Source organism: Panthera onca, chromosome C1, assembly GCF_046562875.1.
Source record: "Panthera onca isolate mPanOnc1 chromosome C1, mPanOnc1 haplotype 2, whole genome shotgun sequence".
NCBI lineage: Eukaryota > Metazoa > Chordata > Mammalia > Carnivora > Felidae > Panthera > Panthera onca.
The window spans coordinates 192,599,294-192,707,947 of NC_138346.1; the positions used below are offsets into that span (position 1 = coordinate 192,599,294).

The following is a 108,654-nucleotide window of genomic DNA, read 5'->3' on the forward strand; positions in this document are numbered from 1 at the left end:
AGGACGTGAGGTCGAGCAAGATTCTCGGCCTCCTGTGAAAACACCAAGCCAATCTTTCCTATCAGAACGTGGCACAAGATTGCTTCAGAGAGCTGGCGTGTCTCCAGCAGGTTCCTGTAGGGATCTTCTTATTCAGACCAACCTGTGGTCACTGGGAGCAAGATTCCAGGGAGTGAGGATCTAACCATGGGTCTGGAGGAAAAGAGAAAGCACCCATCTGCATCTTCTGTACGATGTCTGCAATGCTTTCATACGCTGTAATTCATATGCTCGTACTGTAACCTTTCAGAGTCGTTAAATAAATACATCTGCTTAAAAGCTGAGGAATGATAGGCCTGGAGGTGCATCTTGCCTCCTTTGGTCACCACGACACGAGGAAGGGGGGGGGGTGAAAAATAGTCGCTGTACTACAATTTGCAGTGAGCAGGGCGGGCAAACCAGACCAATAACTTTGGCTTGACCTTCCTAGATCAAACGTCTTATCAGCTGGTCGAACTGAGGTTGGTTGTTGGGACCGGCAAATACTTGTGAAAGGATTGATGGATCAGATTATAAAAATAGATGGAAAGTTCCGACGATAAACGCAGCTGACTATGGGAACAGGAGAGAAACAACCCACCATATCATCTGGGAAAATGAAACTCCTTGGCAAGGCTTCACAACAGCCTGATTCAAAATTTCATAATGAAATTATGTCTCTGATCAAAGCCTGAATGAGCTCATGGGCTGATTTTTGCCATTCGTGTTTATTCTGGTTTGAACCAAATTGAGGCATCAGAAACACATTATGCTAGTCTGTACTTCAGGAGTGGGCTATTGCACCGGCGTTTGGGGGAACAAAGGGACAGTGTGAGGAGGAAGGGGACATCTTTGGGTCCTCACTGGGCGTGAAGTTGTTTTTGACTGGCTCTCAGAGACTCCTCCGGGACGCCATGTCCGGGTCAGGGTCTTTGTAGCAAAATTGTGTTTAATCTCATGATACATGTCCTTGGGGCAATAAAAGTGAATGTCAAGGAAGAGAAGGTATTTCCCCGCTGTAGTCCAGGACATACGCTGTTTTTGCTCTAGAACGAATGTTTTTTGTGGCTTGTTTGTTTCAGACTCAGAGAAATAAAGACTCAATCATCCTACCCAAAGACTATTCACTTAGTACCAAGTTGTTTTTACCAAGTAAGCTACACCGCAGGTGGGAATCCACCTTCCTCCTGCCTGGCCACCTCTTCTCTGGCTTCTCCTCAAGGCACAGTGAAAGATGGGCACTTCCTGACAACTTGAGGTGCCAAAAACAGAGGGAGGGCTTCTTGATTGAAACAAGGGCATCTACAGACGTTTCCATATTTTGGCGGTAGAAACAGCAACTGCTGGGTTTTCCTTACTCACCCTCAGGGCAAGAGGCATTCCCATCTGCTATTAACTAAATGTTTGTGTCCCCCTAAAATTCATCCATCATAGCTGTAATTTCCAACGTGATGGTGTTTGGAGGTGGGGCCCATGGGAGGTAATTAGCTGTCTGCAGGCTGGGGAGAGAGTTCTAGGAATATGACTCTGCTGACACTCTGACTTTGGACTTCCCAGCCTCCAGAACTGTGAGAAATGTTTGCTGTTTAAGGCACCCAGTCCATAGGTTTTTTGTTTTTGTTTTTGTTTTTGTTTTACAACAAGCTGAGCTAAAATACCATCTATCTATTCCCTCACTCAGTGAATACTTATTGACCCCTTACTGTGTATCAAGTGCTATTCAAAGTCTTGGAATTACAGTAGTGAACAAACCTACAAAGTCCCTGCTCTCAAGAAAATTACATTCTAGTTTTAGGGAAGCTCTGATAAACCTGTAAATATCATAATGTCAGCTAGTGATAAATGTCATGAAACAAGTAACACAGAATAACTGCAGAAGGGAGAAAGATCAGACAGGAAAGTTTTCTCTTAGTAGAAAGGATTGCCAGATAAAATCCCAGATGCCCAGTTAAATTAGAATTTCAGATAGACAATGAATTTCTTTTTTTTTTTTTTAGTAAAAGCATGTACCAAATATTGCATGGCACATACACTAGGAATTATTGTTTATCTGAAATCCTAATTTAACTGGGTATCCTGTATTTTTATGTGCGGAAATCTTGCAAGCTTACCAGTAGGTGACATCTGAGCTAAGAACGGAATGACCTGAAGGAACTAGCTGTTCAAAGTTTCAAGGAAAGAGTGATTCAGGCGGAGGGATCCAGAGTGAATGTCAGAATAACCACTGGGAGGGAGGTACAAGTGAGGCTAGATAAATAGGCGGGGGCCAGATCGTGCAGAATTCTGTAGGGATGGCAAGGAGTCTTGAATTTCTTTCTCTCTTTAAGTGTGATGCGCTATTGGAATTTTAAGAAGGGTGACAAGGTCTGACTGCTATTTGGCTGCTGTTTGGTCAGCCACCTTTGGAAGGGTTAGAGGGCAACCTCAGAAGATAATTGAACTTAAGCTTGTGCCATTGGCCTGGGAAGTGAGGGTACCTAGGAGGCCGCCAGGGAGGAGCAGCTTGGCGGTTGCTAGGGAGCGAGAGGGGCGGGGCTCTACGCACCGCGAAGGCTAAGCGGCCGGGACGGGGGCGGAGCCAGGAGAGCGGCGGCGCGCGCCGTGCGTTCGCAGGAAGTCGTGCCGGGAAAGCGAAGGGCGCGAGCGGAAGTGACGTCGCCCGCGCCCACGTGGTCCAGCGTGGTTCCCGCGGGTCGTTTCGGCCGGACCTGGAAAGTTACGAGCTCGTTTACTCGACAGAGGCCGGACCTAGCGCTCCGGTGCCCGTCCCGTCGGCAAGATGGTGAAGCCCAAGTACAAAGGACGGAGCACCATCAACCCCTCCAAGGCCAGCACAAACCCTGGTACGGGCGGCGAGGCTCGCGGAGGGTGGAGCTTGGAGGAAGCTTGGTAGGGAGGGCTCCGAGGGGATCGAGGGGGAGGAGGGATACCCGGGTGGCAAATAACTTGGAGTGGCCTCGAGCCGAGTGGCTATTGGGGACGAGAAGGCAGAAGGTGGTTTTTTCATTCGCAGGCACTGAGGAGGGCTGACATCTTGCACGCCTCTCAGGGCCAGGTGCCACGCACCAGTTCTGAAGTCGGGGAAAGTGAACCCTTGGGCCTGGCAGCCATGGGGCACCTCCAGTTGTGAAATGCAGAGACCGGGAAGCTCTGAGTTGGAAAGGGCAGTTATCTCGACCTCCTCTTGTGTTCCTAGGTGGATCAGCCTCTCTCCCAATATGTTTCAGACTTGTATGATTAGGAGTTAATTGGATAGTCAGATTAAAAGTGGTGTAGGCCGACCCAGCTGGCATTTTACACTTGACCACACTTGCCTGCCACTCTAGCTTTGACCATTTAAATGAGAAAGGGATTGTACATTTGGCTGTTGGAGTCATCCTACCTGGTAAAGCGCACGGAAACACTGCAGGTGGACGGATAATGATCATTTCAATAAAGATGTTTTTGGAGATGTTTGTGCGCTTTGCTGAGCTTCCACTTGCGGGATGAACAAGATAGTCTTTGGGGGAGTCCCTTCCATTGGAGAGAGACAGAGCATGAGCAGAGGAGAGGTAGAGAGAGAGAGGGAGACACAGAATCCAAGGCAGGCTCCAGGCTCCAGGCTCCGAGCTGTCAACACAGAGCCGAACACGGGGCTCGAACTCACCAGCTGTGAGATCATGACCTGAGCCGAAGTCGGACACCCAACCGACTGAGCCACCCAGGTGCCCATAATAATCCTTTTTTTAAAATGTGGCTTAAAGTTTTTGATGACTTTAGTTGATGTTGAATGCTTTCCCTGGATTGCTGATAAATTATGCAATTTCTGTACCCTGGGATCTCAGAATGTCGGACCCAAAAGGCCCTTAGGGGTTACAATGTTGTAGGTGAGGAGCCAGGGCCAAAATTGGGGAAGTGGCTCATCACAGTTGGCAAAGTTGGTGAGTAGAGCCGTCAGCACTGGGATTTCAGCCTGTTTTCTACTGCATCGCTTCAGGAGTAGGCAGGTGACTTGAAGACATCCCCAACGGGAAGAGCTAGGCCAGTATTAACATGTTTATTTGTCCTTCTCTCTCTGAGATGTAAGGCAAGATTTGCCACCTATGTTGCTGTTGATGAAACTAAACTCAAACATTAGGAAATTAAGAAACTGGTACATAAGGAATACTTAGGTATCAAAATATGTAGTCTCCGTGGTGCCTTGTATACAGCAGGCACTCCGTATTGGTTCCACAGAGGTAGGTGTCTTAGTAAGAGCACAGACAGTGGTCTAATGCTTTTGTTTAAATTCTGGCTCTGCCGTTTAGTAGCTGTGTGATCTTCGGCAAGGCGTCTGGCCACCTGTGCCTCAGTTTCTCAGCTTGCAGAATGAGGATAACGTGTCTCTCCTGATAGGGTTATTGCATGGATTACATGAGATGATGCCTGTACTGTGGATCATACAGTGCCACGATTAATGCTCACAATTATTAACTCTTATCAAACACAGTCATATTGAGGGTCAGAGGTTAGGTCAGCTTTGTCATACCATGTAGCTTCTGGTGATCATAATTTTGTCGGGACGACGTAGGGGAGAGTAGATATTTTGCAGTGAGGCAGGGCAGCAGCTTGCCTACTTTGAGCTAGTTGGTATGTTTGAGGCAATGAGCATATTTAAACTTGGTTATCAAATAGCTTGCGGTCGACTTCTGTCTTCCCTAGATCGAGTACAGGGAGCAGGAGGCCAGAACATGAGGGACCGGGCCACAATCCGGCGCCTGAATATGTACAGGCAGAAGGAACGCAGGTGAGCATTGCACACTGCCGTGCCCCCTCTCCCTTCGTGCCCCGGACTTGTAGCTGAGACCTCATAACCTATGACCTTCCCACACCCGCTTTTCCCAAATACCAGCAGTGTATTTTCAGATGTCATCTTATATGGGTGTTGTTATGATAAATTGTAAGGTTCCGGTTAAAGGCGTGGGTAGTGGGTGGTGAAACAGTGATTGTGTCACAAGACTGTAGGACAAATCGAGGTTTTATTCCTCACAGCCTCGCCCTCCACGAATGGCACATGAAATCTCAAGTTACATATCCCTCAGCTAGAAATCTGGTTTTCTTTCACAAAGCATATAGGACTGTAGTTATGAAAGCAGCCAGAAAACTTGTTTTTTAATGCGAAACTTTAGATCACAACATTGTGGCACTTGGAAACTCATCACAACTGGGAGTTCTGCTGAGGCCGCCTCTACCACAGGGACTTGCTGACCATGGCATTTTGCTAGCTGGTCTTAATTTGTTTGGTAATTAGATTCTTCATCCATTCTGAAAGATGTGTTTAAAGCACAAATGTCAATGAACTTAATCTTCCTTAGTCACCTACTCTGCTGTTTGTTTTAAAATTTTGAGTTCCAGCATAAATCACCCTCCACTTAAAACTCGTTTAAACCGGCCTTCAAATAATTACCGCAGAAACTCAAGTATGTGGCGTTTTTTTTTTTTCCTTTTTAAAAAAAGCAAACAAACAGTAAACAGATTTTCAGACATCAGCGTTATTTGTTATTCATCCAGCAGAAATCATTACGTGCTCTGTTGCAAGAGGTTTAAATGGCTTTTGGACAATCTGTTTCAAATGTAGAAGTACTTTTTGTTTACTGAAATCTGTATTTCATGATCATTTAAAACCAGAAAAAGAAAAAAAGGTCCTTTTGATGGAAAGGGTATTCTGTAAACCAAGCTTTTCTGTTGCCTTTCTTCTGTCATCGACCAAAATCTGTTATTTCCTCAATTTAGGAACAGTCGTGGTAAAGTGATTAAGCCTCTGCAATATCAGTCAACCGTGGCTTCTGGCACGGTGGCAAGAGTGGAGCCAAATATTAAATGGTTTGGTGAGTACTGTCACTGTCCCCTGTCACTTTGTTCTACCGAATGTGCACTGTATGGAGAAAGGTAGGCCTAAAAGGGGTCTAAAAGGCAGAAGCTTTTGGGCGAGTAGTACTGTCAGGGGTTATAGGAGAAAGGGATGAGAAGTACCCGTAGTGGCAAAAGTGCTAAGAGAAGTAGTGGTGGCAGATTCCAGAAACAAGTTCTTCTTCTTTTTTTTCCTCTTTTTTTTTTTTTTTTTTTTTTTTTTGAGAGAGAGCGCCAGTGGGGGAGGGCCAGAGAGGGAGAGAGAATCCCAAGCAGGCTCCGCCCTGCTAGCACAGAGCCCACTGTGGGGCTTGAACCCACCAACCACGAGATCATGACCTGAGCTGAAGTCAGACGCTTCACCGGCCTAGCCACCCAGGCGGCCCCTCAACAAGTTCTTTGTGTAAAGAGCTCATTGTTCATTGTAAGTGAACCCTCTTAAACAGATAAGTCCGTCCTTGGTGACCTGCTTTCACAGAACCTGAGAGCTGTCATCTCGTCCTTTCCGGTGGCCCGGAGGGTGCCTTGCAGGTAACGCCTGTGCCTTTAACTCGAAGCACAAGTGCATTGGCTGGAAGCTCCTTTGAAACAGTTCTTCATGGGCACCTACACTGGCCGTGAAAGGGTCTCTTGTTGGCCTTTCCCAGGAGCGAAGAGAGCGGAGTCAGGGCTTCTTGCTTTGGAAAGTCGGCCTCCAGTTGAGGCCAGGCTTTCTCTCAGTCCCTGCTAGGTGCGTGGGCACGTCAGGTCACACCCCATGGTTTGCTTGGTGTTTGACCTCTGCGCGTGGAGGCAGATGACAACTACCTTTGAGTGTCTCTCACGTCTTTTGAGGGGATACCCTCTAGGAAGCGGCAACACGGGAAGGTGTGTGAGAAAACGTTTTAGAGAGGTGTTTTAGCCTCTCTGGAGACTGTGACTCTAGGTCCAGACCATCTGGGTGTGAATCCTAATTCTGCCATTTCTGTGACCGTGGGCAAGTTATTAGGCTTCTCTGTTGGTTGACTTCCTTGTCTCTAAAACGGGGATAAAAATAGTCCCTATTTTCCTAGGGCTGCGGTGGGGATTAGGTGGGGGAAGACGTGGGCAGTGTAGCAGCCAGCGGCCCCTTAGCCCTCACCATCTTGAGTTCTGTATTTGTGCTGCCCATGCTGTTTCGTTGAATATGCGTTTCAGACTCCCTCACTTACAAGGAGTTCCCCAGCTAGTGTTATGTAGCTTTATTTTGTTCCCTTGCATGGATTTATTGGTGAACTCAATAGTCCCTTCAAACCCTCATAACCCTGAAGGCAGTAATTGTGACTCAGGTTCTGTGCTTCAAGATTCCCTTTGTATATGAGTACATCAGCTCTGATTGGCTCCAGATTGCTTTGCCAGATCTCGCAGGAAGTATAGGATAGTTGTCAAATCTCAGTTCCATTCAGTGATGTTGATTTTTCAGTTTCATCCAGTCAGGAAACTGGGCTTGGAAAACTCTTGAAACCCTTTGTGTGTGTGGTTGGTGGATTAGTTCATAGCGTATGAGTGCAGGAGAGGCAGTTTTTTTGTTTTATTCCCCCCCCCCCCCCCTTTTAAATTTGAAAATGGCTACATGGGACAGATGTATCGGATGTTTGGGCAAGCCAGGGTAACAGAGTCTTGCCTTTCCCTGTGTCTTTGGGAAGAAGGATGCAGAATCAAAAAGGAGTTGTTTATAAATGACAACATTCTTCCATAAAACAGGAAACACACGTGTGATTAAACAGTCGTCGTTACAAAAATTTCAAGAGGAAATGGGCACAGTTATGAAGGATCCGTACAAAGTTGTCATGAAGCAAAGCAAGCTACCCATGTCTCTTCTCCACGATCGGATCCAGCCTCACGTAAGTTGGAGGATGTCCCTGGCAATGGAATTTCGTGGTCACACTCCACACTGATCCAGCTCTAACATGTTTGTCTTTTGTGTTTTTCCATAGGGAAGAGTGGCTTTAATGCAGTACTGATGAACTTTCTGAGACTTCTCCTTTCATCTGTGTTAGGGCCTTACCTAGTATGAATGGCGTTGTGTCAGGAGGGCGCATTACCTAGTGGATCAGAGCGCAGGCTTGGGAGTCAGGTCCCACTTAGCCTTTGCTCTCCCCCTTCCTAGAGCCTTCGGTATCTCCATGGGCTTTCACTTCCCGGCTATAAAGTCAAGAAAACCGACCTCCTTGGGTGACCAGATGAAGCATTTGGCATACAGTGAGGTCATAGCCCACTGCCGTTAATTAGAGCTGACTAGATCATGGCTATTACTAATACTAGTTGTATTTTGGGTTTTTTTGGGTAGGCAAACTGGTTTAAGTGGTAACTGCTTCACACTTCGGGGAAATGTAGAGTTAGGACTGGGTTGGTAGGAGGGAGGCCTTTGGTGCTATGTACTTTGGGCTTCTGTGAGACCCTTGGAATTCTTTCTAGTGAAGGAAAGGGTGCTGGGCAGATTGGTTCTTAACCACTGTGGTTGAAGGACAGTGAGGACTGAATCCTGCTTGAGTGGAATGAGTTTCACACAGAACCAAAGAAATGGCCTCATGTTTGCACGCTTTTACTTGCATCGAATATTAATTCTCAGAAATGTAGCCAGTACATAAGCCTCAGTTCAAATGTACGGAGGGGAAGGAAACATTGACATGCATGCATGGATTAAACAGTTCAAAGCAAATTGTTTACTCGCAGAACAAAATAAAAACCAAGGCCTGGTTATTGCCTCAGGTTTTGTCAATTATGCTTTGTTTTATGACGGACTAGAAGAATGGCACCTATTAGTGGAATGACTGTTTTCTTTCAGGGAAACACATGAGTGTAATTCACGAACCACAGACAAGTTGCTCATTTCCCTTGTTCTCTTGGTCTGTTCTCCCTAAAGCCATCTTTTAACAAACTATTGAATCTTGTTTACGAGGAGAACAGAGAGGGCTTATTATGGATTTATTGCTTTGTTGCTCATTCCGGTTGTTCAGTGCTTCTAAAACTCAGTGCCAAGTATCTGATCTATAGAGTGAAGGATGGACAGCTGCACCAGTCAGCTGGTATTTTGATGCAGATAATACTCAAGAGTACGGGATGCCTTTACTGCTTTGGCCTTGAAAAACCTTCCCTGTTTTATTTTAGTGTGGTATCTACCGCTCCTTATAAAGTTTAATCCTAGGTCCCTGCACAGGGGAGTCCAATCAGATATGCTTTAACTTTTACACTGTCAGCTACATGTGCGTTATAATTACTATAATTCTGTAGCAGTCCAGCAAAAATACTGTCACTTATTTGTGTGCTTTGTTAAATACTGCTATAGCTGCATGATGCTCGTTAACGTACGGGCTCACACACACACACACACACACACACACACACACACACACACACACACACATCTGTGTGTGTACTGTACTTGATAGGTTATTTATGAGCTTTCCAAGAATAACTTTGGTCACGGTTTTCCCGCTGACATCAGTACCTGGTTCCCCTGTAAAACTGAACTAAGAGAAGGGTTAGAGAATCTAAAAAAAATGACAACAGCTTAAGGATCTTTAGGAATTGGAGGGGGCGATCAAGGTCAGAAGCCATAGGGGCCGGTCCATCATCTGTGTTTAGTGGCTGGTGCTCACAGAGGAGCTTTGTACTGAGTGGCAGAGGGTGATTTTTTTTTTTTTTTTTTGAGGCTATACTCTGCCGTCTGTTAACGTTCTGTTACGTGTTAGATCCTAACTCAAACTTTGACTTTTATCCTACTTCAAAAATTCCTATGCCCGTAACTCCTTTACAGGCACATCAAGTTCTAGTTAGTATCAGGTTCCTTTTATCACATCTAAACTATTACTTTGGACTTCTGCTAGATGTTTTTCATCTGAAGGCTTTCCATGTGCATTTAATAAAAACGTTACCTAAATTAGGAAAAATGTTATCTGAAACTAAAATGCATCTTACAAAACAAGCAATTCCTTTTGGCCACGAAAGAAGTGAACTTCCAAGAAAAAGTTGGCATTTACAGTTGGTTTAAAAAAGAACACAAATTTGAGTATAATTGTCCTTGACAAAAATCTGTGAATTTGGCGAATTTTATGCACTTGTTTGAAAACTCAAAAAAGAAAAGAAAAGATAAGTTAATTTTAATCATTGTGGCCGTAATTACATATGACTCAAGTTTATGATAAATGAAATAAAGCAGAGTTTTTGGCAAGTCTTACACAACTATTCATATTTGCTTTGACTCTGTGTATTACTTTTGTATTTCTCTAAGGAGGCTTATAGAACTTTAGGATTGGGGAACAAGTGCTTTTGCTATTTAAGCATTTCAAATTTGAAACCAGGCTGCATCCCTGTTGTAGTTTTCGGTATGGGTTGAGCTTTGAAAAAACAAAAGCGGAAAGCCTTTCCTGGGTAGGTTTTAAACTTTCTGTTTTTGCTCAGTGCTTTCCTTAGCTTTACGCGAAACTCTGTTTTCTCTTTAGAACTCCAAAGTGCACATTCTTGACACCGAAAGCTTTGAAACTACATTCGGCCCTAAGTCACAGAGGAAGCGACCAAACTTATTTGCGAGTGATATGCAGTCTCTTCTAGAAAATGCAGAAATGTCCAGCGAGAGCTACGACCAGGGCAAGGATCGTGACCTGGTCACCGAAGACCCTGGGGTGAGGTACGGTTTGGGTGTCATCTGCTCTCATCATTTGCTCTTCTGCAGCAAAACTTTTTTTTTGAGTTTATTTGGAGACAGAAGATGCGCCAGGGGAGGGGCAGAGAGAGAGAGGGAGGGAGAGAATCCCTAGCAGGCTCTGCATTGTCAGCGCAGAGGCGGACTGGGGTTCCAACTCACAAACTGAGATCTGGCCTGAGCCAAAATCAAGAGTTGGACACTCAACAGACCACTCAGGTGCCCTGCAACAAAATATTTTTGTACCTTTATTTTACCTATATGAAGCTTGGTGCTTACCTCCTAGATAGTGATTTTCTTCCCTTACACTAGAAAAATTTGTGACGTTGGGGCCAGATGGAAAATAATTTCTGAGGTGGCTTGTTTTCTCTGGGTCTCTTTTTTTCATGATTGTTTTTTTCTTCATAATAATAGCAGTAGATTCTGTCGTAGACAATTTAGAATATACAGTTAAATTAGAAATGCAACAAAAACTAAGAACTCCTAGTCCCACTGACCATGTTATTAAATTGTTAAAATCATCAATGTCAGGGCTTCCTTAATCAGAGACTCTGGACCACTGGGGGTTCATGGATGGCCTTTGAATTTCCTGTGACCTTCTGAAGATGATGTGGAAAATGTATGCACATGCGTAGAGGTGGCAGTGTTTTGTCATTTTTATGTTTGCGGAGGGGGAGGAGAAGGATTGATACCTTTTGTCATATCATATTCTCATAGAGTTCATACCCAAAAAGTACCAAGAATTAGTCACTGTTAGATGTATCATTCTGGATCTTTTTTACACTCAGTTTTCATTTATAATACCTTAAGAGTGTTGTTGGGTTTTTTTAATTTTTAATGTTTATTTTTGGGGGGAGACAGAGTGTGAGTGGGGGAGGGGCAGAGAGAGAGAGGAAGACACAGATCTGAAGCGGGCTCCAGGCTCAGAGCTGTCAACACAGAGCCCAACTTGGGGCTCGAACGCATGAACCGTGAGATCATGACCTGAGCTGACGTTGGACACTTAACCGACTGAGCCACCCAGGCACCCCCTTAAGAGTGTATTTTAACTTGACCCCCCCCTTTTTTCCTTAATGTTTAAATGTTTTTTTACTTCTGAGAGAGAGACAGAGTGCAAGCAGGGAGGGGCAGAGAGAGAGGGAGACCCAGAATCTGAAGCAGGCTCCAGGCTCTGAGCTGTCAGCACAGAGCCCGACACGAGGCTTGAACTCACAAACGGTGGGATCATGATCCAAGCCAAAGTCAGATACTCAACTGACTGAGCCACCCAGGTGCCCTGAACTTACTTTTTATTTTAATATATTTTTATAAATTATTAAGAATAAATTTCCATTAAAAAAATAGATTTCCATGGTAGTACTCATCGACAGTTCCGCTGTGGAACATTTATGCTGTTTGTAGTTTTGCCCTGTGGTAAATAAGGCTAGGGTAAAGCATCCGTGTGACTAAATCTTTCTCCTTAATTATTCCTCTAAGATACATTCTTATGGGGGAAATGGCTGTGTCAGAGAGCATGGGTGTTTTTGACAGGCAGCTGCCCGGTGCCCTCCAGAAAGCGTTGCCGTGTCCCCTCTTCACCGCGCGTGAGTGTCCCAGATGCCTCAGCAAAGAGGTGCTGTTGCTCACCTGCACCAGGGCTGCCCCAGTGCTGTCGGCGGCCTGTTTTCTAACTGTGCGTCTCCTGGAGAGCAAGTCAGGCCATCTGAGGCCAAGCAAAAGAGGTAGCGAGTTCATTTCTTCTTAGACGTATTTGGAGGGCGCCTAGGTGGCTCCTTAGGTTAAGCATCCAACTTCGGCTCAGGTCGTGATCTCACGGTTCGTGAGTTTGAGCCCCGCGTCGGGCTCTGTGCTGACAGCTCAGAGCCTGGAGCCTGCTTCAGATTCTTTGTCTCCCCCCTCTCCCTGCCCTCCCCCACTGGTGCTGTCTCTCTCTCAAAAATAAACAAACATTAACATAAAAATAAGTATTTGGACTTTGTGTGCCTCTGCTGATGTGAATTTTTCCCCCTCCCAAAGGTGCAGTATATAATGGGGGGGGGGAGAAAACTGGTTTTGTTTCCAAGACACTGGGTAAAAAACTGTGAGGCTAGTGGATAAACAGATTCTCAGCCTTATCAGAAAAATTTCACTTCATATGAGAGTGTAGATTATGGTTCAGGTCTTGCCAAATCCTTTTCATAATCTTCTATGACATGTTGGCTAATTACAGTTGCTTTTTAAAATATTTGTTTTAATTTTTCCATATTTTTTATGTGTGATGTATGGTTTAAAATTTTTTAATTTTGTTTTTAATTGATATACCATTCTCTTTAAAAAATTTTTTTTAATGTTTATTTTTGAGAGAGCATGAGAGGGAGAGGGGCAGAGAGACAGGGAGACACAAAATCTGAAGCAGGCTCCAGGCTCGGAGCTGTCAGCACAGAGCGCCTGACGCGGGGCTCGAACTCATGAGTGGTGAGATCATGACCTGAGCTGAAATCAGATGCTCAACTGACTGAGCCCCATAAATTTTTAAATGTTTTAAATTTATTTATCATGGTAAGTGTACTCTTTAATCCCCTTCACCTATTTTTCCCATCCCCCGCCCCCCACCTCCCCTTTGGGTAACCATCGGTTCTCTTTAGTTAAAAGTCTGTTTCTTGGTTTGTTTCTCTCTTTTTTTTTTCTTTGTTTGTTTTGTTTCTTAAATTCCACATATGGGTGAGATCACATGGTATTTGTCTTTCTCTGACCGACTTATTTCACTTAGCGTTACACTCTCTAGCTCCATTTTTAATTTTTTGAAGAAACTCCATACTGTTTTTTTGGTTTTAGGTTTGAGAGCAAAGAGAGCGCAGTTATGGAAGGGCAGAGAGAGAGGGAAAGCGAGAGAATCCCAAGCAGACTCTGCACTGTTGGTACGGAGACCGACCAGGGCTCAGACTCACGAACCATGAGAACGTGACCTGGGCTGAAATCAGGAGTCAGATGCTTAACCGACTGAGCCACCCGGGCGCCCCCTCCATAGTGTTTTCCAAAGTGGCTGCACCAGTTTGCCTTCCCTCCAGCAGTACGTGAAGGTTCCTTTTTATCCGCATCCCTGCCAACACCTGTTATTTCTTGAGTCACTTTATTTTAAATTTTACATTTTTTACTGTGGTAAACTGGACATACAATTTTATCTTTTCAGGCATTTTTAAGCCTGCAAGTCAGTGGCATTAAGTACGTTCACGTGGTTATGCAGCCGTCCCTGCTCCGGGTCTACTGCCAGAATCCTTTACATCATCCCAAACTGAAAGCCTTTACCCATTAAACAGTAACTTCCCCTCCCCTGCTCTCCCCGGTGCTTGGTGGCCACCATTCTACCTCTGTCTCTTAGGAGTCTGACTACCCTTGTGAGAGGTACTTGATAGTAAGTGCAGTCCTGCAGTGTGTGCCCTTTCGTGTCTGGCTTGTTTCATTACCAGAATGTCTCCAGGGTCATTCGTGTTGTAGCCTGTGTTAGTACTTTATTCTTTTTCGTTCCTGAATAATACTCCATTATGTTTGCAACACATTTTTAAGGGCATTCATCCATCGATGGACATTTGGATTGGATATAATCACTTTTTAAATTAAATTTACTCTTGGTCCGTCTCCAAGTAGTTTTAGTGCCCTTTTCCCGTGGCACATGGCCGGCTCTTCCCTAAACATCCTCTTACCCTTTGTAGGGCTTCACTTGCTCACTTTGAGTGTTTTCTCATTTAGAAACGAAGCCCAAGAAGAGATCTATAAAAAGGGACAGTCCAAGAGAATATGGGGTGAGCTCTATAAGGTAAGACTTGCAGTTCTTTCTCGTTGAGCGTTCCCCCTTGGCTTTCGTGATTTTCTATGAGAGAACTAATCTTGATGTATCGAAGATCTGTCAAATAAAGCACAAACTCCGCTGCCCGTTCTGTCCTCATTTCCTCACAAAAACGGGATAGGTGTGCCCACGTATGTACTGCCATTGTTCTCGATAACTGCATTCGATTTCTTTTTATTACTCACGTAATAGTAACAGCTGCCATACACAGACCTTACATTTATCGTATGTGGTGGAGCCGTGTGGGGATTTTTAAGTTTCGTAGTCCAGCCGGTCTCGTTTACAGGCAAGAACACAGGTCTAGAAAGATTGAATTCCTCACCCGGCTCACTCAGCTGGTTAGTGGGAGATTCTGTGTCCTGAGTCCTGGTCCAGCACTCTTCAGCTGGCTGAGTTTTATGTCCACATGCTAGAGATCAACCTTGGTGACAGAGGCTTTCAAGCACACTCCCATAATCCAACAGTAACATAACCGGAAAGCAGCACCCTGAAGGCAAACTAAATTTTTTAGGTTTTTGTACAATACACAAAAGCTGTGACAGCAGAAACTTTTAGAAATCTAAGAAGTGAATGGTTCCATTCAATAATCGATAGTAATCACGAAGTAAGGTGGGTTTCACCTAAGTCAGTTTTCCTGTTTGAAATTCAACAAGTTTCTTACACTCACAGGATGGAGAAAGTTTTGAATTCTGATCACTGGGCATCAGGTTTGGCTACTCCTGTTTTGAAGTCCTCACTATTGCTTTCTTTTCCCTGGGTTCCCTTAGATGTCATCCCTCTCCCATTTCTCATTTCACTAAAGCAAATCACTTTTGCGTCTTTGAATTGCAGGTGATAGATTCCTCAGATGTTGTAGTTCAAGTTCTTGATGCTAGAGATCCGATGGGTACCCGTTCCCCTCACATTGAGACTTACTTGAAGAAGGAAAAACCCTGGAAGCACCTTATTTTTGTTCTTAACAAATGTGACCTTGTTCCAACCTGGGCAACAGTAAGTACGGCTGCTTATCCACTGCCAGACTGCCAGGCCGCTCAGCTCCTCGTAGGCTGAGTTCTCTGTAAATGAGTCAGTTTCACGGTTTTTAGGATTTGAGACATTAAAGTATCACACTTCTCGCATAGTAGCCACGGAAGTGTTTTCACTGAAAACAGAAGCAAAATGTGCTTCACTGACAGGGGGCAGAGTTATCTCTTATCCCCTGATGGTTGGTGAAGGCACAGTGGCCAGTATCCCCTGGACGGATGATGAGGCCCCTTTGCATGGAGACAGCTGCCACAGCTGCTGGCCTGTCCCATATTATGTCACATCAATTGCATTTAGTCGCAACGAAGGCATTTTTGTAATTGTTCTGTCCGTGTTCGTAGACAAAAGACAAAGTGTTAACTTTCATTTAAAAAAAACCCAAAAAACATTTGAGGCACCTGGGTGGCTCTGTCGGTTAAGCCTTCGATTTCGGCTCAGGTCATGATCTGGTGGTTCGTGAGTTCCAGCCCCGCATCGGGCTCTGTGCTGACAGCTCAGAGCCTGGAACCTGCTTCTGATTCCGTGTCTCCCTCTCTCGCTCAGCCCCTCCTCTGCTCACACTCTGTCTGTCTCTAATACAAACATTAAAAAAACACACACACACACACATTTTAAAGAATTACAGCTACCATTTCCTGGGACAGCTGTGTATTTGAAATGTAGTCTGTTACTCAAGCTCCGACTCTTCCTGTATTGTGAATAAACAGGTTACAACTCACCAGCATCTTCTCTCCCCACTTTAGAAACGTTGGGTTGCTGTCCTCTCCCAGGATTATCCGACACTTGCCTTCCATGCAAGTCTTACCAACCCCTTCGGCAAAGGAGCATTCATTCAGCTTCTCCGGCAGTTTGGAAAGGTACTGGGACCTGACCCATCTCCAGGAACATGTAGCTGTGGGGCTGTTAAAGCATTTGTCTTGCCAGCATGTGGCAGAGGGGTACCCACCTCACCTCCCCCATCATGCCCATGAGAAGTGTGTGTTCCTAGACGTATGTGTTCCTAACGTGTGTGTTCCAACGTAAAAATTCCTAGAGCCTCGGGGTTATAAGGGATTTTGGAAAATGTTTTCTGGCTCAACCATCGCCCCTATCTTTGACCGGCATTGCCTCCCTTTCTGCCGTGTCCCTGGCACCTGACGGTCCGTCTTCTGCTTGAGAACAGACCCCCTCCCCATGCTGTGTTCCCCATCCTGGGTTTGTGAGCCTACCATGCCACTTCTGCCCTCAGGCCTGTGCAGTTTCTGTCCCCTCTGCGGGGCATCCTGCCCGTCCCTGCTCCCGTGTCGTTCTCTGGGAAGCCCCGCAGCCAGGTCACCCTTGTAGGTATTCTCAAAGCTTCACGTTCTGTACCTTCAATTTGGTGTTCGTGTGTTTAGTTCATTCTACCTTGGGTTCTGACAAAGTACATGTGTCCTTTGTCCCACCCTTCCCCGCTTCCCAGGAATGAACATGTCCGACCTGTGGCTGTTAGTTACCTTTAGTATTTTCTTCCGTATTTTTTATACATGCTTATTGTGATTCTATTTCTCGTCTCCTCCTGCCCTTCCACCTGCCGTTTTAGATATTTATATGTTAAGTCTCTGCTGTGGAAAATGAGGACTAAGTTTCTTATGGCTGTTCTGTCCCCACACGTACTCCCCTCTCTCCATTCTCCCTGCATCGCTCTACATCATCTGGCCAGATTGTTCTTTCCTTCAGCGTTTACGTGGTCATGACTGTACGATATCAGTCGCCACTGATCCACACAGCACTCTGAATGTAATTCCTCTCTGATGGAACCTTCTGTTTTCTCTGGCGTTAATTAGTTCTGTGTCATTTGTCACGAATGTGTCACCAGATCCTCTGCTAGAGTGGGAACTTGGAGAGTGTTCGGCCCCTCCCTTCCCATCGGGACCGGCTATAGAGCCTTCTTCCTGGGGTTCCCTTTCACTGCCACCCTGAGCATTTCATTGGGATCAAGGGATCCCACACAGGATCTTCTTTCTTGGTTTTTCGTCTTTCCTGGTTTACTCTTTCCTTTAAATAGAACATATTTTCCAAAAGCTTCTGGAGAAGGAGTGCTTAGAAGGAACATTTTTTGAGACCTTGCATTTCAGAAATACCTTTATTCTGTCCTCACACTGTTTCTCCTCAGAATGCCGAGGGCACCAGCGCATCGTCTTCTGGTGGCTTCTGTTGTGTTGTTGAGTAATGGGACCATTCCAACTCTTGGTCCTTTGTGGCTGGGAGCTCTTAAAAAAGAAACTCCTGTTTTAAAATTGCACATTGATATGTTTTAAGGTGGGTCTTTTACTGTTCAGTGAGTTAGGTGTTGGATGGGACTTTGCCTGATGTTGTCCGGTATTATTTCTTGGAAATTCTCCCGCCCTCTACCCCATCAGCTCTTCTCTGGTTCAGGAATTGGGTGTGCTCTCTTGGTTTAATTCTTGAATCTTCTTTTCTTTATTTCAGTGCCTTTGTGATGTTTTGCTCTATTTTATGGGAAGTTTCTTTGACTTGATGATCTAGCTGTTCTGTCGCAAAATTTATTTTGCCTCTCACTTTTAAGAATTTCCCTGCCCCATTTTTGTTTCACAGATGAACTATTTTCTGTTTCTGAGAATGGTAACGATGGTGGTATTTTGAAATTTTCCTCTCTCCCTATATTAACTCTGTTTCCTGCCAGTTTGTGTTTTTCTGTCTGTAGTACTAGAGTCACACTTCACATGTCTGGTTATTTTCTCCTGTCTTCATATCTAAGGGTGAACCACTGAAGAAAAGTCTCGTAGGGGTTCCTGGATGGTTCAGTTAGTTAGTATCTGACTCTTGATCTCGGCTCAAAGTCATGATCTCACGGTTCGTGCAGTCTAGCCCTGTGTCGGACTCTGTGCTGACAGCGCAGAGCCTGCTTGGGATTCTCTTCCTTTGCCTCTGCCCCTCCCCTGCTTGCTCGCCTGCTCTCTCTCTCAAAAAAAAAAAAAGCCAAAAAAAACCCAACCAACCAATAGAAGTTTTATGCGGGGGGTAGACTATTGAATACTGGACTTCCCTGTCAGGTGACTAGGTAAAAAGCCAATATTTTGTCGGAGGGCACTCTAGATGTCAGTGTAAGTTTCCCCGTAAAGGAATCTTCCAGTCTCCAGCTCGGGGATGTATATAATCCCTTGGCTGCAGGGTTCGGGAGCTCAGTGGGAGTAGGGACCTGGGGGTCTCGTCAATATTTAGACTTTCATGGGGTGCCTTGGTGACTCAGTCAGTTGAGTGTTGACTTCAGCTCAATTTGTGATCTCTCAGTTTGTGGGTTTGAGCCCCAAGTTTGTGCTGTCAGCACAGAGCCCGCTTCAGAGCCTCTGTTCCCCCCTCTCTCTGTGCCCCTCCCTCGCTCGTGTTGTCTCTCCCAAAAATAAACATTAAAAACATATATTTATTTATTTAGACTTTCATTTAATCACATTGGGAACACTTGCCTTCAGCTACTGTTATCCACAAGTCCGGGTTCCCTTTTAGGTCTAAGAATGCAACATTTTCAGAGATGTAGGGTTTCCAAAAAATCAGTATCTGGTAAGGTTCTGGGGCAGAGAACCTAGGTGCCCCTGGGGGGGAAGGCCAGGGCGGGGTGGTGTCACTGCTCTGCAGACTTCTCGCTAGTCTTGATTTCAGACCCCCTCAGTGGTAGCTGTCCTGCCCATCCCCCATTTTGTGATTCTTTGGCAATATTTTTTCTGGGTTGTAAATTTTCCTAACTTTGTCACTTAGCTTTCATCTTTGTAGTGAGCCAGGTTGGGTACTACTTAGCTGGTAGTGATTTATTAACATTGTAGGTTTTTATTTATTTACTTATTTTTTTTTATTTTTTTAACGTTTATTCATTTTTGAGAGATAGAGACAGAACATGAGTGGGGAAGGGGCAGAGAGAGGGAGACAGAATCTGAAGCAGGCTCCAGGCTCGGAGCTGTCAGCACAGAGCCTGATGCGGGGCTTGAACTCACGAACTGCGAGATCACGACCTGAGCCGAAGTCGGACGCTCAACTGACTGAGCCACCCGGGTGCCCTTGTAGGTTTGTTTTTATTGTCTCATCTCCAGCTCATTCTTTTGTTTTATATGCCTGGTTCTGTACGTTCCTATATGTGCTCATTCCCACTGCTGTCATCCTAGTGGAGGTTGTGGCAGGAGCGAGGCCAGTGTGGACGTTGGGTCCGCCATCTTGAATTAGAAGTCCTCAACTAGCCTTAGGCAGTTGTTGAGTTCTGTCTCCTTGAGACTTTCACCCAGTGGTCTAACTTCTGAGGTTGGTTTTTTTTTTTTTTTTTTTTAACTTCTGTCATTTATTTTTGGCAATGCAGATGCAAAATGTGCAGAGCAGAGGAGGGGTGGGTCATGGGATTGCCAGTTGGTGCCATCTGCCGAGGTTCTCTTCCCTTAAGACATTTTATCCGTGGATGATGTTCTAAATTGATGACTAACAAGTTCTTTCTTCCTTTGCTTCTCGACCTACATACTTTTAACCTTAAAACATTCAAGAACAATTGCACATGGACAACTTGAGGAAATGAGTCATGTCTGATTTATTAATAAGTGTATGTGTGCAGCCCACTCAGGCGATGTAGGTGGCGTGTGCCTAGGTTTTAGATCAAGTTCTAGTAACGCTTCTGCCTTATTTTCTTTATATTAGCAAAGTAACACAACCTGTTTTTCTCAAGGGATGTTCATGACCGTGTGTGTGTGTGTGTGTGGTGTGTATTCTCTTTTTGAACAGTTGCACACTGACAAGAAGCAGATCAGTGTCGGGTTCATTGGCTACCCAAATGTTGGCAAGAGCTCCGTGATAAACACATTGCGCTCCAAGAAAGTCTGCAGTGTGGCCCCCATTGCAGGCGAAACAAAGGTACGTCCGGCTTTAAGTGCCTTATTTACTTCTCCATATTGTATTTCCCTAGAGGGTGATTGTTTAGAGCATGGAGATTTCTACCTACTTCTCTTGAGTGAAGGCTACCATTGGGAGTTTGGTCTCCATATAATAGTTTGGAGTGTTACCAGAGTTGTCTCTGCCCATTTTGGTAAGACTGAGAGTAGTTTCTGGTTCGTATGGCACTGTGTGCCTTTGGCACGATGTGGGAAGTGCCGTTCACATTTAAGTCTCCTTTAAATGTTCACTCCAGCCTTTTTCTTTGATAAACAAAACTAACCCAAGAATATTTGGTGCAAGCGTTATGAAAGAAAACTCAGATGTTATGGTAGATTCTGGCAGTTTGGGGGACATACCCTGAGATGCAGAGTGAGGAGCAACGTGGTTCTCCCGAAAGGAGGAGGGGCCGGACAGTATTAGACTCCCAAGAGTACCTTGAAAAACCAGAGAAGGTTTACTGGATTATTATCACGCGATACCACACGGAGCTCCTGCCTCTGCCTTCATTTTAGACTCTTGGCTGGTGGAAGCTGTAGTCTGTACTTAGAGGAAGCACCTTGTGCGTGGCCCAAGTAGAGGAGACGCTTTATTGCTTCATCACTCAGCAGGTTGCTTCTCTTTGAGCCCTGACCCCACCCCTTTCTAGCTTGGTGAGCATCAGAGATTTGTGAAATCGGGCTCTTAAGTTTTGACCCAGGGAAGTCTCTGGCTTTTTACTGACTTCAGGTCTGGCAGTATATCACCTTGATGCGTCGGATATTCCTTATCGACTGTCCGGGTGTGGTTTATCCCTCCGAAGACTCAGAGACAGACATTGTGCTAAAAGGAGTGGTGAGTATTTTGGTCCTGACGGGCTCTTTGTTTGCCTTTTGGGGGAAGCATTCTGTGGGGAACACTGGATACCTTCGCGTTTCACTCATTTGGAAGGCGGTTTGGGGTCAGCCTGTCTGACCAAACTTGAGGAACGTGATGCTCTGCAGGGCAGCCTCTCCATTCCGCTAAAGCCTGTTGGAGGAGTCAGTGGAGCCACGGGCATATCTGGTCAATGTCATCCCACAAAAGGGTTTGTAGTTTACACACAGGATCCAAAGGGAAGCAGGGCCTGTTTATGTTTAGTGATAATTCATCTTCGAGGGTTTATGGGTTGAGTCATTTTGGAACTCGGGCAGGCATTTCCTCACTTGTTTCTGAATATGACCAAAAACTTTAAATGGTTCCACTTGACCTTAACCAGTGCTGCTGGCTATACGTCCTGCGCGCATTCCTCTCCTCTTTGCTTAAACTATCGAATTCTCTTTGTGTCCTGGGATTGGCAGGCTTTTAACCATTTCTGTACGCGACTAGCATGAAACAGTCCAACTTTGAGCTGCTTGCAGAAGGAACCACACAGTTAGTTTGTGGTGAGCTGGGATTACAGCTGAGTGCCGGGCTCCCTGGCTGGACGCTGTGTGGTGGTGTTCCTTTCCCCTGACCACTTCTGGCCACCTCGGAGACTGGCCCCTGCCAGGCTCCCCTTGCATCGTGGTGTTGAAATCTATTTTCAGATACTGTTACAGATGTGAACTTCACTGCTTCCATATAAAGCTCGTAAGCCAGAAATTTCCTCTGAACATCTAGGTTCAAGTTGAAAAAATTAAGACTCCCGAAGACCACATTGGTGCTGTACTTGAACGGGCAAAGCCAGAATATATCAGCAAGACATACAAGATTGATTCTTGGGAGAATGCTGAGGACTTTCTCGAGAAGCTAGCTTTCCGGACTGGGAAGTTACTGAAGGTGAGCGAGGGTTTGTGAGACTTGAGACCAGGGCAGGTCACACGGCAGACGTGTGTATGTGGCGAGGACCTTTTTTGTGGGTATGTGTGGTGGGAGCGGTCCGAAACTTGGCAGGCCGGTGGTGACGAGCACCTGGGGCGGCTGACGTGCCCCCACACTAGCAGGTGCTTTGGCCTGTGAATTTAATGGGGAGTCTTTCTGTGGCATTTCAGGGTGGAGAGCCAGACTTGCAGACTGTGGGTAAGATGGTTCTCAATGACTGGCAGAGGGGCCGGATTCCTTTCTTTGTCAAGCCGCCCAACGCAGAGCCCCCTGAAGCCTCCCAGGTAAGAACGGGGCAGACCTGCCTTTTGGAGAGCACGCTTCCTGCCCTAGGCGTGGTGCCTTGATTGCCTCCCTTTGTGGAGCGCCTTTTTCCTGTGTGGTCTGTCCGTGCCAGTGTCTCCCCTTCCATAGAGCCGTGGCTATGACCTTGTGGGGGGTGGCGGTGGGGGTGGGGGTGGCATTTGGAGACCAGGAAGCAGATGTGTGGTGGAAGTCCGAGGTTAAATACCAGCCTTTGGGGCCTCGAACAAAGAGGGCTGTAACTATAAGTGCTTTTCCAATACTGGGTCTGTCCTTATGCTTGAGGAACAGGAACATTTCCAAGATTGACTCAACATTTGTGAGGCCCAACAATATGCCAGGCCCAGGGAATATAGGAATAAATAACTTTTTTGTCCTCAAGAAGCTGGTAATTAGGGGGAAAAGGAGAGTGGTACAGTTTATAGTCCGGGAAAGAAGTCTTAGATTTGGGGCCTCTGGGCTGAATTGAGAAGCTTCCTTCCTGTTGGATTTCCCTCCCCCTGGCAGTGGACCACCACAAGGCTCCAACCGTGGCCCTTTGCTTTTCTGTTTCTAGGCTCTTTTTCAGAGCTCTGCCAAGTCTTTTGAAGAGGGGGCTTTAAGTTTCACTTCCATGCTGATCTTTCGGGTTTGTGTAGCTTTGGTTCATTCCCTCTTACCTGAAATCCGTTCCGCGTTTCAGTTATTAGCTAGAAACTTCCAGTTGAATACTTTCTCCAGCATTTCAGCATCACCATACCTGAAACTGGTGTTAACTTTCTTCCTCTCCCCCTAAAGCCACCAAACAGCCAAAAATACCCAGTTCCTGGTTCACTCATTGATTGGTTCATTCAGCAAAAGCGTCCTGAGGATCTCCCGTGTGCTGGGCACTCTGCTGGGCACTGGCGGTATTGCAGTGAAACTAGAGGAGTCCCTGCCTATCGCACTTCTGTGTATACGGATGCCGGCAGAGGAGCTTGTGGTTTTTTCTGATACCAGATGCATTTCGTTTGTCCGCACCAATTCTGCAGTGCTCTGACAGCCGCTGGGTGTCCAGTAATTCAGTTCTGGCACTATCTCCGAGAGTTAGCACAGGCCCACAGGTCTAGGGTCCGGCCCCACAGGATGGTCCCCGCTTCAGAGGTCAGCTGCGGATGGGCTTCCCCAGCCACCCACACTTCTGTCCAGCCAGCTACAAATTCAGGGGTTCTCAGGTTTGGTAATGTGCTGAAATAACTCACAGAACTCAGAAAAGGGTTTGCTTACGATAGCCAGTTTATTGTAGAGGACACAGCTCAGGAACAGGCAAATGGAGATGTATAGGGCCAGGAGTGGGGTTGTGGGTGGCCTGGAGTTCCCGTGGCCTTTCTGGGCATGGTGCCCTCCCAGCATATCAATCCATTCAGCCCAGAAGCTCCCCAGACCCCATCCTTCAGGGTGTTTTGTGGAGGTTCTATTACGTAGGTCTGATTTTTTTTTTCTTTTAAATGTTTTATTTTTGAGACAGAGCATGAGCAGGAGAGGGGCAGAGAGAGAGGGAGACACAGTATCCGAAGCAGGCTCCAGGCTCCGAGCTCTCAGCACAGAGCCCGACGTGGGGCTCGAACTCACAAGCCGTGAGATCGTGACCTGAGCCAATGTCGGACGCTCAACCAACCGAACCACCCTGGCACCCCTACGTAGGCCTGATTAACTAAAGTATTGGCCATCAGTGATCAAACTCCATCTCTAGTCCTTTCATCAAGTGCTTGGTCCGTCTGGTGACCAGCCCCCATTCTGAAGCAAGGCCCCACCATGAGCATCTCATCAGATAAACTCTGGGGTGGTGGAGAGGGACTCGTTATGAATAACAAAAGACACCCTTCTGTACCCAGGAGATGCAGAGGGTTTTACAGTTCTGGTGCAAAGACCAAACATACGTTATGCTACAGGGACGGATAGTAAAGAGATAAATCCATTCCGTCGGGAGGTACTGGTGACTGTGAGGAGGACAGGACCAGGGAAGTGGGTTTGGGAGATGGGAGAGTGTTCTTGTACGTGGGGTGGCTGGGGGTGGCCTCTGAGGAAGTGGCCTTTTGGTGGAGCCCTTAACGGTAGGAGGCAGGAGCCTTGCGGGTATCTTGAGGGGAGAGGGGTGCGGGCAGAGGCTGCCCCCCACCCGGAGCACCTGAGTGGGAGCAAATGTGCTGCGGTCGCGGAGTGGAGAGGTCGTGGGGCTGGACCCGGACCCGGACCCACGTGGGCGAGGGCAGGGCGACGTGGTGGGAAGCCGCTGGACGGTCGTGAGTTCGCCAGCTGCTGGACGTGAGGGAGGAAGACGTCGGCAGGGTCTGCTCTGACCCTGTGTGCACACGGTGGGGCGATCTTGGACTCTTAGTGTCTGGTCGTTGAGTGTGTCAGATCATTAGTTCCCCCAGTCTGCAATTTTCTTCTTTTATTCTTCTTGGTAGTGGCTGACACTCCTTCAGAACGCAAACACTATACCCTTAGCTGAGGAAAAAGGTATAAAAACGTACCTGCGAATTTTGTATGCAACTTCCTGAATTTTCTGAATTCCTGACTTATTTAGCGCTTTGTGTAGCCACCCTTGCCTTCGGAAAAATCACTAAAGTTCCAGGAGTCTCCGTTGCAAGGTTAAAACGATACTACAAGCACGTAGCGCCGGGATAAAGCCTGGCACGAGCTTCTCCTTCACCTTTAATTACCTCAGACAGGCGTGTCCCCCAGCTCAGCCCCTCCTGGTCACACCTTTCCTCCCGGGGCCTGTCCCTGCACCCCGAGCAGCGCTCTGCTTTCGCTCTCGGGCGGTTGTGCGCCCCCCTCTTGTGCGTGCTTACCTCAGCACCCCCGTCCCTTGCCCTCCTCAGGTGGGGCGGAGGGAGTCGCACACTGTGGGGAATGGCTGATAGTGTGACTGGTTAAACACCCACAGTTGGCTCTTCCTTGGGCCCCGCAGCCGAGTCCCTCTGATCCTTTAGTGCCGGCTTCTGGGCTTGACGCACCGTGGCTCCCGGGGGATGAACGACACGACTCCAGTGTGGGGTTTTCAGTACTTTCCTTAGTCCCGGGGAGAGGACTCCCTCGTTTGAGAGCCAGGTGTGAGGCCAGAAACGGTTTGCATTTTCTGATCCCGTCTCTCTCCCCCACCTGCACCCCGTTGTTTGGCCTCAGCAGCTCCCATCCTCCTCGTCGTTGGAAGTCCCCACAGAAACAAGCCAGAAGAACCCAGAAGAGGAAATCACGGCAACTGTAGGCGAAGCATCGGAGCCCGTCACTGAGAAGGAAAAAGAGAACAGTCGCTGTGACGCTGACTCGGAAATGCAGCAGATCCTGGCACGAGTTCGGCAGAACTTTGGCAAAATCAATGTCGTGCCTCAGTTTTCGGGGGATGACCTGGTCCCTTTGGAGATGTCGGATATTGACGAAGAGCTTGAGAGCTTTTCCGAAGGGGAGGAGGAGGCACAGGAGCTACCAGGAGACGAAGAGGAGGAGTCTTGCCCGGAGTCCCAGGAAGAACACACGGAGAATGACACCAAGGCGGTTATTAAAGCCCTGGATGAGAAGATCGCTAAATATCAGAGATTTTTAAACAAAGCCAAAGCTAAGAAGTTTTCAGCAGTCAGGTAGCAGCCTCATCTCACCAATGGCGGTTTGCTCGTTCTTTTCTCAAACACTTGCCAGGCGTACTGGAGCCACGGCTCTATGGGGCGTGAAAGGGAGTTATTGCCATTTTTAAAAAGTGATCTGCAGGTTTTTAAGGTGCAGCTCCGTGAAGTGTGAGAAGCTTTAGTTCAGTCTTTGGCAGAGGCCCAGCGGCTTTGGGCGGGCTGGGGGTGGCAACCGTGCGCAGAAGGTGGTCCGCAAGGTGGTCACAGCCCCCTGGGTGGGCACGTGATTTGGGCAGTCGAGGGGGCTGGCGGGCAGCTTTGTTACCTGGCTTTTCTGTTTCAGAATATCCAAGGGACTAAGTGAGAAGGTTTTTGCAAAATCTGAAGAGCAAGGAGCAGCTGAAGAAGTGGAAGATACAGGTAAAATAGTTCAACCACTGGCATGCGATTTGCGTCTTCAGAACTACGGGGAATCGAACTTTAATCTCTCTGTCCTCTCTCGTGCCGTCATCCACACAGATATTTATCGTAACTGGCATCATGTACTGTTTATGATACAGGTTGGATTATTCACTTTTTATTCTGCACATTTCTTGGGATTAATTTAGGAAGCTTCCTGTAAGAAGAGTACTTTAGTAACGTAGTCTAGGGGTGGGTCAGCAGATTTTCTGGGGGGAAGGGGGGTGGATCAGGTATTTATTCTTTACTCCGTTGGGAGTCAGAGCTTCTTACATCAGGAGTGCGTTTCTATGACATAAATGCCCATCCTGCCATGGCCCACCAGGACCCTCCTAGCCTGGCACCCTCCCGGCCTCACCCCACTTTGTTCTTTTTGTGTTTTTTTTCCAGAATAGTTTTTTTTTTTTTTTTTTTTTTTTTTTAAATATTTATTTATTTTTGAGAGAGACAGAGACAGAATGCGAGTGGGTTAGGGGCAGAGAGAGAGAGAGGGAGAGATACAGAATCCAAAGCAGGCTCCAGGCTCTGAGCCATCAGCACAGAGCCCGATGCGGGGCTCGAACTCATGGGCCGTGAGATCATGACCTGAGCCGAAGTCGGACGCTCAACTGACTGAACCACCCAGGCGCCCTGTTTCACCCCGCTTTGTGCTGTGCCCACCCACGCTCCATGCACACTGGTCTTCCAGCATGTCAAGCTCATTCCCACCCTAGGATTCACAGACACATTTTGAATAGAGAATTCCTGTCTGTTTTCTTTGTGCTCATGTATTGTTTCCAGTACCTACCAAAAAGGGAAGGAAGCGGAAGGCACAGAGGGAAGAGGACCGTTCAAATAAAACTCGCAGGATGCTTACATCTAAGGAAGTACGTGGTTTTGGTCTTGGTTTTGGTCTTAAACTTCACCCAGGTCTAGAAAGTAGAGAGGAGAAATCCATTTCCTAAGAGACGACGCTCTCTAAAAGTGATGGTCTGGAGCTGAATTCTAGGAACCCCAGTCTTAAGTGACCTAGTTGAGGTTAGACAGGATCAAGAGTTGGCCCACTGGATGAAGGTCCTTGAGTTCATGTCTTACGCTTTAGGAGTTCTCATCGCTGCCCTCAAACATGTAGACTGTCCTCTAGAAAGTCCTCTGGTTTTATGTGGCCCCTTGGTTTTCTGTGATGAGCAGAGCCGTTCAGGCCGACAGATCCCTGCCCTCTGTGAAGTTCAGTGTAGTAACTGGCTCTTCAGAGCTGGAGTGGGCCTTCTTGGGAAGGGAAGAGCTTGTTCCTGGAAGTGTTTACCCTTAGACCAGAGGGCCACTGGTCGGGAGCTCAGTAGGAAAGATTCCAGCATGGACGACCCGACGACAGTCTGTAGAGCTGTCGCGGGTTGCAGTGGGAGGGCACACTTGGGTCTGGGAGGGGAGCCCTCCCTTGTGAGCGCTGTTTCCACTGGTTGGGAGAGCAGCATAGGAATGGGGCACAGAGGAACAGAGGGGCCTGTTCTGTGACTTCCGCGATTGATCAGTTTGTCTTCTTTGCCATTTTTTTTTACAGCGGAGGCGAGCAGCGCGGCAGCAGCAACCCAGGAAAGTTGGCGTCCGCTACTATGAGACACACAACGTGAAAAACAGGAACAGGAACAAAAAGAAGACCAATGACTCAGAGGGACAGAAACACAGACACAAAAAATTCAAACATAAGCAGTAACATTTTAAAAGTTTATTAAATTATACAGAAATAGGCAATTAGAAACTGTGTTCATTTTCTTCATGCCCGGTTGGCATTTCTAAGGCCATGATGCTTTTGTTCTGAGGTTTGACAGTTGAAACCATTCACCAGTGCTGGTGAAAACAGTCTGTCCACCCCCAGGGCTTTCCGTGATGGGGTCCACTGGCACTTCTTGGTTCCTCCAGAGCGTAGCCATGTCCTGCGCGTCTGACGGAAACAGATGAGGTCTACAGAATGGAGAGCGGCATTTCTCTTAACACTGGCAATTAGCAGTTTGAAACAGAAGCGTAAAAATGAGAAAATCTCAAGGATGTAATGTATTCGGCCTAAGCTTTAAAATACGAAGAAGTGACAGCATCTTCAGTTGTCTGTCGCTGTGTCTGTTAGCTGGCCACAGGACGTAGGTGCTTGACATCCAAGGAGTCCTGGAACCAGCACACCTCAGCAGAGTTCTGTCTCGCGACGGTGACAGCCCAGCCAGGCTCTTATGGTGGGGTCTTAGAGTCCCCTCAGGGCACCCGGAGGAGGGTGGAAGCTGTGACTTCAGATCTGAGAGTAGAGCTGCGTGGGGCATGTTTGGGAACACAGCTCTTCCGGTAGGAATGCGATTCTTCCAGGGAGCCTTGGAGCCTTCACTGGGATGATGTCGGGTCAAAGCTCCACTAAGGAGAGTCCTTCTTGGCTCCTTGGGAATGCAGCTTGAGGCATTCCAACCGAGTGGACACGTCAGTGCCTCCTTAGGTGTGTTCCTTGTGAAATTTAAATGAATGAGGGAGTCATCTTGCTGCACTGGCCCACCCGGATTGCCCTAAATTAAAGCTTTGTTTCACTAACTTCCTCTTCTGGGTTTACGGGCCTCCAAACTTTGGATTTAACTTACAAGGAATACTAAAGTGCAGTCTACACGCCATAGCCTAACCATTAATAATTAGAGCTGCATGTGAGGTCTGGGTACCTCTCCAGTTGTTAAACCCCAGCCAGTTAGGGGTGTAGGGTCAGGGGTTGGTTTTCTGCAGAATAAGATGAACAAATCGGCGGGCAGGGGCCGAGGTGCGGGCAGCTCACCGGGGACCCTGTGACTTGTATTTCTTCCCAGCAAACATTTACTTTCTCAGGGCGGGTTTGACTCCGCCTTTGGCGCCTCCTCAACTGGGCAAACTGGGGAAGTGGGCGTGGCGGGCTAGGTGCGCAGGGATAAAACAACATCATATAAACCCAAATCTCCAAAACGAGCCACTAGAACTGCACTGGGGTAGGGATGGTGAAAGACGCCAAGTAAGGGAAAGACAGGCCCCAGAAGCCCAAGTTCGGGTCTAAGATGAATCGTGGACCAGGACCAGGGCAGGGAGGCAGCTTCATTTGGCTAGAAATAAGTGCCAGCGTGGAGCAGTGGCGGGAGGGCCGTTGCCTCGCCTGCGAGGGACGGGGCAGAAAGCCTGACTGCTCGGGTTGGCGAATCCCAAGGTTGGCCACGTACAGAGACTGTGCCACCTTCCGCTGCCCGGCCGAGAGCCTGGCTGCCAGACCTGGGTGTTCATGACACTGGGGCCATGTGTGACTTCTGACAAACGTGTGGGTGGTGATCAGGGGAGGGTATGGCTTGTTCACTCAGGAGACTAGCTTTTTTTTTTATTACAACGGGCTTACGATGGGGTAGCAGTGCTTGCTGAGGCCCATATGGAAATTATCACTTCTTTGGTGCAATAATGCCTTCCAGTTGGGCCTGAAAAACAAAAGCAAACTCCGTTAATTATTTGAAGTTTGCAGCCTAACAAATAGCTGAGAGGTGATAAAAGGCTCTGGGAAGAAGAATCCGACGCGGCCCCTCCAAGTGTTTTTCCCTTCATTCCCAATTCCATGTTTTCTAGATTAGCTGGTGTCTGGCTTGGCACACGGTCTTGCTACATTAGGAGAAACCGGAGCTGTCCTGGTTTCCATACAATAATGGCTCAGTGTAGAACATAAAGCATTGAAAAGGAAATTGAATAAAAGTTGTTGAAATAGTGGTTTCTCGTGGCTCAGATTTCAGGCCTGAGATGCTAAGTTAAACATTTGGCTCTCAGTTTTGGGATCCTGGGAGCTCTTGTGCTGGGACAAGAGGTTTGGGAAACAGCAATTTTTCAGCCACCGAGACAACTTGACACCCAATTAGAGAGAATTGCTACCAGTAAGTAGGGAGCTGTCCATCTTGTATGTAAAGCTCAAGGCGCTTGGGAGTTATATACTCTGCTCCTCCAGCAGCCGGTAACATAATTTACTATCATGGTGTGTGGACAGATCTTTAAGTAGGTCTATCCTGGGGACTGCAAACACTGCTTTATTTGCAGTGCAGCTTGGAGCCAATAAAAATAACTCACTTCTAAAGAGTCCTTCACCCAGGGGATGACAAGGTTGCTTGTAAATGTTAGAAAGATGCCAAGATATTCTGCTCTGCTCTGCTCTGGCTGCGGGTACTGTAGGGGGAACTGAAGAACTCGGGCTGGTGATCAAGGAACGTGGCAGATAAGGCACGCGGCTTCAGAGGCTGCTAAGTCAACAGATTCCTGGCCGGCTGTGAAGTGTCTAGCTTTTCTTGGTGAAACTCAGCAACGAGAGAATCTGTCATCCTGCACTAGCGGTTAATACAAGCCCTCTTTATCTCAAATGTCTGTCCTTGGTGTAGCCCCAAGAGGCCTGCCAATCGCAAGAATGTAAGCTTTCCATGAGACTAGGGAGGGGAGGGAGATCCACCCAGGGGCCCCTGCGGCCAGGGCCGTGGGAGACGGCCACTCAACAACAGGTCCCCTATCTAGAACAGTGGTGCGCAAACTTAGGCAAGCACCAGAATCACCTGCAGACCTGGCTAGGTTGTTGGGCCCGAACCCCCAAGTTTCTCGTTCAGTAGATCCGGAAGGGGCCCAATAATTGGTGTTTCTCCAAGTTGCCGGGTGATGCTGCCGCTGCTCTGGGGGCACAGCCTTTGAGAACCTTTAGATCCCACGGAGAGCCCGGAGTTTGGGAGGCCTGGCCCCCATCTCAGCTCAGCTGGGTAAAAGTAAACCACCGGCAAAGGGGCTTGGAGGAAAAATACCTACAGTTGAGTTCCTCTGACCACACACCCGGGCAGGGTTTCTGACTTCAAATGGTTCTTCTCCTTCCCTGCCGGCCCCAAATGCTGTGCCTCAGAGGGGGCTGCAGGCGGGATGGCACCCCCACGAAAGCCTGCTGAAGACATCCCGCCCACTCTAGGAAGGCTCCAGAATGCCAGCCGTAAAAGGAGACAAGTTCCACTCTGCCATATCCACCTCTCCTGGACGCTGGGCAACTTTTCCAAGGGCAACAAAACCATCCACTTGGAGGGACTGAGGAGCCAGGCTGAGGGGTCGTGGAAATTCAGAGCCCCCCTCCAGAGACAGAAGGGTGGAGAATCTGTGTAATGACTCCTCACCCTGCATCCCCCCCCCCCCCCCCCCCCGGCTTCCTTTAGTCCTTGGCAGTACATGTGGACAAGTATTCGGAGTCCCCTGCAGGAAACGGAGCCGTGGGGCCGGGGTGGGGGGGGGGGGGTTAGGGGGAGTTTGGGGGAGGGGGCGGGCAGGAGCCCCTCCACCCAGGCCTGCACGGGGCTCACCTTCAGCTGCTGATTCGTCCGCTTGAGGAACTGAATCTCCTCATTGTGCTTCTTCTCCTCCACCTGTCTCCTCTCGCTCTCCCGCTTCTCGGTGGCCTCGCATTTAGCCTTCTGCTCGTTCACTTGCCTCTCCAGATCTTTCTTTTCCGTTTCCAATTCTGCAATCTGAGGACAGAACCTCCCGTCATCCTGGGACGTTGCCAAGAGGATGGGGCGGTGTGAGTGCCTGGGCCTCAAGAGGGGACCTGGGACACAGCTGTCCAACCTGAGACGTGGCCCAGGTCTGTACTGCCACCCAGTGGGAGGTCAGTGACTGGCACGGCACAGCCAAGAGGAGCCAGCTCTGCCAGGACCAGGCTGAACCCCGGGGGGCGGGGGGGTGTCCTCTGAGGGGATGGCACCCTCGGTTGTCAGAATGTCGTCTGGAACAACAAGCATGTGACCCTGAGGTTGACAGAAGAGTCACAGAGGGCTGAAGCTCCAGGGTCAACCCCACTCACTTTCCTCTCCATGTCTGACTTCCCCTGTTCGGCCTGTAGCGCCTTCCTCATGCCAAAGGCCACGCTGCTCTCGTACAAGGTCTGGTAGGCGGCGATGGTCATGCGGATCTCGTCCCGGACTCGTAGCAACAGCAGTCCCCTCTCCGCACAGTTGATGGTCACCTCCCGGATCAGCTCATCTTCCAAAGCACACACACACCGAGGTCAGGAGGGCAGGCAGGAGGAAGTGCACCACGTCTCCAGCTAACCACCCACCCTCCTGGGGAGGGTGCTAGCGTGTGTCCTCTTCACCTGGAGACAGAGGCCCCAGGAGCCCTGCCATACAGCCACTGCTCTGAACTTGGCACTTGGGGGCCCGGGACAGAGGGAGACAGGCGCCCCCAGGTTTGTTTGCGGCCGTGAGGCCCATCTCTTCCACCCTCAGGCAAAACCTCCAGGGTACTAGTCATGGAAATTGGACTTTTCAGTTTGAAGGTGATGACTGCTTTATTTTTATTTTTTTTAATGTTTATTTTGGGAGAGGGACAGAGAGAGGCAGAGAGGATCCCACACTGACCGTGCAGAGCCTGCCATGGGGCTTGATCCCACGACCTGTGAGATCATGACCTCATGAGTTGGACCTCAAGACTCGGCACTCAAATGACTGAATGACCCAGGGCCCCGTGACGTCTGCTTTAAAGCAGCAGGGAAATCCTGTGTGCCCTCTAGCTGGACGGGCTTGGGGCTGGAAACAGTAGGATTTAGAGCCTGCCCACCCATCTCTTCCATAAATGCCGACCTGGAGAGCAGACCCTAATCATACACTGAAGGGAGCCTGCCAGCCCCTGCAGCTGCCTCAGGGTTTGGAGGCAGTCTGAACGTCAGAGTCCACAGGGGCCAGTGAGTTTGGTTGGGGGACAGCCATTTGACACGATCACTTAAATCGTTCATGACTGTCAGTTAACAGTAAGTTACCCTGAAATATTTCCCCGGCCCAAGGGCTGGAATATTGGTCGATGGATATGAATCTAGCACGTTAGTTGTTCCGATTTTAAAAAGTCAGCATATGCTTATTATAAAAATCTTTGAAAAGAAAAAGACTCAGAACGGAAGTTTTCATCTTACCTCCGAACATTTGCCGAGAGGTTAGGAACCGGGTTGTCAGGTCGGCGGGCAAAGAGCGGGAAGGAGGCGCGTTTGGCAGTTCCTGGGTGTGGGGCAGGTAGGGGGACACAAGACGACTCCGGGATGGGGTGGGCTTGCAGCTCAGGGACGCTCAGGGCTGGGGATTGTGCTCGAAGGGAAGGGGAGGGGGCGGCAGATGTGCGTCGGATCCCCCCCACCCCGGCCTCCACCGCGCACGCCGCGCCACTCACCGAAGCACTGCGAGTACAGCTCCCTGCGCACGGGGCAGATGCCCGTCTCCCTGGCCTGTCGCTGCTGCAGCTTCCGGTCCAGCTGCTCCTGCAGGTGCACTACATCCATCCTGGTGCTGGGAGCGCTGGACACCTGCTGGATCCATAGCTGCGTGTCTTCCACCCACTCCCTGTGGCACAGACACGGCGAGGCTGAGCAGGCCCATCGACCACAGGGTCTTCGGGACACGAGCAGAGGTGGCCCTTTGAGCTCTCTGGCTGAGCGGGAGCGAGGGGGCAGCTCGGTCCCCAGCCCGCCGCAACCCTCTACCCCCCTCTCTTCCTTGAGGAGCGTATGGCTCCAGAGCCACACCCACTAAGCCACCTCCACGGGGCCCCTAGCTGTGGGCCAACTCTACCTTCCTACGTCTCCCCGTGAAAACATCACCTGTGTTCCAGATCTTAATCTAGCAGGTTGAGGACAGATTCATGGGCATTGTTGCTTGGTTGGAACAGAAGGCCCAGTGAGAATTCCCCCACTGACTTGTGGGGTGGGAGGCACAGGGCACCATGAACCTTGCCAGCCATGAACCACTGCCAGATGTGTGCAGTGGGGAGGTGTGTGCCTGAAGGTGTGCCTATGTGGCCCCTGCCCCCAGCCCCCACTATAGTAGACCTCGTGTCAGAGGCATGGCCAGGTTCCAGAACCACGAGGAGGGAGCCTGAGGGTAGAATCACTGTGGGGGGAGGATTTCCATTTACTTATTTATTTAAAAAATGTTTTTAAATGTTTATTTTTGAGAGAGAGAGAGAGAGAGTGCACGGGGGAGGGGCAGAGAGAGAGGGAGACACAGAATCCGAAGCAGGCTCCAGGCTCTAAGCTGGCGGCACAGAGCCCGATGTGGGGCTCGAACTCATGAACTGTGAGACCATGACCCGGGCCGAAGTCGGACACTTAACCGACTGAGCCACCCAGGCACCCCGAGGATTTCCATTTTATTGATGGGAAAGAACCACCTGAAAAATCACCCCTCCCTTCTTTGACTTCCATCTCAGACGAGACTGCAGTCTCTCTTTACATCACAACCTTCAAAACCGAACTGTCAACTGATTCCATAAGAATCATCAACAAAGCATGTCAGATAGTGATCAATGCAGCTGCGGGAGGAAGAAGCAGGTTAAGGGGATGGTGAAGAAGGCAGAAGGTGGTCTTTTACAAGGATCCGCAAGGAAGGCCCCCTTGAGGAAATCACAATTGAGCAAGACCCGAGGAAAGAGACAAAGGGAATGAGGTGGACGTCAGGGGAAGAGTATCCTTAGCAGTAAGAACAGCAACCGTCAAGGCCCTGAGGGACGGTGTTTCAGAAGCAGTGAGCAGACACCCCTATGGCATTCGTACACTGAACAAGGAGAATAACAGGGGACGAGATCATGCCAGGGCTTCTGGGTCATTCTCAAGACTTTGGATTTTAGCCTGAGTCACATCGGAAACCAGTAAAGAGTTCCTGGTAGAAGACTGGCATGATCTGGCTTGTGATTTCGGGGCTGTTCGGAGGATACATCGTAGGGGCAAAGAGTGGAAGCAAGGTTTTCAGACAGGAGGCCACTGTAGGTGACAAACAGTGACTAGGAACAAGATGGTGGAAGCAGAGGCAGTGGGAAGTGGTTGGATTGGGGATGTCCGGTTTTTATTTATTTATTTATTTTTTGGTTTTTTTTGTTTGTTTGTTTGTTTTTGATTCAGAGAGAGACAGAGCATGAACGGGGGAGGGTCAGAGAGAGAGGGAGACAGAATTGGAAGCAGGCTCCAGGCTCTGAGCTGTCAGCACAGAGCCCGACATGGGGCTCGAACTCATGGACCATGAGATCGTGACCTGAGCTGAAGTCAGACGCTCAACCGACGGAGCCACCCAGGCGCCCCTGGGGGGGGCGGGGGGGGGGGGATGTCCGTTTGAAGGCGGAGCCAAAACAAGTTGATGAAGGATAGGACGTGTGATGTGAGAGACCAAAAGGAATGCAAAGTGGCCTGAGCTACTAGTAGAAAGGAGAAGACTGGGGACGAGTAGGTGGGGAGAGGGACGCCTTGTGATTTCGTTTGGACATGCTGAAGGGTGAGATGTCTATGAGGCACCTTCATGAAGATAATGAGAAAGCAGTAGAACATATGGGTCTGGAGTTTCGAGGAAAGGACAGGGCTGGGGACAACACATTTGGGAGCCATCAGCATATAGATGGTATTTAAAGCCGCAGGCTTGGGTTAGAGCACTTGGGAAATGAGGATGGCAGAGAAGAGGTCCCCCCATCCTCCCAGGATCCAGCCATCTGCAAGCTCTAGGAGTTCTGGGATGCTGGGAGGAAATCCTGGCCAGGAACAGAGACAGGGTGCCTCTTCCTAAGTTGCAGAGCACTGGAATGCAAAACCTGGGCTTTCTGTCAGCCACCGCTCCCACTTTTTTTTTTTTTTTTTTTTTTTTTTTTACCTTGGGGGCAGAATGGCATTCAAGATTTCTTCTGCCTGCTTCGTAGGATCTGGGACACAGGATGTTGAGGGAACCTTGGTCTTTGGTGGCTGTGGGACTGGACCCGAGGGTCCAGGCTGCTGGGGGCTGACTTTCAGCGGCCGTGCCTGAGAAGAGACAAGATAGGGCAGGAGGTCATTCAGGCACTGGAATCCACACATCCAAGCCCTCGGGGTTGCTCCAGGTCTACTCAACACCCCTCCCCTCTTCCCAGCTCACTTCCCCCATCTCTCCTCTGGTCAGAAGTTGTGTCTTAGCGGAAGGAAGCCATGAAGAGTCTTTGGTCCCACCCTGACCCAAGGCTTGTATCTCCTGGAACGACGTTTCTGGCAAGGGTGCTCAGCCCTCTGCTTTCACGCCTCTAGTGATGGAGCAGTCACCACCAGATCCGTTCTTGGACCAGGCTACTTATGAAAAAGGGTGAGCCCCATCCATCTCTTTGACTTCCTTTCTCATCCTAAATCTGCCCTCTGGGGTCCCCCATCTGGGTTTCTTGTTCCGCTCTCCCATCCTCCTTCCCCCATCCCAGTTCCCTTCTCTTCCAGTTGCTGCAAACCTTATCCCTCGGGAGTCCCCCTCCTCAACGCCGGGACCTTTCTGTACCCGAGCTTCCAGGCTCCCCCGCCCCCTGAGACGCCCCCTGAGACCCCTCCTTACTTTGGGGCTCCGCTTCTCCGTGTTTCGGCTCACCAACACCGGGGTGTCATACTTGAGCAGAGAGTCCGCAGGGGGGATCATGGCGGCGACGGGGGTAGTAGTCCAGCGGCAGCCCCTCAAATATGCGCCTTGTTTGCCGTCTCCATGGAAACCTCCTCTCCCGGCCTCATGGCCTGGGCGGGGCCTCGGAGTGGGGCGGGGCCAGCAGCGCGCGAGTTTCCGAGCAGCCTTCCGGAAGAATTCTCCTTGTGCTTAGTTTGTCAGGCCTCCTGTTCAGCGAGTCGCCTTGATACTCTTGGAAGCAGGCAAAACAGGAGTTCAAGTTCCTGCGCTTCATCTTGCTCGCAAGTTGAATGAGGTGGCAGGTCACCCTCTCAGCCCCCCAATTTTGTCACCTGCAAAATGGGAGTCATGTGACTCCTGAGTGAAGGGTTCAGGAGATTTCCAGAGGAAGCCACCTAGTGGGCCCAAGTTTTATTTATTTATTTATTTATTTATTTTTAAATATTTATTTCTGAGACAGAGAGAGAGCATGAGTGGGGAAGGGGCAGAGAGAGAGGGAGACACAGAATCAGAAGCAGGCTCCAGGCTCTGAGCTGTCAGCACAGAGCCCCACGCAGGGCTCGAACTCACAAACCGTGAGATCATGACCTGAGCCACCCAGGCGCCCCTAGTGGGGCCAAGTTTAAGAGACTCTTAAAAACAGAACAAACTGAGGGTTGACGGGGGTGGGTGATGAGTATTGAGGAGGGCATCTTTTGGGATGAGCTCTGGGTGTTGTATGGAAACCAATTTGACAATAAATTTCATATTAAAAAAACTAAAAAATAAAAATAAATAAATAAATAAATAAGTATTTCTTTTGCGGGGACCCCTGGATGGCTCAGTGAGTGGGGTGGAGCGTGTGACTTTTGATCGCGGGGTTGAGTTCGAGCCGCACCATTGGGTGTAGAGATTACTTGAAAAAAAAATTTTTTTAAGTATTTGTTTTTAACGAAATGGAGAAATGACAACATAACAGAAAGTTCAAGAACAGAGGGGTAAATACTAATGATTTGCCCACTGGCTGCCAGCTGCGACTGCATTTCCGTCTCTTTTTAAGTTCGTGTTTCCAAAGATAAACGTAATCACAGTTTGCACACTATTTTTTATCCCGTTTCATTCGTTGAACAAGTCAGAGATTCCTCTGTCACAGTGTGTAAATAGCATTGAGAATGGCGACAGACCACCGATCGGCTGGCTAAACAGTTTCCTCCTGGTGGGCATTCAGATTGCCTCTGTGTTTAGTAATTACTAATAATGCCGCCACAAACAGCTTCGAGAGTAGTTTTTCTCCAGAAGTTTGCTTTTGACACCTTAAAACTCCCGCCAACGGGACCGGGCCCGTACAGCCCCGCCCTCCGCCGAAGAGTCGCGATCACGTGCTTAGCTCTCCGCCGCGAGGGTTTCTGGGAGAACACGGACCCGGAAGCGGAAGTCCAGGGGTCACCCGTCATTTCCTTTAGTGAGAGGAGCGCAACGGCTCTCTTTTTCCTTTGCTCGGCTGATATCTCAGCATGAAGGAGGTAAAGAGCGAGCGGGAGCGAGGGAGCCGACGGAGGCACCGCGACGGGGACATGGTGGCGGCGGCGGCGGTGGTGGTGAAGGTGAAGCAGGAGCGCCTCAGCCCGGAAGCCGTGCCTCCCGCCCACCGCCGCCCAGATTCCTCTGGCGGTAGCGCGTCCCCGCCGGCCGGCGAGCCGGGCCGCCCTGGTCACCGAGGGAACCGAGCCCGAGGAGGTAGCCGGTAAGTGGGAAGGCGCCCGGGACGGACTTGGGTCGGGCTCATTGAGAAAGGACAGGGCTAGCGTGAGAAACACACCTTGAATGCTGAGCGCAGCAGCTTGGATTTAATCCTAAGGTGGTGGAAGTGACCCGGTCGTGCTTGTGCTAAAGAATGTTTACTCCGGTACGTGTCACTTGCGTTAAGCGCCTGATGCCTAATGGGCAGGATCCCCGCCCCGTCCTTCATCCCTGTGCCCAGCACGTGCCCGAGTACGGCCCAGCAGATAGCATTGATCAAGTTGAAATAAAAGATTTGCTCCATCTGTCTACAAATGGAGTGCTGTCGTTGGCTTTCCACTGATCTGCCTCCAGATGTTTCCCGTCGAGAGCCTAAGCGACCTACCTGGTAGAGGTTTAGAAGAAAAATGGTCTCTTGATAGACCCGTTGATTTGTTCTTTCAACATAGTTTTTACTGCCTGTTAAAGACTGCCCTGGGTACTGGGGCCTCAAAGGTGAAGGAGATGGGCCGTGTCTGCCCTCGCGAAATTGATGTGCTCTCAACTTGAGACAAAGTAACAGAAAATAGTGTCAGTTAGTAACCAGTGTTAGGAAGAGGTTAAAACAGGAATGGGATAGAGCTTGAAGGCAAGTGAGAGAAGGCCTCTCTGAAAAGGTGCCATTTGAGTTGAGACCCAAATAAGAATAATCTAGCCTTGTAAGGATCCAGGCTGAGGAGACCCTACGTGCCACGAACCTGAAGCAGAATGAACGTGATTGTTCTAGAAATAGAAAAAAGAGCACAAACCGTCTAGTGATCAAGGAGAGCGTGGTGGGAGTGAGGTGGGAGAGGGAGGAGATAGAGCCAGCGGACTTGGTGACGGGTGGAGGTGATTGTTGAGGGGGGGGGGGTGGGTAGGGAGCCGCTGGTGGTGACAGAAAAGAGAGTCAAGGGTGTCTTCTGGGTTTTTGGCTTGAGCAGGGTGCATGGTGGTGCCAGTTACTGAGATGGCAGAGACCGAGGGAGGAAAGGGTGTCGAGGGGTTGGGACGCAAGGATTGTGCTCTGTGAGGACGTTCAGCAGGCAGCTGTGTATGTGGGTCTGGAACGCCAGGAAGACGTCAAGGCTTGGAGAGTGGAGCCCCTGCCTCCTTTAGTGTGAAAAGCAGAGGCGTTCACAGATGTGCTGTTTGTGTTAGTAGGTAAGCTTGATACTTGAAGTGAATTTATATGGGGGAAGGGAAATTGAGATAAAACCCTGTGTGTGCCATGCTCTGAAAAGGTCCCCAGCCAAAAAGAAAAACAAGTCCTCAGGGAGAAGAAGCAAGTCTCCACGAAGTAAGAGAAGCCGAAGCCCTCACCACTCGACAGTCAAAGTGAAGCAGGTAAGTGCGTTGAGATGTTTTGCTACTAGGTGCAAATCTAGAGCCTCTTCCCATCATAACTAAAGAGTGCTTTGTATGTGTTTTACCTGTACCTGTGATGGGCTTTTCTAGAAACTGGCTTTTTGTGCTTGTTTTCTGCTTGTTTATTAAGCTAAACTTTTTTAAGATCCTTGTTGATTCACATTCAGTTGTAAAAAAGGAAACGCAGAGGTACTCTCTTTACCTTGTTACTCCCGCCGGCACCGTCTTACAGAATTCGGGGACAGTATCACAAGGAGAATGCTGACGTCGCTGTAGTCAAGACGCGAAACATTTCCATCACCACAACGACCCATCCTGTTGTCCTTTTATAGTCCCGCCCACATCCCTCCCACCCTTAGCCCTCAAGTCCCGGCAACTTCTCATCTGTTCTCCAGTTCTATAGTGTTGTCACTTCAAGAGCGTTATGTAAATGGAGTCATACGCATCACCTTTAGGGCTTGGCTCTTTTCACTCAGCACGGTTCTTCGGAGATCCGTTCAGGTTGTATCTGTCGTTAGTTCGTTCCTCTTTATTGCTGAGTGACACTCAGTGGTGTGGGTTTAACCATTTGCCCACTAAAGAACATCGGGGTTGTTTGCAGTTTGGGGCTGTTACATAGAAGGTTGTGATGGCACATTTGTGTACGGGTTTTTGTGTGGACATGTCTTCATTTCTCTGGGATCAATGCCCACGAGTGCAGTCGTTAGATTGTAAGGTCGTTGCCAGACCGTGTTCCGGAGTGTCTGGCTGCATTAGTTTGCTAGGGCTCCCATAACAAAACACCGCAGACTGGATGCTTGAAGCAACAAAAGTGAATTTTCTCATAGCTCTGGAGGCTAAAAGTCCCAAGTTCAAGGTGTCAGCAGGTTTGCTTTCTCCGGAGGCCTCTTTCCTTGGCTTGCAAATGGCTGCCTTCTTGGCTGTGTCCTCACGTGGGCTTTCCGTCGTGGGCTCATCCCTGGTGTCTCTCTTCGTGTAAGCATAGCAGTCATATTGGATTAGGGCTTTGCTGGCATTTTAACTTAACCATGTCTTTAAAGACCTTATCTCAAAAAAAAAAGAGAGAGAGAGAGAGAGAGAAAGAAAGAAAAGAAAGAAAGAAAGAAAGAAAGAAAGAAAGAAAGAAAGAAAGAATGAATACAAGAAATTCCACAAAAATGGTTACATTCGGAGGATGGGGTTGGGACTCGACATGAATGCATCTTGGGGGTACACGATTCAGTCCATGACCGTGGCCGTGCTGCTTCACGTTCCCACCGGTACTGTGCGTGACCCACTTTCTCTGCATCCTCCCTGCTGCATTCTCAGCACGTGGTGTTGAGGTGTTTTTGTTTCAGCCATTCCAGCAGCCGTATAACGATATCTCATTGCGATTTTAATTTGCATTTCCTTGATGGCTAACGATGCTGAACGTCGTTTCATGTGTTCATTTGTCATCTGTGTATCCTGTCTGGTGAAACGTCCCTTCGTGGCTTTTGCCTGTTTTCTAGTTGGTATATTTGCTTCCTTACTGGTGAGTTATAGACTTCTTTGTATATTCTAGATACTAGGCCTTTTTGGGTATGTGATTGGCAAATACTTCCCTTCAGTCTTGTATCTTGTCTTTTTCTTCACACAGCAGGGTTTTTCTCAGAGCAAAAATGTTAAATTGTCATGAAGTTCAGCTTGTCAGCTTTTACTTTTTATGTTTTATGGATCGTGCTTTTGGCGTCATGTCTAAGAACTTTATGCCTCGCTCTGGATCCCGAAGACGTGTTTTTTTCCCTACAAGTTTTACATTTAAGTTCATGATTTGAGTTTGTTTTGATATAAGGTGCAAGGCTTGGGTTGAGGTTCATTTTTTGTCTTGCCGTCCTTGAATTGCTTTTGTTCCTTAATCAGTTGGGGGTATGTGCATGGGTTTATTTCTGATTCTGTGTTCTGTTCCACTGATCTCTCTCATTCTGCCAATACCACACAGTCTTGATTATTGTCACTATATAGTAAGTTTTGAAATTGGGTAGATGGATTCCTCTTTGTTTCTTCTTCTTAAAAATGGCTTAGCTTTACTAGTTTCTTTGTCTTTCCGTATAAATTTTAGAACAATCTTGTCTGTGTCTAAAAAAAAATCTTGCTAGGATTTGGATAGAAATCACATGAAGCTGTATTTTGGGAAAAATTGGCTTTTTACTAGATTGACTCTTCCAATCCATGAACACTGTACGTGTCATTTGTTTGGATCTTTTTTTTTTTTTTTTAATTCTTTTAAAGTATGTATGTATGTATTTATTTTGAGAGAGAGCGCGCACGTATGCACGTGCACATGCACGAGTGGGGGTAGGGGAGAGAGGGTAGGGGAGAGAATCCCAAGCAGGCCCCACGCTCAGCACGGAGCCAGACTCAGGGCTCAATCTCACAAACTGAGATCGTGACCTAGGCCGAAACCAAGAGTCATGTGCTCAATGGACTGAGCCACCCAGGTGCCCCTATTTAGATCTTTGATTTATTTCTTCCGTGTTTATAATTTTCAGCATTCAAGTTCTACGTAAATTTTGTTAGATTACACAAAGTTTTTTCTTTGGTGGAGTGATGGTGAGTGATACTTTAAACTGCAGTCCACATGTTCTGTTCGTTGCTAATGTATAGAAATATAATGAGTTTTTGGGGTGCCTGTTTGGGATTCTCTCTCTCTCTGCCCCGCCCCCTGCTCACGTTGTGCTCTAGTGTTCTCTCTCTTTCTCAAAATAAATAAACTTGAAAAACATATATGTATAATTGATTTTTGTGTTTTTGTTATATCCTGTGACCTCATTGAACTCAACTTCTTTATTCCAGGAGGACTTTTTTGTAGATTCTTGGGGTTTTTTTTTATATAGACCATCATATCTTCATATAGAGGCAGTTTTATTTGTTCCTTTACAGTCTGTATGTGTTTTATTTCCTTGTCTTGCCTTATTGTATTAGCTAGGACTTCCAGCACTATGTCGAATAAGAGTAGTGAGAGCAGACACCCTTGCTTTGCCCTCAATCTTGAGAGACAAGCATTCAGTCTTTTTAAAGAAATTCTGTTAACAGCATGCAATAGGCATTAAGAAAATGTATTTTCGTGTTAATTTGACAGGCTGTGGGTCAGCTTTCTGCTACCTTAAAGATACAAGGCCAGGCAGCCTTGATGGTCTGCATATAAATTGATCAGGCCCTGCCCTAGCTGTCTCAGGATACAGCCACGAGAACCACACCACCCACACTAGGCCTGTCAAACCACTTGTACTTCTTCAGGTTTTTGTTTTTTTCAGTGCACAACTGGCAGCCCTTTACCTGTGGTTTCTAAATGAACATTTTACAATAAATCCTGAGACTTTTATTTATTTTTTATTGTTTTAATGTTTTTTATTTATTTTTGAGAGAAAGACAGAACGTGAGGGGGGAAGGGGTGGAGAGAGAGAGGGAGACAGAATCCGAAGCAGGCTCCAGGCTCTGAGCTGTCAGCACAGATCCTGACGTGGGGCTTGAACCCATGAACCGTGAGATCATGACCTGAGCCGAAGTAGGACACTCAACTGACTGAGCCACCCAGGTTCCCCAAATCCTGAGACTTTTAGAATGGAACTTTGCCGGGGCACCTGGGTGGCTCAGCCAGTTAAGCGTCCGACTTTGGCTCCTGTCACGATCTCAGAGCTCATGAGTTTGAGCCCGTGTTGGGCTCTGTGCTGACAGCTCAGAGCTGGAGCCTGCTTCTGATTCTGTGTCTCCATCTCTCTCTGCCCCTCCCCTGCTCATTCTCTCTCTCTCTCCCTCTCAAAAATACATAAAAACATTTAGAATGGAACTTTTCTGTGCTTATTGTTTTTGAAGTATCTTTTTTTTTTTTTTTTAATTTTTTTTTTTTTTCAACGTTTTTCATTTATTTTTGGGACAGAGAGAGACAGAGCATGAACGGGGGAGGGGCAGAGAGAGAGGCAGACACAGAATCGGAAACAGGCTCCAGGCTCCGAGCCATCAGCCCAGAGCCTGACGCGGGGCTCGAACTCACGGACCGCGAGATCGTGACCTGGCTGAAGTCGGACGCTTAACCGACTGCGCCACCCAGGCGCCCCTGAAGTATCTTTATTTGCTTATCTGTGCTAACTTCCCTCCTGACCTTAAATTATCTCTTTAAAAGCTAATTTCTGTGTATTAATCAGCTGGAAACTTGGAAGTGACTTTCAAGCAAAAGGGCTTGACAGTTGAAACTCAGTGACTTTCACATGGGTTAATCCTAAGGAGGAAGGCACACAGCCTGTGACTTAGGCATGACTTGTGCTTGCAGGTATTCTTTTCTCCACCACTGAACGACCATTTAATAAATAAATTTATCGATTGCGTGCTCATTGTAAGAACACCCAAGTATGTAAAATGAAAGGTGAGAGTATGGCATATGTAATGTGTGGTTACTTCTCCTGTTATCCCCAATTGCAGCCCCCAACAGAAAAATCACCTGAGTCCCCAGAGGCAACCATTTTATTTCTTACTTATTTTATTTTCCTTTTTTAACTTTTTAAATGTTTATTTAGTTTTGAGAGAGAGAGAGGGACAGAGCGTGAGCTGGGGAAGGGCAGAGAGTGGGGGGGAGACACAGAATTGGAAGCAGATGCAAGGCTGTGAGCTGTTAGCACAGAGCCCAACATGGGGCTCAAACTCCCGAACTGTGAGATCATGACCTGAGCCAAAGTTGGATGCTTAACTGACTGAGCTACCCAGGTGCCCCAGAAGCAACCATTTTAATAGTTTGATATTTATTCTTCAAGACTCCATTACTTTTTTCCTTTATGTTTTAGTATGTGTCTTAACTTGCAGTTGTTTGGGGGAGGGGCAGAGGGAGGGGCATAGAGGATCCGAAGTGGGCTCTGTACAGACAGCAGAGAACCCGACATGGGGGCTTGAACTCATGAACCACGAGATCATGACTTAAGCTGAAGTCAGACACTCAGCTGACTGAGTCACCCAGGTGCTCCCATACAGTTTTTTGTTTTAATGTTTATTTTTGAGAGAGAGAGAGAGAGAGAGAGAGAGAGAGAGTGTGTGTGTGTGTGTGTGTGTGTGTGTGTGTGTGTGTGTGTGTTTGAGTGGGAGAGGGGCAGAGAGAGAGGGAGACACAGAACCCGAAGCAGGCTCCAAGCTCTGAGCTCTCAGCGTAGAGCCCAGTGCGGGGCTCAAACCCATGGACTGCAAGTTCATGACCTGACCCGAAGTCGGACGAAGTTGGATCATGAACTGACTGAGCCACCCAGGCACCCCGCAGAATTTTTAATTAAAAAATGGAACCATATTATATATACCATACTGCTTATCAATAATTGAAATTTTAGTTATTTTGTATTATCTGGTTATGTAATTTGTCATATTTTTTTCTTTAGTTTTTGCTAATTTTGCTTGGTCTACACGTATTTGAAATGAAGACTGAGAATTAGTCATTGGAATAGTGCGTGTATACAGCCTTATGGGAATTAGAATTCACAGGAGGTGGGGGTGATGACCCAGAGTCTGTGGCTTGTTGTGACTCATTTAATCAGGGATAAAGGACATAATGAGATTAGTCCTGGCAAATGTACTCAAGGTAAGTGGTGGCGGCAAGCTTGTGAATATCTTAAGGTAGGAGTGATAGGCATTGGAAACCCCCTCTTGATGCTTGTCTTGGAGGCTAAAAAGTCTCAAAAACCAGAGTCCTGCTCGGAGTAAGCAGGCCCACTCTTGAGAGTGGGCGGCCAGGAGAAGGCCTTGGGAGCCCGGGAGGCGGTGAGAACTCAGTGCTCAGGTGTACCTTTTTACCCTTTCCGGGTGGGGTAGCCTTGCTTATAGTGTGCGGGGCTCTGTCTTGAACTCTGATGCTTTGGTTATTAGTAAGGATAAGCTTATTATATTCATGTGTTCATTAGATACTTAATTGTTATGAAAAGACATGTTAATATCTTTTGCCTATTTTCTGTTGAATTATTTGTGTTACTGATTTATTTTTTTTAATGCTATATTAATAGATGTTATATGTTGCAAACATTTTATATCAGGCTCATTTTCAATACTGAGTCTTTTTCAAGAAACCGTGGTATGTTTCTTCATTTTTTCAGGTTTTTAAAAACCATCTATCAGTAAATTTTTATAGGTTTCTTTTTACATGCCTTGCATATTTCTTAAGTGTATTCCTGAGTATTGAATATTTTTTATTATTGTTGAAATGAGATCTTTTAAAATTATAATTACTTTTTTTTTCATTTTTGACACAAGAGGAAACTTTCTTTCTTCACATGTTTATCTTGTACGTGACTACTTAACTGTCTCTGTTAGCTGTATTTTCTGTATGTGCTTCCTTACAAGTTTGCCAATAGCTCCATTTATTTCTAGGGCTCTGAACTTGGGCTTGCAGTGTTAGAGCTGTAGTTGGTGACAGCATGGAAATAGTCTGTGTAGCCTTGCAAGGGAACATAACCACCGCTGCCCACCTTATTTCTGTGGGACATTTTGCTCTGAGTGCCAAAGTCCAAATCACAAATGACTTTTTGAATGCAGCTTGTTCACAGGTTGCGGGCTGCCTTTAATTTACTGGATCTTTTTGAATTTCAGGAACGCGAGGATCATCCCCGGAGAGGACGGGAAGATCGGCAGCACAGGGAACCATCAGGCCAGGAACACAGGCGAGCTAGGAACAGTGACCGTGACAGACACAGGGGCCATTCCCACCAGAGGAGAAGCTCTAATGAGAGGCCTGGGAGTGGGCAGGCTCAGGGACGGGACCGAGACATTCAGAACCTCCAGGCTCAGGACGCAGAGCGGGAGTTTTACAATGCCCGACGACGGGAGAATCGCCAGAAGAACGAAGTTAGTGCCGGCGGTAATGAGCCTCAGGAGTTGGCTCCCCGACCTGGTGGCAACAGTAAGGACAAAGAGGCGCCCGCTAAAGAAAAGCCAAGCTTTGAACTTTCTGGGGCACTTCTTGAGGATACCAACACTTTCCGGGGTGTCGTCATTAAATACAGTGAGCCCCCAGAAGCACGGATCCCCAAAAAACGGTGGCGCCTCTACCCCTTTAAAAATGATGAGGTGCTTCCCGTCATGTACATCCATCGGCAGAGCGCCTACCTCCTGGGCCGGCACCGCCGCATAGCGGACATCCCAATCGATCATCCCTCCTGCTCAAAGCAGCACGCGGTCTTTCAGTATCGGTGAGTGTTTGTAGGAAGAACCAGGAGTGTGGGTAGACGCCGACAGTGTCAGGATTACTAACATTTGTGTACACATGCTTGCGGCAGAATGCCACACTCCTCGGATCTAATCTTTGTCTTAGATTATGTGTGTGGCATCTGTGTTAGCCGCGTCTGTATTTGGCAGTTTGTGGAGTGCGTCTGTTACCGTTTGGTGCTCGTGACAATCCTGTGAGGAGGACAGGTCACACATCAATATCCCCATTTGACAGGTGTGAAGACTGAAGGTCAGCTTCGGAGTTAGCGCCCTTGATGCTGGAGTCAAAATGCACTGCTTTATTCCCGTTGGGACAGGAGATAAGACAGGTTGAAACATGGGTGAAAGAAGCATCGTGTTGATTATAAACAGCACAAAAGTGTTTCTTCTTTTTCTTTTCCTTTTTAAATTTTTTAACATTTATTTATTTTTGAGAGAGAGAGAGAAAACGAGCAGGGGAGGGGCAGAGAGGGAGACACAGAAACCGAAGCAGGCTCCAGGCTCTGAGCTATTGGCACAGAGCCTGACACAGGGCTCGAACCCATGGACCATGAGATCATGACCGGAGCCAAAGTCAGGTGCCCAACTGACTGAGCCACCCAGGCGCCCCTAAAAGTGTTTTTTATTAATCACAACAAGAGGTCTTGGATTCTGATGTTAAACTTTTGATCTGCTATGAATTTCCTGGTCCACTCCCTCAGCAACCAGTTCCCACCTTTTCTACTAAGTATATTTATTAACTTGCTCGTAATTTCAAAATCCAGGGCCATACCATTCCCTTGATTTCCTGGAGTTGACTCGAACTATGTTCAAGCCAGGTAATTGACATCCTGTGTTAGGAAAATACGGGAGGGCCTCGAGACGGGATTTTACTCACAGGTTTCTCTCTTTTATCTCTGCTAGGCTTGTGGAATATACCCGTGCTGATGGTACAGTTGGCCGAAGGGTGAGGCCCTACATCATTGACCTTGGCTCAGGCAATGGAACATTCTTGAATAACAAGCGCATTGAGCCACAGAGATACTATGAGCTAAAGGAAAAGGACGTACTTAAATTTGGGTTCAGCAGCAGAGAGTATGTCCTGCTTCACGAGTCCTCTGACACCTCCGAAGTAGACAGGAAAGAAGATGAGGATGACGAGGAGGAGGAGGAAGTATCTGACAGCTAGCAAACTAAGAACCAACCCAAACTCTGGAGAGACCTCTTCTTTCTTTGAAGGTTTTGGGATTGACTCAGAGAGTACAAGGGTGCTCTCTGTAATGCCTCTTATTGCCTTAAGTCTTTCCTCTGTTGCTGACCAGCCTATGTTCTAGTATAAGAAAACTGACCTATGTTCGGTTGAACTTTTTCCTGTGGCGCATCAGCCACTCGCCTATGGGCATTTGTTTTCAGAACAGTCTCACCAACACATCGTGTTTCAGTAGAAGCATTGTGGCTTTAGTTGGTGCTTCCAGAACTGCTGCCTAGGAGACTATAAACCCTTGGATAAAGGGGAACTGTGGCTTGTTCTCTTTGTACAGTTACTTTATTTATATAGCTGTTAAGCTTCATGGACTGGGTTTGTTTTTGTTTTGGGGGCAACCCCCTGAACAGAGAATCTTACTAAGCTTTGGTTGTCACCAAAACAGCCTCCAGTATATACCAAAGCTTTGACCTGGTTGAGCTCTTGAGTCACAGAAGTTGATTTTTGCACTTCATTTTGGGGGGGAGGGGTGGGAATGTACCACATGACCTCATTATTGATTATTGGACTTGAACAGATGCTTTATGGAACCTGCTTCAGCATGGACTGTATAGGAAGGTCCTGGCTTCTGCCAGTGGGTGCTGATGTAATGTCACAAGAAGCTGAACTGGAGCATAGATCTGTTTCTTGTGAAGAGTTCTGATTTCTCCATAGAGCATGTACAGAACAATTTTGATCATCTGTTCAACTTTGCATTTTCATTCAAATGTTATCTCCTTCCTTCTTTGCAAAACAGTGTCAGTTTCGTAGCAGGGTCCTTGCTTTATTCTAACAACATATGTATATGTCTAAAGGAGGTTGTGTAGTTTACACATTTCATCTTTTCAAAAACTGTTCAGAGAGGTTGTATTTATCTTCCCAAGGCCAGAAAGCAAGGGAATTGCCCTGTTTCCTAATTTTCCACCAGAGGAATATGTGTAAGTAGCAGAGTCCTAACTACTTGCATATATCGTGTGTTTGTGCGTATGTGTGTATATATAACATTGCGTGTGAAAGAGCTGCATATTGATTTTCATATGGGAATGTTTTGTGACGTAAATGTAATACTACATTATAGGCAAAGGCCTCCCTGCATTTGAAGAGCAGGTTTTCATTTATATGTATTTTTGGGATAAAAAAATAACAATAATAAAATTTGTAAATACAGCCCCATTTCAAAAGGTTATCCTTTCCTAGCATAGAGGGCCTTGTGTTTATAGGGCCATTTGCAGCTATGGGAATCTTAGTATTTGCGAGGTAAAAATAGCTAGTTGCAGGGGCTGACTTGGGAGGGGCAGGGGTGACACCAGGAAGAGTGAACTTGGGACCAGCAGCAGCTCTGCAAGCCAGACCCTCACATGTCAGCGAGTGAGTGCTAGTCCTGTTGAAGCAGCAGTGTTTTCTGAATTAGCAGTGAAGGGGTTTTCCTTTCCAGAACAGTCCGTTGGGGCAGGTTATACATAGCAGGTCTTGCCCCAGTTGACCCCTGTCCCTGCTCTGTTGCCCTCAGGTGGTCACCTGGCGGGAGAAAGGAGCGGCAATGCAACTTGGTGCTGCCATCTGCCTTCCTCTTTGAAAAGTATGATGTTGTTAGATTGTCTTCTTCACCATTGTTTTTCCGTTGAGGTCCCACCTACCCATGTGGACTTGGGGCTAAGTGCTGACTAGTGTGGAGGAGGGACAGCTGACTAACATTTATGCAAAAGAAAGGAGATGTTCCCTTTAAAGAGTGAATACGAAAGGAGGTCAGTTAGATGTAGGGAAGCTCTAACAACGAAAGAGCAGCTAGCATTCCCTCCGCCATGTGCTCCACCCTGGCCCCTGGCCACGGTAACTGCTACCTTCCCAACTTTCCTATCTGCCATAGACTCCTAATTGCACCTGTGCCCGTCTCAAAGGTAAGTTTATGATGGCTTTCTCTTGCTGGGATTAGGCAATAACCTGGCCTCCAGGGCCTCCTGTTCAGTTTGTGCTCCTACTACTGCTTCTAGGTAGCCTTGGGCTTCGCTGGAAACACCATCGTGCTGGGCAACATGATAGATGACCACTTTGCCTATGTTCTTCAAGAAGGGGTCCCAATTGTGAAGTAAACTTGCTTTAGCAGAGGAATAACTTCCTGCATTCAGAGATTCTTGATGCCAAATATCTGGGCATCCTTTTGAATTTTAATTCCTTTAAGCCTGGGTGGCTTAGTTGGTTGTCTGACTCTTGATTTTGGCTCTGATCATGATCCCAGGGTCATGGGCTTGAGCCCCACGTCAGGCTCCACACTCAGCGTGGAGCCTGCCTGGGATTTTCTCTCTCTCTCAATCTCTCTCTCTCCCACTGCCCCTCTCTCTTTCTGTCTCTCTCGAGAGACCCGGCCCATCTCTAAAACCAGATATCACCAGCGGACTTCTCATTTGAAGTTGACATAATCCTAAAGCTTTCCTCTTGCAACTTCTTTATTCTCCACCTGGGCTGCAAATCATCGCTGTCAAAATCAAGCCATCTGCAAAACAGCCCTTTGTTTCTGAGCCCCTCCCCTAAATCCTCTCTGATGATCTACAGTTCTGCTGTGGTATAGGACAGAATCTGCAGATTTTCCCCATCAAGCCTCTCCCTAGGCCCCTAGTTCCCTATTAGTACATGGACAAAGGACCCCTCGCTCGTTGAGTGCACCTGGTGATGTAGCTTTCAAATACTTTGATTGTAACCTGGTGATAAGTAAAAGAGTAATCAATTCAGATAACTGGAGTTGTATTCTTGTATGGAGTATGCCAGTATACAATAGAGCTTGATTTTAAAAGGCTTACAACTGAAATACAGATTTCAGGTTGATAATTATTTGATACGGTGCACAGATGGTTATATTTTTTAACATCCTCCCTTTGTGGAAATTAGTTGTGGTGTGGATGTGGGGAATGCGATGAGATGATGGCATGTTAGTGAAAGCCTAAGCGGGGCACACATACAGCACGCCAGCAGTGCCTGCTTGTGTGATGGCGTTCTGAGCCCACAACATTCCTGCGTTTGTGCGTTTGTACAGGTGAGCAGCCTGCTTGACTTAAATTAAAGCTTTGCAAGGTAAAGCTTCATCTGGTCTCTTGGGTAAAGTTTCCATTTATTGAATGGGAAACAGTTGAAAAAGACCGTTGATTTGCTCACATTTACTCCAAAGTTGAAGTGAGTTAATCCAACAAACAATTGCATAAGCATACTATGCTAACAGTTGGTTTACAATTGTGAGTTAGAAACGGCAGTCATTTGGAGGTGGGCTGTACCTTGTGTGAGACTTGGCATTTGAGGTGTGCCTTAGAGCACAGGTTGATTTGGAACCCAGTAGTAGAGGTTGGCATTGTTTCAGACTGAGCAGTCCAGGGGACAGCAGGACTGGAACGGAGTATGTAGAAGGAGTCCTGTAAAATGAACCTGTTTACCTGAAGTCCCACAGCCAGGCAGGGGTAGAGCTAGGATAAGAAATCACCTCCGTCCTGGTTCAGTGGTCATTTTCTCTAGACTGTTCCTCCTGCCTCCCTAACAGTGCTTAGTAGATGGATTTGGAAAAGACAACTGGTTTATTAGGCTGCTTGATTCGTAGTGGGTTCAAAGATACCACAATGAATGAGCCTTTCAGGGGTAGAGAGTGGCTCAGGAAAATCTTAACCTCACCACGTCAGAGCTGCTCGGAAATCATCATGTTCATTCATAAAAATATACAGACATTCAATAATCAGGTGCCTAACAAGTGCCATGAGCCAATACTTCAATAAGGAGCACTTTCTATGTACAAGGCACAATTTTAACCATTTTCATAAGCATTAACACATACACTGACATCCTATAACCCTGTGATGCAGGCTTGTGTTATCCTATTTTGCAGATGCAAAAACTGAAGCACAAAGAGGTTAAGGTCGCACTGGGATTCAAACCCAATCTGGTTCCAGGTGCCACACTCTTAGCCACTGTGATACACTGCCTTTTGAATAGTTGTGAAATGTATAAGGTCTGGCCATTGCAGAGCAACATAACCAGCAGCTACAGGCTACTAGATAGGAGAAGAATTGGGGATTGTGGAAGCATAGTGGAATGGGATTTAACAAAGCCCTGGGAGTCAGGGAGGTATGAGCAGTTAGCCAGAAGAGGTCAGTGGGGTTGAGGAGAGAAAGGAATATTTCTAGGCAGACAGACTGGCACTTAGAACTGCCTGAGGTGATAAACTAATGAGGTTTTGGAAGCATTCGAAGTTCAATAGGGGAAACAGATGTCTGGTGTCTGTTCATGATGAACTAACTTGTTTGTTTGTTTTTTAACTCTCCTGCTGCAAGAAGCCGAAACCTCTGGATAAAATATAAGCAAAAAAACTTCTGAAAGCATCCAAGAACGGACAAATTAGTAAAAATGTTTTCAGGCCGCAAGTGAAGAAAAACAAGAATCCAGGGAAAAATGGAGCACAGGTGCCTGGAAACCACATTTGATCTAAAGGCAAACCACATTTGATTTCAGCAAATCAGACCTTACCCTAGGTTGAATGGGACAGAATCAAAATCCAGAGCCCACATACGATGGATAGACTGTTAGAAGATGTTTCCCCCAAAAAGCTGGCATGCCAAAGGGCTATCCTTGTCACAGTAAAAGAGGTGATCAGAAATCAAATCCTCCCAGGGACTTGCAGCCTGAGAGCTCAGAAAAATTCAAGCCTTGAACTTGGTTTAAGATGACCCTGTACTATTGATGCCTTCCGGTGTATGATAGAAGAAATGAAATTACTTTTTGGAGGAAGGGATTTTTTTCTTTATCTCCCCTCCCGTTCTTTCCACACTCTTTTCCTACGGAGATAGAATTACTTTTTTAAAGCATAAAAGAAAAGGTACTGTAGGTGAGAACCAACAGGAATAACAAACTGGTTCTCTGAAGAGTTTAGATACTTGATTGAAGATACTATAAAATGTTCATGGTTACTGTTTTCAAAGAAACAAATGGTAACTTGCAAATGCAGGGAATAAGAAATGGCAAAAAGTGAAGTGGAAAACTTTTGAAAGACCAACCAAAACTTTTAGAAATGAGAAATACAATCTGGAAACCCATCAGTGGATGGCTTTAACAGAAGCTTCAGGGAGAATTAGTGAACCGGAAGATAGAAATTATCCAGGCATATAAATTTAACAAATCACATGGGCCAATATCTCAAACACTGTAAATTACCAAAATTCACCTGATAGGAAATAGAGCATCTGAATAGTCTAACTATTTAAGAAACGGAATTTATAATTTAAAAAGTTTCCAAAAAGAAAAATCCAGGCCTAGATGGTGATGGTTTCACTGAAGACATCTACCAAATTTGAAGAATTAGGACCATTCTATACCATCTCTGCCAGAAATTAGCATATCAGGCAATACCTTCTTAACTCATTTAATGAGGACAGTATTACTTTGCTATTGAAGCCAGATAGGAGATACCAAAAAGGAAGAGAGAGAGGCAGAGAAAAAGAAAAAAACCCTACAGACTATTATCCCATAAATTTAGCCATAAAAATCCTGGATATTCTATTAGCAAATTGAATCCAGCATACATAAAAAGAACTATACAACATGGCCAAGTGAGGTTTGTTCCACGTATGCAAGACGGCTTCAACCTACAGAAATAAATCTATATAATCCACTATCCCAAGAGGCTAGAGGAAAAAAATCATGATCATGTCAACTGGACGTAGAAAAAAGCATTTGACAAAATTCAATACCCGTTCGTGATAAAACTATCGGTAAACCAGGAGTAGAGGGGGAACTGTCTCAATTTAATAAACAGCTTCTACAAAAATCCTACAGCTAATGTACTTAATGGTGAAAGACTGAATACTTTCCTCCTAAAATAGGGAATGAGTCAAGGATGTCCACTATGACCACTCTTACAACTGGAAGTCCTACCTAGCAAAGTAAGACAAGAAAAAGAAAAAGCATACAAATTGGGAAGGGAAAAATAAAAGCCCTTATTTGCTGATGAAATGATTGTCTATGTAAAAAATCCTAAGGAATCTACAATAAAACCCCCCTAGAATTAATAGGGGAGTCTGGCAAGATTTCAGGTTACAAGATCAACACACAAAAGAAATTATGCATAATGCAGCAGAGAAAAAAGATGGGGAAAAACACAGTGGGTTAACAAAAATAAAGGATTATTAGGTTTAATCCGAGTTCCAGAAGGAGAGGAAAATGAGGCAGAGGAATATCTGAAGAAAACAAGCTGAGAATTTCCCAGAACTAGTGGAAGATACCAATCCACACAGACTGTAGAAACCCAAAGACCCCCCCACCCCCCCAAAATCCCATTCATGATAGTGAAATTGCAGAACCTTGAAAAATGGGGAGAGTGGAGGCTGGTGAAGTAAGCAAGGGCCAAAGGAAAACAAAGTTAACGATACAGGAATTAATGATAAAAACGAGTATTTGCATAATCGCTGTTACTTGCCGAGCCCCTACGTGAAGGGATTTACTTCTCCCGGCAAGGGTACTGGGTAGGTACTATTATTACCTCCATTTTACAGATGAGGGATTTTGACTAGCGAAATGTAGTTACTTGCCCCAAATGGCACAGCTATCAATGGTAGAGGCAGGATTCTGAACGAGGTAGTTCTGGCTTTGGCTTGTGATCTTAACCACTACCCAAACTGGTCTCTCTATAGGGCAACGGGAAGCCATTGAAAGATTCTAACCAGGGGAGTGACACCACACCTGCTTTCCAAACACTGATCCCCTCCGCACCACTGTGGATAAGGATCAAAGAGAGCTAAGGGTGGAAACAGGAGGCTGCGGGGATAATGGGGCCAAACACAGGGCCTGGACGAAGGCGAGGTGGCAGACAAAGCAAGTGAGCTGCTGGCTCTTCCGGAGGCGAGTCCTCAGGACTCGGGGTTTTGCACGGGAGAGGACAGCGACGATGGTATTCACGTTTCCCACTTGGGCAGTTCGGCGGACAGTGAAAGTCGTTCACTGAGGTGACCTGCCAGGAGTCTGGTTTTGGACAAAGTGAATTTGTGGTGTCTGTGACGCCCCGCCGGCCACCGAGGGGGTCCAGAGCGGCTAGGACCCAGAGCAAGGCCCACCGCCGTCTCGTCCAGGCGGGGCGCGCGCGAACCCGAGGCCCCCGACGCGGCGCGCCGCGCGGCTCCGGAAACCGCGCGCGCAGGCGCAGTGCGGCGCGGGCGCCCCCTGGCGGGCGGCGGCGCGCAGGGACCGCCCCCCGCCTGGCGCCGCCGCCCGCCTCAGCCCAACATGGCGATGCACAACAAGGCGGCGCCGCCGCAGATCCCGGACACCCGGCGGGAGCTGGCGGAGCTCGTGAAGCGGAAGCAGGAGCTGGCGGTGAGAGAGCGACAGCGGGGGCGCTCGGTGGGGGCCCCGCGCCTGCCGCCGCCTCCAGGGCCCCGCCCGATCGCTCCAGGCCGTTACTCCCCGGGCGCAACGCGGCGCCCGGGAGGGAGCCCGGCGGCCTGAGGCCGGCTGCGCGTTCTGCGGCCCGCCGGTGCCTCGGCTTCTCTGCTGCGCGGCTCGAGAGTCGGGAGCTGGGGCCGGGGGGCGGGGCAAGGAGTAGAGAGGGGGAGGGGGCCGGGACAGGCGGGGGCGTGGAGGCGGGAAGGCACCTGAGGATGGGGGGCTTCAGTGTGGGAGCTCGAGAAAGGTGTCTGTGAGCTTTGGGGTTGGGAGCGGTTGTGTCCTTGGCCTTTGCGGGGTGGGTGAGGGCGGCAGGTCCATGTTCTTTGAGGGCTGGTGTCGGGCGTGTCGGGGGGGGCCGTAGGAGACCGGTTCAGTCTTGCCAGTGGCTTGGAGGGGGTGGCGTAGAGGCGAGTGTGGGAGGGGGACACGGTCATCCAGTCTGGCCTTTGGAGGATGGAGGGGCGCATGTCCTTCTGAGGATTAGGAGATCCGTTGGATGGGGTTTTTGATGGGCATGGCTGTGATATTTTGGGGGAACATCCAGAAGCTGACAGGCGAGGGGAAGGGATTCAGCCCAGGGAATTGAGAACTGTGATATGCACCCCGGGTCCTATTCACCCTGGTGGCCACCCCCTCCCCCGTGTTTTGGCTTGGGCACGGGGGAGGGCCATCTCACCTGAAGCTGCCCTTCCAGGTTTCCATGGCAACTGACAGCCCAGGGCCGGCCTTCTTTCTGAGCCCGCGGGGAGGGGAGCGAGTTGGCGCTGGAAGGCTCCTCACCCTTTCCTCTCTTCAGTAGCAATACCTTTGCGCGTGGGGGTGGAGACTGCCCGCGTTCTGCCTGAGCGGGGGTTCTTGACAACTGGGTTTCCATGAACCCTCTGAAGAATCTGCAAAATTTTGTGCATTTTTCTGGAGACAGGCTGTATCCCTTCCCTTCTGTTCTCCAAGGGTTCCAACAAGACAGGTCTAGATTGTCTTAATCTAAAACAGCTTTCCTCTCCCCATGTCATGTCTTTCCACCAGGGCTTAGCGTAATGGAGCTTGAGTGTCTACGGCTAGTGTCCGAGGATTTGATTCTGTCGGGGTTAATGTTTGCATTTAAAAGGCATTATCCGTTTCCTTGTTTTTCCTCTCCCAGGAAACACTGGCAAACTTGGAAAGACAGATCTATGCTTTTGAAGGAAGCTACCTGGAAGACACTCAGATGTATGGCAATATTATTCGTGGCTGGGATCGGTACCTGACCAACCAAAAGTGAGTGTCAGAAGCCTGTGGTGTTTGTATGGTGCTCTAGTAATATTTGCGTTTTGGGCTATGTGTGTTCTTGGTAGCAACTTTGCAGGGAGGCAGTAGCAAAGTGCTGGTGTGGAAGGCAGTCTGGGGTTGAGCTTAGACTTTGGCTCACTGAGTAATTGTAGACAAATCCTACGTCTGGGAAATAGGGAAAACCTGCTAAGCTTTTTGAAAATTTTCAGATTTGAAATATTTCATTTTTTTTTTAATGCTTATTTTATTTTTTTAACTTTTTTTTAATTTATTTTTGAGACAGAGAGAGACAGAGCATGAACGGGGGAGGGTCAGAGAGAGAGGGAGACACAGAATCGGAAGCAGGCTCCAGGCTCTGAGCCATCAGCCCAGAGCCCGACGCGGGGCTCGAACTCACGGAGCGCAAGATCGTGACCTGAGCTGAAGTCGGACGCTCAACCGACTGAGCCACCCAGGCGCCCCTAATGTTTATTTTTGAGACAGAGAGACAGATCGTGAGTGGGAGAAGGGCAGAGAGAGAGGGAGACACAGAATCGGAAGCAGGCTCCAGGCCCTGAGCTGTTAGCACAGAGCCCGACACGGGGCTTGAACTCACAAACCATGAGATCGTGACCTGAGCCGAAGTCGGATGCTTAACTGACTGAGCCCCCCGGGCGCCCCGATTTGAAATATTTCGAATTGAAATAGAACTGTGCACACTTGATATCCTTCACCTTCATTCATCACTTGTTAACATGTTGCCACCTTTGCCTCTCTCTCTCTTTTTTTTCTGATGCGTGTAAACATACACAAACCTATATATACTTAAAAGTTTTAAAAGTCTTGATATAATTACAGGCACATGGGAAGTTGCAGAAATATTAGAGAGGTCCGTGTACTCTTCACCCACTTTTCCCCAATGGTTGGGCTTTATGTAACTACAGCACAATAGCAAAACCAGGAAATGGACATTGGTACAATGTGTATGTGTAATTCCGTCACTGTGTGTAGATTCCTCTAACCACCACTGCAGTCGAGATACAGAAGTATTTCATCGCTGGGAAGCTCTCCCTCCTGCTACCCCTTTATAGTTCTATCTTCCCTTTCCCCCATACTTTTTGTTGTTGTTAGCCATTCAAGCGGCTATCATGACACTGTACCCCTAATTATGTCAGCAATTACCTCCTAAGAATATTTTTCTTACCTAACTACAGTTAACCACACATAGAAAATTAGCATTACATTAATAGTATCATCCCCTACAGCCTTTATTCACATTCTCCTAATTGTTCCCAGCATGCTTGGCTGCCCTTGTTTCGATCCAGGCAGTTTTCGTGTATTGTATTTGGCTGTTATGTCTCTTTAGTCTCTTGATAATAGGACAGTCTCCCACCCTTGTTAGTGGTGAAGTTGTTGTTGATGACACTGTCTTGCAGACTGTCCCAGTTCCAGATTTTTCTTTTCGTGACCTCATGAGGGAGCCTTTAGACGTTTCTGGCAAAAATGATTTGTGTGCCTCGTGTGTCATTTACCTCTGTTATATTGGGAGGCACATGATGTCAGATTGCCCCATTATTGGTACTGTTAAGTTTGAGCATCTGATTTCTCTGTTGTTAAAAATTCGTTTTTTCTTGGGGCGCCTGCGTGGCTCACTCAGTTGAGCGTCCGACTTCGGCTCAGGTCATGATCTCACAGCTTGTGGGTTCGAGCCCTGCGTCGGGCTCTGTGCTGACAGCTCGGAGCCTGGAGCCTGCTTCAGATTCTGTGTCTCCCTCTCTCTCTGCCCCTAACCCCTCACATTCTGTCTGTCTCTCAACAATAAATAAACATTAAAAAAAAAATGTTTTTTTTTATTCATTTTTCTCTCTGTAATTCGTAAGTAGTTTGGAGGTTGTACTTGTACACAGTGTGAATATATTGCGATCCTCCACATTTTTATTCAGCAATGTTAGTATCTTTTGTTGATTTTTACTTGAATCACTTAACAGACTGCTGATTCTAATTTTATTCTTTGTGTACATGGCTTACTGGCATTTGGAAAGATGAATCTTCCCTTCTTATCTTCTCTCCCTTTCATTCTGTATCTCCAGACCTCTCTCTTTAGTATCACTACAGACCCATGGATTAAAAAAAAAAAAAAAAAATCAGCGTATTAAATCTAGTACTGTCACTTTTGCATTGTAGAGTCTTTTTTTTTTAGTATAAACTTATTGAAATATATACAGAGGATTGCACACATCATACATACACAGCTTAGTGACTTTTCACAAAGCAAACACACCCGCCATTATCCTCTTTGATGCTTAGTTTGTCCCAAACGCGGCCAGCGGGAACCTCCTCCTGCTGATGCCTTTGTCCTTTCGACATGACCCTTCAGTCCTTGAGCATTTTGGTTCTGTTCTGTCCCAATGTGGTGTCTCAGACTCACCTTTTCCTTATCCCAGAACTGATACCAGCCCTTTCTTTAAGGAACCCTGGTCTGTTCTTCAGTTTTTAAAAATTAAGCTTATCTGACAGAAACATTTCATATCACTCGTCTGTGCCGGTTGTTTCGAGTAAGTATTAAAGTAAATACATATTAAAATAAAAATGGTCGTGAACCACTGGAGCCTGTCCCGCGTTGGAAGCCATTGCTGTCCCTTCGGGCATTCAGGATAACGGACGTTTTGGTCCATCCACCTGGTGTGGAGGCGTTCCGTCCAGAGGCTGTCTCTCTTCTGTCTAAGAGAGACAATGAGAGAGAGAGTTCTTACACCTTACATCCAGGGCCGTCCTCCGCTTGCTGCTTACGAAGCTTCTTGTGTGTGTTTTAGAAACTCCAATAGCAAAAACGATCGAAGGAACCGGAAGTTTAAGGAAGCTGAGCGGCTCTTCAGTAAATCCTCAGTTACTTCAGCAGCTGTAAGTGAGGTGGGGGGACTCTTTCTGTGGCCCATTGTTGAGGGAAACCTCAGTTAAATTCCTATGAGTTTTCCCTTTCCCTGCTGTCCGAGTGCTCTCCTGAGGGCTCTGATAATTTTTCTAGTAACGGGTGGTTTCTTGTCTTTTAGGCAGTGAGCGCGTTGGCAGGAGTTCAGGATCAGCTCATTGAAAAGAGTAAGTTTATTTATTTATTTTTTTACTGTTTTACTACTTTATTTTTAAGCTACAGGAGCCCTTGTATTTAACTCGTATCCAACTGTAGGTCTCAAGACTACATCTCTCATACTTTTGCCTCTCCTTTCTAGAAGATAAGCACCCTCTAGAGTCTCGTTAATCGTGTCCTTTTGTTTATTTGTTGGCCTGTTTGTTTTTTGAGGAAGAAACTATCATGTCCCTCCTGCCTCTTCTGTCATGCAGAGGGTGACTTCCCCTGCTCAAAGACACAAAGACAGGTCTTCCCCACTGCTAAGTGTTAGGGGAATTTTTTTTTTTTTTTTTTTTTTAACTTAGAAAGAAAACCTTTTCTCATGGAAAATTTTGGATATATCTGATAAATCTCCATGTTCGCAATTTAATAATTCTTAGGAAAATCTGGTCGTGGGAACAGAATGTACCTGAGTGTTCTTAAATATAAAACAGAGAGTAGATAGTATTTACTTTGTAAAGACATTGTATCATGCTCCAAACATAAGCCATACAGTCTAATTCTCTGCTGATGTCAAGTGATAGGATATAGATCTATACATTCATCTTTCCAAGTCAGACTCGGTGTAGCTGTGTTGAACACTCTTCCTGTGCACTGAATCACTCCAAAGCATAACCTGCTTTTTGTACTGTGGCTGTGTGCTTCTTTCAGATGATGTATCTTGTAGAATCTGGTTCTTGTGTCTGCACTGGGCCAGTGATTTGGAGGAGAAGGGATTTTGGTAGTTTGGGAATTAGAACTACACTGTGACTTTGATTATTACCTCTGGGTACAGATTTCTAAATATGTAGAAAATGCTAGAAAATGTCTGCGAGTCATTTCCACTCAGATTTTCAGGCTCAAACATTTTATCTAAGGTGGAACCGTTCTATTACCTTCAAAACTTGTCTGCCCAGTTTTTTTCTGTTATAGTACTTCCGTTCCCCCTCATTCAAAACTCTGTAGGGATCTTTGACTCCTTTCTGCCATCCTCAACAATTATAGCAAGTCCTTTTGATTTTTCTCTTGCTATGGCTCAAATACGTTAAATCCTATTTCTTTTCAGTTAATGCCACTTCTAGGACATAGAGCTAGTGTTATCTGCTCTCTGAAGTCACAAGACTGGTTAAGGAACAGCCTGGACCCCACCGCTGTGAGTGGAGATGGAATGATTACTGACTGCTCAGTTTTCACAAGAGCCTACAATCCTCCTCCTGGCTTAGTGCGTAGCTCAGCATCTGGCCCTGTACTTCACTAGCCACACAAGTACACACCTAGGTACTCGTGAAGGAATGACGCTCAATGCCACTGCTTGCAGAAGCTTGGCTGAGACCAGCACTTACGTATTAAAGATTTTCGGAAACAGGTGCAGGCCTCCATTCCCCTGAGATCTTCCCCCTGGACCTGGGCCACGCCCCTGGGATAGATCCTGTTGGTCTTCCTTGGTCTTCCCTCTAAAGCTGCATTTGATGAATTACATTTTGGTCCCGTTAAATGTGCCACTGCATTTATTGTAATACGATGTTGCAGATGTTTATTACCGTTACTAATTATTATGTCTTTTAGGACTAGTTGTTTTCCCCGAACAACTATTTGGTTTTTAGTGAAAATCTGATGATGGACTTGATTTGTGTAGGCGCTAAAATGTTTTATTTTTTAATTTTTTTTAGCGTTTATTTATTTTTCAGAGAGGGAGACAGAGTGTAAGCAGGGGGAGGGGCAGAGAGAGAGAGAGAGAGACAGAGAGAGAGAGGGAGACACAGAATCGGAAGCAGGCTCCAGGCTCTGAGCTGTCAGCACAGAGCCCGATGCAGGGCTCGAACCCACAGACTGTGAGGTCATGACCTGAGCCAAAGTCAGACGTTTAACCGACTGAGCCACCCAGGCACCCCAGCTGCTAAAATGTTTAAAGCCAAATGTGTGGTTCTCCTCTAGAAAGCAAATCCAAACCTAGACCATGCATTCTGGGAATGAATCTTTACTACTGCATCCAGCTTATGGACGTCTTCTGTCCTTCTGTGTTTTACTCGTCTCATTTTAAATTTATTGTATGTGGGGCGCCTGGGTGGCTCAGTCGGTTAAGCGGCCGACTTCGGCTCAGGTCATGATCTCGCGGTCCGTGAGTTTGAGCCCTGCGTCGGGCTCTGTGCTGACAGCTCAGAGCCTGGAGCCTGTTTCAGATTCTGTGTCTCCCTCTCTCTGACCCTCCCCCGTTCATGCTCTGTCTCTCTGTCTCAAAAATAAATAAACGTTAAAAAAAAAAAATTAAAAATAAATAAATAAATTTATTGTATGGATTTTATTATACGAATCTTGGTAAGCGGCTTTGGCTTCTTTTTGGAATAGGGAATTACATAAATACTGGAGTTCATCAATTCAAATGGTCAGAACCCCTTTAAAGTAATTCTGCTGTGTTCTGTCTCACCACCTGTCATTACCGTTTCCTCCTGCTATTTCTTTAAAAAAAATTTTTTTTTCATGTTTATTTTTTTTAAGAGAGAGAGAGAGACTGAGAGACAGAGCTCAAGTGGGGGAGGGGCGGGGAGAGAGGGAGACACAGAATCCAAAGCAGGCTCCAGGCTCCGAGCTGTCAGCACAGAGCCTGACGTGGGGCTTGAACTCACGAACCACGAGATCATGACCCGAGCCGAAGTTGGACACCTCACCGACTGAGCCACTGAGCACCCCTACTCCTGCTATTTCTTAAGAGTCTATTTCCATCTTGATTTTCTACAGTCAACTACAATGTGTCTAAGTATGAATTTCTTTTTAATTATCTGGCTTGGGTTTCGTTGAACTTCTTGTAGCTGTAGCTTGGTATTTTTCATCAGTTCTGGAAAATGCCCAGTATTCTTCAGATGATGCATTTGCTGCATGCTGTCTCCCCTCTCCTCTCCCACTCTACTTAACTGTATGTTAAACTTTCTCATTTTATCCTACATGGTCTTTTATTCGCTCCTCCGTGTCTTCTGTCTTTGTCTCTGGGCCGCCTGCCAGTTTACTAATTCTCCTTTCAGTTGAGTCTGACTTGCTGTTAAACCTTTCCTTGATTTTTTTTTTTTTAACGTTTATTTATTTTTGAGACAATGCGAGAGACAGAGTGCAAGCAGCGAGGGGCAGACAGAGGGAGACACAGAATGTGAAGCGGGCTCCAGGCTCCGAGCTGTCAGCCCAGAGCCCGATGCGGGGCTCGAACCCATGATCCGTGAGACCATGACCTGAGCCGAAGTCGGATGCTTAACCGACTGAGCCACTCAGGCGCCCCAACCTTTCCTTGATTTTTAAATTTTTTATTACATTTATAATTTCCAAAATTCCACTTAATTATTTCTAAAATCTGCTATGTAATTTTTCAGTAGCTTTCCCTGCAGTTATTTTTAAACTTGTCTTTTGTTTCTTTAAGCAGAGTAAGCCTGCTTGTTGTGCAAGATTCTGTTTTTAATTCTATACATTCTGTGTTTAATGTGTAATTCTGTGGGGGCGCCTGGGTGGCTCAGTCGGTTGAACGTTTGTTTGACTCTTGATTTTGGCTCAGGTCATGATCCCAGGGTCGTGGGATCGAGCCCCATGTTGGGCTCTGCACTGAGTGTGGAGCATGCCTAAGATTCTCTGTCTCTCCCCCTTCCGCCCCTGCCCCACTTGTGCGCGTGCATATTCTCTCTCAAAAATAAAACAATAATAACAATTTCAATCTGTGAAGTCTTTTTTAAAAATTTATTTTAACGTTTATTTATTTTTAAGAGAGAGAGAGAGAGATAGTGCAAGCAGGGGAGGGGCAGAGAGAGAGGGAGACACAGAATCTGAAGCAGGCTCCCGGCTCTCGGCTGTCAGCCCAGAGCCCAATGCGGGGCTCGAACTCACGGACCGTGAGATCATGCATGACCTGAGCCAAAGTCGGACTTTTAACCAGCTGAGTCACCCAGCCTCCCCAACCTGTGAAGTCTTTACAGACCTGTTTCTGTTGTAGTTTGCTTCCAAAGTCTAATTTCCCTGTGTGCTTATCTTTGACCGTGTACCGCTCACTGTAACTTAAACTATCTGTTGAGTAATTTGAGAGTGAGGATGAAGTTGTTATCTTCCAGAGATTTTATGTTTTCTTCTGATAGGTGGTTGGATCACTTTAAACCCAGTTGAAGGTCCCTGAAAGAGCCAGGTGATTCAAACCAAGCTTTCATTCCACGAGGGGAATGCTCTCCTTTGCCTTTTGCACTTCTTCCTTTGCATAGAAGCTCTCCAGTGTCTCCAGATTTCTGTGTAACAGATCTTGTGGAATGACTCCTGTGTTCTTGTTTTTTGATGGTGATGAACTGAACATTTTTTCTGTCTTAGATTTTGAATTGCACATTCTTAGATCTCAAGGATTTTGGAGTTTTGTACTTTTGGCATTTTGTTTCCAAACCATTCTGAAAATTTTCTTTTAAAATGCATTACTTTTGGGCTTCCTGGGTGACTCGGTTGGTTAAGCATCTGACTCGTGATTTCTGCTTAGGTCACGATCTCACAGTTTGTGAGATCAATCCCCACACTGGGCTCTGCTCTGGCAGCGAGGAGCCTGCTTGGGAATTTCTCTTTCTGCCCCTCCCCCTCTTGTGTTCTCTCTCTCTCTCTCTCTCTCTTTCTCAAAATAAATAAACGTTTTAAAAAAAATGCATTCCTGTGGGGCGCCTGGGTGGCTCAGTTGTTTAAGCATCTGACTTCGGTTCAGGTCATGATCTTGTGGTTTGTGAGTTCTAATCCCATGTCAGGCTCTGTGCTGACAGCTCAGAGCCTGGAGCCTGCTTCAGGTTCTGTGTCTTCTGCTTTCTCTGCCCCTACCCCACTTGCACTCTCTCTCAAAAAAAAATAAAGAAAGAAACATTAAAAAAAAATAATAAAAATATGCATTGCTTTCTGCTTCCTTTGGCCTACCTACCCAAACTAGGATGATAGAGTGGATTAGCATGGTTCCCAAGGGGAATTTTAGGCAAATTAGCGAGGCGTTGTGTGTTTTTGTAAAAAGAATAAAGTAAAAGACAAGCAGGCAGATTTTATCCAGTTTCCTTTAAAGGATCAGCATAGTTGATACTGTTTTATCAGACTCTTCTGAAGCTTTCATCAAACCACATCTCCCCTGAGTGTTCTTATCATTCCAGTGGATAAGTAAAGGGCCGCATGAAGCATTATTTTGGGTATCTTTCTTGCCTCCTTTAAAGTTTTTGTGCTGAAAAGAAGTTAGTGCCTAGCACTATTCAGTAGGTGTTGTTGTTGTTGTTTTAATAAGTAAAGTGTCTCATTTGTAGGCTTATTACACTTAATCAAAATCTGGCATTCTTTTTTTTTTCTTTTTTTTTTTTTTTTTTTTGAGAGTGAGTGAGCAGGGGCAGAGAGAGAGAGAGAGAGAGAGAGAGAGAGAGAGAGAGAGAATCTCAAGCAGGGCTGCACGCTTAGCATGGAGCCAGAGGTGGGCCTCGATCCCACAACCCTGGGCTCATGACCTGAGCTGAAATCAAGAGTCATCTAGATGCTCAATCGACTGAGCCACCCAGGCACCCCCAAACCTGGCATTCTTTACTCTAAAAACGAGTTGCCTGGGGCGCCTGGGTGGCTCAGTCGGTTAAGCATCCGACTTCGGCTCAGGTCATGATCTCACGGTCCGTGAGTTTGAGCCCCACGTCGGGCTCTGTGCTGACCACTCAGAGCCTGGAGCCTGTTTTGGATTCTGTGTCTCCCTCTCTCTCTGACCCTCCCCATTCATGCTGTCTCTCTCTGTCTCAAAAATAAATAAACGTTAAAAAAAAAAATTGAAAAAAAAAAACAAAAAAACCCGAGTTGCCTTCTTCTGTGTCGGGGAGAAACAAACAGGTGTCTTTTCCTGGTGACAGCGCCACAGGGTTGCCTGACTGCTGCTGTACTTCGGGGTGCTGTAACCCAGCCCTTTTGGCCTCACTCCTCCCCTGCTTCCGGGAGCCCAAAAAAGACCATGATTCTTACTCTGTGGTTGCACTTGGTGTTTTAGCAGTGTTTAATCTAGTCTCCCTGGCTACAGTCCCTATTATAAACCATTTGTAGCCTGATAATCCTAAAACATGGGTTTATACAGAGAACTCAGTAAACATTCACTGTTCAATGTCACTTCTCTGTTTAGAAATGGCTCGATGACTTCTCCTTATGTCCTGGTAACAACTATTTTATGCCAAATTGTCTACCGTGTTAGAATTTGACTTGCGTATTTATGGATCTCAAGGATATTGAGATTGGAACACTTATTGTGTTGCAGACACTATGCAAACCCTTGCATTATCTCATTTATTCTTTAAAGCTACTTCTTGGGGATGAGTACAGATTATAGACTCCTTGAAAGTAGGGAACATTGCTGGAGCTCCAGTGTCTGGTCCAATGCCTTGTCCATAAGAGATACTCAGTACAGAGAAGTGTCCTATTTTACAGATGAAGGAACAGGGTCTGAAAGATTCAGCAACAAGTCACATATCTTAACCATCACCTCATACTGTCTCCCTAGATCAGATCCCTAAATCTGACACTCATGGCTCTTTTTTTTTTCTTTGTTTAAGTTTATTTACTTATTTTGAGAGAGAGAGAGAGGCAGAGACAGAACCCCAAGCAGGCTCTGTGCTGTCAGTGCAGAGCCCAGTGTGGGGCTTGAACTCATGAACCATGAAATCATTCATAACGTGAGCCAGAGCCGAGAGTTGGGTACTTAACCGACTGAGACACCCAGGCGCCGCCCAGTCACGGCTCTTCACCTGTCTTTCCATTTCTCCTCTCAACCCTCAACGCGTCTGCTCAAGAGATACTTGATTCATTTGTCCAAAATGTACCTTATGTTTCCTCACCTCTGCACTTTTGCTTGTGCTATTTTTTGTACCTATTTTGGCTTCTCATTTTCCAAGGCCCAGTTTAAATTCCACCCCCTCAGTGAAGCTTTCCCTGAACAATCCGCTCTTTCTTCTCTGGCTCCCATGATACTTAATATCCAGATCAGTCCTTCGGGACATCTGTTACTCCCTGGGATGTTACCTCTTCAGAGAGGTAACACAGGTGGATTCTCCATTCATAGGGCTTTGATTTGATTTTCACTCTTTTGTATGTGTTTCCACACAGGTACTTATAGAATATGACCAACTGATCCATTTACCCAGTACTCCCGTAGCAACTGGTCCAAAATGAGTAAACAGTTGTTTTGCCCATTAATCTCCCTTTTTTTAGACAGAGCTTCACTTCTTTTTTGTCTTTTAAGTTTATTTTATTATTTATTTTGAGAGTGAAAGAGTTCAGGGGAGAGGCAGAGAAAGAGAGGAGAGAGAGACTCCCAAGCAGACTCTGCACTCACAGTGCAAAGCCCAGTGTGGGGCTCGAACCTACGAACCGTGAGATCATGACCTCAGCCATAAATAAGAGTCCGACGCTTAACTGACTGAGCCACCCAGGCGCCTCTATTAATGTCTTTTAATAGAATTGCAACATTGGCCAAATTTGCTCTAACTTGCCATTCTGTCTTGTCTCCCGCTTTTTGAGATAATCTTTCTCTCCCTGTGCCCAGCCCCTACTCAGTTAGTCCTGTGCTCCTTCTGTCATACAGCTGTGAGCCAAAGCTTTTATGACCTCATGGCCCAGCAACCCATTCCTGCCCTGGCCAGTGCCTTCGCCATTTGCAGTTTGAGAGATGGCATTTTTTACCTACATAAAAATAGGACTGGCTTTGGGAGAAGAAGGCTGTCCTAATCATCCTTCCCCATTTTAAACTCATCTTTGTAGATTTCATTAGATTTTTTTTTTTTAATTAGAAAAGTAATTTTTTCAGATTGTACTAAGTCAAACTGTTTAGAGGTGAATGAATGAATGAAATGAATGAATGAATGAAACAGGTTAATTACCTCATGCTCTACTTCACCCCCAACTTTCTGAGGTAATCAACGTTAACAGCTTAACACTATTCCTAACACATCTGGGACACACACACACACACACACACACACACACACACACACATATACAGATGCAGACTCACAGGGTTGGGGATTTTTTTTTTAACTTGGAATTTTAACTATGTACATAAAGAGGATTTTTTTTTGTTAAAGAAAAAATTGGCTCTCCCAGTGCATATTACCTGCTTTTTCCCTTAGCACATGCACCCCTGCAGGTTGAGTGTGCATAGAGCGAGACGGTAGAGTCGTGATGAAGAGCGTGGGCTTTGGAGCCAAACTGTCTTTGAGTGTGAATTCCGAATCTTCACCTTATGAGCTGTGTGACCTTGAGCAGCTTTCTTAACCTCTAGCCTCAATTCCCGTCTCTGTCAAATGGTCATCTTGGTTGTAGAGGTTTCTGTGAAGGTTGTAGATGTGATATATTTGAAGTGTGGAGGGAGTGCCTGGGTGGCTTGGTTAAGCGTCCCAGTTCTTGATGTCGGCTCAGGTCATGATCTCTCAGTCTGTGAGATCGAGCCCCATGTCGGACTCTGTGCTGACTCTTGTGGAGCCTACTTGGGATTCTCTCTCTCCTCTCTCTGCCCCTCCCCACCCCCTGCTTGCCGTCTCTCTCAAAAATAAATAAATAAAGATTTAAAAAAATGTTTTTAAGTGTATAGAACAGTGCCTGGCTTATAGTAGGGACTGTGTTAGCTATTGTTATAATCTCACCATTCTTTTTATTTATTATTATTATTATTACTTTAATGTTTATTTATTTTGAAGGAGAGAGAGAGCATGAGCAGGGGAGGGGCAGAGAGAGAGGGAGACAGAGAATCTGAAGACGGAGAATCTAGACTGTCAGCACAGAGCCCAACGCGGGGCTCGAACTCACGAACCATGAGATCATGACCTGAGCTGAAACCAAGAGTCCGATACTTAATTGACTGAGCCACCCAGGCAACCCTCACATTCTTTTTAAAAGCTGAAAAATACCGGGTACCTCCTCTGTTGGTGAGAATTCACATTGTCTCCATTTTCCCCGCTAAACAAGGTTGCAGTAAACTTCCTTGTCCGCTTGCTTTTTTGTAATGGACTTTATTTCTACAGGATAGTGCCCCAAAAGTGGCACTACTGTGTCAAAGGGTGATTTTCGTGATATAGCACAGTTACTTTCTGTGGTGTGATGGGAAATATATATTTGGTGTTTGTCCCCTGTTCTGGCACACAGCTCCTAAAACCCTTGGAATCTCCAGAGCGATAAGAATGACTAGCAGGTGGGGTGCCTGGGTGGCTCAATAGGTTGAACATCCGACTTTGAATTTTGGCTCAGGTCGTGATCTCTCAGTTCATGGGATTGAGCCCCGAGTTGGGCTCTGTGCTGACAGCAGAGTCAGCAGGGGGTTCTCTGTCTCCTTCCCTTTCTGTTCCTCTCCCACTTGCACATGTGTGCGTGCATTCTCTCTCTCTCTCTCTCTCTCTCTCTCTCTCTCAAATAAATAAATTTTTAAAAAAAGAATGACTAGCATGCAAAAGAAATGTTTTTTAATGTTTATTTATTTATTTATTTATTTTTGAGAGAGAGACAGACAGACAGAGCAGGGGAGGGGCAGGGAGAGAAACAGAGGCTCTGAAGTGGGCTCTGCACTGTTAGTGGAGAGCCTGATGTGGGGCTTGAGCTCACAAACCTGTGAGATCGTGACCTGAGTTGAAGTTGGACACTTAACCGACTGAGCCACCCAGGTGCCCCCAAGAGAAATTTCTGTATGCTAATGAAGATGACTGATGGCTGGGGGCCCCTAGAGAGCTCCAGGATGGGGGCTTAGAACTTTAAGCTCTACCCCCAAACCTCTGAGAGAGGGGAGAGGAGAGGGGCTAGAGACTGAGTGAATCACCAGTGGCCAGTGACTTAATTAATCACGACTGCGTAATGAAATTTCCATTAAACCCCTAAACGGTGGAGCTTTTCTTGGTGAATGGCAGGGTGGTAGGCCCAGAAAAGGCATGGGTACCTTGCCCCGTGCGTCTCTTCTATTTTGCTGCTCCGGAGCTGTACCCCGTATAATAGACAACGTTAACAGTAAGTAAATCATGTTCCTGAGTTTGTGTGGCTACTGTAGCAAATTATGGAAGCTGAGGGAAGGGGTTTAGGGTACCCCTGATTTACAGCCGGTTGGTCAGAAGTATGGGAGGCCTGGGAGTTGGGACTGGTGTTTGAAGTGGGGCACTCTTATGGGATTGAGCCCTTAAGCTGTGGGTCTGCCCTAACTCTGGTAGTTAGTGTCAGAATGGAATCCAGTTGGTGTCTGGAGAATTGGGGAATGGGATTTTGGTTTTGGAAAACACCCTAGACTTTCCAAAAAGAGTGTCACCATTTACATTCCTAAAGGCATAGCTTAGGCCTGTTGTAGATATTGTTGGGTAAACTACGTGGAAAAGTGAGTACTTTATTTTATTTTATTTTTTTTTTTTTAAGTTACATCCAAGTTAGCATATAGTGCAACAATGATTTCAGGAGTAGAGTCCTTAATGCCTCTTACTCATTTAGCCCATTCCCCCTCCCACAACCCCTCCAGTAACCTCTGTTTGTTCTCCATATTTAAGAGTCTCTTCTGTTTTGCCCCCTCCCTGTTTTTGTATTATTTTTGCTTCCCTTCCCTTATGTTCATCTGTTCTGCATCTTAAAGTCCTCATATGAGTGAAGTCATGATACTTGTCTTTCTCTGACTAATTTCACTTAGCATAATACCCTCTAGTTCCATCCACGTAGTTGCAAATGACAAGATTCCATTCTTTTTCATGGCCGAGTAATACTCCATTGTATATGTGTGTGTGTGTATATATATATATATATATATATATACACACACACACACACACACACACACACACCACATCTTCTTTATCCATTCATCCGTTGGTGGATATTTGGGCTCTTTGCATACTTTGGCTATTGTTGATAGTGCTTCTATAAACATGGGGGTACATGTGTCCCTTCGAAACAGCACTCCTGTATCCCGTGGATAAATGCCTAGTAGTGCAATTGTTGTGTCATAGGATAGTTGTATTTTTAATTTTTTGAGGAACCTCCATACTGTTTCCAGAGTGGCTGCACCAGCTTGCATTCCCACCAACAATGCAAAAGAGATCCTCTTTCTCCGCATCCTTGCCTACATCTGTTGTTGCCCGAGTTGTTAATGTTAGCCATTCTGACAGGTGTGAAGTGGTATCTCATTGTGGTTTTGATTTGTATTTCCCTGATGATGAGTGTTGAGCATCTCTTCATGTGTCAGTTGGCCATCTAGATGTCTTAAAAGTGAGTACTTTTCAACTCTTTATCAAAGTGAATTTTTGAATCTAGACCGGTAAAGACTGTAAAATGACAAACCCCTGCGTATCTAGCACATGGCCCCCAAATCATCAGAACATGGTCAGCGCCGTGTTCACAGCCCCCGTACTCTCACTTCCACCCCCTGTGTTATACTGAAAATCCTAAACATCATACTATTTTTCTTGTATACATGTTTCATAGAGTTTTTTTTTAATTGTTGTAAGAACACTAAAAATGGGTTCCACAGATTTTTTTTTTTTTTTTTTTTTTTTTAAGTAGGCTCAACGCCTAACTTGGGACTTGAACTCCAGACCTGAGAGTAAGAGTCACATGCTCTACCAGCTGAGCCACACAGATTTTTAAGTGCCCGATACAGTATTGTTAACTACTGTGTTGTACAGCAGATCTCTTAGAGATTCTTCGTGTTGTCTGGCTGAAACTTTCCGCTCGCCATTTCTCCTTCCCCCTGGAGGCTGCCAGCATCCCGCTCTCTGCTTCTGTGAGTCTATTTTAGACCCCTCACCGAAATCGAATCATGCGGTGTTTGCCCTCCTGGGACTGGTTTACTTCAGTTAGCACGACGTCCTCCTAATTCATCAGCCTTGCAGCATATGTCAGGGTTTCCTTCTTTGTCTTAAGGCCAAATAATATATTCTGCTATAGGTATATACCACATTTTCTTTATCCGTTCATCTGTTGATGGACCTGAAGGTTGTTTCCACACCTTGGGTAATGTGAATTAATGCTGTGGTCGACTTGGGAGTGCAGGTGTCTCTTCAAAATCCTGATTTCAGTTCTTTTGGTTAAGTGCCCGGAGGTAGGATTGCTGGATGATATGGTAGTTCTCTGTAAACGATAGGCTCTTAACACTGTAACCACACCAAGGAAAACAAACAAGCAAACCCAAAACAGAACGTGTATTAGTATTATGTTTCTTTTTAATGCTGAATAATATTGCATTGTATGGCTGTACCACATTTTATTTATGCGTTCGTCAGTTAATGGTCACTCGGCTGCTCTTGAGTAACACTGCCGTGAATATCCATGACAAGGTTTGTGTGAGCCTGTTTTCGTTCACACGGGACTTGTGGGACTGCCAAACTTTCCAATGTGGCTGCACCATTTTCTCTTCCCATCAGCAGTGTATGAGGGTTCCAGTTTCTCCACATCCTCACCAACACTCGTTATTGTTTATCTTCCTAGTCTCTCTGTGGTTTTCATTTACATTTTCCTAATGGCTCATGACGTTGAGCATCTTTCCACGTGTTATTGACCACTGTGTATCTTCTTCTGAGAACTGCGTGCAGATCCTTTGCCGATTTTTTAATTTGGCTTTTTCTCTTTTCATTAGTGGGTTCTAAGAGTTCTTATATATATTCTGGATATGAGGCCTCATCAGATTTGGTATATGTGCTTGGCTGAAGAGCCAACGGGGCGAAGCTACCAACTGCGGGATTGTGACTGAATGCCTCTAAATCCAGTGCGGAGAGCCTCTTGTCCTGGGAAACGGTGCAGCCAGAAAGGGGCTGCTCCCTCGCCCGTCACACGATATATGTTCATGGAGAGCCTAGAGCTAAGCCATTTGTAGACAGCCCATTTGTGGGTTGGGGTTTCCTTCCCGGCAGAGCACCTCCCTCGCTGCAATCTACTGAAAGCCCTCGGCATAAGGGTTTGTAAACAGAAGTAGAAACAAACAAAAAAAAAGGTCTTATCACATATATGAATCGCAAATATTTCTCCCTTTCTGTGAATTGTTTTTTTTTTACTTTCTTGGAATATTGCTTGCAGCTCAAGAGTTTTATATAATAAAACAGTATAGTTCAATTTACATTTTTTTTCCTTGTTATGCTTCCTTTTGTGGTCCTATCTGAGAAACCATTTGCCTAATCAAATGAGTTCTGAGAGTTTTAGTGTTTAGCCCTTACTTACATTTAAGCCTGTGATACATTTTGAGTTAATTTTCGTGTTTGGTGTGAGACAGGGCTCCAACTTCATTCTTTCCTTCGTGGACATCCACTTGTCCCAGCATTATTTATCAGAAAGACGACGCTTTCTTCGTTGAATTGTCTTGTCGCCCATGAAAATCATTGGACTGTAAATGTAAAAATGTTTGTAACTGGACTTTGAATTCTTTTGATCTGTAGGTCTCTTCTTAGGCCAGTGCCCCCACAGTCGTGGTTCCTGCAGTTTGAAGTTTGTTTCCTAATTTTTACGTGAAATGGGTTTTCCTGAACCTTAGAAGCACAGTTCAGCAGCACGCTTTCTCTGGCTTCCTGGTTGTAGGGCTCCCTCTTCTGTTGCTCTCATGAAGCGTTCAAAAGTAGGGTTTCATGATTTCTGAGATCTGGTTCCATTTCTCCCTTCCGCTCTTTTGGGACCATCCCTTTCTTTTCTTCTTATATCCATGGCCTACTCAATTTGAAATCCTTCCCAACAGTTTATAATACAAAGGTATAAAAAGAAGAAAACTGGGGTCTGGCTCTGCTGTCCACAAGACCCCTCTTGACAGTTTTTACAAACGGATAGTGTCCAAAAATTTTTTAAAAAATTTAAAACAAGAAAACGTGTACATACTTAGGGTCCTTCAATAGCCGAGTAAAGTGAAAGTATTCTTCCATCCTCATCTGTTAAGGTCTCAAGAAATTCCTTTCAGGAAAAACCTAGGTATACATTTGCCAGAGTATACACAATTATTCTTAAAAGTATTTATTTATGGGGCACCCGGGTGGCTCAGTTGGGTAAATGTCCGACTCTTGATTTTGACTCAGGTCCTGATCTCACAGTTTGTCAGTTCGAGCCCTATATTGGGCTCTGTGCTGACACCGTGGAGCCTGCTTGGGATTTCTCTCTCCCTCTCTCTCTGTCGCACGTGTGCGCGCGCGGTCTCTCTAAATAAATAAATAAATAAATAAATAAATGTTTTAAAGAGTATTTGTTTATGCAGAATGTTTTTTAATTTTTTATTTGCTATATAAAGGATGTTTTAAAATTGGGAATATGTGTCAGCTGAAGAATATTACCACTTTATTTATTTATTTATTTATAGAGTTATTTATTTTGAGAGAGAGAGAGACGTAGCTGGGGAGGGAGAGGGTGGGAGGGAGAAAGAATCCTCAGCAGGCTCCGCACTGTCAGCGCGGAGCCTGATACCAGAACCTGATGAGATCATGACCTGAGCTGAAACCAAGAGTCGGAGGCCTAACCGACTGAGCCACCCAGGCATCCCAAGCCCCCTTTCTTGATAGACAGGATTTCTGTACAGTTTGGGGAAGGAACCCAGGCTTCTTGTATAATTATTAATCCCATTCGTGGATTCTGTGTTTAAATAACTCCTGGTTGTATGGTCCCATCTCCCAGCAGTGCTTGGAAAGGCTGCTTTTGGTTACAGTGTCTCAGAGGACTTCTAGTTCAGGAACACTGGTAACTCTGATGCCTTGAGGGTACATACCTTCTCTGTCTGCAAGTATTTTCCTGTCAGGTAAAATGTCTGGTCCTTGAGGATAGGAAATAGTCTCTTTTTCTGTGTATTAGTGCTCCGAGACCTCTCTCCTGGCTGCCGGACAGACTGCCTGAGGAATGCTGACCTTGCTTCTGGGACCTGTGTTTATTCCCTCCAGGGGAGCCAGGAAGCGGGACGGAAAGTGATACTTCTCCAGACTTCCACAATCAGGAAAATGAGCCCAGCCAGGAGGACCCTGAGGATCTGGATGGATCTGTGCAGGGAGTGAAGCCTCAGAAGGCTGCTTCTTCTACTTCCTCAGGGAGTCATCACAGCAGCCATAAAAAACGAAAGAATAAAAACCGGCACAGGTCAGTGGCAGGGGCCTCCCCTCCCCGCCCGCCCCTGCCCCCTTGCCCCCCTGCCCACCCCCACCCCCACCCCACCCCACCCCCCAGCCTCCGTGACCATTGCTGTTAAGGGTCTGTACCAGAGTGAGAATTCTTTGGGATTGGTGCCCTCTTTGTGTTGCAGATGGGGAGAGATTGCTTTGATCCAAGTGAAATAGAAGTTTTCTCCAGTGGAGGAATTGGTGGGCATTTAGAGTAACCATGAAGGAAGACATCCTTCCCACTGTTCTAGTGTAGAAGAATGGCATTCTATGAAAACTTTGTTTAATGCGGTGAATTTGGAATCCTTTTAGAAGGGCGAAAGGGGAAGTAGAAATGGAATGTGTGTAATAGTCTTTGGAAAATGCCACTAGTACATGTTGGGAATCTGGAAAAGTGGAGAAAGTCTTCTGCTCTTAATCCTGGTCCCTGCCTACAGTTATTCGCTCGTGGATGGAGAGAGCTGATCTGACATGCCTTTTTTCTCTTTAAATACAAGTTTTTTGGTTGCTTGTGATTTGTTATATATCTCTCTAATATGCTGATTTCAGATATCAGAGAGGAGTAATATAAAGTCTGTAAGATAGGAGAGTGCCTTTCTAGCTAATGTATGTCCACTGTGTATGTGGGGTGGGGGTTGTCTTTTGGTTTCTTTTGTTTTTACAGTGTGTAATGAGATAGGTATGACATCAGTGGACAGAGAGATCAGGTGTCATCCAGAGAAGATTTTAGCATTCACTCTGCCTGGGACTATTAACTCAGATAATTGGAAATTAAACAGCTATACTCAGAGAGGGTAATGGCATAGTTTCTAGAAGAATCTTGCCCTGACCTCAAACCTTCTTCTGGGAGGCATGAAAACCAGGTATCCACAGGCTGGCTTTTGTCCTGCTCCTCTTGGGAGCCTGCATATATGTGTGTGTGTGTATAGATAGATAGATAGATGTGTGTGTGTGTGTATATATATATATATGATATATATATATATCATATATATATATATACACACATATACACACATATATACATATATATGTGTGTGTGTGTGTATATATATATATATTTAATGTTTTTATTTATTTTTGAGAGAGACAGAGTACGAGTAGGGGAAGGGCAGAGAGAGAGGGAGACACAGAATCTGAAGCAGCTCCAGGCTCTGAGCTGTCAGCACAGAGCCCGACGCGGGGCTGGAACTCATGGGATCATGACCTGAAGGGAAGTGGACCGCTTAACTGGCTGAACCACCCAGGCGCCCCAGGAGGCTGCACATTGAGAGGAAAGGGGAAGGGCAAGGAAGGGACGGAGCTCCCTGTCCTCCAGTGTGCTTCTGGGCTGGCTTGTTCCACAGACGTGTAGGATGTTCCTTCACACGCACCCAAGGCATTCACGTTGTTAGCTTCGTGGTTATGGCACATGGGGATAATGTAGAATGAATTTAAACTGGTTTAAGCCTCCTAGGCATCAATAGATTCTTTAATTCTTCTAAAAATTTTTCTTGTCAATGGTGGTGGTGGTTTTTAGACTGCAGAAATAGTATTTCCTCCAAATGGTGACTCAAGACTGCTGCTCAGCACTTTCCTGCAAACCAAAAATCACTATGCCAATCTCGTAACTGCAGTAACAAATAGCAAAAATTGCTTATCTTTTTTTGTGTGTAGGTTATAGGCTATATAATCACTGTGGTAGGACTAATGCTAACTGATCACAAACAGTAGCAGGGAACCATAATCTTTTTTTTTTAGAGAGCACGTGAGTGGGGGAGGGGTGGAACAAGGGGCAGAGGGAGAGAGAGTGAGAATCTTAAGCAGGCTCCACGCTCAGTGCAGAGCCTGATGCGGGGTGTGACCCCATGTCCCTGGGATCATGACCTGAGCAGAAATCAAGAGCTCAACCTCAGCTCAACCAACTGAGCCACCCGGGCCGCCCCCCACCCCCCGAGGGAACCATACTCAAAATATTTTTTTAAATTGTCAAGATAATTGTCATGCTCTGTGTTGCTTTTATTAAATTTATTCCAGTGTCATTTTAAAGTAATTACTCTTTTCCTATTTCACAGTGTCCTGAGTAGGGGGAACATTCCTTGAAAGTTTCTGGATGTTTCTTCCATTTGTGGTACAGTAGATAGCTACTGTTTATTATAGGTAATCCTTCCCTTTGAAAAAAAATTTTTTTTTAATGTTTTATTTATTTTTGAGACAGAGAGAGACAGAGCATGAGCAGGGGAGGGGCAGAGAGAGAGGGAGACCCAGAATCGGAAGCAGGCTCCAGGCTCCGAGCTGTCAGCACAGAGCCTGATGTGGGGCTTGAACTCATGAACCGTGAGATCATGACCTGAGCCGAAGTCGGACGCTTTACCGACCGGTGCCCCAATCCTTCCCTTTTTTTAATGCCATGATCAGCTGACCGATAAATGGAATTAAGCATGAACTTAACTTTCCTCCTGCAGGCTTCTAGTACTAGTAGATTTCCATAGAAAAAGCATTTCTTCCTGCCATTTTTATAAATACTAGGATTTATAAAGATCTTGGATGTTAGTTATTGCTTTCACAAATGACATTTTCTGTCTGGAAAGCTGGAGCCTTTTGTCACCCGCCTGGTGTGGTATCTGGCCGGCCTCCTCCCTTTGGCTGTAGGCGCTTACCTGCCCCAAGGGAGCAGAGTGGAGCTGATTTGCCTTCTTTCTGTGTAAACAGGTTCAGTGCACTGGAGTGGCATCTCAGTGGCCAGTTAAAGTTCTCAGATTCCTGCCATCTTTGGTCAGGAAGTGTCCAGACCCCTTGCCCCCTGACTGATGTCTCTCCTAGTGGGCATGGGGCTGGGGCTGGAGTGCTGTATTTGTACACATTTGAACGTTTGCACCCCGAACGGTATTTGTATCTCCCCCGCAATGTGCCACAACCCTCCCCCCCACCTATTTAGATGAAGTCAGTTGTAAATTATTTCAGCAAATGTCTGAGTACCCACTGTGTGCCAGGCCCTATTTAATATATATTTTTTTTAACGTTTATTTATTTTTGAGACAGAGAGAGACAAAGCATGAACGGGGGAGGGTCAGAGAGAGGGAAACACAGAATCTGAAACAGGCTCCAGGCTCTGAGCTGTCAGCACAGAGCCCGACGCGGGGCTCGAACTCACGGACCACGAGATCATGACCTGGGCCGAAGTCGGCCGCTTAACCGACCGAGCCACCCAGGCGCCCCTGGCCAGGCCCTATTTAGTGCTGAGTAAACCAAAGTGGAAATAAATATGAAACTTGAGCAAAAAGGAATAACTTTTGGATTTGTCCTCCTTAGGAATATGAACATTTATCAAATAATGTTTAGCATTCACAAATGATCACCCTGTTCTGAATTCTTATATTTTACATGGTATCTGAACAATAAGTCCCAGCGGCTGTAAGGAAGAAAGTTGCAATAATAACTTACAGCTGTTCTTACAGGTCTTTACTAATATAAAAAACCCTAGAATTCTTCCAGGTAGTTTGCGAAGTTTTCTTTAGGTGGGTACAGTCTACTTTAATTTGCAAACAAAATTAAGTTAGGCGGAGAGTTATGTTGTTGATAGTTCCTGGTTGGTACACTGTGTGCCCTTTCCCAGATGCCGTAAGTGACACGGTTGCATAAGGGATACCGAAGTTATGCTTTCTTCCAGCTTCATTCTTGCAAACATGGGCTAGGAGGAGAATACAGCATTTTGCATATTGTTCCAGCACCTACCTACGGTGTAAAAGGTGTTACAACAGCCAAGGAGCCGGTGTCATGCTCAGGGTTCATGTTTGCCTTGGAAGTCTGCCCGGACCGTGGTCTGTTAGCAGCGATGGCCTACACAGCCTCCTCCCCTTCACCGTTCCCTTGCAGATCCCCGAGGCTTGGGGGCTTGGGGAGATTGGCTCTCCTTTGTTTTAGTAGGGGGGGTGCCGTCGGTTTGGGTGTTCGAAGTCCTGGCCCTGACAGGAACAGTTAGCTGTCATCGCCAGTTCAGGGGCAAAGTGACTTGCCTCTGCAGTTTCTGGAGCAGGCCTAGCACTGAGGTGATTCGTTTGACCCTGGGCCTCTAGGATGAATGCTGTAGAAAGAGGACCGTGTTCCCCAGACATGCCTCCAACATAGAACTTGAGTTCAAAGTTGCAAAATGCTTTCTTTTTAAAAAAATGTGTGATGTTTTTATCTCTTATGTTGGTCAAAGTATATTGTGCTGAATTGTTAGTACTGTCTTCGAAGCACCTTTCATTATATGACTAAACCCTTCATTCTCTATTTCTTCTAATGCCCTATTTATATTCTTCATGACAATTAAATATTTTACAAGTTCTAACTCTGAGTCTGGCAGCTAATAGAGGGCCTGCAGTTACCTCGTTTCCTAATGAAATAACTTTTCCTTTCATAGTCTGCTCTGATACAAAATCCAGGAGGGAAGGGACTCTCCCAACCACAAAATCTTGGGTGCTTTGATGTTTGAAACTTTATCGCTTAAGATTCTGAAAGCTGATTTTGTTTCTACAAATCTTGCTAGGGTGGCTAATCGACTAATTTATTCAATTAGTATATTAATTTCTATTGCTTTCTTCCTTTCAAATGCTGCCCCTCAGCCCGTCTGGCATGTTTGATTATGACTTTGAGTAAGTTTGATTTGAATTAGTATTTGTGCTGTGTTGTTTAGTGTGTAGAGACCGATATGCCTTTTTGAGACCTTTCTAACCCATAGTTTATCTGTTTAATTGTAGGTATGTATATTAGGTTAGGCTGGGAAGTTTTTTTTAAAAACAGAAAAACGTGATGGAGGTAACATTTTATTTAATAACTTAAGCAAAATTAAGTAAACTTCACTCTTATGCATTTTAATTTCTTTAAAAGTAGATAACCTTTACTTTTAATTCACATTTAAATTGATTTTCTGGCTTTGCTTCGTAAGGAGATTAATAGTTTAAGATCTTGATATTTTGCTTCGGAAAGACCTAAAAATTGAAATTTGTTTAATTTCTTTTGTGTTTCCTGTCCAGAAATACAAACTCCTAGTCTCTTTCCTGTTCTTAATCATTATGTGTCTCAGTGATTATCAGTGATAGAGTTACAGAGCTAACACATTAACTGTAGAGCATGCCCTCTTAATCCAATCTCTTTAACGCCTAGTTTTGAATAGTTTTAAAATGATACGGCTTTCGTAACTGCTGTATATTTCTTTTTGTCATCTAAGTCTGCCTTGCGGCAAGAGTATCTGCTTATGTTTTTAAATACTTGCTCAATAATATCTGGGTAAACAACTAAATGTGACATAGTCTAATGAAGAATGTGGATTTTACTTAACCAAATAGTCTTTGTTATAGCTTGTGCCCTATGCAGTAGCTGATTCCTGGCCCCTTTTTCTGTAAATTAAAATGCAAATATCTTTTATCTTTTCTATCACAGGATTGATCTGAAGTTAAACAAAAAACCACGAGCTGTAAGTATCAGCCAGACCATTTCAGAGAGACTGGTGATTTTGTAGATGATTAGAACCATGTGTTTGTCCTCAGAGCCCGAGTGCTCCTGCATGAGCGCGCTCTCTCTCTCTCTCTCTCTCTCTCTCTCTCTCTCTCTCTCTCTCGTGTCTCTCTCGTGTCTCTCTCGTCTCTCTCTCGTCTCTCTTGTCTCTCTTGTCTCTCTCGGGTTGCAGCTCTCATTTTGAAGGCCGGGGTGTCCATTTGGGCACACTTCAACTTGTAGGTGTTACTTTCTTTTGTATTTTGGGTAGAGAAAGGGGTCACACATTTTTCCTGAAGAAAAAGTCCTTTTGATTAAAGAATGAATTACTACTAGGATTTTTTTTTTTTTCTTTCTTTCTCTGATTGGTGAGCTCAGGGGGCCTGATAAGGGCAGCATTGATGTTTTGGTCCCTCTCTGGACTTGGAAGACAGGCCATTTTCAGATGTGAAGTGTTGTCTGTTACATTTGAAGTAGAATATTTGGCTACAGAGCAACCCCCTAGCAGGGTTCTTTATGGGTGAGGTTTTTTTTTTTTCCCCCTAGGTTCAAACTGATGTTCTACTGAGAGTAAGTTGGGACTTTGTTTTTCTCTCTTTAGGACTATTAGAAGACTCATTAGTGCAGAAGCTTCCAGGCTATAGAGCCCTGCTTCCCTCCTCCGACCTCACAAAGATAAATATCCCTCACCTGAGTGTGCGGCCACCCACCTCTGCTTTCCCAGACCCAGTGCCTGTGACTCTGAATAGTTTGTTCTGAACCGTGGTGACAAGTCATTTCTGTAAGACCACATTGGATCATTTACTTTGTGTCATTTTTGGTAACAGAACAGCAAGAAGACCAAGACGTGGTTACAATTCCAGCAAGTTGCTAACTGTGCGTTTTTCCCTTCTTGGAATGAGTGTCTCCCCCCCTCCACCGCCCCCCCCCCCCCCAAACTGGCTGGCACCAGCTTCGTCTGTGATACCCATCGAGACTTGTTCTCCGGTTTTGTTTTATGCTGAAAGTAGAACATAGGTCACATTTCAGAGGGAGGCTGTAAATATCTGGCATTTTCCTATTTTGTTTGTGTTTTATTATTTTTCTATTGTTTTTACCATCTTCTTTTCTTTTGGGACTTTTTGTAATGCCATTGTACAGCTCATACCTTCCTGCTGGCATATCTGATCGTCCGCTTCGCGCAGTTGCCACTATTTTTAACAGAGAATGATCTGGTTTACCATAAATAAGATGGGAAACGCGGCTCTGTGTTTTTTTTTTTTTTGCAGGGGAAAGGTAAAGAGTGTTTATTTAATAATTACCTATCTTAAATCTTTCTGCGTTGGAAGCAGTTTCATGTTCAAGGAACAGGAAAAGCTGAAAGACCTAAGTTTAAATCAATCCTTTTAAAATATTTTTATTCTTTTATATAAATAAAATTTCACAGGTGTTGACTTCTCATGCTTTACTTTTAAACCTGAGATTGTTTTTTCACTTATTTTATTTATTCATATCATGCCTGATGGAAATTTCGTTCATTCTCCATTTTTCTCTCTTTGCTGGTATCTGCCTGATTAAACATTGCTCTAAAAATCATTAAGGCATATGGAAAGGCTCTCAGTTGCGCCCAAAGCCAGTAACGTATGGAGTTCTTGAGCAGAGTGAAAGATAGGATCCGCGAGAGCCAGCGATGCCCGGCAGACCCCCTTCCTCACCGGGCCGGCCGGGCTGAGGATCTTGCCGATTTGTTGAACTGTCACCTGCCTCTTGAGTGGTGCTCTACCTCGGCTGCTCACTGGAATCACCTGGAGAGCTTAAAGACCTACCGATGCCTGGGCCCTCCCCCCACCAGAGACTCTGACTGGGGTGCAGTCTAGTTTTGGGGATTTCCTTCCAAAGAGTTCCTGGGATTCTGATAAGAAGCCAGGTTGCGAACCACTGCATTAGGAGTGTTTGATTGAAATCCTATGTTGCGAATCAGTCTGTGGGATAAGATTTGGGGCCCCACCTTTCCTTTGATGCTGTTTAGTCATAGTCCTTGATTTATGCCCATATCTTTGTTAGAAAAAATATGTTCCATTGTGATAATATTGGTAGAGCTGAATACGGATGGCATCTGTTATCAGAATGAGTCTACCTTGTCGGATGTGCAAACGCTTTCAGTCTTGTTCTCTAATAAACTTTTTTTTTTTTTTTTGACTCTGTGGCTAATTAGATGTCTTTGGCTATGTCTTTGGTAAGAGGACTCCGGTGTCTGCATTTTTAAGAAAATAGTTTCTTATATTTAGATTGTTCCTTAAAAAAAGAAAGAAACAACTGTAAAACTGAAAACAATGGGAACCAGAAGCTTTCTCTGTCCTTTGTCAGTTTCTCCCTTTCCCGGAAGAGAGGAGTGGGGGTTCCTACAGTTTCCATGATCCCAAGGAAAAGCACACAGCAAACCTGAAAATATTTCTGACTCTCTGACATTTGCTGGAGGTCTAGTCGGATTGCAATTAAAAAGATGTATTATTTAAAAACATACTTGGGGCGCCTGGGTGGCCCAGTCGGTTAGGCCTCTGGCTTCGGCTCAGGTCATGATCTCACAGTTTGTGGGTTCGAGCCCCGCATCAGGCTCTGTGCTGACAGCTCAGAGCCTGGAGCCTGCTTCGGATTCTGTGCCTCCCTCTCTCTCTCTTCCCCTCCACTCGCCCTCTCTCTCTTTCTCTCAAAAATAAATCAACAGTTAAAATTAAAAAAAAAAAAAAAAGTAAATAAATAAAAGCATACCCCTGTATGTGAATACACGTGTATGTATAATCATGGTTAGAAGTAGGCTGCTTGCTTTATTCTTCTTTTCTCTATAAAGTTTTAATCATTGATTAGGGGACCTGCCAGTTGTCCTGAAAGCTGGCCACAGACCGAGGATATTTACGTCCTGAGAGACTGCTTGTGTCTTTAGATTGGGGAGGTTCAGGAAAGAAACCCAAGAGATCCTGCTTACCGTGCTTGTGATGTTTGTAACTTTGCTTATTAACTAAGTTTGTCCACAAACATCCACTGGGCTGATGACCTCGGAACCGGAACAGTGCCAGGAGCCCTGAGAGGGGCTTCCTTCCGGACAGGTCTTCACCAGGTTACTTGGGTTTGGAATGGTATTTTGCTTTAGGCCTTTAGTCTTCTCATGTCCACATCGGGAAGAGATTGTCCTTCGCTCCTTTTGGTAGTTATGAGACATTTTAAAACACCCAGGCACTTGGTAGTTGTATTTTGTGTCTTCTCCTGGAAGGGAGGTGTCTGTACAGAGCTCCCTAGGGAGTCTCAAGTATGCTCTTCCAGGGGCTGAGGAAATAGTTTGTTGAAACTCAAAATGTTCTCGGGGCGCCTGGGTGGCTCAGTCGGTTGAGCGTCGGACTTCAGCTCAGGTCATGATCTCACAGTTCGTGAGTTCGAGCCCCATGTCAGGCTCTGTGCTGACAGCTTGGAGCTTGGATCCTGCTTCAGATTCTGTGCCTCCCTCTCTCTCTGCCCCAACCCACTCGCATTCTGTCTCTTTCTCTCTCAAAAACAAATAAACATTAAAAAAAATTAAAAAAAAAAACAACTCAAAATGTTCTCAATAGCATCTGACCCTACAAAGTTGAAGATGGAGAGCAGGGACAACCCACCAAGTGAAAGATCGGAAGCTCTTCTGGGGGAGGGGCCGAGGGAAGCGCCGTAAGTTCGGATCCGGCCCGTACAAGCTGAGCGTAGGTTTTTCAGAGCTGCTGTATGTGTCTTGGGTGCCTTTCCAGTGCTTGCACAAATTGAGCCTTGGGGTGCTCTAGAATACTCTGTTAAGTAGTCTATAGAGAGTATTGTCGATATCTCAACCTGTGCGGTGAATAAGGGCATTGGAATAAATATTAAAATGGCCAAACTTTGAAAGGAGTAAATACGCTGTTTTGAAACACGCTGTGACCTAGTTGTTCTGCTTTTATTCTTGACTGCTCTGCCCCTCAGCCTCACTCCAAATGACTGAGGCATTAATTACTACATGTAGAAGTTCACCTCTGAAGCCCGACTCCAGGGCCACTGCCCTGGCGCAGTGTGGAGAGAGAGAGAGTAGCTTTGTGCTTCTTTGTACACAGTGACTTCTCCCAGATTGGTGTCCTCCTCAGTGCCTGGGGAAGATGCTGTGCGTGGAAGATGCGGAGAGAGTCGGAAGGAATTGGGATTCTCATTCCTGTGTTAATGTCAATGTGCTCGTGTCTGAATTTCTAAATGGGAAGCTTCATGATTTGAAACCGTTTTCACTTGGCTTCAAAAACTGCTTCTGCAGGGGCGCCTGGGTCGGCTCAGTCGGTTGGGCGGCTGACTTCAGCTCAGGTCGTGATCTTGGGGTTCGTCGGTTCGAGCCGCACATCGGGCTCTGTGCTGACAGCTGGGAGCCTGGAGCCTGCTTCGGATCCTGTGTCTCCCTCTCTCTCCCTCCTCCCCCACTTGCACTCTTTCTCCCTCTCTCAAAAATAAATAAAACGTTGAAAAAAGTTAAGAAAAAAGAAACTGCTTCTGCAGAGTAAAGGTTCTCACTGCTAAGATAGCCGGTGGTATGGATGCTGATCCCCACTTCAGCTCAGGGTGGTGGTCCCCAGGAAGGAGGGTTTGGAGGATGGCTCATGGCAGGTGGGAAGAACATATCGGGCCTTCGATTTGTATCCATTTTCTGGCTCAGCCTGTTTTGGTTCTCTGAATGTGTTGTGATACAGTCTCCGTAAATACTCATTAGTACATGTAGATAATTCATAAATGTTCAGTTGAACCGCAAGCAGTCGCTGACATTCAACCGTTTTGATCTTCAGAATGGGCAGTTGTCATGTTTTAACAACACGCACACGTTGTGCTCTAAGTGTTGACTGTTCGTGTACTAGAATAAACTTTAGAGGACCCCCCCCCCCCCGCCCCGCCCAGGCCAAAATAACCCTCTTCAGATCCCCACCCCCACCCCCATAACTTACTTCTGTACCTTCCTCAGGCTTTAAAATATTTCATTTGAATAAGTAACACATGCAAACGACATACATTCAAATAGGGCTGGAGTAGGGTCAAGGAAAAAAGTCAGCCCACCTGTCCCTCAGCGACTAGTTGTCCTTCCCAGAGGCAGTTCATTGCGTGTCCTCCCAAAGGAGTTTATTCGCACACACGCATGTGGCTTTTACAAAAATGGTGGCATACGTTTTTGATCTAGTAATCCAGCTTGGAAAGTGTTCTGTAAATGCAGCCGCCTCACTTCTGTCGGCTACTTCACATTCCTTTATATGCTTACACCAAAATTTATGTAACCGGTCTTCTGATGGCATGAATGCTCTTTTCCTTCTTTTGCCATTTCGGGCAGTATCATGGCGCCTTCGGCTTTGCAAACAGGATTCTTAGCAGTGGGATTGCTGAGCTGTAGAGAATGTACCAAGGGGTTAAAACACGGATCTCACTGTGATTTTTATCGCCCCAATCACTTTTGAAATGTGAATGCTTTGTTTTTCTCCCTTTCCTTATTCCTCCAGTTCCTGAGGATTTTTCTTGGGTTATTTGTTACCCATAGGAGTTGGAATTTTCTGGAGCTTCCCGTTTTGTAGGAGGCGTGACCGTGACGTCTGGTGCCGCTTTGCCAGGTGGAGCTGCAGACGCCATTAAGAATTCCCATTTTGGGGGCACCTGGCTGGCTTAGTTGGTAGAACTGACTTTCGATCTCAGGGTCATGAGTTCAAGCACCGCATTGGGCATAGAGCTTACATTAAAAAAAAAAAAAAAAAAAAAAAAAAGAGGGGCACCCGGGTGGCTCAGTCAGTTGAGCGTCTAACTTCAGGTCATGATCTCACGGTTCGTGAGTTCGAGCCTCACATCTGGCTCACTGCTGTCTGTCAGCGCAGAGCCCGCTTAGGATCCTCTGTCCCCCTCTCTCTGCCCCTCCCCCACTTGCGTTCTCCCAAAAATAAGTGTTACCAAAAAAAAAAAAAGTATTAAAAAAAAAAAGAATTCCCATTTTTGCCTTAGCACTCTCCATATTATTCTCTTTAAATTCTTGTTTTCAGATCCTATTGGAGATGCTTGTCTCTTGGCATTTCGTTCAGGCCAGTGCTGGTGGCTGTGAGGGCTGAGCCGCCCCCTGCTGCACAGACAGTCATACCAGGAGGTGCCAGCAGGTGGCAGGCAGAGCACCATAAGCACCCCTGGCCTTCAGTGGGGCTCTTCTCTGGACAGCAGCCAGAATCTGAGCCGCTGGACCCTTCCCAGACCCAGCAACATGTCGGAGTCAGTGTGGGTTGCTATGGGTGGCCTGATCCTTTTCTTCCACCTTTGCAGCCATTTCTTACATGGGCAGACAACTTGAGATGGCCAGCAGCTGCCTTGAGAAGGGCTCCAGGAAGCCACATCCTAGGAGGACAGCCTGAGGCCTCCTCCCCATCCAGGAACTAGCTGGAAGGATTTACATATCCTGGCCTGGGATGGCTTGAGTTTCCTTAATTGCAGGGCTTTCCTTCCTGTCTTTTTCAGCCAAATCTCCCACACCCTTCCCTTGAACAAGGAGGTCCCCTGAACAGGCACTTACTCACTGCTCTTAACTCCACCCACTCTGCTCTGGTCTAGGGGGAAGAAAATGAGCCAGAGATTTGAGAAGCCCCAGAGAAAGAGTGCTAGGATCCTGAGACCGCCTTGTTTGGGGGCAGGAGCCCCCAGGGGACCAGCCGGGCCTGGGGTTTGGGCTGGTGGCTCCACCACCCTCCCCACACCCACCTCCTAGATTTGTGTTTCACTGGGTCCCAGTTTCTCTGATGGAGGCCTGCCCACCCCCTCCTTCTGGGCCGGGGGCCCTGCCCTTCTCTGTAGGGGAGGGGACATGAGGGAAGGAAGTGGCAACTGCATGGTCAGCAGTGGCCTCTTCTCAGCCACTGCCCCACGCCACCCTGAGGGAGACCAACAATGTTCGAGGTGCTAGCAGTCTCGGGGTGGGTGGCCTGGGAGAACCAGCTACTCCCCTGGAGCCTCAGAGCCCTCCTGCTCCTGGCTGAAGTTCCCCAGCTCTTCGGAGACCACTGGGTGTTCCTCAGGCTAACAAAGTGGGATGGGGACAGAGTGGGCAGGGACTCTCATCCGTTGGGGGCCAGGTCATTCTCTGCCAGGGAGGCCAAGGTTTCTGGAGTCACCCTGTGCCCCCAGCAGGATTAACCCGCATTGAGACAGCTGGCAAGGAGACTCAGGGCCTGGCCCCAGCTGGTAAGAGCCCCAGGGTGAGGTGGGGGATGTGTGGGAGGGGGTTCGGGAAGGGCTGGCAGGAGGCCATGCACCGGGAGCTCCCCAGGATCATTTCCCAACAGGGCAAGGATTTGCATACTCACTGGTTTCCCCACCAGCTTCTCAGCTTCTAGAACCAGGAAGGCAGAGGAGGAAAGGGCACGCGGGCAGCCACCTGAGTCTGATCCTCTCCATGCCTCGGTGGCTTGAACTTCTGTCTCAGGATCAGTTCCTGCCCTGGCACCCTCTCCTTCCCACGAGCCTGTGGGAACCTTACAACTCTTTTGTGAGGCAAGCCAGGGAGCTGAGGGAAGTGAGCGGCCCAGGGCCACACGGCCAGGACTTTTCCCTCTCAGGCTGGCACCACACCAACTGAGGTATCCTCTTGTCAGTCTAGAGAGATGCAGGGATCCTTGTGTCCCTTTTACAGGTGGGAACACTGAGGCCTTGTGAGGAAAGGTGCCTCAGCGGGCAGGGCAGGAGGTGGTGCGGAGCTTTGCAGTGACAGCCCAAGTCATGGGAAAGATACATCCTGGGCATCGGGCCTGGCTGCCAGATTGAGAAAGAGGCCCTGGACAGAGCAGCTCCAAGCCCCGGATGGCTGGCACAGCCAAGCTGGGTGCAGGTGCAGGCCGTCAGGACCCTGGACTGACTCAACCCTCGCCGGAGCCCAGACTCGGCTGGCACCTGCCTCATGGGCTCTGCTGTCCTTGTTGGTGCTGGTCAACGAGCCAGCAGGGCCAGGCACAGCCTCTAGATATTAGCCACCCCCGGTCTAGCCCCGTTGCCTGCTGCCACTGGCCTGTAGGACCCTTCCCCCATCCCTCAAAACACAAGCAGCAGCTTCCTGTTCCATACAAAGCAACAGAGGCCCATAAAAAAGCCTTTTATCTGGAATACAGTCCTTGATGGGAAGAAAGTATTTTATAAATAAGGCAATGACATTTCTTTGTGCAGATAAAACCTTCGAAAGAGGCTGGAAGCAATGGGCACGGGGCGCCTTGAAGAGCAGGTGTGGAGGCTTCGAGATAATGTTTGCTGAGTTCCTTCCCACCTTGCGCCTGGGTTCCTGCCCAGTGCAGGCTTCTAAAGAATGTTCAGGGTGAAGAACGAAGCGGGGGCCTAATGTGCAGGGAGATCGCCAGTGTGGCATTTTCCTCAACTTGCCGCACAGCTGTTCTGTGCTAGAACAGTTTCTAAAAAAAATACAGATACTATAAAAGCTTCATAAACAATAAGTACAAATTAGGTGAGATGTTCAAATATAGAATTATTAAAACTGTATTTTTCCATTTTGCCCTGTTGATGGTGTTTGGGGATCATTTGACAGCCCCACTTTTCACTTAAATATTTAACATTCCGGGCGCCTGGGTGGTTCAGTCGGTTAAGCGTCCAACTTCAGCTCAGGTCGTGATGTCACGGCCTGTGGGTTCCAGCCCACATCGGGGCTCTCTGCTGACAGCTCAGAGCCCAGAGCCTGTTTCAGATTCTGTGTCTCTTTCTCTGCCCCTCCTCCGCTGGCGCTCTCACTCTCTCAAAAATAAACATTAAAAATTTTTTAAAAACATAAAATATTTAACATTTATATCTCATTTATCCATCTGGGGGAAAAAAAAAGAAAAAATTCATATATTCCTGGCTGACTTCCTTCTCGGGGCAGATAAGAAGGTTGAAATGGTGAGGTGAACACAGCCCACAGAGAACGACGCCGGAGGCTCTTTAATGAGCACTTACTATGTGCCAGGCGTTGGGTCACGCACTCAACAAGCATGCTCTTGTGTACCCCCTACAATCCTGTAAGGTGGGTACATTATCACCACTTCGCAGATGAGGAAATGGGAGACCCAGAGTGGGGTGGTCACTTGCCCCAGGTGACATAATTGGGGTGGCAGAGCCAGTTCTTGAGTTTAGGACCAGGACCCCTAACCTCCCGCTTGGAGGTTAGCCTGGCACCGCCTCTCCAGGCTGCCCCCCCAGGCGCCCCCTGCTCCGCTGTGCAGCTCGGCCCCTAGAACACCGCAGTGTCTGGGAAGATGGTGCCTGAGCCGAGCACCCAAGGGCTTCCCCACCCCCTTCTCTCCCAAACTCTCCTGGAAGCCCTATTCTCAGCCAGATAGTTTTCTGCCCTCGGCTCCGGTCCCAGGACGGAAAAGGGGAACAGCCCGATCCTGCCTGTGTCGCCCCACCGCCTTCTCTCAGTAAAGGAAGCCTCCGCCCCCGGGGGCTGAGCACTTTGGTGCCCACCTGCCGACCTCTCGTTGCCCAAAGGCCGGCTCAACCCCCGGGTACAACAAAGACCAGCATCTCTTAAAGGGGCTCACATTGTACTTTATTGACGTGTTAAGGGAGCGCAAGGACTTCCACTTAAAGTAGTTAACATGACACCTGTACAACACCAATACGTGTCCCCACCCTCGGGGAAGGGTGAGAGGACTCAGTATAGAAGGAAGGGAAGAGGGGGTAGGGACAGAGGGCCCTTGGCCCGCTCCCCCCACCCCACCCCCGGCGGGGGCAAGGGCGCTGCGAACAGAGTGGGTCAGAAGGTGGGTTATTAAGAAGCATCTTGCTTACTAACATGAGGCCCGGTGCCCTGCGAGAGCACTGATGAGGCCTCATTGGCGTACAGGAGGGGCCCTTGGAGGGCAGGCACACAGTGCCTAACTAGCCAGCCGAGGCCGGCATCCCAGGGGTGGGGCGGAGGTGGGGGGTCGTGCGCAGGGCCCCCAGCCCAGGCCTCTGCTCCCCACCACCTCCCTCCCCGCCCTCTGAGAGAAAGGAGGGTTTGGGCTTCAGCCACGGACTGACGCCTTTAAGGCGGCGTCTCCTTAAACTACAGATACAATGTGCATCAACAGGGTGATCGTTCCTGCCCCACTCGGCAGCCGGCTCCAGGTGCCGGGTGGGCCAGGACCAATCCTACGGTATCTTTGGTTTGTGGGTTCCCTTCCCTACTTTACTCCTCCCTCTGTCCAGCCTTAGGGCTGGCAGCCGCACGGCTGGGTCACTCGCTGGGGTGCCCGGGCTGGTAAGAAAGGATCTCAGCAGCCAGCCGCTGGGGGTCCAGGAGCTGAGGGAAGCGCCCCATCACGGCCTCCACCAGGTGCGGGGGAAACACCCCACACAGCTTGATGTACACACTGGCTCGCTCCTTGGCTAGGCTCCCAGCCCCGGCCCACGGGCCCCGGTCGGCCCCTGGGCCTGGCACCTGCCGCTCCGGCAGGACTGGGGTGGGTGGGGGCAGCTGGTACGGCTCAGACCAATACTCTCGGGGTGGAAAGGCAGCTGGCGGCGGGGCATAGTCAGCAGGGACACTGAAGTGGCCGGCACCCACGGCCCGTCCAAAGGTAGGGAAGGCTGGAGTGGCCGGGAGCTCGGCCCCGTAGGGGCCGTAGCCAGCATAAGGGCCCCGAGGCGGGCCGGGTTCTCCAGGGCCTCCTCCTCGGACCCCCCACAGTTCTGACATCTGGCTCTCCAGGGAGCCGATGCCTGAGTCCAGGCACTCTTGGGAGTTGTATGGGAGAGAATCCAGCGTCTGTGGGAACCAGTCTGCGGGCCCAAAGCTGCTGCCGCTGCGCCCGCTAGGTGGGAGGCTCCTGCCCGCTGGGGCGAAGGTCTGTGTCAGACCCTCTCGGTGCGGCCCTGGCGATGCCTGGGCTCCCAGCTTCTTCCCATCTAGGCTGCCCTGCTCATGCTCTGCCGGCAGAGAGCCGGGCTGGGATGAAGGTGAAGGCCGCCGGCCACTCTTCTCCTTGCTTGGGGCCCTAGGGAGTGAGAGGAGGGCACTGGCACGGAGCTCATCAGCCACAGAGCGCTGGGGGCGGCTGGGCCGCTCTGGGTGGAAGAACCGGCATTTGATCCCATAGGTGCATTTCCTCCCTGGAAGAAAATGAGGGGGTGTCTAAGCAAGGGGTTCCAGAACCAGGGCTGGGAGGGGGAAAGGTGGGGCACAGGAAACGTGGGGCTGGGTGGGCTCGGAGAGGAAGCACTCGGGGGCCCAGGCTGCCTTGGATGAGAGAGGAAGGGGAAGGAGTGAGGGGGCAGCTGGGTCTCTTACCATAGGGACACGGCTGCTTCCGGTGCTCGGCTGTGAGTGGCTTCTTCCGCAGGAAGTTGTCCAGGCTTGGCCCGTGACGGCCCAAGGGGTCATCGGGGGGCATGAACCTGCAGGGTAGGTGGGAGAGCAGCTCCGGAAACTGCTGTTCGTCCTGCAGGACACCTCTGGGCCCAGGGCGGGAATGCCCCAAGGGAGGGGAGGAGGACCCCGCCAGGGCAGTTCTCTTGCTGGGCACTCCCTGAGGGCGTGGGGAGGCCAGCAACCTGAAAATCTGAAACTAAGGCTGCATCCATCCGCCAGCCTCTGGCCAGAGAGCGAGTGCTGGGAACCACTGACCAGATCCTATCACAGAAGCTTCGGCAACTCCACATTCAGATCCCCTGGCCTAGCCTGGCCCCTTTTACCTGGTGGTGAGTTCCCTGCACTCACTCCCAAAGCTGCCTGGATACAAGGCCGCGGCCCCAGCAGAGCTCCCCGCAGCAAAGCCCCGTGCCAGAGGACACGTCTGGCTTCTCCCCCGGGACCCCGGGGCCCGGGAGCCAGGAACGTACTTGTCGTTGACGAAGGAGTACATGAGCAACCGCTCCTCGATGAAGCGCTTCCACTCCTGCCGCTCGCCCTGGAGGTCCCGGTACGTGTCATTGGAGACCACGATGCCGTCGGACTCAAAAGCCAGCTTCACGATGAAGCGGTCGTCATAGCACACCACGCGCTTGCCGCCCACCCGGCGCGACGGGGTGAACACCAGGATCTTCTTCTTCTCCAGTTCCCGCAGGATGTGCTGGTCTGGGAGGCAGTGGCAGCACAGGTCAGAGCCCCATCTGGACCCAGAGCCTCTGGGTGGCCAGGCACAGGAGCTCCGAACTCCAGGTACACCAAGGCAGGCAGGGGCAGAGGACAGCAGAAGCCAGGAAAACAAATGCTGGTCCTTGGGGCGTCTGGGTGGCTCAGTCGGTTAAGCACCCGAGTTTGGTTCGGTCACGATCTCACAGTTGGTGAGTTCGAGCCCTGCGTTGGGCTCTCTGCTGTCAGTGCAGAGCCCGGAACCCGCTTGGGATCCTCTGTCCCCGATTTCAGTGCCCCTCCCCGCCCCCCTCACTCATGCTCGCTTCCTCTCTCAAAAGTAAACAAACAGTAAAAACAAAAACAAAAACAAACCAAGCTGGTCCCTGCTTGAGGCCCAGAAGTGGTCAGTCACACCCAAACCGTCTCCCTGGGGAAAAAGCCCGGCTGGGGCAGTGCACCCCCCCACCCAGAGGTGCCACTCACCTGTGATGGGCACGTCAGGTCGAGGCTGCTCCTTCCTCCAGGATGGTACAAATACCGTAATGTCTGTGTGGCCCCGCTCCAGAAACCAGTTCACCGCCAGGAGGATGCCCCGGCAGGAGAACACCTCCTTATTCCCGTGGCTGGGAAGAAGAAGGGGCACAGGGTCAGCCCTGGAGGATGGCTGGCCTGCCATCCGGAGCCGCAGGCAGGAGGGCGTGGCTCTGCGGGCCCCTGCCCTGGGCTCAGCTCACTGCCCTCTGGCCCAAGGCCTGCATTCCCTGCTGGTTCCCACAGCGTCCGGGATGGCCAGACCGGGGACTTTCCCTGAAGTTCCATCTCCCGACAGTGAGGAGACGCCCAGGAATCTGGCGGCACCCGCTTCCCATGTGGGGGAGGGTCAGGCCGCTTGCAACACACCTGGGGGTGGGGGAAAGGCTCTGGCAGCCTTCTGGTTCCCGCCCCACCCGGGGGTGCTGGGACCACGGGGACGTAGATGCACACAGGCACACTGAGTCACCACCCCTCCCTCGGCCGCTGGGCGGTGCTGCGGGTGGGGGTGGGAAGGGACGAGCCCCAGCTAACTGAAGAGAAACCAGATTGTTCTGGATTAAACGTGGATTAAAGTTCAGTCCTACACAAGCCCCAGGGGCTGGGACTCAGGAGGGCGAAGGGGAAGGAGCCAGGATCCATTGTCCAACACAGGCCGGCAGTGACAGAGTGGGAGAGGCCACTGAGGAGCCTTTCAGTCTGAAAGTGAAAGGGCATTGCTTTTCCTCCCAAGACTACCAATTCCCCCAAACGCCCAGACCCAGACCGCCCTGTCCTTTCCTCACCCTTCTGGGGAGGGCATGACCTGAGGCAGAAAGACAATCAGGAAGACACCAGGGGACTCTCTCTGTTAGCAGGGGAGCTGGAGATGGGACACTCCCTGCTGTGGTCTGATGACTGGATTTCACCCGTCCAAATGTGGCTGGATCCAGAAGCCAGCCCCGAGGGGCTGCTAGCTTGCTCTGGCTCAGTTTCCGTATCTGTAAAATGGGCCTGGTAGCCTGCAGCCTCTGTAAGAAGGGCCCATGTCAGCAGCATAACTTTCCTGTTTGCTTGAGGCCAGAGACAGTCCAGCAACGTGGAGGCTTCCTGGAAGGATAAGAGGAGGCCAGGGGACCCCCCAGGGAACCCTGGGTGTTGTAGAAGGGCTCTAGGCCCAGGCTGGGGGCGCTGGACGGGACCAGCTGCAGCTCCCTCCTCAACAGCCCCTGCCCCTCATTCACCCCTCCGTGAACAGCTCTCAGTCTCTTACGCTTGGTGAAATTAAACAGAATAAACGTTACACAAAGGAGGCAAGGCCACAGCCAACCACATCCTGTGGGTAGTTTTGGGGTGGGTGATAGCCCCACGAGAAGATAGAGAGGTAGGTGGGGCAGCTGCAGGGCACGGAGGCTGTCTGGGGGATAGGCTGGGGCTCCCGGGTCTGAAGGTCTCCATAAATCGTAGGGGGGCAAAGTCCAGCTGAAGGCAGCGCTCATCCTTGCCAGGTGGCGGGGCCTCCCCACTGTCCACCAGGCTTCTTTACAATAAAAAGTTCACATTTACTGAGGGCTGTGAGCCAGGCTCTAACCAAAGTGCTTAACACTGAATTGTCAGCAAGCCTCTGAGGAGGGTGCTATCATCAAAGGCCCCTTTCCCCTTCATTCAGATGAGAAGACCGGTCTACAGAGCACAGAAGTTGTGGCAATGGTGAAACAGAGACGCGAGCCCCAGGCCTGTGCTCATAACCACCACGGGTGCTGATGCTCAGACAGGTACAAAGTACCAGCCCTGGCCTTGGGGCAGATGGCGGTCAGCGGGCACCAAGCTCCCACTGGGGGCCAGATGAGCCCCGCACCTTCTGTCTTCATCCTTAACAAAGCCACAATGAAGGAAAGCCAGGCTCTGCGACTCACCCAAGGTTCCCTAGCTGGTGGTAGGAGACAGAACTTGAACCCACATCTGGGGCTACTGGCTTGCTGTTCTAGTCCCTTAACAGCAAGACCTGAAGTTTATCTAGCAGAAGGAAAAGCCCTCAAATTTGAGTCTGAACAAAGCGCTAAGAGGTAGGGGCAGGCTGGGAACAAGAGACAAGAGTGCAGCGGGCAAACTCCTGCTCTTTGGGACCCGTGTGAAACGGCACTGCCTCGGAGAAGCCTCCCTGACCTTCCAGTATGGCTCAGGTCCCTGGTTTGTCTTCATGATGCCCCTCCCTGGGCCTTCTGCTGTCTCCGCATTGGGAACGTGATCATCCCCTGGCTCGGCTCCCTGGCTCAGGTAAGCAGTCAGCACATGCACCCACTGACCTGCTTCTGTACACACGTATGTACGTGCATATGGCCCATCCGAGGCCAGCATCTGCCAGCCCTAGGACTTCATGCGATGCCACAGCTTTCAAGGACAGAGTACTGCCTCTGGGCATCAAAAGCCTGAGCTGGGGACAAGTCTGCCTGCAGCTGTCCTAGCCCCGAAAGCACTCCTGAGGCAGGTAGGGAGAGCCTTGCTCTTGGCAGGAGTAGAGCCCATGATGTAGTCCCTCAAGTCAAGCCAGGCCAGGAGTGCCTCCCTAGAGCTAACTTTAGTCCCTCTTGTTGCAATGGAGGAAGCTGTGCTGGCACAGGAAAACCAGACATCCTCCCTCCCCCACCGCAGTCCCATTCGCCCAGAAGGTGAGGGAACTGGCTAAGATGTGTGAGGATGTAGGGACTCCGGCTCAGCTGCTCCCACCCTAGGATAGAGGGCAGGGCTAGGCCAGGCTACCCAGGTAAAGAGATCTGCCCGGGCTGGGCCCAGCTACAAGAGAAAAATTCCCTTAGAAGGAAACAGAGGTGAATTTCCCCACGATTTGCATACGGTGGGGGCTGGTCTGTCTGCCCTTGGGGGCGAGGGCGGCAGGGCAGGAACCCAGCAGCAGCTGAGACAGGAAGTTTGAGGCAGGAATTCCCCTCCTGCTACAGCCCCAGCTCAGAAACCCCCAAGGCGGTGCCTCTCCGGCCCAGCTCCCCTCGGGGCCACCCCCCTCCTCCCGCCCAGGCCCCTCCTCCTCCTGCCTGGATACAAACACACACAGCACATGGCTGCCCCTGGGGAGGGAGGGGGTGGGAAGACAGTCCTTGGCAGGCAGCCTTTGCTTGGTACAGCCCACCCAAGCCTCCAGGGGAAGAAGTCACAGACCTATATGCAGCTCCTCGCCCAGCCACAGGCTGCTGGAGCCTGAGAAGGGACCCCTAATGCTCAAAGCACAGACTGTAGCCAGCTGCCGCTAGCCGTGTGGCAGCCAGCTCTACCCAACCTCCCACCTAGGCTCAGCCCATTTCCCAGACGGGAAGACTGATCCAAAGGTGGCTAGAACAGGCCACCTGCATCCGTAGTGAGCTGGGCCAGGACCAGCCCTACAGCTGACTTGGCCCAGCTGGGCCGGGAGTGGGAGGGGCTCTGGGTACTGAAGCCTTAGGCAGCCCACCTGGGAGACCCCTCTGGCACCAAAGAGCCCTCTCCAGGCCCCACCCTGAGTCTGGGGTCTCCCTCTCCACACCCATTGGAACTTTTCCTGGTGAACGATCCACCCAGCCCTGACTCAGCAACCACTTTGGAAGGACCGGGAGAAAGCAGGGCCAGAGGGAGCAGCCTGGATTGAAAGCAGGCTTGTGCTCCATGGGGTCAGTGACAGCCGTGGCCCCTGGCTTCACCTGCCCCCATTCCCTGTGACAGTCTTCGTGGAGAGGGGACTGTTACTGGGATGGAGTCCTGGCTTTGGCCCTGGGGCCCAGGTGCCTCATTTGCAGCAGAGGCAACCCAAGTCACAGCTGACCTGCCCACACCCCCCATGTAAGCCAGATCCTTGAGGTCACTCTTGGTCACAGCGACAAAGGCCTCAGTACCTGGGCCTGCTTCCTTGGGGGTCCAGGTCTGGGACAACAAGGCCTCAGAGGCCCCAGACCCTAAGTAACAGCAGTAAGAACAACTACAGCTTACTGAGCTTCCGTCTCTCTCCAGGCTCTGTGCCGCCCCTCCTCACAAATGTCACCTGAGCAGGGGTTGGCTGGGTCTTACTACTGAGCAGAGAAAGCTCACGGACATCAAGTGACTGGCTCCTACACGGAGGAGCTGGCCCCACACTCTACTCTCCTTACACCAAGCTGCCTGATGTCACAAGAGAGGAACTGAGATTGAGTGCTGGCCTTCAGGGAGAGACGTAGTGCATAAGGTGAACTCCAGAGACAGAAGGGCTTAAGTTCGAATCCTTGCTCTACCACTTACCAATACTGAGCCCATGAGCACGTCTTTGAGCCTCTGTTCTCATCCCTAAAACATTCCTAACAGACCCACTTCCAAGACGCCATAAGGATTAAGGGAGTCTCTTGGCACATCGTAGAGCCTCAATAAAAGGCCTTCCCTTCCTCTAGATGGGTCTGTGAAAACAGGTCACACTCCTTCCTGAAGGCCTCTTTACCACAGGTGTAGAGACACATGGCCACCATTCCCAGCCACAGGCCCTGGTCTTAGCCCCAGAAATGACACGTACCTCATGGCCACATTGCTCCCATCGATGACCACAGGCCTCAGGTCACTGCCCTCCTTGTTCTCCTCTGGGGGCGAGGGCTCCAGGGTGGGAGCCTTGGGGGTGCCCCCACCCCGGGGGACCAGGGGGAGCTGAGCAGTGGGGTCCGGGGAAGCCTGGCGCTCCCGCTCGGCTGCTGACCCATGTTTGACCAGCTCGCCCAGCACCGTGTTGGTGTCGGCCTGCACCCCCAGTTTCTGCAGGACACTGTGGATCTCAGCAGATGAGTAGCCTAGCTTCCGAAAGAAATCAACCTTCATCTGTAGTTCCACAGCCGATGCCTCCTCAGTGCTGGGCTCCTGATCCGGCCTGGGAGTACCTTGGCAGCTACGACTGTCAAGTTCCCACAGACTCATGGTGGGGCTGGCTTCCTGGGTGGACCTCTTTCCACCTGCCACTCACAGCTCACACCGATGGAAAGCACCTGTCACAGCTCCTGTAGGACAACCACAAGAATTAAAGATGGGAGTGGCTCTCTCTCCTACCCCTCTCCAGCCCCTACCCCACCCAACAGGTTGAGACCACACTGACTGGTGGCAACGGGCAAAGCCGGCCGCACGTGTCACCTCTCCTACCCTCTCGAAAGCTGTCCCAGCTAGAAGTCATCATTCCCAGTATATACAGGATGAAGCTGAGCCACAGACTTCAAGAACTTGCTTAAGGTCATCCAGCTGTTAGCTGGTGGCGCAAGGACTTGAACTTAGCTGTCTGACTCTACTTCCTACCCCGCCCCTAGTCCCGTGGCAACCCTGGGGAGCCAGAAGTCCTGGGAGGCCTCGGAGGACGTCGCCGCGCCCCCACAGCTGCGGGGCGGGGCTCTCTGATGGAAACCCGGGGTTGGAAGGCGCTGGCGGGGGGGAGGGGGTACCGGGGGCTTCCCCGCTGAGGTCAGCGCCTCCGCCCGCCCCGCGCTCGGAGCCCAGGCCGAGGAGGCGCAGGGCCCGCGGCCGGACTCCCCGGCCGGGGGGGGGGGGGGGGGGGGGGGGGGGGGAAGTTTCCGAGGCGACCCACTGGCGAGAAAAGTTGCTGGGAAACTCTGGTTGGCCGCCGGGCGCGGGTGACGCGGAGGCTGTCGCGGCCCCGAGCTCCGCGGCCCCTCGGCCTCCCTCCGGACCTCAGCCCTCCTCCCCGAGGCTCCCCCCAACTTGGGCTAAGTTAGAGGGGTTCCCGGGGACCGGCGAAATCGGAGAGACCCGCCCCACGTCCCTCCCCTCCGGACCGGCCGGAGCCCTCCCCGCGCCGCCCACCCGCCCCCGGGGTCCGCGCCCCCCGCCCCGCCACGCGCCTCACCCCGCCGAGCGCCAGCCGCGACCCGCGGCGTCTCCATGGGGCCGAGTCCTGGGGGCGAGGCCGGTGGCGCCTTTATACGGAGAAGGCAGGTGGCGTTCGGCACCGTGACGCGGAAGCCGGGCAGGGGAGGCGGCTGCCGGCCCGGGCGGCAGGGGGCGGAGCGGCCACCGCCCCTTCCTGCTCCGCCCCCGCGGCGCCCCGCCCCGGCCTCCGGCCCCGCCCCCGCAGCCAGTGCGCGCCAGCCGGCCCGGCCCGAAGGGGGGCGGGGACGCGGGACGCCGCACGCAGGACGCGGCACGGGGCCCCCGCGGCGCCGACGTCCGCGGGACCGGAGCGCACAGCCCGCCGGCGTCCGGGAGGCGTGGGCCGAGCCAGGTGCGCGCGGACTCACCGGAGTGCGCACAGCGATGCGAGGGCCGGTACAGGTACAGCCACGCACGTTCAGACCTAGGAGCGCCCGACAAGTCCGCCCCGACCGACCGCGGGACAGTCACGGTCGCGCTGAGTGAATCAGGTACACAGAGGTTGGTGTACACAGCGTTGGAGGTAGGTCCATAATTGCAAAGACAGGCACCTTTCAGACTGAGACAGGGACAGTCAACAGGCACACCGTGACTGGAGCAGGTACACAGCGGTGGGGTCGTGGTGAGGACACTTAGCAGGATAAAGTACAACCAGGAAGTACACAGTGACCGAGGCGGAAAACCAGGCAAAGAGGTACGTTTACACCAATCACCATGTGAGCGGTCACAGAATAGTCTCTCACGGCTCACGGATGCCACCCACCCCCACCGTGAGAACGCTTTTAGGTTCCCAGGTCAACCAGTCAGGGTCTCTTACTGGAGCACTTTCCACTATTAACCCATGGGCTTAGAGGAGGAAAACAGATTGCTATGCCTATTTTACCTTGGAGAAGTTCAGAAAAGGCCTAATTGCCCCATTTGGAAAGGATTGGAACTAGGGCTAGGAGCTCCCATTCCAGGGCCCCGGGCGTCATCTTTGCCCTTTGCCACTTTCGAAATTACCAGTGACATAGGGCAGTGGGGAGACTCGAGAGAGGATGGGACCTGACACCTGCCCTGCAGAGTGTGTGTGTGTGTGTGTGTGTGTGTGAACAAAGGGAACACAGAACCCACAAGCTGGAGGACAAAGCCTCAGCAGTGCCACCAGCTTACTTTGAAGATGGGGAAACTGAGGCTTAGGGAGCCAAAGCACTCAAAACTGAGAGCTTACTGTGCCAATACTTTACTCACATTTTCTCTGCCCTATCAGAGAGGCCTGCATTCTAGAAGGTAGGTATTAGTGTTATATACAGAAAATTTTATTGTAAAAGACACCATGTGCAGTTTAACGGCTAATAATAATTACAATCAAGCATCCATGTGTTTGCTAGCTAATTTAAAAACTAGACCCCCCCCCCAAATAAATAAATAAAATAAAATAAAAACTAGACCCACACCAGTACCTTTGAGACCTTCCACATGCGTCCGGTGCAGCCTCCCTCCCATCCTGAAGGACCTCTTTCCCGATTTTTTTTTTTTTAATGTTTATTTATTTTTGAGACAGAGGGAGACAGAGCATGAGTGGGGGAGGGGCAGAGAGAGAGGGAGACACAGAATCTGAAACAGACTCCAGGCTCTGAGCTGTCAGCACAGAGCCCGATGCGGGGCCCGAACCCACAAACCGTGAGATCATGACCTGAGCCGAAGTCGGATGCTTAACCGACTGAGCCACCCAGGCTCCCCTCCCGAATTTTGCTTTAATTGTGCTAATTGTTTCCTTGGTTTTCTCTTAGTTCTGCCACCTTTGTATAAATCCCTAAATAATATATCGAGTTTTCCTTTTTTGTGTACAAATGGAATCATTCTGTGATTATGTGATTCCCCTCTTTCACACAGCATTGAAGTTGGTTTTTATGTAAGATTTTATTTTTTTAAGTAATCTCTATACCCAACATGGGGCTGGAATCCACACCCTTGAGATCGAGAGTGTCATGCTCTACCCACTGAACCAGCCAGACACTCACAACATAGCATTTTTTTTTAACTGTTTGGAAAGAGAGTGCAAGTGGGGGAGAGGGGCAGAAGGGGAGAGAGAGAGAGAGAGAGAGAGAGAGAGAGAGAGAGAGAATCTCAAGCAGGCTCAGTGTGGAGCCCAAGGCAGGACTCCATCCATCCCACCACTCTGGGATCATAACCTGAGCTGAAATCAAGAGTCGGACACACAACCAACTGAGCCACCCAGGCACCCAGAGCATTGTTTTTAAAAATTTTTTTTTTAACGTTTATTTATTTTTGAGACACAGAGAGAGCATGAATGGGGGAGGGACAGAGAGAGAGGGAGACACAGAATCGGAGGCAGGCTCCAGGCTCTGAGCCATCAGCCCAGAGCCGGACGCGGGGCTCGAACTCACGGACCACGAGATCGTGACCTGAGCTGAAGGCGGACGCTTAACCGACTGAGCCACCCAAGCGCCCCTAGCATTGTTTTTTAAAATACATTTCTGTTGGAGCTCCTGGGTGGCTCAGTCGGTTAAGTGTCTGGTTAAGCGTCCGACTTCGGTTCAGGTCATGATCTCACTGCTTGTGAGTTCAAGCCCTGCGTCGGGCTCTGTGCTGTCAGGACTCTGTGCTGACGGCTTGGAGCCTGGACAGCTTGGAGCCTGGAGCCTGCTTCAGATTCGGTGTCTCTGTCTTTCTCTGCCCCCTCCCCCCCCCCCAAATAAATAAACATTAAAAAAAAATACATTTCTATTGCCTATATACCTATGACTTATTTATTTTACGATTGAATAATATTCCATTTTAGGAATATACCACTAGTCGTTAATCCATTCTGTTTTTGGATGTTATTTCTAGGATTCGTTATTTATTTGTTTATATAGCTGTTGCAGGGAGTGGGCTTTGGACATTGCTGTGTATGGCTTTAATGCACTTGCAGAGCTGAGGAAACAAAAAACTCAGAGATTCAGAAAAGACACGTCACTTGCCCAGGGTCACACAGCTCTCTTTGAGGCAGCGAGCCTCCAGTGCCTGCTGGTTTTAGGAGGCCACAGAAGACTCAGGGCCCAGGTGGAGGGAGCGTGCATTTGTACCCGGTCCCTGAAGCTGTTCCCCTGGGCTTGCCTGACCTTGCCTACCCAAGTCCCTGTTTTGTTGCCCATCAACTTTAAAGATCCCAAAGTGTTCCCTCCTATGCCCCCCATGCACAACCCCAGGGGCTGGCCACCAGCCAAGGAGAGAGGGAAAACGAGGCCACTGGGGCCCACAGCTGGTCTCAGCTGTTCCACTGAGCGTTGTGTATGCTGTGGCCGTAATCTTAATTTTTTAAATTAAAAACATTTTTTAATGTTTTATTATGTTTTCTTTTTTATATACATTTTTTAATGCTTATTTATTTTTTTTTTAATTTTTTTTTTCAACGTTTTTTATTATTTATTTTTGGGACAGAGAGAGACAGAGCATGAACGGGGGAGGGGCAGAGAGAGAGGGAGACACAGAATCGGAAACAGGCTCCAGGCTCCGAGCCATCAGCCCGGAGCCTGACGCGGGGCTCGAACTCACGGACCGCGAGATCGTGACCTGGCTGAAGTCGGACGCTGAACCGACTGCGCCACCCAGGCGCCCCAATGCTTATTTATTTTTGAGAGAGAGAGAGAGAGAGAGAGAGAGAGAGACAGAATCCGAAGCAGGCTCCAGGCCTCTGAGCTGTCAGCACAGAGCCCGATATGGAGCTCGAACTCGTGAACCATGAAATCATGCCCTGAGCCATAGTCGGATCCTCAACCGACTGAGCCACCCAGGTGCCCCTGTACCCCTAATCTTCACAGCAGCCCTTTTATAGGTAAGAAAAACTCAGTGACATTCAGCGTTTATTCATTGTAGTAAGTACCTGTAAGATAGTAAAAATATTAAGAAACAAGTCCAGGTTAACAACCGTCATGATGATAAGTCAACCACAACAATAATGCCTCACATTTATGGACTACTCTCTAGGCCACGGGCCCTGTGCCAGCCCTTTACATCTGCCTCTTCCTTGGCTGGGAGTGCCCTCCCCTCCTTCCCTCCGGACTGCTGCCTGGCCAATTCCATTCATCTTTTTGATGATGTCACCTCCTCTGTGAGGCCTGCCTGAGACTCTTCAAATGCTACTTTCCTTCCTCCCCAGGGCTCCCCCAGCACTGGGCCTGTGTCCCTACGTGCGGTATTGATTGCCTGCCTGGGACCTCCTCTGGGAGGTCCAGCGCTGGGCCAGTTGTAGCCGGCAGGACCGGGTGATGAGTCACGCAGCTAGCTATGTCCCCTCCCAAAGCGAGCCGTGAGCTGAAGTCTCGCCCTCTTCCGGCTCATGAAAGCTGCTCTTTCCTGAGAAGCTGACTCTTCTGCAGAACCCAGGGCTGCTCCGGGGAACCCCTGCTCCACTTACGGCTGGATTTTGCAAACCTTGGCCCTAATTCCCAGGAACACTCTGGATGTAATGGTGCCCTGCCCACATTTGTCTGTCTTGGTGGCTGGGCTTGCCAGCTTCCTTCCTGGAGCCTGCCTGCACCTGGCCAGCCTGGGTGAGGTCTGCAGAGGTCCAGGACTGCTTATCCCCTTGGCGGGGGATGGGGGACCTGGAGAGAGAAAGGATCCAGGAATTACCTTGGCCTTTGATAGCTCCTCTGGGCAGCTCAGACTGGGGAGGACCCAGGAGCTAGGTCACCTGTGTAGGAAGGGTGACCCAAGCTTTAGCAGAACACAGAGGTTAAATTCATCAAGGACTCCTGGAGATGGAGAGAAGATGACAGGTCCCTCCCCTGTTTCTATGCTCCTAGTATACTTTTTTAAGTTATTTATGTACATATGTATGTATGTATGTATGTATGAGAAAGAGCAGAGGAGGGGCAGAGAGAGGGAGAGAGAGAATCCCAAGCGAGCTCTATGCTGTCAGTGCAGAGCCGGACTCTGAGGCAGGGCTTGATCCCATGAACCGTGAGATCATGACCTGAGCTGATATCAAGAGTTGGATGCTGAACCGACTGAGCCATGCAGGTGGCCCAAGTTATTCACATATTTATTTTAAGTAGTCTCTACATGGGGCTTGAACTCACGACTCCGAGATCAAGAGTCACATGCTCCTCTGACTGAGCCAGCCAGGCACCCCATCTCCTAGTATATTGTAAAAAGACATCACAGTAGGGCTGCAAAAAAAATTAAGGTGTGTTTTAAGCAGTAATTGAACAAGATAACTTTTTTTTCATCATGTATTCAAATGCAGTGCGATGTATTTGGACCACTGACAAGATAATAATTGCAGAATTAGTTAAAAAAATTTTTTTTAATGTTTTTATTTTGCTTTTGAGAGAGAGACAGAGCGAGAGCAGGGGAGGGGCAGAGAGAGAGGGAGACACAGAATCTGAAGCAGGCTCCAGGCTCTGAACTATCAGTGCAGAGCCCGACGTGGGGCTTGAACTCACAGGCTGCGAGATCGTCACCTGAGCCGAAGTTGGATGCCCAACCGACTGAGCCACCCAGGCGCCCCCCAATTTTTTTTTAATGTTTATTTATTTTTGAGAGGGACAGCACAAGCAAGGGAGGAGCAGAGAGAGAGAATCTCAAGCGGGCTCCACACTGTTGGCCTAGAGCACGACGCGGGGCTCGAACTCACAACTGTGAGATCATGACCTGAGATGAGGTCGGACACTTCACTGACTGAACCACCCAGGCGCCCCATGGAGGATTCGTTTTAAAAATATACTATTTCTTTGGAGCAATGGCTGATTGTTGGGCTGGGAGAGGGAAAAGGTGAGCCTGGAACATCTGGAGGCACCAGAATTGGAAAGTACTCAAAACACAAAAGAATGAGTTGTGTCAGAGGGACCCAGGAGCCCAATCACTCCAGTGGCCCAAATTGCAAATATTAGAGCAATAAAAGAAATAACAGAGAGAGTATTGGATTATTACCCAAAAGTATAGAATACACATCCATGAGTCCACACTGGTAGAAATAAATTATTGAATAGATAGCTAACTGGGAAAGAAGAAATACATTTTCCTTCCCAAAGAATTCCAACTAATCTATGTAGATTCTCCCCTCCAGGAGATGGAACCTAGTTACCCCTCCCCTTCCCTTGACCGTGCACTGGACATTCGACTAGCTTCTCCACTACAGAGCGGAAAATGGGAAAATAGTAACTTTGCAATGGAGAATGCTGGCCGACACCACCTTGGCCAAGTGATCAAGGTTAACGTCACCAGCAGTGAGTGGACTGGATGTCGTGTACTCCTGATATCATGTGATGAGAAGGGCATGTCACTTCTGTGGTTTTCTTCCCCCGAACCCATGACTCTGGAGAACACCTCTGACGGACGCCAGTTGAAGGACATTTTATAAAACACTTGACCAGGACTCCTCAAAACAGGGTTATAAAAAGCATGGGAAGACAGAAACAGTCACAGACCAGAGAACGCTAGGAAATGTGCTGACTGGATACAATATAGTTGCCTGGGTAGGTTCCTGGATCAGGCAGAGTGTTAATGGAAAAGCTGGCTAAGTCCAAATAAGGTCTGGACTTGAGCAACAGGGATGTACCAGAATTGTTTTGTTTTAAGGTTTTGTTTTGTTTTTTTTAAGTTTATTTATTTTTTGAGAGAGAGAGAGAGAGCACGTGAGCAGGGGAGAGCCAGAGAGAAGGAATCCCAAGCAGGCTCAGCACCATCAGCAGGGAGCCCAAAGTGGGGCTCAAACTCACAAACTCCATGAGATCCTGACCTGAGCCAAACTCAAGAGCTGGGTGCTCCACCGACTGAGCTACCCAGGTGCCCCTGTAATATTTTTTAAAAAATATTTTTAACTAATCTCTACGCCCAACGTGGGGCTCGAACTCACAACCCCGAGATCAAGTGTTCCATGCTCTACCGACTGAACCAGCCAGGCACCCCAATGTTGTTTTGTTTTAGCTTTCACAAACATGCCACTGAGGTGTGAGACGATAATATTAGGAAAACTGACACTGGGTAAGGGGTATATGGGAACTCTACACTCTTTGCAGCTCTTCTGTAAATCTCACATTAATTACAAAAATAAAAAGTTTATTTTAAAAAATCCCTGTATATATAACTTCATGGGCCTTATAGGTGGTGTATTTTGGCAAGGAGGCAGATGTCTTTTTTCATTTCTTTTTGTTTGTTTATTTTTGAGAGAGAGAGAGAGAGCGCGCGCGCGCAAGTTGGGGAGGGGCAGAGAGAGAGGGGGACAGAGGATCCAAAGCAGGAAGTAGGCTCCATGCTGACAGCAGCAAGCAGCCCCATGAAGGGCTTGAATTCACAAACCGAGTCAAGAGATCATGGCCTGAGCTGAAGCCCCACGCTCAACTGACTGAGCCACCCTGGCGCCCCTGTGTTTGTTCGTTTCTATGGGTTTGTATGTATACTGTGCCTGAGTGTAATTCCGTTTGGAGATAGCATCCAAAGTCCACACTTGGGGCCTTTGGTCTATGGGGCCCTGGCCAGATGGCCCTCCTGCCTCCCCTCCTCCCTAGACCGCCCCCCGCTCGGTTACCCCTGTTCCCTCTTTTCTGAACCGTGAATGCTCACATTCTGCATGGTTAGAGCTGGAAAGCCCCAGAGAGACTTACTAGCCTGGAGCCCTTGTTTTATGGATGAGGAGATTGACAGGGAAAGGGACTTGCCCCCAGCCGCACAGCAAGTTAATTTGGGCAAAGCTGAGAAGGGGACTGGCCAGGCTTTCTCCATCCCAGGCACCCCTGGCCTCATTTGCCACAGACCCACATGAGTGCTCGGAAGTACCGGTGACTCACTTAGGGACTAGGTCCGGGGAGTGCCTAACACCAAGGAATGGTTGAATCTCAAGTGTCTGTTAAAGGGGGTGGGTGCGGCGGAAGTTTTCCCCACCGTGCACCCCCTTAACCAGCGAACCCCACCTGGTTTTGAAGATCCAAGAAGACATGGGGTCTGAAGGTGGGCAGAAGGCTGAGTCGGCCTGCCCCTGCCCCAGAGCTGCACTGAAGGCGACAGAAAGAATTCTGTAAAGCCCTATGGGGTCAGGTCCCCAGTTTCGGGTTGAACACTCCTATTCTGTACTGGGGGAGAGGCATCTGGATGGATCAGTCAGTTAAGCCCTTGACTTCGGCTCGAGTCTGTGGGTTCAAGCCCTATGTTGAGCTCTGTGCTGACAGCTCGGAGCGTGGAGCCTGCTTCAGATTTTGTGTCTGGCTCTCTGCCCCTCCTCCACTCACACTCTGTTTCTCTCTCTGTCTCAAAGAAAGAAAGAAACATTAAAAAAATTTTTCTATAGTGGCAGACACAACTTTGCTGATCTCGGAGCTGCCAGAGAGGCCCCTGGGCTTCCCTAGGATCTGGAGGGCAGGGGCTGGGCCAAGGCGACCTTGCTGCTGAGAGTGTGCTGGGGTGGATGCTCACATCTCTGTCCTGGGAAGGGAAGGGGTCTGTCCCTGTCCCTGGGCACCCACTGCCCCCCACACTGTGTTCCCACACTTAATTGTAATGGTCTGGGGCGTCACTGTCTCCCCACCTGACTGTGGCTCCCTGGGACACGATTTGGCCCAGATGTTGGTAAATGCATGGTGAGTCAATGGACAAGTGAGCCCCAGTGGTTCCAGGGATGTTTGGCCGTGGGCATCTCTGTCGTACTCTGTTTGCCCAGTGCAGCTCATCAGTGTTACCTTGTGTCTGAACAGGGCAGTCGTAGGCCTGGGGACGGGAGAGCTGGAGGTTCACCTGGGGTCCCCAACTGAGCCATTTGTGAAGGCTCAGATGGGGACGGAGAACTGGAAGCTGGACACGGGTGAACTTGCATCTAGGCCAGGTCTAACCACAGAGTAGGGAGCTTGCTGCTAGCTGGGCTGACGTCAGCTCACATGGTTAGGTGGCCGCCCACAGACGGGGTTGCCATCTCGACCCAACTCACAAGATCCCAGAGGTCACTAGTGAGTAGCTCACATGCCACTCGGAAGTGGCGATGGGCCGTCGTCTGAGGTCTCACTGACTGCTAAACATTTAGCAGGAAGCCTGCTCGTAGGCTCCACAGCACCCTTGCCTAATTCCCCTGCTAACAGTACTGGGAATTTCCCAGCCATGTGATATGGCCGGAAATGACCCCATTCCAAGGGCGGGGCCTAACTGGCTTAAGCAAGTCAGAATAATCTCATCCTCCAGGCTATAGCAATTGGTCAGGAAAAGGCACATGACCCAAATCAGGCCAATCAGGGTAAACTGAGTCTCAATTCTGGGTCTTGTCTTTGAGCTAACTGGGAAGCAAGCTGTCTGATTTTTGCCAATCACAAATGAGTAAAGCAGGTAGTGCCGGGAGCTTCTGGAAGCCACCCTGTGACGCATCATAGGAGGCAGAGCCAAGAGACTGGAAGAACGTAGGTCCTTGGTAACAGCTGCTGGATCAAGCCTTGCCTGAAGCCATTACCAGTTCTAGGCCTTTCGGCTATATAAGCACATAATTCTTCCAACTGAAAATATCCTTTATTATGGTGGCAACAATCACTTAATAATTATTAAGCTTGTCATAACTACCTAAATATAGCTTAGGGGATAAAATCTT

The 108,654-nt window shown here is 48.2% G+C and overlaps 5 protein-coding genes across 11 annotated transcripts; 3 read left to right on the forward strand and 2 right to left on the reverse strand.

Annotated features, from left to right (window-relative positions):
- The first annotated feature begins 2,659 nt into the window (after positions 1–2,659).
- On the forward strand, positions 2,660–28,180 carry GNL2 (G protein nucleolar 2). The gene is made up of 16 exons (XM_078452068.1): positions 2,660–2,861; positions 4,699–4,783; positions 5,770–5,864; positions 7,609–7,748; positions 10,350–10,534; positions 14,276–14,342; positions 15,204–15,362; positions 16,139–16,252; positions 20,133–20,261; positions 21,009–21,113; positions 21,900–22,058; positions 22,271–22,384; positions 25,557–26,005; positions 26,334–26,410; positions 27,230–27,315; positions 27,990–28,180. Exons 1-16 carry the CDS (start codon positions 2,798–2,800, stop codon positions 28,140–28,142), a joined length of 2,181 nt encoding a protein of 726 aa, XP_078308194.1. The 5' UTR covers positions 2,660–2,797; the 3' UTR covers positions 28,143–28,180.
- On the reverse strand, positions 28,140–36,964 carry DNALI1 (dynein axonemal light intermediate chain 1). 2 transcript variants are annotated; one of them, XM_060625145.2, is made up of 7 exons: positions 36,784–36,964; positions 36,088–36,233; positions 33,629–33,798; positions 32,274–32,452; positions 31,774–31,938; positions 29,811–29,886; positions 28,140–28,912 (listed from the first exon to the last, which is right to left on the reverse strand). In XM_060625145.2, the coding sequence occupies exons 1-6, from the start codon at positions 36,862–36,864 to the stop codon at positions 29,851–29,853; spliced, it is 777 nt and encodes a 258-aa protein (XP_060481128.1). In that variant the 5' UTR covers positions 36,865–36,964; the 3' UTR covers positions 28,140–28,912; positions 29,811–29,850. The 2 variants fall into 2 exon arrangements, with proteins under 2 accessions (XP_060481128.1, XP_060481127.1); XM_060625144.2 differs by lacking the exon at positions 28,140–28,912 and having other exon boundaries at positions 29,772–29,886.
- A 1,304-nt stretch (positions 36,965–38,268) lies between these two features.
- Positions 38,269–49,531, forward strand: SNIP1 (Smad nuclear interacting protein 1). Its single transcript, XM_060622797.3, has 4 exons — positions 38,269–38,569; positions 39,828–39,930; positions 46,528–47,126; positions 48,046–49,531. Exons 1-4 carry the CDS (start codon positions 38,340–38,342, stop codon positions 48,308–48,310), a joined length of 1,197 nt encoding a protein of 398 aa, XP_060478780.1. The 5' UTR covers positions 38,269–38,339; the 3' UTR covers positions 48,311–49,531.
- Positions 49,532–55,566: 6,035 nt separating this feature from the next.
- MEAF6 (MYST/Esa1 associated factor 6) lies at positions 55,567–89,161 on the forward strand. 5 transcript variants are annotated; one of them, XM_078452069.2, is made up of 8 exons: positions 55,567–55,702; positions 56,916–57,031; positions 59,836–59,923; positions 60,073–60,118; positions 74,981–75,173; positions 79,780–79,809; positions 80,597–80,630; positions 81,252–82,825. In XM_078452069.2, the coding sequence occupies exons 1-8, from the start codon at positions 55,613–55,615 to the stop codon at positions 81,258–81,260; spliced, it is 606 nt and encodes a 201-aa protein (XP_078308195.1). In that variant the 5' UTR covers positions 55,567–55,612; the 3' UTR covers positions 81,261–82,825. The 5 variants fall into 5 exon arrangements, 4 of the variants coding, with proteins under 4 accessions (XP_078308195.1, XP_060478783.1, XP_060478782.1 ...); XR_013557639.2 differs by lacking the exon at positions 79,780–79,809 and adding an exon at positions 79,915–79,972 and having other exon boundaries at positions 55,568–55,702; XM_078452070.2 differs by lacking the exon at positions 79,780–79,809 and having other exon boundaries at positions 55,568–55,702.
- Positions 89,162–90,184: 1,023 nt separating this feature from the next.
- Positions 90,185–99,227, reverse strand: ZC3H12A (zinc finger CCCH-type containing 12A). 2 transcript variants are annotated; one of them, XM_060622794.3, is made up of 6 exons: positions 99,079–99,227; positions 97,753–98,224; positions 93,201–93,340; positions 92,483–92,717; positions 91,932–92,038; positions 90,185–91,753 (listed from the first exon to the last, which is right to left on the reverse strand). In XM_060622794.3, exons 2-6 carry the CDS (start codon positions 98,142–98,144, stop codon positions 90,879–90,881), a joined length of 1,749 nt encoding a protein of 582 aa, XP_060478777.2. In that variant the 5' UTR covers positions 98,145–98,224; positions 99,079–99,227; the 3' UTR covers positions 90,185–90,878. The 2 variants fall into 2 exon arrangements, with proteins under 2 accessions (XP_060478777.2, XP_060478778.2); XM_060622795.3 differs by lacking the exon at positions 99,079–99,227 and adding an exon at positions 98,364–98,931.
- Positions 99,228–108,654: the final 9,427 nt, after the last annotated feature.

What these genes read in the sequence shown, in the direction of transcription:
- ZC3H12A (XM_060622794.3), bottom strand. Translation starts at nt 98,144, where the DNA reads ATGAGTCTGTGGGAACTTGACAGTCGTAGCTGCCAAGGTACTCCCAGG. An exon ending in GGGAGCAATGTGGCCATGAG is followed by an intron (nt 93,341 to 97,752) that starts GTACGTGTCATT and finishes TCTTCTTCCCAG; the next exon opens with CCACGGGAATAAGGAGGTGT. An exon ending in ACCTGACGTGCCCATCACAG is followed by an intron (nt 92,718 to 93,200) that starts GTGAGTGGCACC and finishes ACTGCCTCCCAG; the next exon opens with ACCAGCACATCCTGCGGGAA.
- GNL2 (XM_078452068.1), top strand. Translation starts at nt 2,798, where the DNA reads ATGGTGAAGCCCAAGTACAAAGGACGGAGCACCATCAACCCCTCCAAG. An exon ending in TTGTTCCAACCTGGGCAACA is followed by an intron (nt 15,363 to 16,138) that starts GTAAGTACGGCT and finishes TCCCCACTTTAG; the next exon opens with AAACGTTGGGTTGCTGTCCT. An exon ending in AAGAAGTTTTCAGCAGTCAG is followed by an intron (nt 26,006 to 26,333) that starts GTAGCAGCCTCA and finishes TTTCTGTTTCAG; the next exon opens with AATATCCAAGGGACTAAGTG.
- SNIP1 (XM_060622797.3), top strand. Translation starts at nt 38,340, where the DNA reads ATGAAGGAGGTAAAGAGCGAGCGGGAGCGAGGGAGCCGACGGAGGCAC. An exon ending in CGAGCCCGAGGAGGTAGCCG is followed by an intron (nt 38,570 to 39,827) that starts GTAAGTGGGAAG and finishes TGCTCTGAAAAG; the next exon opens with GTCCCCAGCCAAAAAGAAAA. An exon ending in CGACAGTCAAAGTGAAGCAG is followed by an intron (nt 39,931 to 46,527) that starts GTAAGTGCGTTG and finishes TTTGAATTTCAG; the next exon opens with GAACGCGAGGATCATCCCCG.
- DNALI1 (XM_060625145.2), bottom strand. Translation starts at nt 36,864, where the DNA reads ATGATCCCCCCTGCGGACTCTCTGCTCAAGTATGACACCCCGGTGTTG. An exon ending in CGGAGAAGCGGAGCCCCAAA is followed by an intron (nt 36,234 to 36,783) that starts GTAAGGAGGGGT and finishes GTCTCTTCTCAG; the next exon opens with GCACGGCCGCTGAAAGTCAG. An exon ending in GCTGTACTCGCAGTGCTTCG is followed by an intron (nt 32,453 to 33,628) that starts GTGAGTGGCGCG and finishes GTGCTTTGGAAG; the next exon opens with ATGAGCTGATCCGGGAGGTG.
- MEAF6 (XM_078452069.2), top strand. Translation starts at nt 55,613, where the DNA reads ATGGCGATGCACAACAAGGCGGCGCCGCCGCAGATCCCGGACACCCGG. An exon ending in AGCGGAAGCAGGAGCTGGCG is followed by an intron (nt 55,703 to 56,915) that starts GTGAGAGAGCGA and finishes TTCCTCTCCCAG; the next exon opens with GAAACACTGGCAAACTTGGA. An exon ending in GGATCAGCTCATTGAAAAGA is followed by an intron (nt 60,119 to 74,980) that starts GTAAGTTTATTT and finishes TATTCCCTCCAG; the next exon opens with GGGAGCCAGGAAGCGGGACG.